This window comes from Paroedura picta, chromosome 2, assembly GCF_049243985.1.
Source record: "Paroedura picta isolate Pp20150507F chromosome 2, Ppicta_v3.0, whole genome shotgun sequence".
NCBI classification, from domain to species: Eukaryota; Metazoa; Chordata; class Lepidosauria; order Squamata; family Gekkonidae; genus Paroedura; species Paroedura picta.
In genome coordinates this window covers 78350550-78491534 of record NC_135370.1, presented here as the reverse complement: position 1 = coordinate 78491534, position 140985 = coordinate 78350550, and the positions used below count along the sequence as shown (strand labels likewise).

The 140985-nt window shown below is 45.1% G+C and overlaps 7 protein-coding genes across 20 annotated transcripts in view; 3 read left to right on the top strand and 4 right to left on the bottom strand.

The window, feature by feature from the left end:
* Nucleotides 1-3988: 3988 nt before the first annotated feature.
* Nucleotides 3989-15680, bottom strand: NUDT8 (nudix hydrolase 8). 4 transcript variants are annotated; one of them, XR_013228220.1, is made up of 7 exons: nt 15521-15680; nt 11432-11694; nt 11037-11169; nt 10700-10777; nt 8271-8567; nt 6924-6991; nt 3994-5653 (listed from the first exon to the last, which is right to left on the bottom strand). XR_013228220.1 is itself a non-coding variant. In XM_077321078.1 (5 exons), the coding sequence occupies exons 2-5, from the start codon at nt 11686-11688 to the stop codon at nt 8358-8360; spliced, it is 678 nt and encodes a 225-aa protein (XP_077177193.1). In that variant the 5' UTR covers nt 11689-11694; nt 15521-15679; the 3' UTR covers nt 7116-8357. The 4 variants fall into 4 exon arrangements, 1 of the variants encoding a protein (XP_077177193.1); XR_013228218.1 differs by having other exon boundaries at nt 3989-7035; XR_013228219.1 differs by having other exon boundaries at nt 3989-6991.
* Nucleotides 15681-21051: 5371 nt separating this feature from the next.
* On the bottom strand, nt 21052-30067 carry NDUFV1 (NADH:ubiquinone oxidoreductase core subunit V1). Of its 2 annotated transcripts, none has more exons than XM_077321076.1 (10): nt 29908-30067; nt 29531-29613; nt 28996-29166; nt 28346-28529; nt 27426-27615; nt 26857-27069; nt 26522-26688; nt 26366-26447; nt 21471-21616; nt 21052-21302 (listed from the first exon to the last, which is right to left on the bottom strand). In XM_077321076.1, the coding sequence occupies exons 1-10, from the start codon at nt 29986-29988 to the stop codon at nt 21219-21221; spliced, it is 1401 nt and encodes a 466-aa protein (XP_077177191.1). In that variant the 5' UTR covers nt 29989-30067; the 3' UTR covers nt 21052-21218. The 2 variants fall into 2 exon arrangements, with proteins under 2 accessions (XP_077177191.1, XP_077177192.1); XM_077321077.1 differs by lacking the exon at nt 29908-30067 and adding an exon at nt 29783-29845.
* A 6583-nt stretch (nt 30068-36650) lies between these two features.
* On the bottom strand, nt 36651-43726 carry GSTP1 (glutathione S-transferase pi 1). Its single transcript, XM_077321075.1, has 7 exons — nt 43521-43726; nt 43314-43352; nt 40196-40302; nt 39920-40007; nt 39382-39485; nt 38699-38806; nt 36651-36937 (listed from the first exon to the last, which is right to left on the bottom strand). Coding segments are annotated over exons 1-7 (636 nt in total). The 5' UTR covers nt 43522-43726; the 3' UTR covers nt 36651-36748.
* Nucleotides 43727-52891: 9165 nt separating this feature from the next.
* CABP2 (calcium binding protein 2) lies at nt 52892-75653 on the top strand. Of its 3 annotated transcripts, none has more exons than XM_077321072.1 (7): nt 52892-53773; nt 60718-60885; nt 62864-62894; nt 63763-63897; nt 66978-67087; nt 69704-69851; nt 70809-75653. In XM_077321072.1, the coding sequence occupies exons 1-7, from the start codon at nt 53402-53404 to the stop codon at nt 70832-70834; spliced, it is 990 nt and encodes a 329-aa protein (XP_077177187.1). In that variant the 5' UTR covers nt 52892-53401; the 3' UTR covers nt 70835-75653. The 3 variants fall into 3 exon arrangements, with proteins under 3 accessions (XP_077177187.1, XP_077177188.1, XP_077177189.1); XM_077321074.1 differs by lacking the exon at nt 52892-53773 and adding an exon at nt 57554-58458; XM_077321073.1 differs by lacking the exon at nt 60718-60885.
* A 10601-nt stretch (nt 75654-86254) lies between these two features.
* CDK2AP2 (cyclin dependent kinase 2 associated protein 2) lies at nt 86255-92713 on the top strand. 4 transcript variants are annotated; one of them, XM_077321067.1, is made up of 4 exons: nt 86255-86775; nt 90853-90953; nt 91038-91170; nt 92124-92713. In XM_077321067.1, exons 1-4 carry the CDS (start codon nt 86673-86675, stop codon nt 92189-92191), a joined length of 405 nt encoding a protein of 134 aa, XP_077177182.1. In that variant the 5' UTR covers nt 86255-86672; the 3' UTR covers nt 92192-92713. The 4 variants fall into 4 exon arrangements, with proteins under 4 accessions (XP_077177182.1, XP_077177184.1, XP_077177183.1 ...); XM_077321069.1 differs by having other exon boundaries at nt 86257-86771; XM_077321068.1 differs by lacking the exon at nt 86255-86775 and adding an exon at nt 86818-86947.
* Nucleotides 92714-96230: 3517 nt separating this feature from the next.
* PITPNM1 (phosphatidylinositol transfer protein membrane associated 1) lies at nt 96231-128515 on the top strand. Of its 5 annotated transcripts, none has more exons than XM_077321064.1 (24): nt 96231-97039; nt 101104-101196; nt 101408-101622; nt 101758-101879; nt 102320-102541; nt 104827-105138; nt 106378-106473; nt 108135-108242; nt 108814-108875; nt 110795-111036; nt 112237-112426; nt 113407-113514; nt 113833-114011; nt 115716-115915; nt 116015-116185; nt 118149-118301; nt 119328-119476; nt 120030-120140; nt 120756-120872; nt 124040-124188; nt 125633-125782; nt 126789-126972; nt 127119-127247; nt 127379-128515. In XM_077321064.1, the coding sequence occupies exons 2-24, from the start codon at nt 101119-101121 to the stop codon at nt 127649-127651; spliced, it is 3720 nt and encodes a 1239-aa protein (XP_077177179.1). In that variant the 5' UTR covers nt 96231-97039; nt 101104-101118; the 3' UTR covers nt 127652-128515. The 5 variants fall into 5 exon arrangements, with proteins under 5 accessions (XP_077177179.1, XP_077177180.1, XP_077177177.1 ...); XM_077321062.1 differs by having other exon boundaries at nt 96232-97024; XM_077321063.1 differs by lacking the exon at nt 96231-97039 and adding an exon at nt 97263-97472.
* A 12454-nt stretch (nt 128516-140969) lies between these two features.
* Nucleotides 140970-140985, bottom strand: part of LOC143828733 (uncharacterized) — an 8471-nt gene continuing 8455 nt past the window's right edge. Inside the window, exon 5 of the mRNA XM_077318983.1 lies at nt 140970-140985. This exon is cut by the window's right edge and continues 279 nt beyond it. The gene's annotated coding sequence lies outside the window, so the exon portion shown is untranslated.

Below are 140985 nucleotides of genomic sequence, written 5' to 3'. Positions count from 1 at the left end.
CTCCTCAGTGCAATGAGAGGGATGTTTATTTATTTAAACATAGGCAATGGAGCATTATGCAGCTGAGCAATGTAATTGTTTCCAAACTGTGAAAACATCACTATATCTAATAGTAAAGTTGTTTGTCCTTATGCCAATCACAAAATCATTTAAACCAGGCCACCCATAGACAAGAGTGAGATTCTGCTTTATTAGGGGATGACTCAGAAAATGTTGATTTGTAAAAGGAAAAGCTCCACAAAATACCCCTCTCAAAATAGCCCCAAAGTGCTCTAGGAACACAATGATGACAGTGATTGAGTTAATGGGGGAGGGGGAGTAAGAAGTGAAGCCTACCTAAGATTCCACTGTACCTCTAAGATTGCAGAAATCCCTAGAGAAATTGGAATAGGGGGGTGTTTGGGAGGCTTTCCAAATTATTTATTTCCATCTACAAATTCACCGGCCCCAGATCACTCCATTCAGTCTCTAAGCAGATGTCATTAGAAGTCTGCAGAGAGAGAAAGAATCACTGTGGGGGGCTGTGATATTACATAATACATATACATCCTTGCCAGCACAGACATGTGGACATTTACAAGTGCTGGTTCAACAGAAAATATACAGTGATAAATTACTATTTATGTACATTGTATATTTTTAAACCCACCTTTCTTCCAAGAAACTTGAGTGTGAGGTTTTTGGGGGTACCCCAGAGTAGCCAGTCCTGTCCCACCAACCTCACTCCAACAAGAAGACTCCCACAAAGGTTCGGCATCACACTGGAGCTTTAATGGAGCTTGCATAGATACAACAGGTGGTACAAAAAGAGCCAAGTCAGGGTTTTTTATCACACTCCCAGTTCACCCCTCAGAAGATCCTCAGAAGATGTGAGGTATCAAAATCACAGGATATCTTCTGCAAATCCCTCCTTTCCCAACTGTTGATTCTTCTGCCCTCCACAATGCTGGCTGCTCCAGACTAGCAGATGCCTAGAAGATTCACAAGATGCCTCACACAGATCTTTGTTGTTCTGCCTCTGTGCTGCTCCTTCTCTTTTCCTACCTTTACCCACCACCTCTATCTCTCACCTGCTTCCTTTTTATGCCCTTTTCTTATCCTAACTCCTCCTCCTTTCTCAATCACCTGAAGTTACTTTAACCCCGCCCCTCCTAACAGTTTCTCTTCCAGGCTTGAATCCAGTCCTGCCGTTCTTGGCTCCTACTGCTTCCTTGTTGGTTTCTTCCTACAAGGGGATCACAAGGTAAGCTCACAATAGACTGGTTCCTGGGCTTTTTCCTCCCCTCCCTGTGTCTTCCCTCCTGGCATTTATCTCTTTTCTCCTCTCTCTGCCCTCTGGGGTTTCTCCTGCCCTTCCATGCTGCAACCCTGGCCCCACCCGCTGAGCCAGCTCTTTCTACTATAAGAAAGACATAGCTGTAGGAACAACAGAAAATTCACTTGATGTAAGAACCAGTTGTCTGAAAGACCGCTAGCAGAGCCCTATAGAATCCATCATATGATTCTTTTTTGAGCCCACATGTCTAGCAGCAGTGTTTAAGGAATGGGCCCTCTCTGTGTAAAATTTAACATGCCATCCACATCCTATTCAAGTGCCACCAACCATGACCATGAAAGCTTGATGGAAACCTGTTAAAATCTATAAACACAAGTTCCCTTACTGTTGTCTTCCCACTGTGATGCTATACAAGGGTAACAGGCCAGAATGAAATATATTTGGGTGGGTGTGTTTCAGCTGTGAATTCCATAAATACATTTCTTGCAGCCTGGATCTGAAAATATAATGGCAGGTGGCGTGCTGAGCTCATGACAAAATCTGACTCATAACTTGTAGGAATTAAGGGTAACAAATTTTGAATCTAGTGGCACCTTCAAGGCCAAACAAAGTTTTAATTTGTTTTGCTGCTTCAGACCAACCTCATAGGCATTAAGGATGTTACTAGGGCCAGTATGTGGAGAAAGGATTTGGGGGGAGACATGGCCACTGGATCTTAAGGCTGGTAGAATGAGAAGCGTCTGAAGAAGATTGAATCCCAACAAAGCTTGCTGGGACCCAAGTGATACTAACTGTTCATTCACTGGGGACAGGCAACATCTACCCAAACATCAGGCTAGAATCAGCAGCCTTGGATTTCAAAACTTGTAGGAGCCCTTCACTTGATAATCACAGATTTAGGACATGTGAGGTCTAGCCTAATAAGGTCTGGATATTTATTTTATTTCACTGCATGCCTGGGATAATGCCACAAGCCCACAATACATGGCAATTAGCTTCTAGAGCAGTGCCTGGTACTACTCATTAAGCTTTGAAACCCAAGACTGCTGATTCTAGCCTGGGGATCTCAGCTGTCATTTTTTACAGATCTAATTTCTAGCTGTCATGATTGAAATGAGCACAATTAGTTAAGGGAAGCATCTATTAAATATCCAACATTAGGAGTGGTTTTGAATGCTTTTATATAGATAGACTTTCCCTACAGTTTTTTGGTTCCTCTCCATCAAGCTCAGCTATTAGTCTCTACAAATGTCCTAGAGTTCCATTCATCCTCTTTACCACAACTTTGTTTTGCAAGGAGGATTCAGCATTAAATTTACATGGGAGAAGTAAGCACGTGCCATGTCTGCTGCTGATGGAACAACTGAGTGATTTTATGAGACCAAATATTTGCATAGTTAATACAACTTGGTACACTTGCATGAAATGTTTCTCCCTTGATGTAAAAGTGCCAGTTAAAAAAAAAATCTCACAGAATATAAAGCATTCAGCTTAATGCTAAACATTTCTAAAATTTCTAATACATCAAACAAGCAAAGCAACAATGTAATCCCATATTCATGAGTTTAACGAAACACCTAAGAAATCTGTCAGTCAGCTTTTTTGTGGGAGAAAAATGTATGGAATGTTTCTTGAAGAGCAGGTGGAATTGATCCAAGTAGTTCCATAATGTAAATGAGCCTAAATCCTCCTCCTTCAAGGAATGCTTTATGTGCATGCCGTTAAAGCCTTCAGGGATGCAATGTCAGTTCCACTCCATGTTGTAGCTGAGACAGCCCTGGCAGAATCCGAGCAAGTAAATATTTGCTGTGTTTGCAGTGACAGAAGGCAAGCACTTTCTTGCAAAAAGCTGCAATGGCAGGGTGTGAATGGATGGGCCTGAAGGAGTGTCAATATTAACACTCTCCCCTAACCTTCTATGCATCACAAGCAGTGTTTAGCCAGAGAAATCCTTAGTAACACAGAAATAACACTGTATCTTTCTTCTGGTTTGGAACTGTATCTGCTTTGTTGAGTAACTGACCTGCAAGCAGCAGAGATTCAGATGAACTTACTTTGTCCTATTCAACACCATCAGTCCTTCTTACCAAACATGCTAGTCCTGCACCATGACCACATGCCTTTGTTTGGAGAGAAACAGAACTATGATCCCATGCAGAATAAGGCAGATTTTTACAGAACATGTTCCATGTGACTTCACCATCCAAAATATTGGGGGGTGGGGGTGGGAATTCAGCCAATTTTTTAAAAAAGTAGATCTCTTAACAGCATTAAAAATGTGTACTTATTTAAATGATCTAGTCCTGTAAACTTGAAATATTGGTACACCTTCATCAATGGACATGGTCACAAAGTTCAGAAAAGATAGGTTTCTGCCATGAACTGTTTTTATGTCAAGAAGGACAGTGGGGCAGGTTGCAAAACACACACACACACAGGGGGAGAAGCAAATTTTACAAACAGGAAAGAAGGGACAGGGAAAACATTCTTTAAAAGTCAGCAAAGACGTTGTAATGTTAAATTTTAGCACCAAGACACACAGCTGAACTTCACTGTAAAGGAAAAGACCAATTACCACATTGAAACCATTTTTATTTATTACTCCATTGTATTTGAGTAAAGTCTACCAGAGCACCATTTATTCTGTTACCCAATTGAGTGGCTGAAAGACCCTGACAGATTTACTTTAGGTTCGTGATTAATTTTGTTCTTTGGATTCACTGATTTTTCAGGCAGGGGATTCCCATTGTGGGGCTCTTCAGAAACAGCCTTCTGACTTTCTGCCCCAGTGATATCTTGCAAAAAGGAAGGGCAGTCTGCTTGTTGCTCTGCAGGAGGTGGTCACATCTTGCATTCTTATGGGAGGGGGAGACGTCGCTGGGAAGGGCAGGCTGCTCTCTCTGCAGCAAGTCACTCAGATGTCCAAGCTGTCTCCAACTCTGCTCTGAGTACAAGACAGTGAGTAATCTAGCAAGGAGAGAGCCTGTTTCCCTAGACTAGCAGCGCCATCTACTGGTGGTCCCCAACCTTTTTATCACCAGGGACCATTCAATACTTGACAATTTTACTGAGGCCCGGTGGGGGGGGGGTAGTTTACTCCTCTACTCTCAACCACTGTCCTAACGCTCTCTGATCGCTATGGTAATGTTTAAACATCCCTTCAAAATAAGATACAGACATGCCACAACAATGAACATAAGGAACATTTTATTTTCATGGAAATTTTAACTCATGACAATGACAAATCAATGGGAACCCTGAGCTTGTTTCTCTGCAATGAGATAGTCCCATCTGGGAGTGATGGAGACAATGACACCCGAAGTGTATTGTAAAGGGCTAAGGGGGGGGGGGGAGAAGGCGTCCTTCGGGGCCCACCTCCAATTAGTTGAAGGACCACATGTGGTCTGCGGCCCACAGGTTGGGGATCACTATTGTAGGGAATATCATTTTGCATGAGCCATAAACTATCCTGGCTAGTGGCACATCACATGAAACCATTTCCTAATAGACATAATGTTTGCATACAAATTGTTGACTATTTCCAATAAGTTTTTTTGAGGGGAGGAAATGTATCAAGGGAAAGATATAATTCACAGCATTCCATTGTGCCCTTGAGTCTTATAACCATACCTTCCCCCTAAAGGATGCAGACAGCACAGAGAGCATTGAAGAGACCTTTACCCCATCATTGTTATGTATGGTTCTATAATGCCCCAATGCTCCTCAGTATGATCTACATAGAATACACTCTCCTTAGAGGAGACAGGTGCAGCCTCCAACCTGGCAAGATGTTCATAACATTAAAATATAAAGAAGACAGTGACACAATGCTACTGCAGTCATATTGACCTATCTCTGTATTGAATATAGATTACAAATCCTTGCCACAATAATGGCAGAAAGATTAAGAAAATGTTTACCAAATTAAATACATTTTGTTCAAACAGGCTCAAACATAATATACAATTTATAATAGATACAACTGAATTGGTGAATAAGGGGGGGAAATAGTATTTTTTTTATTTTTGAATGTAAATAAAGCATTTGACAATCTTAAATGACCTTTTTACCAAATGTACTTCAGAGTACAGACTGTGGCCCGAAATTCTAGAACTGGATGCAAAATATATACTCCAACCAACAAGCAATATTTTAATAAATGAAAAACTAATAGAAGCTCTTTCAATAGAAAAAGAAACACAGCAAGGCTGTCCCTTGTCACTTCTATTTATCCTAGCAATAGAGACTTTAGATACAAAGATTAGTCAAGACACAAGTATCAAAGGAATAAAAGTGCATGAGATGGAATTAAAAATGAAAAGCTATGCACCAAAATTGTTACAATATGTAATGGAACAGACTGATGAATTTGGATCTCTTTCAGAATATAAAATAAATAGAAAAAAGACAAAAATGATAATTAAATTCTTAACAGTTTAAAAGTTTAAAAACCATATAAATGTATTGCAATGCATGTTAATGTATTATACTGCAGAAGCAAACACTCCAGCCATTATTATTCCAATTTATTATTATTATTATTATTATTATTATTATTATTATTATTATTATTATTATTATTATTATTATTCCAATAAGACAGAAACATGGCAGAGGATCCAATAAGCCTATTTGGATGAACAGGGAACTTTAGGAAGAGCTAAGGAAGAAAAAGGAAATGTTCAAGAAATGGAGAGAAGGATAAATCTCTAAAGAAGGTTACTAGGCTCTATAGGTCAGGCATCAGAGAGGCCAAAGCTAGGAGTCAGCTGAGACTGGTCAGGGAAGCCCAAAATAAAAAGAAAAGCTTCTTCAAAGCAAATGTAAAGTAAATGAGACTTGCCAATTAGGCCCATTATGCACGGCCGCCGAAATGGTGATTTCAGGTCACATGGAAAATGCGGAGGGGGAAGAAGCGAAGCAAACCGCTTATGCACGGGACGGGACGCAACGGCAGCAAAACCCAGAGTAACCGATTATGCACGTGGCAACCCCAGTGCCACTTCTAGTTGCACCCCGGTCACCCGGAAGCTGCGCTTTCTTCTGTGTTTCACTAACGTGGCTTTTACAGTGGCATGCACCGAATCTGTGGCTGGTTGCAGCCGGCGCCGTGCGTTATCAGTGATTTTAGTCACCGCCATTCCACTCCGAATGCGCGCTATCGCCCCTGTGCATAATGGGCTTTAGCCTCTCTCACCACAATTCAGACGTATTTATAGTAGTCTCTTAGTTTGGGTTTGGCTGCTGATATAACCTTTAACTGGAATACAGTACAGTCTTGGTAAGCCTTTATTAATTTTGTAATTTTGTGGTATAAATTGGCTATAGGATTGGGAATGACTTCCATAATGGTTGCCTCTATTTTTCAGATAAGAGAACATAATGCTATTAGAATTTGAGTATCTTAATATACAGCCCTATCGCTCATCCACTGTAACCTGCCACCCCCTTGACCCTTCACAGAATCAGCCACTCTGTTAGATGGCTATCCAGCCTCTGTTTTAAAATTTCCAAAGATGGAGAACCCACCACCTCCCAAGGAAGCCTGCTACACTGAGGGCCATTCCACACAAGGACCAATGTTGCCAATTGCTTTCACAAAGGGGAAATGCTATTTTAAATAGTGGAATCTCGGCATTCCGCATACCTTCATTTGTAGTGGAATCCAGTAGCGTTTCATTCGTTCCCCACAGGTCTTCAGTGTCGCAGGAATCGCTAGAAAGGAAGCGATTTTTTTCTGTGCTTGTTCCTGCCCCTGGCTGTCAATCAAACGGAACAGCCAATGGGCGGTTGTTATCATGCTCCCCAAAAGCCCCTTTCCATTTAAGCACAGTTTTAAAAAAAAACACACACACACACATGGTGCAACAAATATGCGTTGATTCGTTGCAACAGAGAGACCCATCTAGCTGGTGTGTGAGCTGGCGACTCATCGTTACCACGCTCCCCCAAGTGGGGGGAAAATCCCCCCCCCCCGCACGGGCTCAATTTTTGGCCAAAATTAAAGGGAACTGGTGAACAGGGGGCTGTGTTGTGCTTGGGGAATTAAGGGAGATTTAAAGCACTTCTGTGGAGGGAGTGTAGCGATTTTCTGAGGGTGAATCCACTTTTCCAGATTCCCCGAAAATCGCTACAATGAAGCGATTTTGGTGCTAGTGTTGCAGGAGTGTTGCAGATTGCTCACGACGTCATGTGGAACGTAGTTTTAGTGGTGAAAACAAAATGTAAGACTAGTGCTATATTGAAGTTGTGCAGAGTGGCCCTGAGAAACCGCTCTAATTGTCAGGAACTTCTCCTAAGGAAGTGCAGAGCTCCTTCTCACTGACAGTCTTCAAGCAGCAGCTGGTTAGCTATTTATCCTAGATGCTTTAGGCTAATCCTGCATTGAGCAGGGAGTTGGACTAGATGGCCTATATGACCCTTTCCAACTCTATAATTCTATGACAAGTTAGGAATATAAAGGTATAAGGAAGTGGATGTTGAATATGTAGAAATGACAAAATATGTAACTTGGAATATGTAATAATCATGAAAATAATAATATAGTTGTAGAATAGAATAGATATAAAATTTGAAACTCAAAATGTATGAAGTAAGGAAACTGTATTTTGTAGAGACTGTCTTGAAGTTTGTTATGGAGATGTTGGGGAGAAATATCTTCTGTCCTATAGCTGGTAGTATATAATGATTTTTGATATATGTAGTTTCTTATGTAATCTCTCCTTTTGTGTCTCTTCTATATTATTACCTTGTATTTTAAAATATTTTAAAACATTAATGACCTGAGATAAGCAGTGCCAAATTATTTGTTTTATTCAAGAATATGCCCCACAGTTCCTGTAGTAGTTGGATAGGTGATTGCTAACCTGGTCCTAATCTTCTGAATGATACATAAGTATTTGCTTCAAAGGCCCAGGGTAGGAGTAGAAGGGGAAATGCACGTGGTCTGAGTTTGCCAAAATGCCGATGACCAGCATCTGACTAGTGGAATTACCTGTATCAAAGTCTTTTGATAAACATCATAGAATGGGAGCCCAGACAGCCAGCATTTAGACACAGGTTACAAAGACCAGCAACTGGCCTACTTTCGAGTTCGCCTGTGGTATGTTCCAGGAGCCAGCAATTCCAGAGTCAAATCAGTGATTACTGCAGTAAGACCCCATATACGGTGAGGACCGTGCAGAAAGACAGGCAGTGTGTAACTGTATTGCCTCTTGTGGCAGAAGTTTGTGTAGCCCTGGTTTTCTTCTTTCAGCAAGTGAGAAATGGAGAGCGAGAAGACAGTCTCAACCTGCAAATCAAATTGCAAAGATAGGTGAGCTATATAGAACACATCTCCCAGTTAGCTGTGGAGCCACGGTTTCCTCTCACGAGTCTTAAAGAGTTCTTCTAAAAGAACAGAAAATCAAAAAACCAGTCCTAACAGGAACACACACAAGCCGTCCAATGTGATCTTTCAGTCCTAACTATAGTACAGGAGTTTGGGGTGGCTTCTGAATCATGTGTTCCACCCCCCCCCCAATGTCTTTTTGCCAATGTCTAATAAAATGAAAGCCTGACTGGAAGCTACCAACAGTAACAGTACCAGGGAAATGTGTGTCAATAATAGTCATGCCTCCCCAGTTCAGCTAGTTAGATCCAAGTAGAGGATACCAACAAAATAGAGGATACCCCCAGACTGAGAGGTCGAACCTACCAAGGGAGTGTCAAAGTTATTGTTGTTGAAATACTGTTCTAGTTCTAATTGGTATGTTGTTGTTGTTATATTGTTATATTGATACTGATACTGTTCCATGGAAATGTTCCAAAATGTTTTCTGTAAACTGCCCAGAGCCGTAAGGAAGGGCAGTATGAACGAATGAATGAAAGAATTAATGAATATAAATAAATAAATAAATAAATAAATAAATAAATAAATAAATAAATAAATAAATAAATAAATAAATAAATAAATAGTCTCTCACATAAATGCCCAAAGGAATAAGTGGCAGTATTGGAGAGTGTGACTTTCTGACGAACACCCACACTCAGTACACAGCTGGAAAGTTCAAATTGTTTGCACTTTATGGTTACTGATGGTTCCTTAGTGAGTCCTGCTTATGATTAACATCTTTAGTAAACATATCACACCAGTACTCTCCCAGGTACACTGACTCCAGATTGGAGACCAAATCAAATTCAAGGTTTTTACTCTCATGTTCAAGAACCTAAAATGGTCTGGGACCCCTGTACCTTTGGGACCATTATACCCTATACCCCCCCACACACCAAAACTTTTAAGATCAGGCTGTCTAAATCTGCTTTGGTGTCCAGCCACAGAGAGATAAAACTGATCTCAATCAGGGCTTTTTTGGCCTTGACCCTGGCCTGGTAGGATATTCTGCCTGAAGAGGTCAGGGCCCTCTGGGATTTTAAACAATTCCAGAGGGCCTGTAAAACCGAGCTGTTCCACCAAGTCTATGGTTGAGGCCAGGCAATAACAGCATGAGATGTTGGCCTCCCCGTTTGAAACATTCACCAACAGGACCCCTCAGGATTCTGATCAATCCCCACAGGGAGACAAATAATAGGAGGTGGTTTTATGAAGGATCTTTGTATTGTTACTATTTAACATTTTTAAACGTTAACTATCCTGAGCTAACTGGGATGGGGTGGTATAAAAATAAAACATTTTATTTATTTCTTTTAAATTCTAGCAGAACCACCTCAAATATGGCTTTCATCTCTATCACATCCTTCCCCCATCCAACAAGGAGCTCAGGGCAGCACGTATGATTTTCTCATTCTCAGTTTTATCCGTACAACAGTCCTGTGTGGTAGAGTTCAGAAAGAATGGGGATTTGGACCTGGGTCTCAAAAGTCCTGGTCCAACACTCCATTACAGTTTTAAACATCACATCCCACTGGTTTTCATACTACTCTTCCTGACAAGAAGCAGGACTTTCTTTATTTCTCAGCTACCTGTGATTTCTTCAGACAACCACAGGACACTGCAAGTGACACAAAATGTTAGGAAAAGCCCATAAGCCTTGTTGCCGTGGAAAAGGAAATCATTAAAAATATGGTAAATTGTTACAGGTAGACCAGGAGTGTCTGCATTTTCTATATGTTCCTCACTTGAAGAAGAAGAAAAGTTGGCTCTTATATGCCACTTTTCTCTACCCGAAGGAGTCTCAAAGAGGCTTACAGTCACCTTCCCTTTCCTCTCCCCACAACAGACACCCTGTGAGGTGGGTGAGGCTGAGAGAGCCCTGATATCACTGCTTGGTCAGAACAGCTTTATCAGTGCTGTGGTGAGCCCAAGGTCACCCAGCTGGCTGCATGTGGGGGAGCAGCGAATCAAACCTGGCTCCTCAGATTAGGAGTCTGCACTCCTAATCACTACACCAAGCTGGCTCTTGGAAAAGGCAGCACTTGACTTACCTCTTGGGAATTAGGCTTCAGGGTCAGATGCTCCAGAGGACCCAGGTTTGCAAGTACAGGAGCCACACTCAATCCTCTCTGAAAGGAATCCAGAGTTAAAAACGAAGGAACTTGAAGCTCCTTCATGCTTTTCCTGCAAAAAACAGTCAAAAGTGCTAAATCTCTTAGCCAAGCCCCCCTGCCCCTCAAGCAAGCCTTTTCCACCCACATCACAGTCCCAGGTAATTCTCCACCTTCCTCATAATCGCTCTATTCCATAAGAATTCTCAAAACCATCTGAGTCCCTTGTGGAAACCCATCCAACAGCAAAGGTCTTGGGACCCTGATATACCATTACCCTGTCAGGTATAGGTTTCATGACTCCCCAGATGCAGTCCTCTCCCACACGCAGGTTCAGCTCTTCATGAGTCTCCCTGATTGCTGTGGCAATGGCATCCCGGTCACAGGAGTCACGCTTACCACCTGGGAAGCTGTATGAGCAAAGCAAAGTTCTTTTAGAGGTGAAAATCAAGACTAGAAAGTCAAGGGAGTCTTGCAGTGATTGGATCTGAAAGGCAATGACCGACTTGAGAGAAAGAGACTAGTCTAAGACATTAGGAGGATCATGCATTGTGATTGAGGGCTATTTGTTTTCCTTTGAGAACTATGGAGCCCATGAAGGAACAAGCAGAGCTTCTGAAGAGAATAACCCTGCTCAAATGTATTAGAAAAGTAGATTGAGCTACCCAATACCTGACATCTCCTTTGTGTAGTCCAGTCATGGTGCTGGAACGCAGGGTATACAAGACAGCTGGAACCCCAGACACAGAACACAGAGACACCAGAACAGCTGCTGACACAGGCTCTTGGGTATAGCAGTTGGTGGATGCCTTTAGCAGCCTGCGACACCGTTGCTCATTTTCCCAGGATAAGTATCTGCGTACTGGGCCCACATTGAAAACAGGTGCAGGGAGCATACCATGGCAAAGGTGGTGAAGAGCTGGAAGCATAGTGCTCTATAGGAGGAAAAATAAAAATGTTCTCCATTCAAACTAAACCAGAGGTATGAAAACAAGCAGTCAGTGATACTGCACAAAGAAGCCTCAATCAATATCCTAGGAATTTACATGACTTTTAGAATTTACAATCACAAGGGCAATCATTAATTCACCTCCTATTCCTCAGTCCCGTAATCCTTTACCGCTTGGCCATGCTATCCAAATGTCTGCTAGAGCACAAGAGGGAAAAGAAATACCAGAAATAAGTATGATCCAGCAAAAAAAGAAGAAAGAAAAAGTGGTGGTGGTGAACCATGCAGTTGTCCAGGGTCCACCATTCATGGAGACTTCTGTCTCATCAGCCAGCTGGAAGACAAAGACATGCTGGCTGATATTCAGGAGGCAGATATCAGCTGCAGTTTTCTGCTAGCTGGAGGGGACAGAGAAATGCCATCAGAGATCAGATGTACTCTGAGATGTCTTGACTAGGGCGAGTAGGGAGCAGTCTACCACATCAGGCTGGCCATTAGGATCACTGTGGCTAAGTGTTCTGGGGCCAAGTAAAGAGCTAGTAGTTTGGCATGGCGAAGATCGTAGAATGCCAGCTGTGCTACTCTTGTGACCTGAGCCTCCATTGCGAGGGAAGCATCCAGGATCACACCCAGGTTCCTGGTGGAGCAAGCCACTGATAACTGCACTCCATCCAGGTTGGGCAAACGTGTTTCCTTACTTGGACCCTTCCTGCCTAGCCATATGACCTCCGTCTTTGAAGGACTGAGCTTCAGACAATTCTGCTTGAGCCACCTTGTCACTGCTTCCAGGCAGCAGGCTAATGCTTCTGGGGGAGAATCAGGGTGGTCATCCATCAGGAGGAAGAGCTGGGTGTCATCTGTATATTGGTGACATCTCAGTTCGAACTTCCATACCAGTTGGGCAAGAGGGCACATGAAGATGTTAAATAGGATTTGAAAGAGGACCACTCCTTGAGGGACTCCGCATGTAAGTTGGTGGTGGTTTGAGGATCTCTTTCCTATTGCTACCCTCTGTCTGCGACCCCAGAGAAAGGAGATCGGCCATTGAAGGGCTATCCCCTGTATTCTGGCAACGGTGAGGCAGTGAGCTAGAAGCTCATGGTTAACTCTGTCAAATGCTGCCAAAAGGTCTAATAGTACAAGCAGCGCCAACCTGCCTCGGTCCAACTAGTGACAGAGGTCATCAATCACAGCAACTAGCACTGTTTCTCTGGGTGTCACAAGTCATGGTCCAACACCTAAACACAACATCACCCTGGTTTTCACACTACTCTTCCTGACAGCAGCAGGACTTTCTGTTATTATTATTTATTGCTGTTACCTTTATTTGATATAGTTACAGAGTTTGATGTACTGTTTTTTGTTTCTCGTTCCCTGTGAATTGCCCTGGACCTTAGGGGAGGGTGGTATACAAATGTAATAAATAAATAGGAAGGAAGATGGAAGGGGGAAGGGGAGGGAGGGGTAGATAGATTGATGGACAGATAGGACAATGAAAGCTGAGGGAAGTTAGCTGTCCTCAAGAGAACAGAATGAGGAGAATATACCTTCCCACAACCCTTAGAGGGTTGTGGGAAGGTATATAAGGTCTCTTAACTCAGGGCAAAGGAATATTTCTCAGCCAGCTGTGACAGAACCCAGAGAGAATGGGCTGGAGTAAAGAGAAGGATCAGGGGTGACCTACATTAAAACATCTCCCTTTCAGAGCTGAAACTCTGAGGAACTCCCAGAAGTAAGCCATAGTCATCTGCCCATCATATCACCAAGTTTGGGGCTTGAATTCATATGCTTGTCTGATTATTCATTTCATTGCCCAGTTTGTCTTAAGGCCACAGTCAAGCTCAGCTGTAGCCGGAGAAGCCTCACTGGGTGAATGAAGCCTCGCTGGTTCGTTGCTTTCCCTGCTCGCTCCGAGGGGGGGGAAAATGGCGATCGCTTTGCCAGAAGTTTGGAGGAGAGAGCCAGGGGGAGGGGCTTTGTTGGAACCGCAACAATGAGAACGCACAGGTCTTTTTCACTAGTGTTGCAGATTGTTCGCAAGAGTGTAGCGCTTTTCGAAGGGTGAATCTACTTTTCCTGATTTCCTTAGAAATGCTACAACGAATCGCTTTTCGCGGAACTGTTGCAGGAGTGTTGCAGATTGTGTGCGATGTCTTGTGGAACTGCAAATTAGTAGCCTTTACAATATGAACGTTAGTAGCATTTACAATATGAAGAAGAGCCTCTTGTGGCGCAGAGTGGTAAGGCAGCAGACATGCAGTCTGAAAGCTCTGCCTATGAGGCTGGGAGTTCAATCCCAGCAGCCGGCTCAAGGTTGACTCAACCTTCCATCCTTCCGAGGTTGACTCAACCTTCCAACCTTCCATCCTTCCGGTAATGACTGGGGAAGGCACTGGCAAACCAACCCTGTATGGAGTCTGCCATGAAAACGCTAGAGGGCGTCACCCTAAGGGTCAGACATGACCCAGTGCTTACACAGGGGGATACCTTTACCTTTACAATATGAAAGCCTTCTGCTACATTAAACCCATGCGAAATGGCCCCAAGTGTTGAACTACGACTGAGGCGAACTGATTCAACTCCCCATGTGGTTATAAAACTCCTGCGTGAACATGGGCTGCTCATTTAGCCTAATCTACCACATAGGGCTGTTGTGAAGAGACAGTCTAAATGAGGGGACTATGCATACTGCTCTTTGGGGAATAAGACTAAATATGTTGTTTTTAAATGGTTTGTTAAACAAGCCTACCGATCGAGACTGATGCATGGTACAGCACAGAAACCTCTGTTAAGCCTAGTTGCCACTTAAATTGCATGTGGAGGCTATTTCTTATATCTAAGCTGCCCTTAGTATTGCCTTCTCCACATAAACACTTTACTATTATTCTTTTTGCACAAAAACACATTGCAATGCAACTGGATGATGCCCTAGCTGTAGTTAAGGGTACTTACTCAAATGACTGTACTAGGGCTATCTCAAGGGGTTTATATTTTTAGGGGATTTTATGTGGCTTTTATTATTGTTACCGGCCACGAGCCATTGTGTGGGAGTGGCAGGTAACAAACTGAAACATAAATTTAAAAGTTTTGGAAGCACTGGAGCGTTGGGAGCGAGCCAGGGAGGCCCATGTTTCGTAAGCGTCGTCAGCGTCCTGCTGCTCGGGGCGAGAAGGGCTGATGACTCTCGTCTGGCGGTTTATGAGGCCGAAAACCGAAAGCGGCCCTGGCGACACGACCTGAGGCGAGGGGCTTGAAGGACAGAAGCTTCGCCTCGTACCGTCGAGGAGGAGCGCGACCGCAGTGGCGCCGCCTCACAAGGCTCTTGCTGGCCGCGAAAGGCGTGGGCTACAGCCGGGTGACGTTGCCTGGCATTTAACGCCGCTCCTGGGCTTGCCGCAGTCACCATTTGGACCGGTCTCGCCGGCCGCTCTCCTCAGACAACCCCCGCAGCCCCACTCGAGGCAGGAGGCGAAACGGGCAGCAAAAATGAAGCGGAGTCTTGGGGCAGCTTCCTCAAGCTTAAGGCTCCAGAAAGGGTTTGCTAGCGCGTGCTTCTTTAAGGGGCGCCAAGGCGGCAGTCCTAACAAATGCTTACCCAAGAGTGAACCCTAATGAATAAAATGGACATGACTTCTGAGTAAACATGACTGAGATTGCACACTAAGGACGGGAAGGGAATGTCAAATGTTTCGCTCGGCCCTCAACAAACATGGCGCCCCAAGAAACTTCCCAACTTCCCTCAACAAATGAAAAACGTCGGCGTTTGTACGTAAAAAAGACGCACTTCCGCCAGGCGATGTAATGAAACGCACCTTCTCCAGTTCCGAGTCCCGGTCCTCCCTGGAAAGACGGATTCTTCTGTCCCGAGAGCTCTAGTGCCAGAGAGTTGACGGACCGCCCTAGTCTACCAATGGGGTCTAAGGGACGTCAAAGCCCCGCCCCTTAGCTGGCCCCAGAGACGTGATTCCCTCCCGCCGGAGGCCTTTCATTTCGAGGCGGAGTTTGGAACAAACTGCTGCCTTTAATCACGCGCGAGAAAGTCGAAGGGATAGCGCGGATTTTCCCAGATTGCAGAGGCAGGTTCCAGTTTTGAATATTCGTTAATATATATTTAAAAAATTAAACTAGCACAGCAAGAAGACTTCTTGCGGAATTTTTGGTGGCGTACTGCCACATTCCATAAATGTGGAAGGCACTGGTTGTAATGAACTTACATAGGTATGATTTTTCAATTTCATGATGGCAAAAAATAGTCACTTTCCCGCAGATCTAGTCCAATGCATTGCCATAATTTATTTAACCCGTTGTATTTCACTAGTAAGGGCCTCTTGTGGCGCAGAGCAGTAAGGCAGCAGACATGCAGTCTGAAAGCTCTGCCCATCAGGCTGGGAGTTCAGTCCCAGCAGCCAGCTTAAGGTTGACTCAGCCTTCCATCCTTCCGAGGTCAGTAAAATGAGTACCCAGCTTGCTTGCTGGGGGGTAAACGGTAATGACTGGGGAAGGCACTGGCAAACCACCCCAAACTGAGTGCCATGAAAACGCTAGAGGGCGTCACCCCAAGGGTCAGACATGAACCGGTGCTTGCACAGGGGATACCTTTATTTCACTAGTAAATTCAACAAAAGTTATGACTGGATCATTCATTAGTGCATGACGTCCTGATAGCTGCAAGCAGCTGTCAAATGCACACTGCTGTATCTTCTTTTTGCAGATAAAAGAGTTCCAGTTATCCTATATCCACCATACTGTCCCCTGACTAAACTAGGGATGCCAGTTCCCAGGCAAGACCTTGGGGGGGTTACCTAGAATTATAGCTACTCTCCATACTACTGACAGAGCTTAAACAGTTCTGCAGGGCCTGCAAAAGGGAGCTCTTCCACCAGGCATTTAGTTGAGACCAAGCACAACCAACAGTGAATTAAGATCCCCTGCTCCCCTCCCTCTCAGAACTCCACCAAAGTGCTCTGGACCTGGTTGCACTGTTGCATTGTTTACACTGTTCTATTGTTACAACTACCAGTTATTAATATTGTACGGTTATTCATCTGTTATAGATTGTTTTATGTATTGTGCATATGTTCCATGTAAACCACCCTGAGGGCGGTATATAAAATAAATAAATAATTAATAAAGAGATCAGTTCCCCTTGAAAAAAATGGCTGCTTTTGAGGGTCGACCCAATCCCATTTTCTGAGTAGTTCAGCAGTGGAATCAGCTGCCTAAGGAGGAGGTGCACTCCCCCTCACTGGCAGTCTTTAAGCAGCAACTGGAGATACTTATCCAGGATACTTTAGGCTGATCCTGCATCAATCAGGATTGGACTAGATGGCCCCTTCCAACTCTATGATTTGTAACCTGCAGGTATGCTAATTTTATCCCTACCTGCTCATTTGTACCATTTACCTGAGCTGGTCTGCTGGCGGCTGATATAGAAATCAAATATTTTGTTGTTAAAAAGGGGCGGGAGGATTACTGTCTTCCTACAACTAAAGTTTCTGAACTTTATCTAGAATTCTGGTTGTCTAAACCAGTGGTCCCCAACCTTTTTATCACTGGGGACCGGTCAACCCTTGACAACTTTACTGAGGCCCGGGGGGGGGGTAGTCTTTTGCCAAGGGACGTTGCCGCCAGCTGAGCCCCTGCTCCACTTGCTTTCCCGCCGGCGCCCCTGACTTCCCGCCGCGGGGCGCTACGATAAGACACCCCCTGAAAATAAGCCATAGGGTGTCTTCTTGAGGAAAAATAAATACAAGACAGTGTCTTATTTTCAGGGAAACACCGTAATACCTGAATAAGTGAGCAGTGACTCATAAAGGCTCATACCCTGACACAAATAATCTTTAAGGTGCTATTGGACGCTCTTTTCTAGTGTTACACACTAACATGGCTATTTTGTTGTTGTTATGTGCGAAGTCATGTCCAACCCATCGCGACCCCATGGACAATGATCCTCCAGGCCTTCCTGTCCTCTACCATTCCCTGGAGTCCTTTTAAGTTTGCACCTACTGCTTCAGTGACTCCATCCATCCACCTCATTCTCTGTCGTCCCCTTCTTCTTTTGCCCTCGATCACTCCCAGCATTAGGCTCTTCTCCAGGGAGTCCTTCCTTCTCATGAGGTGGCCAAAGTATTTGAGTTTCATCTTCAGGATCTGGCCTTCTAAAGAGCAGTCAGGGCTGATCTCCTCTAGGACTGACCGGTTTGTTCGCCTTGCAGTCCAAGGGACTCGCAAGAGTCTTCTCCAGCACCAGAGTTCAAAAGCCTCAATTCTTTGACGCTCGGCCTTCCTTATGGTCCAACTTTCGCAGCCATACATTGCAACTGGGAATACCATAGCCTTGACTAAACGCACTTTTGTTGGTAGGGTGATGTCTCTGCTTTTTAGGATGCTGTCTAGATTTGCCATAGCTTTCCTCCCTAGGAGCAAGCGTCTTTTAATTTCTTTGCTGCAGTCCCCATCTGCAGTGATCTTGGAGCCGAGGAAAATAAAATCTGTCACTATCTCCATTTCTTCCCCATCTATTTGCCAGGAATTGAGAGGGCCGGCTGCCATGATCTTTGTTTTCTTGATGTTGAGTTTCAAGCCAACTTTTGCACTCTCCTCCTTCACCCGCATCAACAGGCTCTTTAGTTCCTCTTCACTTTCTGCCATTAGAGTGGTATCATCTGCATATCTGAGGTTGTTGATATTTCTCCCTGCAATCTTGATCCCAATTTGTGACTCCTCTAATCCCGCCTTTCTCATGATGTGCTCCGCATACAAGTTAAATAGGCAAGGTGACAGTATACAGCCTTGCCGAACTCCTTTCTCAATTTTGAACCAATCCGTGATTCCATGTTCAGTTCTCACTGTTGCTTCTTGACCTGCATATAAATTTCTCAAGAGACAAATAAGATGCTCTGGTATTCCCATCTCTTTAAGAACTTGCCACAATTTGTTGTGCTTCACACAATCAAAGGCTTTAGCATAGTCAATGAAGCAGAAGTAGATGTTCTTCTGGAACTCCCTAGCTTTTTCCATGATCCAGCGTATGTTGGCAATTTGATCTCTAGTTCCTCTACCTCTTCGAAATCCTGCCTGTACTTCTGGAAGTTCTCGGTCCACATATTGCTGGAGCCTAGCTTGTAGGATTTTGAGCATAACTTTGCTAGCATGAGAAATGAGTGCAATGGTGCGGTAGTTTGAACATTCTTTGGCATTGCCCTTCTTTGGGATTGGAATGTAAACTGACCTTTTCCAATCCTGTGGCCATTGCTGAGTTTTCCAAATTTGCTGGCATATTGAGTGTAGCACTTTTACTGCATCGTCCTTTAAGATTTTGAATAGTTCAACTGGAATGCTGTCACCACCACTAGCTTTATTGTTGCTCAGACTTCCTAAGGCCCATTTGACTTCACATTCCAGGATGTCTGGCTCCAGGTCAGTAACTACCCCACTGTGGTCATCAGGGATGTTAAGCTCGCTCTTGTATAGTTCTTCTGTATAATTTTGCCACCTTTGCTTAATCTCTTCTGCTTCTGTGAGGTCCCTACCATTTTGGTCCCTTATCATACCCATCTTTGCATGAAACGTTCTCTTCATATCTCCAATTTTCTTGAAAAGATCTCTGATCCTCCCCATTCTATTGTTTTCTTCTATTTGTTTGCACTGTTCATTTAAGAAGGCATTCTTATCTCTTCTAGCTTTTCTCTGGAATTCTGCATTCAATTGGGTGTATCTTTCTCTTTCTCCCTTGCCTTTCACTTCCCTTCTCTCCTTAGCTATTTGTAAAGCTTCCTCAGACAGCCATTTTGATTTCTTGCATTTCTTTTTCTTTGGGATGGTTTTAGTTGCTACCTCTTGTACAATGTCGCGAACCTCCGTCCATAGTTCTTCAGGCACTCTGTCTATCAGATCTAATTCCTTAAATCTATTTGTCACCTCTACTGTATATTCGTCGGGGATATGATTTAGTTCGTACCTGAGTGGCCTAGTGCTTTTCCCTACTTTCTTCAATTTAAGCCTAAATTTTGCAACAAGAAGCTCATGATCTGAACCACAATCAGCTCCTGGTCTTGTTTTTATTGCCTGTATAGAACTTTTCCATCTTTGGCTGCAGAGTACATAGTCAATCTGATTTCTGTGTTGACCGTCTGGTGATGTCCATGTGTAGAGTCGTCTCTTGGGTTGTTGGAAAAGAGTGTTTGCTATGACCATTGTATTCTCTTGACAAAATTCTACCAGCCTGTGCCCTGCTTCATTTTGTACTCCAAGGCCAAACTTGCCTGTTATCCCAGTTATCTTTTGGCTTCCTACTTTAGCATTCCAATCCCCCATGATGATAAGCACATCATTTTTGGCGTTGCTTCTATAAGGTGTTGTAGGGCTTCATAGAACTGATCAACTTCATCCTCTTCAGCAGCAGTGGTTGGGGCATAGACCTGGATCACTGTGATGTTGAATGGTTTGCCTTGGATTCGAACTGAGATCATTCTGTCATTTTGGGGATTGTATCCCAAGACTGCTTTTCCTACTCTCTTATTGATTATGAAAGCTACTCCATTTCTTCTGCGAGATTCTTGTCCACAGTAGTATACCTGATGGTCATCTGAATTAAATTCACCCATTCCTGTCCATTTTAGTTCACTGATTCCTAAAATGTCGATGTTCAGTCTTCTCATTTCTTGTTTAACCACGTCCATGGCTATTTATCTACAGTAAATAGGGTAAAGTGGATAACATTAAGGATAAAAACCTTGGGAAAACCAGATTCTAATTCCTGGTTCATAAAGTTTATTTGGTTAGCCTAGGTCATTCTGACTAAATTCTTCAAACAGCCTGTGAAAGAAGTGTGTTATCAGTACTGCATAGCACCATGAGCTTCTTAGAGGAAAGCCAGCGAAACACAAAACTAGCATCAGTCATCAGGCAAAGCAGGTCATAGTTAATCATTGCAAATGAACAGAGCACTAGCACCTGAACAGAGATGAGGTAGGTGAACTAGTTTTTAGATCAGCCCATATTCTGCCATTGTTTATCCCAATGATTATTTGTAATTTCCCACTGGCTAAAACATGACAACAGTTGAATTCTTCTTGCTGTACTTAGTGTTGCTCCTTCCTTCCAGTCATTGCATTTAAAAGAAGGCAATACAGTAAGGGTTTTATTAACAGATGAAACTGCAAGCATAAGCCCCAGGAACATGAATCCTGCTCTTAAAGGCATGATTTTTTTTCAAAAAATAAAGGAATACAGATAATAGGCATAACTTTCCTTGACCATTCTTCAAGGAATAATAGTAGCAATTTTAATTATGTAGAGCTTAGTCTATTTCTTTGCTTTCAAAAATACACAAAAGTCAAAATGAAGTTATAACCATTTAATAGTTTACTTGCTCTGTTAAGAAGGCATAAGGAATTGAGGTAGGTCACAACCTACACTCATATGACAGAAACCAGAATGAACTGTACAAGCCAAAACACAGACCACACTGCCCTCAAAGTACAAAGGTGAGGTGGGTGTTTCAGTTGTTCATCCAGATGCCTGTTGCACTTTTGACTCATGATACTGTCTCATCCGTTCCTCAAGCTCTGGCCGAAAATGACGAATCAGTCCCTGTTGGAAGGACAAACCACAAGGAGTTACAAGGACATGTATTTTCATGACTCCCTCTGTCCTATTGCCCCCATTAATTTATACGCCTTCCTGTGCAAGGTTTCAAGATGCTCACAATTCTTCAACCTGTTCTTAAACTAAACAAGGAGAGGAAGCCCAAGATATTACCTGTACAGGCCAAGCAGCCCCATCTCCAAGAGCACAGATGGTATGGCCCTCTATCTGCTTGCTAATTTCCCAAAGTGCATCAATCTCAGCCACTTGTGCATTGCCATTCACAAACCGCCACATGACCTTGTTCATCCAGTCCACACCTGCATGGGGTAAATCAAAGAGCCAAATGGAAATCCAGAGATTATGACAAGATAGGTTGTAACTAGGGAAGGAACAGTGGGAAGAGGCACAGGTCATAAATTAAAGCACAGAAACTAACACCTGATGAACTTTGTATAGCTGAGTTTGGAATTCAGTTGCTGAGCTCTTCCTGAGCAAGTTACAAATTCCTAGTTTCTATAGTGCCTTTCCTTATTAAATACCACAGCACTTTACAGATTTAAGGAGGCTACAAGAACATCTCATCGCATGCTTATGAGGGCACATGAGATGGCAGTGAAAGCAGCTAAGTGTGACTTCTTTGCTGTGGAAATTGCTAGATTATTTATTTTTTTATTTATTTTATTTATTATTTATATACCGCCCTCCCCGGGGGCTCAGGGCGGTTTCCATAATAACATAAGAACAATACATGGAACAGTCTTATAAAACATTTGAGTTACCGTGCAATAATAACTGATAATTGTAAACATATAACATTATAATTGTATAACCAATAAACAATACAACGTTGCAACATACAAACAGGTCCAGAGTGTATAGGTGGTGTTCTGAGGGGGGGCGGGGCGCAGGGGCCCTTTGGTCACTGTTGGTTATATATATCTGGTCTCAACCGAATGCCTGGCAGAAGAGCTCCTCCTTGAAGGCCCTGTGGAACTGTTTAAGCTCCGTCAGGGCCCTGATCTTCTCTGGGAGCTCGTTCCACCAGGTGGGGGCCAGAACAGAGAATGCTCTGGCCCTGGTTGAGACCAGGCGGACTTCTTTAGGGCCAGGGACCTTTAGCTGGTTGATAGCAGTGGAGTGCAGGGCTCTTTTGGGGGCGTAGGGAGGCAGGCGATCCATCAGGTACACTGGGCCCTGACCGCGTATGGCCTTGAAGGTAATTACCAGAACCTTTAGTCTGATCCGGAATTCAACTGGCAACTATTGCAGTTGATGGAGAATGGGCCGGATGTGGGACCTCCACGGTGTTGCAGTGAGGATCCTGGCCGCTGCATTTTGAACCAGCTGTAGCTTCCGGGTCAAGACTAAGGGCAGGCCTGCGTAGAGCGACTTACAAAAGTCCAGTCTACAGATGACCGTTGCATGGATCACTGTGGCTAAGTATTCCGGGGCTAGGTAGGGCGCTAGTAGCTTGGCTTGGCGGAGGTGATAGAATGCCAGCCGCACTACCTTTGTGATCTGGGCTTCCATTGTGAGGGAAGTGTCCAGAATCACGCCTAGGTTCCTGGCGGAGTGAGCCATAGAGAGCTGCACACCATCCAGGGCAGGCAGGCGCACTTCCTCACATGGGCCCTTCCTACCCAGCCACAGGACCTCCGTCTTTGAAGGATTGAGCTTCAGACGACTCTGAAGCGGTCCCCAACCCTCTTGTAGTTGAGGACCGCCTCCGAGAGTTGGAAAAAGCCGGCGGCCTGGCCGCCGCAGCTGCACATAAATGCGCACGTTCAGTTGTCGCGCATGCGCGTTTTTGCCACTAGGTGGCGCCAATGTGTATGCACAGAGCTGCTGCACATGCGCGTTTTTGCCAGCAGGGACGCAAATGCGCATGCACGACAGCTCCGCGCGTACGCGTTTGCGTCACTGGTGTGCCGGCGGCCGCGCTTGCCTCTTCCCCCCCCCCACTCTCGCTGTGGGGGGGAGGCAGGCATGGCTGCTGGCAGCCCGGTACCGGGCCACGGACCCGGGGTTGAGGACCCCTGCACTAGATCACGCCCAGCTCGACTATTCAGGGTTGTTAGATCTCTTACTGCCCTGGAAGAAGGGCGCCAAAATAGTAGGAAATTGACCATCTGCTTTGAGGCATTTGCGAGCCATTTTGTGGATAGTCTTGTCACTCCGCCAGTCCCTTCCTGCCACGGTTAATACAGTTAATGAACTGGAGGCCCGTTGGCCGCCTTTGGAGGCAACGTTTGACGGCTTCAGGGGGCTCTCTCTATCCGAAGTGGACAGCTTGCTAGGGAGGATGAGGGCGACCACTTGCCCCCTCAATCCCTGTCCGTCTTGGCTCCTTAAGGGGAGTGACGCGCATGACCCCCAAGCTACCACCTGGTAGCGCACTTAGCGTTTCTGGGTAAGGTGGTAGAAAGGGCGGACCAGCTCCTAGCGTTCCTGGCAGATACTTCGGCACGCGATCCATACCAGTCTGGCTTCCGTCCTGGTCACGGGGTTGAGACGGTGTTGGTCTCCTTGTGGGATGACCTCCGTCGCCAGCTTGACCAAGGCGGCTCTGCTGTGCTAGTTCTTTTAGATCTGTCGGCTGAGTTTGACATGGTCGGTCACGAGCTGCTAGCAAGCCGTCTTGCCAGTACAGGGATAAGGGTTACAGCCTTGCGCTGGATACGCTCCTTCCTCCAAAACTGGACACAGAGGGTAGCTGTGAGAGGAATTATTGGGCCCTTACCGACTCTCTTGTGGAGTCCCACAGGGCTCGGTGCTCTCTCCCACATTATTCAACATCTTTATGTGCCCTCTGGCTCAACTGGTGCAGAGTTATGGGCTGGGTTGCCATCAGTATGCTGATGACACTCAGCTCTTTCTCTTCATAGATGGCCGCCCGGACTCTCCCCCAGAACCATTCACCAGATGTTTGGAAGCAGTGGCTGGATGGCTTGAGCAGAGTCGCCTGAAACTCAACCCCTCCAAGACGGAGGTCCTCTGGTTGGGCGGTAGGGGAGCAGACCAGGAAGCGCGCTTGCCCTCTCTGGCTGGGATGCAACTTAAGATCACGTCTCAGGCCAGAAACCTGGGGGTGAAGATGGATGCCTCACTAACACTCGAGGCACAGGTAAAACAGGTAGCTGGCCAGGCATTTTTCCATCTCCGCCAGGCTCGGCTACTAGCATCCTATCTGTCCTCTGAACACTTGGCCAGTGATCCATACGACGGTCACCTCCAGATTAGATTTCTGTAACTCGCTCTACATTGGCCTGCCTTTGGGCTTGATCCGGAAACTGCAACTGGTCCAAAATGCAGCTGCTAGGGTCCTCACGGCTACACCTTGGAGGGCACATATCCAGCCAGTGCTGAGGCAGCTGCATTGGCTACCGGTTATCTTTCGGATCAGGTTCAAGGTTTTGGTTTTGACCTTCAAGGCCATCCGTGGTCTGGGCCTGGGCCCCGCTCTGCGGGGGCTAACCTATTGGTCATTCCTGGTCCCAAGGAAGCTCGCCTGGCTTCGACCAGGGCCAGGGCCTTTTCGGTCCTGGCCCCAACCTGGTGGAATGAGCTCCCGGAAGAGCTGCGGGCCCTGTGGGAATTGTCATCATTCTGCAGGGCCTGCAAGATGGAGCTCTTCTGCCAGGCTTTCGGTTGAGGTTGGGCAGCAAGAAGATCTAGCCCCCCTCACAAATGTGACGGTTGCATCTCTCATCTGCCCCCACCCTTTCCCTTCTTAGTGGGTGTGGAATTGGTTTAGTTATATTGAATTTTGCCGCCTTTCTTGTCTTAACTTTTGTATTAATTGTATTATGTTTTATTGTATTTTTATTGTTTTAGGGGATTGGTTTTTATGTGACCTGCCTCGAGCCTCCGGGGGGAGGCGGGATATAAATTAAATAATAATAATAATAATAATAATAATAATAATAATAATAAGTACTCTATTTAAGCTGTGTTTTAACAGCAATTGTTTGCTAACTTGGGTATACATATGGAGCTGCCTTATTTTTTATTTATTTAGATTTATTTAGATTTATACTGAATCAGTCCATTGGGGAGGAGCTGTAGCTCAAAAGTAGATTATCTGTTGGCATACAGAACGTCCCCTGTTCAGTCCCTGACAACTCTAGTGAGGATCAAGTTGTAAGTGATGTGAAACACCTCAGCCCTGAGACCCTGGACAGGTGCTGCAAATGAGATCCTGCTGGACCAATGCTCTCATATAGTATAAAGGCAGCTTCATGTGTTCAAAGTCAGTATTGTCTACCCAGACTGGCAGGAGCTCTCCAAGGTCTCAGGGCTGAGTTGTTTTACACCACTTACAACTTGATCTTCACTGGAGATTCTACTTACAGCCTGATTCTTTTAACTGGAGATGCTGGAAATTGAACCTGGGACCATCTCTGCATGCAAAGCAGAGGTTCTTCCACTGAGCTACACCCCCATCCTTAAATTTAGGATTGGGTTAAACTCACTTTCTCAGGTATATTCAGGAAAAAAGAACAGTATATTGAAAATAGAACAAGATCTGAGGAAATCCTACTGTTGAGCTAGTGAACTTCCATCATCATTCTTCTTATATTTTTAGCAGAAGCCACACATGCATATGCAGAAATTCATCTTGAAGTACAAAGGCTGGAAAAAATTTCCAGGCTCTACCACACTCGCAGCTCCTTGGCCAAGTACTTTAAGACTAAGAGAGGGGATTATCAAACTCATAATTAGCATGCTATATATGGACTGAAAGCATCCGAGACAGAATGAAGTCTGTTCTCAAGGGGATATATGCTACAGGAACTGACTCTTCTTTGGAACGGACTGTTTGAAATCAGCATCTCTTTATAACATCTTTGGGTATGTAAATCAGGCTTACACACAGCTCTGACTCATGCATAAGTTATGATAGAGCCACTAGATTCCTGTGTTATAACAATATTAAGACATTTGTGTTAAGAAGAGCTGTTATGTAAGAAAGAGCCTATCTACTGGAAACACAGGAAAGATAGGTTCCAAATCCTTCTCAACTATGAAGGCATATTTCAACAGTAGCATTAGGACTTCATACTCACCTTCCCGGCATGGAGTACACTGTCCACAGCTCTCGTGCTTGTAGAATTCAATGAGACGGGCAATAGCCCTAACTATGTCTGTCTGAGGAAAGAACAGATGGTGAAGATCCACAACACAGGAACACAGAAAAGGACAAGCCAAGGGACTATCCTTACCGATTTATCCATGACAATGAGAGCTGCTGTGCCAAGGCCAGTCTGTGCCTGTATCAGTCCATCAAAGTCCATTGGCACTGTCTCACACACAGACTTGGGGATGAGGGGAGTGGATGAGCCTCCAGGAATCACAGCAAGCAGGTTATCCCAACCACCTCTCACACCCCCTGGCAAGAAGACAGGGGCAGACAGTTGGGCTCAGTTCAATGGGGTTATTTGTTTTAAAGCACAAGAGAAAGCAACAAGGGGTGCAAAATTTCTCTCACCAATGCAAAACATTTGAAAGGGGCTGAAGGCCTCTCTCCTTATGATGAGCAGTGACCCCGAGCTCTCACCTGCATGTCGCTCAATCAGATCACGCATTGGTATTGACATCTCCTCTTCCACAGTACAGGGTGTGTTGACATGGCCTGAGATATTGAAGAGCTTAGTTCCAGAGTTCCGCTCACGCCCAAAGCTAGCAAACCAGGTACCTCCCCGACGACAGATAGTGGGAGCCACAGCAACTGTCTCAACATTTGCCACTGTAGTTGGGCAGCCAAAAACTCCTAAAGGTGTGTGTGTGGGGGGAAATCAAAGGTTAGCGTTAACAACTCTGTTAAGCCAGCTACTAGAGAAAGACAGACAAATAGGATGTTAATATTGGTGATCTGGTATGAAATTTAAGACAGCAGAATCAACAACTAGTATTGAAATTTGGCTAACTGGATGCATTGCAGCCAAAAGAACTGATTTAGGTCAGAAGTTTCACAGATATGATGTGCAAAAGATAGACAGCAAGGCTCCCAAAAGAGCTGAGGTAGTATGCTTATGTTAACTGGGATGGGAATCTGGGAGCAACTAGTAACCGGGGAGAAACCAAGTCCATACTGCTTAGCACAGAAGGAACTTATAGAGGACATACCCACGTCAGCTGGGAAAGGTGGTTTGAGGCGTGGCTTGCCTTGCTTGCCCTCAAGTGATTCAATAAGTGCTGTCTCCTCGCCGCAAATATAGGCACCAGCCCCTCTTGCCACAAAGACGTCAAAGTCATAGCCAGATCCACAAGCATTCTTGCCCACCAGCCCTGCCTCGTAGGCCTCCTTGATCGCCACCTAAAGAGACAGGAGGACAGTTGAGACTCAGCACTAAGACTGTTTCTGCACTAGCAATATTGTTTGGATTCACATTTTCTGTCAGTTTCTGCACTAAAATTTGCATCTTCGGGCACTGTCCCAAATTGCTTGTCCAGCAGCAATCCCCTGAAAACCGGATTTCATCTTTTCAAGTAGAGTCTAATGAGGTTTAACTTGGGGTTACCCAATGTGGAAATGCATGCAAGCAGGTTTTTCCCCATGCCTGCCATTCGGAGTCATATATACTGGCGAAACCAAGAGTATATTCAGGACAATCAAGGACACAGAATGGTGGGATTAAGGGGTGCAAGCAAAACAAAGGTGCAAGAAGGCACCATTTTGCAAAAATCACATTTTTTTGAAAAGGGGAAGGGAGTAAAGCATGAATGGAGGCTGCCGTTGTCAGACAGTACAGAGAGCTGCTGCAAATTTCAACCCGGGAAATAAGGGGAGGAAAGCCCAAATGTGGAAATGCTAGAGTTGACTTGCAGCATCCAAAGGAAATCCAGAGCATGTATCCTAATGCGGAAACAGTCTAAGACTTCACTGATTGGCTTCCCAACCAAAGAAAATATATGGGGTCATTCAAACCAATATACAATGCCACAAGGCAAAAGCAAGAGGTGAGTGCACACTTTCTCTGTTACTTCTCACAAGGAAGTGGCTTAAGGACATTTGTGACTGCACTTTGAAAAGAGTAGCAGCTTACCTGCAAGTTTGAGGCTTCATTATAGAACTCTCCACGAATGTAGATGTAAGCAGCTCGTGCCCCCATAGCTCGTCCTGCCACAAGGCAACCCTCTATCAATTTGTGAGGGTCATGGCGCATGATCTCCCTGTCCTTACAGGTTCCTGGTTCTCCTTCATCTGCGTTCACCACTAAATATTTGGGTCTGAAACAAAAAAACAGGCTTAGAAACAATGTGTAATAGGATGTATATCTAACCATCAGTTACCTAATAAATGTATATTTACTAACACTGTCAAGACTATTCTCCACTCGTTTTTTTACAGGTCAAGATGACAGGAGAATACAGTAAGAAGGTATTCTATTATTATCTGTTATTATCTGTTGTGACTTTAGAAATCAGGACATTAAACTTCAATGACTTTAAGGTAGAAATGGACATTCCCAACAACTATACTGTACTATTTGGATGACTGAAGTTGAAACTAGAAACTAAGACATACCACAATGTAATTTCCTGTCGGTTTGAATAGAGGTCATTGCCAAACCAAAAATGTTTTTTAAACCAAGAGTAGTAATCTGCACACTACCATGTAACTGCTTTGTGAGCAGGCATACATAATGGAAAACATCTTGAAAACTCATTGCAGTTTGTTCTCAGTGTGGCATACCTGCCATCTGGGGGCTTATTCATGAAGCTCCATTTCAGGCCAGTGGGGAAGCCAGCCCCACCACGGCCTCTCAGGCCAGAAACCTTAATCTCATTCAGGATCCAGTCAACACCCTTCAGCAGAATTTCTTTGGTTTTATACCAGTCACCTCGGCTCAAAGCCCCTTTCAACCTAAAGGCAACAAAATGATTAGGTAACAAGCAACACCCAAATGTATTTATTTTTGTATTTACAGACAGCTACATCCTCTGACTTAGCATCTTACAGAGTCCAGACTACTTGATTTTCTCTAGTAGATGGGTTTAAGCAACACCCCCCCCCACACACACACTGTACTTGAACAAGAAAAGCACCTAGTACAATGCCTACCAACGCTGGAAAACGATGACCAGTCTACTCAAACTTACTGGTTTAAAATGCCACAATATTTTCAATATGAATTCATTTTCCAGTATAACTTCTTTCCTCCGCTAAGCTGCAGGCATTGCCATTTTACCTTGAGTGCACAAAAACAGAATATGTGCTCAGCTCTCACCTCCACTCATGGCGCCCATAAAGATTTGTGAAAATCCGATCCTCATCCTTGAGCGGGCCAAATTGGGTTTTCTTCGGGGGCGCCTAAGGGAGAAAAGCAGCTTTCGTCTGAGAGTACTTACACTCCGCGGCCTCTACCCTGACCGCACCCCTAAGCAGAGGCTCCCAACAGCCTACGCACAGCTTCGGACAACCCCGTAGGGCTTCACGGGGCCCGCCGCAAATCCGCTGCGGAAAAAGCTAAGCTCCTTACCGAACTCCAGCAAGGGCAATGGGAAGCGGGCATGAGCCTGACCTAGGAGGCAGAGGCGGGGCGCTCCTCTTCTTCACCCGCTGACCGGAGGCCACAACCCCGCTCTCCCCTCAGGGCGGACTCACCGACTCTGGCGCCGCCGCCGCCGCGAAGAAGCGGGCCTGCACACAGGCCCCACGGGCCAGGAGAGGCCGGGCGGCCAGCATCGCTCTGGAGGAAAACCGGGGCTCCCCGACCCCCCTCACCTTCACTGGTTTTGCGCACGAATCCTACGTCACGACCTGAGGCGACGTGTAGTGACGACACCCATGGACACATTCCCAAGCGGCGCAGGGGATGTTGGGATTTGGAGTCCCGTTCGTGAAACATGCTTTACTTTTTAGGCTGCAGGCGCAGACACGCTCACTGGAACCCGCTTCCGAGTAAGGGACGGCAGGAGAGTTCCGCTTTTGCCTCCGGGGAAACTCCTCTAGTCCCGTCAGTAAGGCGCATCGACTCTCGTGCCGCTTGCCGGAGTGCAACGGAGTCTTTTCTGCGGCCTTTCCGGCCGCTTCACTTCAGCCTCCTCGGGGCTATTTCATGCTTGTAGAGACAGGAGGTCAGCCGCGTTGGCCTAAAAGAGCAGGACAAAGTTTGCGTCCAGGGGCGCCTTGCAGACCACCAGCAACGTTTTAATCAAGGGGTGAGCATTTGTGTGCATGCACACTTCGTCAGATACAGTAAAACATTTTCCTCAACCACGATAGGTAGAGGGAGGCCCAGTTTAACTGAGACCCAGTTTGGCCCAAAGAAATGGTTACACTAAGCTTGTCATTTCTGTTTTCGGTTTGGTCTAGAAACCTGCTAAACGTCTTCATTATGGTGTATGTTAAGTTGCTTCTCACCCTCTACTTATATATAAGGGTTGAGAAAATTCTGTTTCATTGTATCTGAAGAAGTGTACATGCACATTTAAAGCTTGTACCTTGAATAAATTTTTGTTGGGATTTTAAAGGTGCCACTGGACTCAAACTTTGTTCTATTCATGCTTGTCAGTTGTTACCGCAGCAGAGGTTGCAGCAGCATTGGGTCCTAGAATGTTTTCAAAAAATCAAGTACTGTATTATTATTAGTAATAATAATAATACTAGCATAGTACATGGATACTTGCATAATGCTTTCTCTCACCATATATCTATAGACTTGTATAAACACATTGCAACAGGGCTTGGACAGTACATTCCTAAAGGTGTTTACAGCCACCTTGGTCCAAGGAAAATCCCCCCCCCCCAATATAATACCCTTTATTCAGAACAACTAAGACAAAACAGAACAGTGGGCAAGCTTTAGAACTTTTCAGAACTCTTAATCAGATGGTTAAACATTCAATAAGGAATGGGTAGAACACCAAATCAAAGAGTGGGGGAGGGGCCATTCTGAAATTTATTTACAGGTGTGGGAAATATAAATAATATTCTAAGAATGTTTATTTGAAAATTAATCCAGTGAACATCTGTGAAATTTAGTTTAAGGTAGGTTTACATACATGCAATGTAGTTATGCTTTCAATGTAAACTTCCTGTGTAAAATGACCGGGATTTTGCTGTATGAGCAGGGAACAAATAACTTTGCACCCAAGGCAACCTAAGCCATGATTTTGACAAAGTGGTATTTGGAACACATGTTTGTGGCTTAGGGTTGGTTGCCAGGCCTCCCTTGGCCATTGGCAGGGGATGGGGAAGTAGGGTTGCCAGATCCAAGTTCAGAAACTCCTGGAGATTTAGGGATGGAGGTTGGGAAGGACAGGGACCTTAGTGGGGTTCAATGACATAGCCACCTCCCAAACCATCCATTTTCTCCAGGGGAACTGATCAATATAGTCTGGAAATGAACTGTAATTCTGGGGTATCCCCAGATCCCACCTGGAGGCCGGCATCCCTATTGTGGCTTCAGCTGCAGGATTCACCTTTTTTCATTGCTATTGTCAACATAGAGGCATTTGCCCTGGCAACAGAGCATTCACCCAGGAGTTTTATGTGCTTTCTTCCATCAGATGCTATTTTCCCACTGCTGTGCCACTAGAGCATTTCTCCCCCTGGACCAGTGGTACTTGCTTCTAAATAAACATGTTTGGACATGCTTCTGTATGCACACAGCATTCAGTTCTCCAGCATACAGTCTCAATAACATGCCCAAATTAAGTCATTATCTAACCACTCTATACTAAGTTAGATAAATATTTCTCCAATCAATACACTGCCTGCTTATCTCCTGAGCACTGTGCCATTTTTAAGCACCAGATTGGGCGGGGGAGGGGGCCCTGTCAGGGCCTGTTTCCAGGGCCTTTCCCCCTCCCTCAAGCAAGCTGCCAAGGCACCCTACAGATATCTTAGTCTGTACAAAGTGCACTGTCTTATTTCTAATGGCAGGATGTTTTACAAGACGGAAAACCCTGATGGTCACTCCATTACTTTGTTGGCCTACTTTCCTTTTACCAGTGATCAATCCTAGCATAATTGCTTTCTCAATTCAGTTGGACTGCATGATCTGGCCAAAGAAAGTGAGCCAGAGTTTCATGATTTTGTCTACCAGTGATATATTACCTGCTATTAATATTATTAATATTATAATATTAATATCTACATTTTTTCAATTACTCTTGAATTTTATATAATTCAAGAGCCTTCGGGGAGGGCAGTATATAAATGTAATAATAATAATTAATTAATAAAATTTATCTCACCCCATGCTTCCTGTATTTTATAGCATTTGGATCTGCTGTTTAATCAATAATGTCTTCGTGTTTATCCAGTGACGTTCCAATGTATGAATCTGACAGTGGGTCCTAGTACACAAAAGCTGCTCAGGCTTTAAAGTGCCACAGCATTTCTGGTTATTTTGTTACGGTTGTTTTCTATCCTTGAGGGACATTTCTTACATCACATTTATAGAATGTATCTTAAAAATATTCTAAATGTGCATATAAAAATGTAGTTATTATCATGATGAATATGTATTGTATCATGATGAATATATATAGTATAGGTGTAATAATCAAGAAGCTAGAACTGGACATAAGTTCCTACTCAGCCAAAATGCAACAGAATTTCCCACAGAGTAAAGCAACCAATCAGATGCCCCATGCAGGACTTCTCAGACATGAGAGAATCCCAGATAACTTCCAGCATTAAGGCAACTAACCATAATTAAAATTTAAAAGACAAAACATGAAAACAAAAAAACAAAACTGAAACATAAGTTGAATAGATTTCAGGTCCTGTTGGACTTTGAGGTACAGGCCTTATGCCCCTTGCACATGTGCACACCCCTAAGCTGTGGAGCCTCTAAGCCCCAGCCCTGTGGAGCCTCTAAGCAGGGCATATAATAATACTAATAATTTCCAGGTTTCTCTTGTCAGCAAAATCATCTCTCAGTGTGGAGATTCCATTTCCCTTTGTCAATAGCTAGCAGCTACTGAATAAACCTTTTAACAAATGTTTTTAGCCCTTTAACACCACAGTCCTAAAAACTTTACTGGGAGTAAGCTCCATTGAATAGAAACCGAGTACATTTTCTTAGGACTGTACAGGAAACATATTTTTAGGTTAGCAGCTGTTTGAACATCCTGTGAAAATAAATCCTCCAATTTCTAATGTTTATTTTCTCAGAGCTGTTCCTCCTTTTCTTCTTATACCCATCCCAGAAAGCTAGCATGAGATATCCGTGAGCAGCAGTATATAAATATAATTATTTAAAAAATAAAATAAACCCTGGCCTGACTGTTTTATTCTTTCATTCTAAGATGCTCTGTACTGTTAATTTAAATTGCTGTCTTTAGTCCCTTTTCATCTCACTTCCCAAGAAAGGAAGTGGGGATAGAATGATCATATACATAATCAGCTGCATGACAAGCCAGTTTTGGGAAACAGCTCTCTGTGTGATGTCTCCTGACTTGTTGAGGCTGTAAACAGGAACTCTCTTTACCATAGAGTTAGTGAGATAGACAGGGACACTGACCGCTCACCTTTGATCTCACTGACCTGCCCCTAGAGATTCAAATGGGTAGCCATGTTGGTCTGAAGTAGCACAATAAAATCAGAGTCCAGTAGCACCTTTAAGACCAACAATAATCTTTGTTGGTCTTAAAAGTGCTACAGGACTCTTATTTTACTGTCCCCAGTCTGTTTCTCCTCCTACATCTCTCAAGCCTACAACATGAGGGAAGAGAGCTACCTCAAGCATCTCTCTCCATCCAGCTATTTAGAATAGGAACCTTATCTTTACCTCTAAGTATGTAGTATTATATTCCTTATTAAATAGTTATTATATTAGTTAAGTACCATGTTTGTGAACGTGTCTGTTTTTTTCTCACCACACGTACTCTGCCTCCCACTGTGTTACTTGCCATACACTTTGCTAAATTTCGGGATATTAACACTTTACCAATGCTTAATATCCTTCACCAGTAAGTCTCTTTAAAGAGACAAGGTAATCGTACACAGAATGAATTAGGAGCCAGAGACCTGATTTTTTTCTATTCCAGAATATCTTAACTTCTGTCAGTTTGCCTTGTTTTCAAACAGCTGTTGAGCTATCCTGCCAGGAGAAGGATTACACAGATGATCTCTCTGATCCTGTTGATTCTTGGTTTGAGAAGGATGATCCCATTACAACAGAGTTTGCTGTAGGGGGCCTTGGTTAGCACAAGTGCAGATAGCAAAGAAGGGACCCATTTTGCTTAGTTCAGGTTTTCTCAACAGGGGTTTTGTGAAAACCTGGGTTTTCCTGATGGCCCCAGGTTTTTCCAATTGGGTGACCAAATATGGTTATGTCGACCTGCCCCCCCCCCCCCATTATGGCCAATGATGGGCCTGGAGGGTGTGGAAAAGAGAGGGCCCCCAGTAAAAATTGTTTGCTGGATGAGGGTTGTCACATGTGGTAGCAACTGGAGCCCAGAGAGGTAAGTACTTTCATTTTAACTTAACTGCTTGGGGGGGGGGGGTCGCTAGACTCTCTGGCATTGGGGCAGGAAGCAATGGAGCATAATGTCAGATACAGTGAGAGTCTTTTAGTGATGTCACTTCTGGTGACCTGTGACCTCCAGGAGCATGGCAGGGAGGTGTGGCCTGCTGACATTATGTCCAGGGTTTTTCAAAGCCTAATGAATGTTTCAGGGGTTTCTCAGCAGTAAAAAGGTTGACGAAGGTGATCGTGTTTAAAGAACTAGGCTAGCCTATCTTTAACAAGCACAAGGTAATGGTAAAAGGATGTTTATTTGAGAAGAGGTGAAAACATTTGTTGAATTCCATTGGTTACAAGGCGGCTCTCTTGGGTACCTGCACAAAGTTCATCCATGTCCTTGGAGGCTATTAGAGCATGCTAAGGCACACAACAATCAAGTTGCTCAGTGAATAAGCAAAACTGTTTTGGAACAAGGCAGTTTGGTGTAGTGGTTAGGAGTGCAAACTTCTAATCTGGCATGCCAGTTTTGCTCCCCCACATGCAGCCAGCTGGGTGACCTTGCACTGACCGAGCAGCGATATCAGGGCTCTCTCAGCCTCACCCACCTCACAGGGTGTCTGTTGCGGGGAGAGGAAAGGGAAGGTGACTGTAAGCCTCTTTGAGACTCCTTCAGGTAGAGAAAAGTGGCATATAAGTGCCAATTTTTCTTCTTCAAGTGAGGAACATATAGGAAATGCAGACACTCCTTGTCTACCTGTAACCATTTACCATATTTTTAATGATTTCCTTTTCTATGGCGACAAGGTTTATGGGCTTTTCCTAACATTTCCTAACATCCCTAAGGTGACTGTAAGCCTCTTTGAGACTCCTTCAGGTAGAGAAAAGCGGCATATAAGAACCAATTCTTCTTCTGCTTGAGAACACAACTGAAAAGAATGGCTATGATCACACAATAACACAATATATGTCAGTACGAGAAAATGTTCCATGTCCATATAAACATATCAGCCATAGCTAACCATGGACAGAGTGCTAGGCACGTGTGGGACACTGGAGCACAGCTAGTTTATTGGTTCCTTTGCCCTTCTGTTACTCTTCTACCATGTGAAAATCTTCTCCTTCCTACCGAATGTTTTGGTTTTTATGTTTGGGTATGTGTTTTAGCTCTAGTTTTGTTGTAATGGTGTATTTTGGGATTGGTTTTAAAACATGATTTTATTATGCATGTTTTAATTAGTTAGCCACTTTGGTGGCCTTTATAAGGGCAGAGAGTTGAGACAGAAGTTTTGTAAAATTGAATAAAGGTGTGCATCAACACTTACAAGATAAATGAGCTTCCCATCTTGCGCCAAACCTGTCTGAACTGAGAGCAAGTAAAAAGACTATCTAGAGCAGGGTTTCCCAACCGTGGCATCACAAGGCCATGTGGTACTGTGAATGCCTCTCAATGGTATTGTGACATGAGGAGTATCAAAACTGCAGCTGAGCAGAACATTTCTGAGCAAAGAGGGGGGGAAGTCTGTTTTTTTTTTTACATTTACCCTTATTTGGGCAGGTTGAGCCATCCCCTACCAAAGTGGCCAATGATGGGCCTGGCAGGGGTGGGAAGGGGAGGGGCCCAGCCATTTAAACCTTTGCCAGCCATGGCTTCTCTCACTTCCAGAGGGTGTGACCAGCTGCTATCATTTCCTGGTACTTTGAAGCCTGAAAAATATTTCAGCTATACCTCCAGGGTCAAAAGGTTGAAAAGAGCTGGTCTAGAGGAATGTCACCCCCACTACTGCAAGCTAGATGGAATGTTTTAGCAAGACCCTGTACAACAGATAAGTGGAGGAAGAGTTAGCAGCAGCCTCAGTCCTCTTCCTTTCTCCCAGGAGTCTTCTGCTGGTTTCTGCAATTTTCCCTTCCCAGGAAAGACACACACCAGTCCATCTTCAAATAAGCTGTATTCAACATAGGACGATACAAAACTACTGTTTCCCAAAAGGTAAGGGAAGTCACTGCACGCTCCCAAAGGGATTCTTCTCACTGCTTGCCATTCCCATTGATTGGGTGCTTCTTGTGGGCATCAGACTCCAGGTAAGCCTTGAGAAGGGGCTGGGCATTGAGTCGCTGCACATAGCCAGCCAGGAGGGGAAAAGAAGCCAGGCAGTCAGGTGCCAAGACCAGATGCACATGAAGCATGTCCAGCAAATTATAGTCTGCAAAGGAGATCTGGAGGAAAGTGGCAAAAAAGAAAAGCGTTCAGGAGAGGAAAACCAAAGGCAATAAGTGCAAGACATCAGCATAATAATTGCCACCATTGCAATGTTTCAGTGCCCTGGTTTGTTTAGGCAGGAGGCAGGATGTGTTGTTCAACCCTAATGCACCATACTACAACAACAAACACCAGTCACACTGAGTATTTTCCAGTGCTACACTTTGCAGGGTTAAGTTTTTCTAAGCTCATGGTCTTCATTGGACTGAGAAATATCTAACGCTGCTCAAGACTGCAATATTCATTTTCTACTGAACCAGTTCCCTCGGACAGTTTCGGGTGGGGCTGTTTGTGTACCAAACAAGGTTTTTTAGAGGTCATACTTGCCAGATCCTCGGCTGGGGTGATCTTCTGCTAGGAAAAAGGCAGAGCCATGTCTGAAATGCCATAAGGCTGCAGAAAGGCCCAAAAACAAGTTTCCTGGGAATTACAGCTTTCATAAAAAAACAAAACCGCCTGGGCACAGGTAGACAGTGATGCATTTTGCTACTGAAAGGCAGAATAAGATTTCCATGCACTGTGGTGGGATTCAAGTGCTTGGCTGAAGTTGTCCCTCTCCACAACTGAGCAAGTGCAAAATAGTAAAAGTTGCAAAATAAGATAAATTGTGCATATGTTTGCATTATCTACATGCAGAATTCATTTTTCTTCCATGAATATCTGGCTTCCCTGGACAGGGAAAAAATGACTTCATTGAACACGCAGCCTTAAATACGAGACTGAGATGTCGTCTGTTGAGTCGCAATAAAACTGACGGGAACTCCTTCCATGTTCCAGCAAGATACGAGCAGGTGGTTTGCCATTGCCATCCTCTGCATAGCTACCCCTTGTCTTTCTTGGTGGTCTCCCACCCAAGTACTGACCATGGCTAACCCTGCTGAGCTCCCTAGTCCCAATGAGCCAGGGCTGGTAGAAATAAAAGTAGTGGCACCAAGACTCTCACAGGTATATGGAACGCATGCCCGCTGCAGAGTTCTTTGATCCATCCCCCTCCCCTCTCCCTCCCTCCCTCTCTCTCGCCCACACTACCCTCCCCTCCTTCCATACCTCTTGTGCCAGGAGGTCCCCAACCTCCTCTGGACTGGAGGGCAGCATGCAGGCTTGAGCCGCTGTCATGGCCCATGTACTGGAGGCCGGCGGCCTAGCCCCCAGGAGCCACACAGTCTGCACCCCAGCCCCTGCAATCCTCGAGAGCGGCACCTCAGCTTGTGGCAGCTTCACAGCCAGTGCTCTGGTCTCCTCCTCCACTGGCCACCTCCTTCCCTCCCTCCCTGCCTGCCTCTTCTGGCACGCTCCCTGGGGGTGGGGTGGGATGCTATAGACATCATGTCTGTGCCCATTTCCTTCCCAGGAGGCACGCCAGAAGATGTGTTCCACATCAAAAAGTTGCAAGGTATTGAAGGAGAGGGTACTGCATCAGATATGTGAAAACTGCGCTTAAGAAAACAAAAGGGAGGTCTATAGTATCTGCAGCTGACATGGTATTCACAGGGAAATTTTATAGATAAGCTCTGCTAAAAAGGTAACACAAATTGAAGTTTGAACATTACTCCAAATCCCAAAGAAGGACTGAGGTGATGATGTGAGAGAAAATCAATAGACTGAATACATCAGAAGCCTTATGAACACAGACTATATACTTTAATCAGTATATAGTCTGTTGCTGGAGACAGCAGAAGTACAGCAGAGCCCAGAGCTCAAGGGAGAAAGTGCCTTACCTTTTTGCCCACAATGAAAGCCTTCCCACCATTATTCTGAGCCAGAAGATTCTCAAAAGGACGCAGCTCCCCTGGCAGGGCCTCGATATAGGCAGCTTTGCCATCCTCCTGCCAAGGGAATAATCAGCATGGAAAACATACCCTCTGCTCCCTTCCCCCCTCCACATACATACAGGCTATTTAACTACCATGATTGGGAAGGAAGATTAGTTAGAAACAATTGGGCTTAAAATTCTGGCCTCTGCTGGAGGAGAGCAGCCATGTCTAGAGGCAGAAGAAGTAATAGAATCTGAATTCCACTGGCTCTTAACAAGGCTTTCCTCCCCCTCCCTTTAGGGGAAGGCTGTTCTACCCATATTCTCAAGTAAAGGAGAAGACCAAACTGGGTGATGGTGGAATGTAGATTCCGCTCTCTTGTAACTTCACTGTTCCTTTTGATGGAATTGGGACAGTTTATATAATTATACCGTTGCGTCAACTGGAATTCGTATTTATTTTTCAAGCTCAAGTTACAGAAATGCAGGCATCCAGCCCATTTCCCCACCACCAAAATCTATAGTTTCTTCACAGACTGGAGAAAGGTTCGCTCTTCCCCCCATTCATCCCCTATTCTAGTCATTTATTGTAAGGTCTTGGTTCCAGTGGTTGAGAAACAAACTCAACCAGTTAAAGACACAACTCACGTAGTTCTGATAGATAAGTCGAGAATACTTCACTCGCAGGTCCTCCACACCATCATTCACCATGTCCAGCAGCGATGCTTCCCGTGCATCTTGACCATAGAGCCCTAAGCAGCAGAATAAAAGGGTTGGCAAGTTTATGTCCAGCAAGGGCCTCTCTCTCACACAATCAAGACATGCAAATACATACAACATAGTTGCCTTTCAGACAACAAGTAAAAAACCTACAATGGTCAAAAGTTGCATCCACTTCTGCACTGGCAGTTGACTTCAAACAGTGAAACCCATGGGACCAACACTCCTTGTCTGGTACATGTTTAATTTTTTCTGTTACAACTTGTCACTGTATGTGATTTTATCCCTTTGATGATCCATTGCCTTTTTATCTGTGTTTTTCTGATAGCTAGTTCAAATAACTTCTACCACCACCTGCTTTACGATGGTAGCTCCAGGGACAAGTTTACAGGCATCAGCTCCCTTGCACAAAAAGACAATATAATTACAGGCATAGATCCCCACATTCCACATTGTCAAGTCTCACCATGATTTCGAGCCAAGTGGCGCAGGATAGCATTCGATTGGTACAGTATGAAGTCCCCATCCTGAAATCTAGGAATCTGCCCAAAGACCTGATGAGAAAGGAAGGGGTGGACGGTTGGGAGTGTTAGTTATGGAAGATCCATCAAACATCCCCAAATGAGATAGGCTACAGCTTCTAATATGTCCTGAGCCAGTTCAAAGAGCTAGGCAGAACCTATGTCTCACATTTCAAGTCCTCAACCAAATAAAACTCAATGCCAAGGACAGTATGACTCACGCATGATTTCTTGAGGTCTCCTTTCTGCCATATCTCCCTAGTCACGACATCTTCTGTCCACTCCTGCCCCTGGTCAGCCAGCAGCATCCGCATGGCCTCACAACGTCCTAGAAGAAACAAACCCAGCAGGCTACATGCAACATGTGTCAGGAAAACAGCTACTACAGGGCAAACATTTCAGGTTACAGGGACTCAAAGGAATCAGACGAGCTTAGTGGTACAAATAACAACTATGGAGCATGAGATGACACTTCCATAGAACTAGAGGACACTATTTGAAGACTGGAGAACAGAACTTAAAACTGCAGGTGGGTACTTATAAATAGACAAAGTTCAGCATATATCTACTGGGAAGATCAAGAACAAAGTTACAAGCTCCATGCTGGGCCTTGTACTATTCAGCACTACAACTTCAGATTGGGATCTAACTGAATATACACTATTTCTAATTTCAGAAGTTCCCATAAGCCATTATATAAAATACGGGGTATTTAAAGAATCAGTACCCTACCCCCTTCTGTACTTTTATTGTTCTCTCCCTCTCACACTTTACAAAAAATATCAGCAATCCCACTCTAACATACATGCCCATCAGCATCACCTCTATGGTAATCCTTACCCAAAAATGTCCCAGTAACATCCATGATACTTACTCATGAGTACATCACTTACTCATCCCTTTCCTGCTTCTCTTATTGTCAAGTTTTAAACTATCCACATCTTAAGGATGGGTGAAACTGGTATGCTTTGTGTACACTACAGCAGCAAACTCCAGGTAAATTATTTGAACCAGCTTCAACAAGAGGAACCTACATGCAGGGTTCCCTGACTACTTGTGTTGTCTTTATGACAACAAATTTCTTGGTGGCTCTAGTTCTGGGCTGAGCAGCCTTCTGCATGGCAGCAATATGAGGGATGGGTGGCTAGGAGGGTGCTCTGGCACCATCTACATTTCTATTCCACTTGTCATGCAGCAGCCCTAATGTAAAGCATAACTGAGCTACGGGATGTAATAAACAAATAAAAAGACTACTCTGGGGTTGGAATGGCAGGACACAGAGTGGAATGATGGTCACTAGGAGTACCATGGGAGATCTGGGCCTGCAATGACAGGCCCTAGGGTAGAATAGCCCCTAGGAGTACCAGAAAGGTTCTGGGCCTGGAGTAACAGGTCTCAGAATAGAATGATTACCCCTGGGAGTGCAACAGGGGACCTGGGCCTGGAATGACAGCCCACGGGAGTGTCACGGAGGATCTGGGCCTGGAATAACAGGACTCAGAGTGAAATGAGTAGCCTAGAAGTACCACAAGGGCTTTGGGCCTGAAATGACCGGTCCCAGAGTATAATTATGCCCCCCAGGAGTACCACGGGGGTTCTGGGCCTGAAATGACAGGCCCCAGACTAGAGAGCCAGTTTGGTGTAGTGGTTAGGAGTGCGGACTTCTAATCTAGCACGCTGGGTTCGATTCTGCACTCTCCCACATGCAGCCAGCTGGGTGACCTTGGGCTCGTCACGGCACTGATAAAACTGTTCTGACCGGGCAGTGATATCAGCGCTCTCAGCCTCACCCACCCCACAGGGTGTCTGTTGTGGGGAGAGGAATGGGAAGGTGACTGTAGGCCGCTTTGAGATTCCTTCTGGTGGAGAAAAGCAGCATATAAGAACCAACTCTTCCTCTTCTTCTAAAATCAGAGCCCCTGGAGGTACCACAACAATTCTGAGCCTGGAATAACAAGCCCCAGAGTGGGTTCCCAGAGGTGTGATACTTCCAGTGGCTATAATTCCACTCTGGGGCCTGTCATTCCAGGCCCAGAGTAATCTGAGTATAATGGAAGATCCATTCCATGTTTTCTTTGCAACTATTTCCCTACTGTAATGTATTTCAATGAGCCTCTTGTGGCGCAGAGTGGTAAGGCAGCTGCCTGAAAGCTTTGCCCATGAGGTTGGGAGTTCGATCCCAGCAGCCGGCTCAAGGTTGACTCAGCCTCCCATCCTTCCGAGGTCGGTAAAATGAGTACCCAGCTTGCTGCTGGGGGGTAAACGGTCATGACTGGGGAAGGCACTGGCAAACTACCCCGTATTGAGTCTGCCATGAAAACGCTAGAGGGCGTCACCCCAAGGGTCAGACATGACTCGGTGCTTGCACAGGGGATACCTTTACCTTTACCTTTAATGTATTTCAAAGGAACCTATGCAAGTCAATTGGCATTCTTGCCTCCCACTATTCCCAACGGGTCTTCCAGCGTTCCCCATGGATTCCAATGTGCATTCTTGTCATTCGTTTTAGTACATCCCCTGAACTACTCCCAAACTCAGTTGACCTGTTGGGGGCATCCGGGCTTCCTGCCAAGTCTGCAACAAACTAGCCCTGGTTAACATGGGTAAAACTTTCCACCCAAATAGGTTTTACTTTCTCCACTGTTCATCCCTGGAAGATCCTGAGATATCGCAGTCCCCCAATACAAGGCTGCAAATTAACGGCGAGTTTACAGATGAAGGAGCAGGGGGTGCTTATCTCAGCCCCTCCTCCCCAAATCCAGATTCTCTGACAAAAGAGGTGATTACCTGCAAAATAAGAGCCTCTTGTGGCGCAGAGTGGTAAGGCAGCAGACATGCAGTCTGAAAGCTTTGCCCATGAGGCTGGGAGTTCAATCCCAGCAGCCGGTTCAAAGTTGACTCAGCCGTTCAAAGTTGACTCAGCCTTCCATCCTTCCGAGATCGCTAAAATGAGTACCCAGCTTGCTGGGGGGTAAACGGTAATGACTGGGGAAGGCACTGGCAAACGACCCCGTACTGAGTCTGCCATGAAAACGCTGGAGGGCGTCACCCCAAGGGTCAGACATGAACCGGTGCTTGCACAGGGGATACCTTTACCTTTTACCTTACCTGCAAGACATTCGTGCGATACTCCCCCCCCCCCCCACTCCACAAGACTTACAGGCCAGCAGGCACGCATTCAACTTCTCAGGCTGTGAGCCAGTCCTCGACCCATGTTTCAAACCTCCCCCAGCCCTTGGTCAAGCCTTAGCGAGACTCTGCCCCGCTCTCTTCCCATTTGCAGCCAGCACACGCAAAGAGGGTTCCCCACGCGGGCTGCCTCGGCGGTCCAGCACTCACCGCGGGCGGGGAAGTAGGTGATCGTGTACTTGCCGGGCACTGGAAGAGCAAGGGAGAGGGGGAGAAAAAGACAGCAGGGTCAGCGCGCCACACGTCGGCTCCCGCACCCCCCCCCCCCCCGGTCGCGCCAGAACCAAGCCTCGGCTAGTCCGGTTCTAGCGAAGAGATTTCACGCAGATTGCCCAGCAGGAAAGGGCTGGCACTCACTGTCGGGCAGGCAACCAGTCAAGGCGAAGGCCAATTCAAGAATGAGAGTTCTTCGCTCCTCCCAACCAAGCAGCCCAATATCTGGGGAAGAAATGCTGAGTCACGCCGGATTAGCGCTTTCCCAAAGGCGCCGGAATGCTAAAAAGAACGCTTTTCCGGGCGGATTGTTTCGGATCGACCTTCAGCCCTGAAGCCGAGAGTCTCCTAGTTGTACGGTACTAGAGCGTCACCTCGGGGGCGTTGAAGGAATGAGAAGGACACAAGGCCCAGGCATCGCCGCCTTCTTCTTCTTCGCAGGGAGGAGGGCAGAGTTCCGACATGCCGGGGGATGTCTGGGCCTGTTCAAAGTGGCTGAAGAACGCGGCGGGAAGGAGGCGGCAGCGGCCCTGAGGTGCTACAGCGGACTTCAGAGGGCCTGTGGACGGTCACGTTTCCGAGAGCTGGAATGAATATCGGGATGTACTGAAAGGAATAACAAGGAAACCACGGGAGACGCTGGAAAGCCCTTCGGAAATAACGGGAGGCACAAATGCCAGTTGACTTGCAGGGGCTCCATTGAAATACATGACAGTAGGAAAACAATTGGAAGGAAAATCTGGAATGGATTTTCCATTACAGCCTGGAATGTCAGTCCCCAGAGTGCACTGATGGTGCCTGGGAGCAGAAGAAGGGTTCTGGCCCTGGAATGACAGCCCCCAGATTGTAGTGATGGTCCCTGGGATTGGAGAGCATTTCTGGGCCTGGAATAACTGGCCCCAGAGTGGAATGACGCCCACTGCAAGTACCGCTGGAGATCTGGTCCTGCAATGACAGACCCCAGAATGGAATGACGCCCGCTGGGAGTACCATGGGGGATCTGAGCCTAGAATGACAGGGTGCAGAGTGGAATGATGGTCCCTGGGAATCTGTATAGTTATTTAGAATCTTTGCTGAGGAAGTGTCCCATCTGGTCTTGCTCACACCTGATGGACCTCAGGAACAGTTGCACCATGTTGGGGACCTCTGCTTTTGATGATGTGTTATTTCATGTGTAAAGATTCAATATCTTATCACTTTGTAGCACAGCACACTTTACCTGTCTTGACAAACGCTTTGACTTCCATTGGCTTGGTAGTATCTCATCTACAAGCAGACATTTCTCTGCTTCCTGTCTTCCCTTTGACACCCCTGACCTTCACCTCTTGACAGACACTCCAACCCTATGCCCACTATGGCGATTACAAGAGGTTTCCCATACAGTGCTAACTGTTGGACAACAGTTGTTTAATATTTACTCTAATATTGCAACACAGGAATATACCTACTGCTGATTTTTTAACATAAGTGTGAGGAATGAGTAGGGAAAATTGGAGAATCATGGTATGTGCCTCAGCTTTTGCAACAGCAAATGAGTCCACACATTTGTCTCTCTGGAAAAAAAATGAACTGCTACATTTTGTCACTAGAGACTTAAAGAATGATTTTCTTTCCCTACTTTTCTACTAGGGTTTGTTAGTTTCACAATTTCACTTGTAATCTGTGTCCTCTGAAAGATTTCTGTCCTCTGGTCTGCTTCCATGTGTTCCATTGTAACAATATTCCTGAGTGAAAAAGACAATCCAGCAGGTAAAGATTACTATAGGGCAAGAATGGCACTATAGCCAACAATTTGAGAGCTTATAAAATGTACATATGGATGTTTTAAAATGTGGTTGTTTTCAAAACCAAGAAACTGCACTCTAATATCCTTGAAGCTATGCGTTGTGTGAAGAAGGGCTTGGGTGGATTGTGTGAAAACACTTGATTTTAAATTTAATGTGTTAAGTAAGTCTTTGTGTGGCTTTCCCTGTCTTTTATATGCTATGTATGACAAAATGTTTAAAATAAAGGGACACTTATTCTGATATGTTATTTAAATTATCTTCAACAGGGACTTGTTTGCATCTCCTCTGCACCCATCTGTTTCTGCCAAGGAAAGCCCGGGAACTAGTGACAGAGCAGCAGCAGCAGTGGACAGAGCAATGGGGATAACTGACAAGGTCTCCACATCACAATCACAGAATGAATCAGAAACTACAGCCTCCTTTCTCTGTATTGCATCATGAAAAAAAATCCCCCCATATTTTGCATTTGGTAAACTGACAGTCTATCTTCGTCAAGTGTTGTTGGACTTTGTGAAATGCTTGTTCTAGGGGTGCCAATGGCTTGTTCTAAAGAGGTCTCTGTGTCTAAGAGCAGCATCATTGGCAGGCATGAGGGAGCGAAGCTGTTATCTAGAAGCCATCTTTCTCCCCAGTGGGGACCCAAAGCAGCCTACATTATCCTCCATTTTACCCTCACAACAACCCTGTGAGGTGGATTAGGCAGAGTTTGTGACTGGCCCAAGGTCACCTTGCAAGCTTCCATGGCCGAATGGATACTGAAACCTGAGTGTCCCAGATCCTAGTCTCACCCTATAACCATCATATCATGCTGAATCCATGCATAGAGATGCAAACCGTAGATTGAGACATTTCTGAAGATTTGGGGATGGAGTCTTAGAAGGGTGGGGTTTGATGAGGGAAGGGATCTCAGTGTGGGCATAGTATCATTGTAGCCGATCTTTCCAAGGGAGCTGATCTCTGTAGCCCAAGGTTTAACTGTAATTCTGAGATATCCAAATCTCACCTGGAGACTGGTATCCCTATTCATTCCATGTTATCTTCTGGTTATCTACTTTCCAATTTCTTCCCAGCATTGCTGTGATTTTTCCAAAAGGAATGCAGTCCGCGTGATTTATTGTTTTGCCCACTTAAAAAAAATCAGTAATGCTATAGTGAAATATGAACTACCATTTTTTAAGCTGGCAGAGGGTCTTCCTGTGGTATGATGGAATGGCAGCCAAGGAAAGCACATAGAACACTGCTATGTGAATGTTTCATTGCTACTATGAATGCCTTTGCAGTCACATCAGCAGCGAATTCACATTGCAGCCACCTACATCTCTTTTCCCTTTTCCAGTCTGGCATGATAAAGGCCAGTTTTTCCATCTTGGCATTAAAAATATTTCTGTTCCAGCATTATATTTTGTTTACTGAAGTATAAAAAGATTTGCTGTTACCAGCAAATTCATTGCAGACTTTTATATTTGTATCTTGTGTCCCAACGACATTGTGTTTGAATCTCTTTTCTAAGATACTATCTGGTAAGTAACACCTGTAATCATAGCCACGTATCTCTAACTGCACAAAGATCTGGCTCCTAAGGGGGAAAAGGGACTCAGAGAGAAAGGGGAAGTTCTCTGTGGTTGAACAAGAGGGAATGATGGTGATTTGTCTCTTTCCAGTTGCCCCCTCCCACCTCTGATGGTACGTCACTGCAAGGACAGCCTCTGCCGAAGATTTCAATTGATGGGCAAGTTCTGGAGGGAATAGGTGGTCCTTTAAATCCCCCTGTCCCAGAGTATGTAGGACTTAAACATAAGAATCCCCATTTTGAATTGTGCCTGCAATCATACGGGCAGTCCATAGAACTTGTGGGTTTGTGCCTGCAGAGGCAGGGGAAGGCTGCATACAGGCTACTTCATGGGCAGATAAGGGATATAGCAAAAATGTCTTGATGTTGTCTTCTGGCCCATGTGAGTTGAGTGTGCTACAGTTCCTAACTGACACAGCTGAACAGTAAGCACCAGGGAGATAGAGTCACGCATTTGTTGAGCCTCACTTCAATAGATTAAGGAAGGAGAGACCCCAGTTCATACCATGCAGATTGCTAAATGCTTTTCATCTTCTGCAGGCAAGACTACATCAGTCTGAAGATCCTTCTGTTGTTCCCTTTCGTATTTCTCCAGGTCAAGCAGGCTCACCCACTCCTGCTGCATAACTGAATTATCCTTGTTTGTTTGTTTGCTTGTGTCTACAGCTTTGCCTGCTTTTCTGCTGGGTGACACCCCCCCCCCAAAGCCCATTCCTGCAAAGCCTTTCCTGAAATGTTACAAGCTCGCAATTCTGCTCCTTCTATTACTAGTTAATCCTCTTCTACTGGCCACCTTTAATCCTGTTACTTTATATTAAGCCTTTGTCTTTTCCACTCAGTTCTACAATGAAATCTGGGTAGGGGCTAGTTCCCTCCTGGGAAACTCTAAGCACACCACAGGTGCAAAGTAGGCTGTTGGTAGCAGTAGCTGCAGCAACAGTGGATGACAAGGAGGCAGGCAATCCGTGCTTCCCTCTAGTATTATTCCCTGGGGAGCTGGATGAACAAGCCGTTGTTATGGCACAGCCCAGCCTCAGACAGGACCCTGGAGATACGATGCCCCTTGTGAGAGGTAACTTGTTCATGGACTCTCATTGGCTCCCCTCTCTCTCTTGGGCATTGTTACTGCCTTTCCCATCTGTCTTATTTGTCCCTGTTTCCCCAAGCTCGTAATTCTTTTTCTTTGCAGATGGTGTCTCCATGGGGAAAAAGTAGGACGACTGATCTAATAGGGAACTATTTTCCATTTGATGAATAACGAAAGAAACTGACAACCCAAATTACCTTGGAATAAAGGTAAAGGTAAAGGTACCCCCTGTGCAAGCACCGAGTCATGTCTGACTCTTGGGGTGACACCATCTAGTGTTTTCTTGGCAAACTCAATATGGGGTGGTTTGCTATTCCATTCCCTAGTCATTACCACTTACCCCCCAGCAAGTTGGGTACTCATTTTACAGACCTCGGAAAGATGGAAGGCTGAGTCAACCTTGAGCTGGCTGCCGGGATTGAACTCCCAGCTTCATGAGCAGAGCTTCAGACTGCATGTTGGCTGCATTACCACTCTGTATCACAAGAGGCTTGGAATACAAGTGTTTAATTCAGGAAGTTCAGAAAGTCTGCATTTTTAAAAAAATATCTGGCTGAGAAGACTCCTTGGCAAATGATTAAGACAAAGAGTTGCTTCTTCATGCCCTCTTAACATTCTGATATTTTGTATGTGTACTAATTTTACCTACATGAAAGCACATTTTTTTTTATTTCCAAGTTATATGCTGTGAAATTCTTCTGCAGTTTGTTTAATTCGCGCACAAATGCCAGGTCCCAGTTGCAAATGGCCATATTGAATTTCACAGTGACAAGTTAGTTACAACTTCCTTAACCCCTGTCAGTTTGAAAGAGACTTAATGCAACTGACTTTGGCCAGGTTGAGCATTCAGCATTTAGCAGCATACTAGATGCTTTACGAGAGCCTCTTGTGGCACAGAGTGGTAAGGCAGGAGACCTGCAGTCTGAAAGCTTTGCCCATGAGGCTGGGAGTTCAATCCCAGCAGCCGGCTCAAGGTTGACTCCGCCTTCCATCTTTCCGAGGTCGTTAAAATGAGTACCCAGCTTGCTGGGGGGTAAACGGTAATGACTGGGGAAGGCACTGGCAAACGACCCCGTATTGAGTCTGCCATGAAAACGCTGGAGGGCGTCACCCCAAGGGTCAGACATGACCCGGTGCTTGCACAGGGGATACCTTTACCTTTAGATGCTTTACACTGATAACTGAAGCAGCATGTCCCTGCTGTCTAGGCATGATTGGATGCCCCCCCCTCCAAGTTTGTTCTCAGTGGCACCTAATGTACAAGACATGAGACAGTGTATTGTCAGGTTAGTTTGTTACTTTCTATGGCTGCTGCAAAAGAGCCTCTTGTGGCGCAGAGTGGTAAGCGGCAGAAATGCTGTCTGAAGCTGTCTGTCCATGAGGTTGGGAGTTCAATCCCAGCAGCCGGCTCAAGGTTGACTCAGTCTTCCATCCTTCCGAGGTTGGTAAAATGAGTACCCAGCTTGCTGGGGGGTAAACGGTAATGACTGGGGAAGGCACTGGCAAACCACCCCGTATTGAGTCTGCCATGAAAACGCTAGAGGGCGTCACCCCAAGGGTCAGACATGACTCAGTGCTTGCACAGGGGATACCTTTACCTTTTATGGCTGCTGCATTTAACTGCTTTTCATGAAATTACTAACATTGCAATCCTATACACAAGGATACATGGGTAGCCATGTTGGTCTGAAGCAGCAAAACAAAAGTTTGAGGCCAGTGCCACTTTTAAGACCAATGCAATTTTATGCTGGGTATAAACTTTTGTGTGCTTCTTCAGAGACATATGTATGTGTAGGTATGTATCTGAAGACATATGCATGCACATGAAAGCTTATACCCAGAATAAAACTATTGATCTTAAAGGTGCCTCTGGGCTCAAACCTTGTTCTAACCCTATACACAATTATCTGAGAGTCTCATTGAACTCACCAAAACCTAATTAAATATGTGCAGGCACAAAGATCCAAAACTCTGAGGAATGGTTGAAGTGCCTTGTACAGAGCCAGACTATTGGTCTACCTAGTCTGGGTCTACTCTGATGAGTCCCACAATAGGTCAAGTAGCGCCATTCTGGGTCAGTTTCATCAAAATGACACAGGGGGAGGCTAAAGTGCCTATCACTCCCCTATGCCACTGTTCTGACCCTGTGATGCTTAGGAAATTAGTTCCCAGCAGCTGCCATCTGACTTAGGGGGATGGGAGTGAGGTCAGCAGATTGTTTTAAAGTCATGACTAGTTTAGCCTTCATGGGCTTGTGACACTCCCAGGTCTCAGGCCGAGGTCTTTCACATCACCCATTATCTGATACTTTTATCTAGAGATGCCAGGGACTGAACCTGGGCCTGCCTAGAGCAGGTGGCCTACCACTGGGAAATATCCAAACCCCCAAGAGGAAGAAAGTGTATAATGATATCCTCCATGTCTCTCCAACCATTTAAATTGCCTCCAAAAGCTGCCACTAATTTAGTTGAGGGGAAAGACAGGTATGACACTTCTTTTATTTATTATTTATTTATTCATTTTTATACTGCCACTCCCAGCATAGCTGGCTTACGTCCCATGTACCGGTTTACATCCCATAAAACATACGAGAAAACATCATTAAAATCCCATTTAAAAAACCAACAAAACAATTACATGAATCCCCAAACTTGTGCTTCCAAATAAGATAACCGGCACATAGGAACCTGTTGCTTCCTCTGGGTCTCAAATGGCAGTTAATGAAGGGTTCTTAGAGGGTATCAGAAAGTTATGATACATACCAGTTTCCACCTTTCGCTGCTTGTTTCCATCTATTGCTGACTCCATCTACAGAAACAGTGACTACTAGACCATTTCTCCAAGAAGAATTTGCCCCTGCCTGGCTTCTCATTGTTCATGGGTTTTAATACTGCTTCTGTGGCTGTGCAGGGGTTGGCATGAGTTTTTGTCCTTTTTGGCCCACGATGAGGGAAAGTGGTAGAATCCACTTCTCAGGCCCAGGTTCAGTCCCTGGCATCTCTAGTTAAAAGTATCAGATAATGGGTGATGTGAAAGCTGCAATGAGATGGCAGGATAATGCAGGAGGGGTCTCCCATCAGGAATTGGCCAATCACACAGTTTACAATTGCTTTTTTACAAGCAGGAGGCGGTGCACGTTCTTTACCTTCATGTGGAAATGGACCTAGTGTTGATTCTCCAGCTTGTGGTATGTGGGAGAAGCATAATCCCAGGTGCAATAAATTACACCAGACAGGAGATGAACTCCTGCATGTCTGCTCCTTCCATTTATTTAAATCTAATTTTTGCAACTTGCTCTCTTTTCTTTTAAATGATTTCCCCTCTTCATTGATCTTTGAAGGCTGTGCCCCCACCAGCTAGAATGAACCACTGCCCTGACTTTTACCTCATCCAAAGATATACAGCATCCTTTTACAGCAAGACCACCCCTACCCAACACATGTATGGGATATCATACTACGTAGTCATCTTTGAATGGGATTTGGGGAACAGTCAGGAAAAGGAAAGAGCCTCTTGTGGCGCAGAGTGGTAAGGCAGCCGTCTGAAAGCTTTGCCCATGAGGCTGGGAGTTCAATCCCAGCAGCCGGCTCAAGGTTGACTCAGCCTTCCATCCTTCCGAGGTCGGTAAAATGAGTACCCAGCTTGCTTGCTGGGGGGTAAACGGTCATGACTGGGGAAGGCACTGGCAAACCACCCCGTATTGAGTCTGCCATGAAAACGCTAGAGGGCGTCACCCCAAGGGTCAGACATGACTCGGTGCTTGCACAGGGGATACCTTTACCTTTACCTTTACAGGAAAAGGATAAAACGTGGTTGGCACATACATTTTCTGGCAGACTAGACATGCCCTTCATCACCACTGCTCTAGAATGTGGTGGGATGTCTCCTAATCATGCCTTTGGCAGTACAGTGGTAGAGGGGAAATTGGCTCAATTGGCATTGATTCAGTAGATGACACTTTCTCAGTACGGAGATAGTGATGAAAAAATTCTTGATTTTTCTGCCTACTGTGCAGCTGTTAAATGCATGGGGGATACATTTCCGCCCAAAGTAACCCACTGAGGGGAAAGTTGATATTCGCTGTAAGAAAATGCGCCATTTAACCTACTTCAGGAGAGGAAGACGTGTCCCATCCCTGTGTGGGAGAGGGGGCAAGATTCATTTCGCAGATCCTTCTTTCAGTTTGCATCCTCGAGTGTTGAGTCTCAGCTCATGCCCTTTGGCATTGTCTGCACTAGGTGGGGTCTGGTTACCATTGTTGCTGGAATGGGGCCAGTTTTGCCTTGAATAAACCATGAGATGTCTGCGCAACAGCACTGGGGGCAGCCTTGCCAGGGATATTTATCTCTGCCATCCGCAGGGCCAGGGAAGCTCCAAGTACCACAGCTGGGGCCCACTGCTCAGGGTCCTGCTGAGGGGTATGCCGGGGAAGAGGCCTGAAGGAGTGAAACAAAAAACCCTAAGGGAGTAGGAGCAAAGGAAAGTCCTTGGAAGTGTATCTGTGGAGAGGCTAAAGGGGTCCCAGAGGAAGAAAAGTCCATTAAATGGAGGTGGGATGCTTGTAAGTTGGTAGAAGGAGAGACAAGAGGCATGAGACAAGTTCACTTAATCCCAAAGGCATCTTTGCTGCCTCTTTTCCTTCCTGCCTTCCTTCTGACAGGTGAGTACCAGAAAAGGCAGGGAACCCTCTTACTGCTCCATCTGTGTCTCTCAGCCTCTTGGGTTTCCAGCTGCGGGGGTTGTTTTACTTCATTTGTATCATTAGCAAAAAGCGGATCCAAGTCAGGTCGTGTGTCTGACCTGATAAGCTCAGATTCCCTCCCCAGCCTTCTTTTTCAATTTCACTCCAGGCAATTATAAGATGACTTGATTAGTTTTGCACGGTAGGCTGGGGAAAGCAGTTGGAGAGCAGACGACCCCTCTGCTTCCCCTTCCCATGCAGGTCCAGGGACCTGGGGGACATAGGGGGTTGATCCCTTAAGCGGATTTGCAAGGGACAGGTCTCTGAGCTGACAGCAAAGAGGGAGGGCACGTCCAGGAGCGAGGGAAGTGAGCAAGAGCACGAGAGAAAACCAGGGGGAGAGCAAGGAGTTGAGGGACCAGTCAGAGAAGTGGTCTGAGAAGGAGAAAGAAGAGGGAAGGAAGAATGCAGGAGGGAGTGAAAGAGGAAGTGGTATAGAAGGATGTTTGTGGTACCTCAGAAATGGGAATTTCAAAATATGGCAATCAATGGGGAGGGGAGTATGTGTTTGAGAGGGAACTACAAGGAAGAAAATGTGTGTGATGAAAGTACAAGAGTAGTGTAGCAGCTCAGAATAATTTGGCTACCAGAGGGAACAGGACGGGAAGGTGGACCACACGGAGCTGTGTGGAAGCACAACACCAGGAGAAAGCTACAGAAGGCCAGGAATGCAGTGAAGCATGGCAGGGAAACATGGAAATAGGGCCAGAAAAGAAGGGGAGAAGAGGAATTAAACCTTACTGAGGGGTGTGTGTGTCTGTTTGTGTGTGTGTCTTCTGGAGAGACAGAGGAGTACCAAAAGCTTCAAGGAAGAAGAGCAACTCTTTATCAGCTCTCAACATGTTCTTTTTTCTCCGGGAGACTCAACGAATGAACAGTGAGGCACCAGAGTTACAGCCGTCCCGTGCCCTCTCTCGAAATGGCTTGCACCAGAGGTCCAAGAGTGGGCATTTCCACAGGACTGGCAGTCGGCCCCAAGTCGGAGACAAGCGGCATATGGAGCAGACCAGGTCAAAGAGTACTTCTGAGACAGCAACAACAGCTCCTTTTACAGCCCTGCTTGGCACCCACCATGGAGTAGATGAACCAAGGGCTGGAGCCAGTTCCAAGGATGAGCCATTACAAGGGGCAGGAGTGAATTCAGCTCCCACAGAAGAAGAACACCCAAGTTTCTGGGAGATGGAGCCTGTCCTCACCTCAGTCTTTGGGCAGGTAACCGGTTTGAGGGGAAAGGGGCATAGGACACCTGGCAAGGTAACATAGAAGGCACTCAAAAAAGAAGTGATGGTTGAAAGGTGGGGTAATGGCATTGTGGAATGCTGTGAAATAAGGGATATTCCTCTGATGGCAAGGGACTTTTGTAGCAGGATTCCAGCCACTGCCTGCTGAAAATTTAGCTTTTTCTTTCCCTCAAACATATGGCTGAAAAGAACATTTCTACATCAGGACATAATACTGATGTCTAAGACAGAGGTGCAAGTAGAATTACAGACCCTGGAAAAGGGCTCTTGATTATAATTTAGGCCTTTCATTCCCTAGGGTGGGCAGTGGAAGAGCCTCCTAAGATCAGGATCTGCAGTTTAGGCATCAAAGCTACCTGGTTACCAACTGGAGCTGAAGATCTCCCAGAATTATAAATGATATTCAGATAACGGAGATCACCTCTTCTGAAGAAAATGGTTGCTCCAGAGGATTAATGATGGCCTTATCCCCCACTGAGGTCCCTCCCCTCCCCAACCCCTCCCCTCCCCTCCCCAGGCTCCACCCCCCCAAATCTTTGGGAATTTTTCAACAAGGATGTGGCCAGTGAAGGTTCCTTGCCATCAGTGAAGGTTCCTTGCCATCACTGCAGTCTTTGAGGAAGCCTTGACAGCAAGCACCTAATCTGAGCATATTGGTTGTTGTTTTAAGAGATAGTTGTTATAAAGCTGACTGAGACAAGGTATTATGTAAATAATCCCCAAGGAACTCATTTGCAAAGGCAACAACATCCTACAGTCCTGCTGCTTTAATGTGGCCTCATGAGATGGACCAAGACATACTATATTGCTTTACCATTTAAACTTGAAATTCACAGCTACAGTGGTGAGGGGAGGCTGGAGATAGCTGTTGACGGTAGGTCTGGCCCCAAGGGATTTTGGCATATAATCATACTATTACTTCAGCAGCGTCAGGTGGTTAGCCGTGTTGGTCTGAAGCAGCAGAACAAAGTTTGAGGATCTGAAGAAGTGTGCAAGCACCTGTAAGCTTATACCTTGGAGAGAAGGTGCTACTGGACTCCAACTTTGTTCTACTACTTTGGCACTCCCCCTCCCCCCCTCCCCCATATAAATACAACGAATTCATTTCCGTCTTGTGCCCTTGGTGGTGGCCCAGCCCACCTATATGGTCAGCTGGCCTTGGCTGGCTGTCATGACAGAGCAGCAACTAAGAGGGAAGAAGCCCCAAAGATTTACCAACAGGCACTGAAAAGTGATGTTGTAGGCTGGGTGAACTCATTCAGCACCCAGCAAGTGCACAGCAATTAACTACTAGCTAGTAGCACCGCCCCCAGGACAGCAGCCACACACACAGACTTCCTCATACCTCTAATGTCTACCTCTCAGCGTCTACAGCGAAAGATGTGGGTTATCTGCTATTAAAGGCACAAATCTGGAAACAGAAGGGTTCAGTTGGTGCCACCTAGTGGCCTAGTTTAGTCATTGTTGGGGAATCCACTGGGCATGTCTGAGGTGGGGGTGAGTGGGTTGCTGTTCATGTTTCTGGGTTGTTCCAGGATGGAAACCTGGCTGAGGCCTAATGATGTACATCAGCAACCAATATAGTTATATCCAGTCTGCTTGCCTGATTTGAGCTTCCTGCATAACATGGGACTCATAAGGTTTGGAGTCCACCCACCATGTACACATATGCATGCTACAAAGCTGATGGAGAAGGGAGCACGAACGGTCAAATAGGGATGAAGGATTTATAAATTCCACCTGTCATAGAGGTGGAAGGGGCCACACACGCCATCTAGTCCAACCCCTTGCTCAATTCAGGATCAGCCTAAAGCATCTCTGAAAAGTCTCTGTCCAGCCACTGCTTAAAGACTGCCAGTGAGGAGGAGATCCCACCTGCTTAGCCAGCCAATTTCAATGCTGAACTACTCTGTGAATCCCTCCCCCCCCCCCGCTGGTACAGTTATACATTTAGTTAAAACCCATTACTGCAGGTCCTCTCCTCTGCTGCCCACATGAACGGTTCCCTGCCCTTCAAGTGACAATCTTTCAGATACTTAAAGGACAGCAATCATGTCCCCTCTCAACCTCTTCTTCCCCAGCTGAACATGCTCAAGTTCCTCAGTCTTTCCTCACAGGACTTGGTCTATGAGTTAAAATTCTCATTTGGTATTTTCCCTTGAATTCTACAGTCATGACTGCTTTGTTCTGTAATATAATTAAATAATTCCCAAGATTTTCATAAATGGATTCACATGAGGAAACCTCTCCAGAAAAGGAGATATTGTATTTATTTATTTATTTATTTATTTATTTATTTATTTATTTATTTATTTATTTATTTATTTATTTATTTATTGTAATTAAAACATGCATGCAGTAAGGCTTCCCTCATAATGCGGGAATCTTCCATCACTGTTACTATGATCAAGTGATACAGCACAGCAGCACTAGCTTTTAAGCAAGACTCCCTGAAAATCAGGTCAGAAGCTTCTAAATTCCCAGGGCAAAACATAGTGGTGATTAATCCATGCATGCCTTATTGTAGGACTGGGGGGACGGGACAGGACACAGACACACATAAACTTGCAAATGTGCATAACTATGCAATTAATTCACTCAGCTAACTTATTCTGCAGATGGTATAAGCTTCAAAAGGAGAGTGCTGAAACTTGATCAACAAAGTACTTCTGGGTACTGGTGGAAGTCCATCAAATAGATCCTGTCTTGATTGAAGAACATGCTGATTCCTCCCTTTAGGCAAAGTCAATTTTCAAACAGATTTTCAAACATGTGCCAAAGAGCAAATGCACACTAAACAACATGCACCAAAAGATCTGTGACCACAGCCCATCTAAAATTTAAACTGATGATCATTTAGGGCTCCTCCACCACACTGTTGTTGGATAGGAAGCTTGGGAGGAGAGGTCTGAGTTGCATGAAAAATGGCCTGTGCTGGGTGGCTGGAGCTGAACTGGCAAGCAAGAGTTACTGGGGGGGGGGGAGAGGGGGGTTGCTTTCCCCTCCATTTGTAGAATTTCTAGGCCTAGGGCCCAATTATGGGAACACTCAGCTCGCTGGTCACAAAGCACACATTCTAAAGCTGAAATGGATTTGCTCCCCACCATATATTCTGATGTATTGCTGGGGGGGGGGGGTGTAAATACCTTGTTGAAGCAGCACATTCTGCAACATCTGATTTGGACATTTTGGGGGAGAAGTAGATCACAGATACTTTTATAGTATTGAATAATCTGTCACCTGTTCTGATTGTTTGCTAAAAAGAAGAGGGCCTGAAGTGGTTAATTTCTGAGGTTTTGCATGCTTCAGGCTGGATCTTTTAAAAGGGAGTTGAAGGTAGTGTGATGCTGTCATCTCCATTTGTTTTAGATACCTGCAAATCCCGTTCAGTAAGGTAAAGTAGTTGGGCAGAGAAAAAAGGATGGCTCTTTATGCTCTTTATCACACCAATTCTACATTTTTGAAAAATGAGCTAAAAGAGCTCCAAGTGCTGCAAAGAAACTTCTGCTGTTGCTGAAGGAAACTGTGCAGTAGACCTTTTCTTTTATTATATTTTCGAGGTTTTCAAGGGAAGTGAGGGCAGGCAAGTGTGCTAAGCAAAGTGACCAGGGTGTATTATGCATGGAAGGAAACCTCTCAAAAAGATGTTTTATTTCTGCACATGGGACCATTTTCGCTGTGCAAAACCCATCACATTATTTTTGATCATTTTTGATTATGCACATCTTAATAGTGATTTTAAAACAAACCTTGTAGAGCCCATAATCATTTTCATAGATAATGGGTAGGACTCTATGTTAATTTCCCAGATCTGACTGTAAAGGAAATGAAAGTGTTCCTAAGATTACAGCATATATTTGAATTTCAAACCGCTCTCTTCCAGTTTCTGTCCTGCTCTAACAGCATTCACAAGTGATGCATTAGAGATTAAAAGTTGTTCTTACTGTCACTGGTGATAATACCCGATGAGTCTATAAATACAGTGGATTCTACTAGCTGGTTCACATCTTGCACCCAACTACTAAGTCTGACTGACAATCTGAGTACTGCAGGCCCCCTACCTCATTTCCCACCTCCCTCCTCTGCCCGGTAGTGTTGTCAGAGCTCAGCAAAAGCAGCCACTCCCTGGAGCAAAGATTTGAGAAATCTCAGTGATTGGCAAAGGAGATTATGGCCTCCCTACTCTTAGAAAGGGGAGATGCTGGTGGGCTCCAGCCCCTGATGACTGCCTGTGTCTCTGAGCCTGAGAGGGGCTTTGGGGTGGTGGCAAGGATGAAGCAGGGATGGGACTTGGCTTCCTGGAGTGAGGCAGGCCTGAACTGCTATAAAGAAGAGCTGTCTGTCCCCCATTTTCTGCTTTAGCACCATCAATGATTGAGTTGCGTATAATCCTGAGGATTATGGCTCTGGCCCACGCCCTCCCCCTCCCCTGCTCTGTTCACTTTCCCTTAATATTCTGGAGATATTCAACAATAAAAACCCTGAAAATCCCCAAAGCGTCTAAACCTCCCAGGAAGAGAATCACTTGTTACTATTAAAAAAACACCCTGCCATCGGTGCCAGCCGCCTCCAGCCCCATACTATGCTCCGCAGGATGGGGGGGCCTTAGCTACCATGGGCAACTGTACCAAAACCCCAGGCAGGCGGCTCTCCAAGGTAGGGGGAGAGGTTGGGAGGGAGGGTGGCCCCTTTCATCTTTGTGCTGAGCCATGCTGTATTCCTGTCTGTGGCTGGTTCTTCATGTGTCTGTCTGTACTCCCTTCATTCCTCAGACCCTGCATGTTGATCTCTGTCAGTGGCTGAAGTCCTGCGCTTGAGGTTCTCCTGTGGCTGAGACGACAGAGCAAAAATGTGGTACTTGGTGGCTAGACCTCTGTAGTACCACATCCTCAACCACACAACCTCAGGTTCACTTGGCCAATTCAGTCATCCCCAGGTCCTCTTCCTGAGACATCAGATTAATATCAAGAGGTCGGGTGTCTGCCTGGGTGCAGTAGGTCCCTTCAGCCCACCCCTCACCCACAATTAGCCCTTCTTAGATCAGTATCTATGTTCTCTTTTATTCAAGCCATTCAATGTTTATCTCCCCTCCCCATACCTTTTTGGTACGTTTTTGAGGCCTGAATTGGATTTGGGTAAACTGAGGTAGAACAAGACTGGAATTGCCATGTTCAAGAGAATATAGACACTGCAGGAACTGCTTATGGCTGTTAATGGCATCTTCCATACTCCTGTATGTTCTGGAGAGTCAGTTTCTCAGTGTCTGAGGCTGAGAAGAACACTAAGTGTGGTATATGTACAATATATGTGTCTTTCTTTTTATATTGGTGCCAAAACATGAGCTAAGCAGGGGCAGGCACTGGTGTATCAGTGTGCGTATGTATAGGTCTTAGTAGTAGTAGTAGTTAATAGAAATTGTACGATGCTGTATCATTTTGGTTCCAAGATGTGTATCATTTTGGTTCCAAGATGTGAAAGAAGTAATCCACAGACTGTGGGTGTGCATTGGATATGTTCACTTAGGAATAAGTATGCCTTGGAAAATGCTGATGTTCTACTAAATTGAAACAGCAGTCATTCTAGTGGACAAGTAAAAGACGAGGTCTAGATTAGGTCCACCAGTCATTGATTCGGATCCTTGAATTCAATTGCAATCAAGGGAATGTGAATACAAACACAGGTTGTAGCCTGTAGGACCAGTATTTATTTTGTAAAAAGAAAATATAAGAAAATATAATATAATAAAATAAATATAAATAAAATAAAAGGTGTAAGTACTCATATATATGGTTGCAGTGATTTCCAGAAAATCCCCCCCCATAGGACTGAGGAGGGCCCTCCAAAAGGTGCTGGTACTGTACACCCACAAGTACTACCGCTCTATTAGAAGTATCACTCTCGTGACTTCTCAGACAGACCCAACTCGGTGTAGTGGTTAGGAGTGCGGACTTCTAATCTGGCGAGCTGGGTTTGATTCTGCGCTCCCCCACATGCAACCAGCTGGGTGACCTTGGGCTCACCACAGCACTGATAAAACTGTTCTGACTGAGCAGTGATATCAGCACTCTCTCAGCCTCACCCACCCCACAGGGTGTCTGTTGTGGGGAGAGGAAAGGGAAGGCAAATGTAAACCTCTTTGAGACTCCTTTGGGTAGAGAAAAGTAAATTAAAGGTATCCCCTGTGCAAGCACTGGGTCATGTCTGACCCTTGGGGTGACGTCCTCAAAAATTCCCTCAGACATTCATAGTTTGGAGATATGGTGATAATTCTCTGTGGGTCTCCATGGTGAGCTGATGACTATTCAGTTAGTTTGAATCAATAATGCAGACCTGTTCTGACAGACCAAAAATGCCAAGAAATGTTAGTGTAAGAGTGAGCTGGTGGATGTGTATAATGATTACTGCTCTATACCTGAATGTTGGCTGCTGGGCCATATTTCTGTGTATGCCATTTGCAGTGAGCATCACTTATCATTGGCATAGCACACTGATGTATTTTTGTGGGTGCTATGAATGGAGGGGAGTGACTTGGCTACAACCTTAGTGGAGGTGCCTATGTGCATTCCAAAAGGGATTCAGGCATGTAAGTTTGTGATTGCTGCTTGTGATTTGCCATCTGTGACTCATAACAGGGTTGGACATTGTGTATAGATCTAACTGTAGTGTTTACCTAGTAGGCCGTGGTGTTGAGTTGGTGAGATAAATTTACAAGTAAGGAACATGAAATGTTTTCAGGCACCTATTTCTATACCTTCAGTGTCCTGTTCTTTTCAGTGTCTGGTCCTTGCTTCTTTTGTCTTCATCCCTTCTTTAGAATTTCCTGGGGGTCATGGCCCTAACACTCAGGCCTTGTGGGAAAGGGAGGGGAAATGGTGCTCTCTAACAAGATTTAGCTAATTGCAAGCTATACCACAGGAGAATAAGCATCCCTCAGAAGCTCCAGGCTCTCCAGCCTCCACCAGCGACCTGGACGATATGGTTGATGGCACCCACTATCCGCCATTGCAGAGTTATTCAGTGCTGCACGGGTTGGTGGGGCCAGCCTGCATCTTCTTGCGCCAGAGCATCGCCATCACACAGATCGTACGTATTTCCTTTCCATCCACACATTACTTATATGGCACAACCACGCATTGCACAGCCTCCTAAGGTGTGTGTGCTACTCCTGCACACTGCCACCATTCTGTCCCCTCCCACCACCTAGTGGAGAATTCTGCACTGAAGTGTTATTCTCAGGTTTCTTCATGCGTCATTATTTCCTCCATGGAACCTAATCTACACATAGAAATCAGAATGTACACCGTAGCATGAAACATACAACATAAGTGTCATAAGTTAAAAATTTAATGTAAACTGCCAGGAGCCGGTCAGGACGTGAGTGGCGGTATACAAGTCAAATAATAAATAAATAAAATCAAAAAGTATTCAGCAAGGAGATGACATGTGCAGTGGCTGTTCAATCCATGTATTTGTGGGGGGAAATAGTAATGCCACACAACTCATGTATTACAGCATACAAATCTTTTCTTACATGGAGACTGGCTAGTGGAGAGGTTGCTTCACTGAATCCATTTCACACACGACAAGAGCCAGACAATGTGGCCTGTTTGGATTATGATAAAAAGCAGTAATACTTAGCAGTTATAGAGTGCTGCAAAGAGTTCTGAGTGCCTCACATACATGATCTTGCTGTGATCCTTACAACAGCCTTCTAGGGAGAATGAGGGCAGTGGCTAAGTGATGTAGTGGATCAAGTGCTGCTCTAAGACTGGGGAGACCTGAGTTGTATCTCAGCTCCGCAGTGAAGCTTATGGGTGATTTGGGGCCAGTCATTATCTCTGTCCTTAACCAACCTCACACAGAAATGTTGTAGGAATAACATTTGATGTTCTGCCCCCAACCATGCTTTCTACCCTGGAGGAAGGGTAGGATAAAATCTAATAAATAAATTAGCATTATCCTCATATTGCAGATGTGTCTTTCTGCAGAGGAGGGACTTCCTGACATCTATAGTCATTGTATGCAGAAATTATACCTCTAAGCGGAACCAAATTCTGGTGCATCATTAATCTGGAGGGAAGAAAGGTGACATGGTATAGTCCAATCTTGTCAGATTTCAGAAGCTAAGCAGGGCTAGTGTCTGGAAGGGAGGCCGCTAAGGAAGATTTTGCAGAGAAGGGCATTGGCAAACCACTTCTGCTTTTCACTTGCCTTGAAAGCCCTTGCTGGGGTCACCATAACTCAGCTCCAAATCACAAGTTTGGAGTAGTGGTTAGGAGTGCAGACTTCAAAACTGGTGAGCTGGGTTTGATTCCACGCTCCTCCACATGCAGCCAGCTGGGTGACCTTGGGCTCGCCACAGCACTGATAAAGCTGTTCTGACCGAGCACTAATATCAGGGCTCTCTCAGCCTCACCCACCTCACAGTGTATCTGTTGTGGGGAGAGGAATGGGAAGGCGACTGCAAGCTGCTGTGAGACTCCTTTGGGTGGAGAAAAGTGGCTTATAAGAGCCAACTCTTCTTCTTCTTCTTCTTCTTCTTCTTCTACTACTACTACTACTACTACTACTTTAATACACAGGGCCAGTTTATCCATGTAGTAATGTACAGCTACAGGCCCTGTGCTTCTAGGGGCCCCCCATGTGGTGCCCTTTCCCTATTTAAGAACACTTGGAGTGACATCCTTTTCCACGGTGGGGGCCCTTCCACCCCCTGCCATAATTGCACTCTGCTAGGGCCCCACAAATCCTTAAATTGGTTCTGGTGCTACAGGCCCCGCAAATCCTTAAACCACTCCTGTACCTACATAGATATTAAACTGAAATCCTAGGCTAGTTGGTTTAGGAATAAATTCCAGTGAACACAATGGAGTGTATTTGCAATAGGAGCAAGCTACATAAGGGAACAGAATTCTTAGAAGGAACAGGCTGGGTGAGCAATGTTTTCTTATTTGGGGGATACATAAATCAGTAGCAGAAGGTATTTGGCCTTAGAATGGGTGAAGCTAGACAGATTAGCTATCACTTTTTAAACCAGCTTCTACTTTCCTTCTTTTGCCAGGACAGAGACCTGCGACCAGAAGAGATTGAAGGTAAAGTTGACGACATTGTCACTGTTGAACAATTAAATCAAAGGAGACCATTTCCACACACACACACACACACACACACACTGACTTGGTGCAATATTAGCCTAAGAACAAGATATCCCAGGAATAACGCGACCTGCCCTGTAAAGCGATGACATTCTGGTTTGGTGCATCCTTGCAAGTTTGGTGCATTCTTTGGTCCATCCAAACTGCCCCTTTGGTAGTCAGTGCCGCAGACAAGAAGAACTTCATGATCATGATTCAGTCCATTTGAGGGAAATATATCACACACATACCCAAATCCCCACATAATACATCCCTTTCCTAAGTATAGCTTCCTGAACATCTGGGTCTACATTCAAGTATCAGATTTAAATATTCCCATGCAGTAGGTCCTGAACCAGAAAATTCCTTGATCATCCCATGTTTTTTTGGTCTGATCAGTCAGGGGGCTGTATGTCATTCGGCTACCTTACCCCCATTTTAATGCTCTGCCTTGCCACCATTTCCCATGTTTAGTCTGGGGGGTTGTCTCTTGCCCATCACCGAGTCTGGAGGGAATCCACCAGATACCTGATTTCAAATTATGCATGAAAGTTTAGATGGGGCGCACACAGAGATTCCTGATCCTATGCTCTTCCAGGCATATCCATCAGTATTATTCCACTGAATAAGAGCTCAGAGCTAGCTCCCAGATGAAACAGGAATGTTGCTAAAGTACAGTTCCTCATTTGTGATTCAGCATAATCTCAGGCCTACTGCCCAGTTTCCCTGTTTATTTATGTGCTTTCTGAAAGATTCTTCAGTTCCTGATTTGCAACAGACTTGGAAGAATTGTGAATAAGATTCTTTACTGCATTTCTTCTTCCAGAGCTAAGGGAAGCTTTCCGGGAATTTGACAAAGATCGTGATGGCTACATCAGCTACAAGGACCTGGGAGAATGCATGCGAACTATGGGCTACATGCCTACTGAGATGGAACTCATTGAACTGTCTCAGCAAATTGGTATGTACCAACTATTACTACTACTAAGTATACCGATGCTCCAAACACACCCTGCAGAAATGGGGATTGTGCCAGTTTGCCAGGTTTTCAGTTGCATCCTGTTTAGCCCATACTCTTGCTTGTGGTCCCATATCTTCCATTGCTGCAACTGGTGAAAACAAGAATTATTACTTTGGTGTCCCACTTTCCTTGGTCTTGTAACAGTCAAAACATTTTTGATTTCTCCCAATCCTGTACTCATGCTATAATAGAAATTGGCAATGTAGTACTTTGTCCTTTCCTGGGTACATCCAAGCTCATCCCTCAGTTAAACTTCTCTGACATTCCTAGACCCAAGCACTAAAAATAATTTCTGGCCCTCTGGTTTATAGGGTGGGAAGACAGTGCCAAACCCAAATTGAAGAACTATCCCAATATTGCTTTGATTCACATGTAGTAGTTATCTGGAACTGCCTCCTTCCTCTTACAGACCAGATTATTATAGGGAGGAGTACGGTGTCATTTTCCTGTATCTACATGCTATGCCTCTCCAATAATGTAAAAAATATAGGAACTACTCAAAGAAGTAGTATCATTAAAGAAGAGGCATGTGACTTCTATCTTCCAGTCTGGCCTTCATAGTTTCTGTCCTTTCTTTGTGCCTCTATAGTCCCATTCATGTAGCAAGCAGTATGGTCGCTCCATGTCTCTTTCCTGTGCCATAGTAGAATGTAGACCAAATCTCTATCCAAATCTTCTGCACCCAGATGTGCTCCACAATGGTGTGTGGTTATCAGCAGGGCAGATCAACAAATATCAATAGGGTCCACATTCTTATGCAACTGGAGCAGTGCACGATGGAGCCATAAGACTGCCAGTGCTTCATTTCCAGAAAAATGATGCTTGCAGGGCTGGACTGGACTGGGAGTCAAAAATGGCCCTGCCCCCAGACTGCTCCTGCCCCCCTGATGGTGGTGGTGGTGGGGAAAGTAGGAAGAGCAGGCTTTTTCTCTAGCTATGAACACACCCACCTACCCCTGGGTCCTGCTGCCCAAAGTGATGGTGGCTGTGGTTGCTGTGGCTGTATGTACTCTTCTGTTCCTTCTCTGATCGCTGCACTTGCCCGCCTATCCTTCTGCTTGCAGCAGTGACTGTTCATGCCAGCCCTCCCTTTCTCTCATGGCAATTGCACCCACCTGCCCAGCTCTTCACTCCCAAAAGCAACTGTTACTCCTGCTCACATCTGCTTCCCAGTCCCTTACTTGAGGCTGAGGTGGCCTGGGGATGGGGTGGGCAGGCTATTGTCACTGGTCCCCGGTGATAAAAAAGCTTGGGGACCACTGGGTTAAACTCTATGCAATATTGAAGCTCCATGATTAGAACCTTGGATGGGTTTTAAGGCTCTAAAAAGGATCCACATGGTTCTGGGTCTGTTACTGACTGGGTCTGAAGCACTGCAGGAGGGAATGTTAATTCCCCCATTCCCATGTACACATACTGCTTCTCTGATGGAATTGCCCTCCTTCCTCATAAATCCAGTTGGAAAAAAGGCAGGTACTCATATTGTGCCTAACTTTCCCCTTGTCAAAATTAAAAGTAGCCTGGGAACATATTTTAATGAGGAGATAGCATGAGAGGCGGGAGAATTGAGCATTCCTATTTTCTAACGTTACACCTACAATCTATATCAAGCCCCCAAACCTAGGAGATGTAGGCAGGAAAATCTACCATCATGTATAATTTGGCCGTGAGTTTCCTTCATTTCATGGGCATTGGGGCCTTCCATATCCCTTGATCTGTATTTCATGTGGAATATAGCCAAGTAAGCATAATAGTACCCACAGTGTTCACACATGTATATGCACAGTGAAATAGGAAGTCTATTCATTGACTAAGCATGCCCTAGAAATAGCTGTGATGCTGTTGTAGAAAGCAGATACCAGACCCATGGCTGCCACGGAACTTACAAATTTATAGGGTGACCTTGCGTCTATTCTATGTCTGTTCTCCAGTTCCTAATTAACCTAATTCAACCGGAAGTACCAAGCAGCAATTATAGCCTATACATATGTTCTGGAACCCAACATGTGAATAGGGTGACTAGCATCTCTTGACTCCTATCTGCTGAGAAGGGAATTATTATGAGTTTGGCACAACCAGGGTCAAGAAGAGTTTGCGTTGGTGGAGATAGATAGAATTCACTTATTTACTTCGGCTATCTCTAGACTGCCAAAACAGAACAGAGTCCTGCTTGAGGTGGCTTCCGATTAGAACAGTGTAACCTTATAAGAAAAAGCTGTTTAAAGCAAGCCATTTAACACAGACAGCACAAAAACTGTCCATAAAACAGAATAGACCTTTAAAAAGCTGCTAAGATAAACCCCTTAATCAACAATGTGGGTAAAAGGCGTGCTTTAGCCTGGTGCCTGAAACAAAATAAAACAAGCACCAACTGAGCCTTGGGGGAGGGCATTCCAGAGGTGATGTGCCACCACAGGATGCCCTGTCTCTAGGCACCAACCTTATCTATGAAGACTGGGGCACTGAGAGAGTAGAGCTTGAAGCTCCTCTTAAATGCTGCACTAGATTGTATAGGAGGAAATGGTCCTTCAAATGCCCTGCCATTTATGGCCTTAAAGTTAAGAATAGGTACTTTGAATTGGTCCTGAGGACAGAGAGATAACCGGTGCAGATCTTTCAGTCCAGAAGATAATGTGCATCCTTCCCATGCAGAAGGGCTTCTGCACTTTGCCAGCCTCCCACTTGGTCTAAAGTGCAAATATGTTACAGCAAGAGAAGTGTCACTTATCCACAGAGGAGTTTGGATTACAAGAAAATAGCTGGGTGATAAGAAAAGTTAAACTTTTTGACTGCTCCCAAGGACAAGTCACCAATGCACAGCCAGTTTGGAATCAACCCACTGGTGATTTGTGGCATTCATGGAAAACACAAGTCCTTTGTTATAAGCACTCTGGTGTCCACAAGAGAGTGTGGTTGGGGAGTTGACAGCACAGGTTGAAAGAAGCCCTGTTTATGACGGTGAATCAGCTCTTGGTATAGTAGTGTTGCCCAGTTCTAAAACTGTCTTTCTGTATCTACAGCTGGAGGGAAGGTGGATTTTGAAGACTTTGTGGATCTGATGGGCCCCAAGATGCTGGCAGAAACTGCAGACATGATTGGAGTAAAAGAACTGCGGGATGCCTTCCGGGAGGTGAGAGTCACACTCCAGGGTCAATGGGAGATAAGCACTGGAGTGTGCAAATGTTTGTGCATATGGCAGGGGACATACTAACAGAAATACATTTTTGCTGCTCTGCATGCCTCTACAGCATTATTTCTAGGCAGCATAAACTATTCTCTACCATATATCAAAAGATGGCATTTGTCATCGAAAGAGTTTTGGAGCTTTTCTTCCACCATTGGCTTGCATGTGTACAAGTCTGAAAGGTAATTTTAAATGAACTTGCATTAAGTTTTTTTTTAATTGATTGATGTCCAATAAGAAAGGGAGGCTTATAATCACATATCAATTTTTTGCATGTTATAGTCAATTTGAGGCTGAACTAATGCACATTTTTGGTCTGACACTAAGCATTTTTCCTTTGTGAATATCTGGGGATTGCTTTTTTATGCTTTAACCTCACACAGGTTTTGGAAAGTATTTTCTGCTTCCCAAGTGCAGATTTCCTTCCCTTCTATGATTCCAGTCTGCCTGAGGTCATTACCGTCAACTGCTTCTCCCCACTTCTCTCCCATGAGTCTGGCTAGGAAGGGAGGTTTTCCTCACCAACAATGGGAAGATTTAACCTGTCCAGTCTTCCTTACTGGTGTTACTTACAGTTGATCTGAACAAAGAATTCAGTGATGTTTTTTTCTTTTAAAAGGTATCTGTGTACAGGGGCTGGCGTGTATAGATTCTACTGGTAAAATGACTATTATTATTATTATTATTATTTTGATTTATAGCCGCCACTCCCCTAAGGCTTGTGGCGGGTAACAGCATATACAGCAGCGGAGACGACGGGCGCGAAGCTTAGCAGCGGCACAAGCCGCGGGATAAGCCGCAGCTCAAGACCTAGTAGGGGAAAAATGGGTACAGGAACCCCCTCAGACAAAGAAAACGCCAGGGACTTTATGTGCAGGATCTACAGAAACATCTAACAGAAATCCGGGAAGCGGCCAGGAGAAACCTGATGGCTGCTCAAAAATACCAGAAAACATATTATGATAGAAAAACTCAAGACAGACAATTCAAGATAGGACCCGTCTTTGTCGGAGAGGCAACAACAAGAGGTTTGGGGAGTAGTCCGACGTTTTCCCAAGCTCTTCAAGATTCCAGGGAAAACGCATCTACTAGAACATGCCATAAGAACAGACCCCGGTGAGACAGTTAGAGTTCCGTGGAGGCCGATTCCATTCAAGAAGTGGCCAGTGGTACAAAAAGAGGTGGAAGAGATGCTGTCTCTGGGGGTCATAGAAACGTCTAGAAGCGGCTGGAGAAGTCCCATAGTAATGGTCCCGAAACCTGATGGGTCAGTGCGATTTTGTGTGGACTTCAGAGCAGTCAATCAAAAAGCTAAATTTGGACGGATGGGAGTGAATGCCGATTTTCTTTCAAGGCTGTTTGAAGAACAGTCAGAGCAACAGACTCTTCCAAGGGGGGAGGTGTGTCCGGGTGGGCCTGCAACCGCTCCATCGGCAGCGGAGACAATGGGCGCAGAGCTTAGCAGTGGCACGAGCTGCGGGACAAGCCGCAGGACAAGCCACGGCTCCAAGAGGGCCGGGGAATTAAAGGGCCCTTTGGGAACAGACCATGAAGCTTGGCCGGATTGGGGGGGGAGAACCCTGGGGACAACCCACCCGGACTTGAAGAAGAGAGACAGGAAAGTCAGCAGGGGTTGGTGGAGGATAGGAAAGAAGAACAAGGGAAAAATACTTAACTAGAGAAGACAACGAAAGAGCGGAGGAGGACGGCAGAGTATTCTCAGTCAGCCCATGAGAGGGGCTGTGAGGGGGAGCGATATAAACAAAACCTCCCCACTCACATACCCCAAGGAAGGGCCAGACAAAGAGAGCGCGAACGGTGGAACCTAGAAAAGAAGACTTACCTGCAGAACCAAGGAAGCTTCGAGACGCTCTGGATCCCAGGAGGGCAGGGCAGTAAGGAGCTGGGCGTGGGGTTTTTGTAACAAGGTGTGGTCTTCACAGGGGGATATAAGGAAGAAACTCAGGAGGGTGGGGGTTGTTGTGTGGTGAGAGAAAAACAGGACTGTATGGTGAGTGGAGAAATAAAAGAGAATTGCAAGCTGGTTATTGCTTATTTTTGGCTGTTTCCTTGGACGGAAGAGCAGGCGTCAGGGCTGAGAAAGGCTCAGCCCTAGGAGGGGCTACAGGGTGCCTCACACTATTTACATCTGATTGATTGAATTTAGGAACAACTATGTATAAAAAGAAAGAGAGAGACACATAATATCTGTTCTAGCTGTTGTCTGCTGTCATTCTGTCTGTTCAGCAACTGTACTGGAGAAAAGCAAGAAGGATGTGTACTGAAAAAGCTGGAAGTCTCCTGTTGAGCCAATCAGGAGGGGATAATTTGAAAATCATCAGAAAGTTCTGACCATATCTATGATAAATGTACATTTCCTCTGGTGCCCTGTGCAGGACATCCTTTATATTCTACTCAATTATGCACACTATAGAGCTTGCATATTCCAACAAATGATACCGTCCATCAGGCTCAAAAGACTGAGGCAGAACAGGAGACCAAAGGTATGGATGTAGCAGAAGTCTCAACGCAATGGGTAAATGAGTTTTCATTTCCTTTTAGTTTGACACAAATGGCGATGGACAGATCAGTGTAGCTGAGCTACGAGAAGCCATGCGCAAACTTTTGGGGCAGCAACTGAATTACCATGAGGTAGATGAGATCCTCAAGGATGTTGATCTGAATGGAGATGGTCTTGTGGACTTTGAAGGTAAAAGCAAAGACTTAAGTCCTTTCTTGATGCTCCGTTTTTGTCTTTCGTATTTCGAATGGGATGTGAGGCCTGATACTGGGGAAATGTTTGGCAACTGCTCTTGTGTTTTAGAAAGGAATGGGGTATAGATTGATCAGATAAAGAAAGTTTATCCCAGACAGGGAAAACAGCAGTGTCTTGGGGCCATTTCAGGTCAGTAGAATGGTACAGAGCGAGAAGCTTAAGCCATACCACATTACTTTCACATACCTATCAACTGAGAATTAAAAACTAATGGGAATTCTAGACATAGAATTCCCAGCTCACATCTGGTTTGGCCCTCTGTCCCACAGATATAATTTTTATTACCAGTTTTGGGAATATGACAGGAATCATATCATGAAACTAAAGCAGGACACTGGGGATTCCAATGTGTCATTTCAGTTGAGTAAAATGCCTGTTGGTATGCCTATATACTACAAGGAACCACCATGCCCTCAGAACCAGGGGCAGATTTTGCTTCCATCTTAACAGTGTCTGCATCTGTAACATTTTACCTTTTTCCCCACAGGAGTGAATGGCAGCCATTCACGTTTAAGAGAAAGGTGTACGCTTTTTTGAAATTGCTGCAGTGAGGTCCCAATCTGAACTTGATGAACTCAGGCTTTGGTTTTAGTATCCCCTCCCCTGAGAAGCTGCTTTTGTTCCTCCCCCCAATACAGTTGCCTATTGCAGCCCATTTATTTTGCACTTAATGAGCACCATTGGGAACTGAGTGAGCCACTATCTTTACAGCCCTGATTCTGTTTCATGATCTTGCTAGAGAATGTGATAGAAAGTTATTAGGAACTGGTTGAGACGTTCTTCTGTGTGTTTTAGGGTATACTATAAAATGAGGCAACTGAGTCTGTTCTTCGTAGAGTCTGGGCAGTAGCAGCTGGTATATGGTTTTGCCTTAATATCTCCTTCTTGTAGAATTTGTACGCATGATGTCTCGTTGAGAGCACCTAGCAGCAGTCCAAGACCGAAGTGCCTTATGAAGAGGAGGGACTTCCAAATAATCACATACTGCTGCTCGCAATGGATCTGACCATTGAGGGGGAGGGCAGCATGCAAGCACTTCCCACACATCTCGCACAGCCCTCCTGGAGTCAAACAGCTGCTCTTGAAGTCAAGGGACTCACACCAGCTTCATAACCATCAGTGACATCCTACATCAGATCCCAGGCTGATATCTGATCTGCTACAGTAGATATGGCCAGGAACATATATTCCAAGATCTCTGTGATTGCCTGTCATCAGACCATGCCTTTGTTTGCTCTAACACTGACCCCTCACTTTAAGCAGAACGTAACGAGGATGTGGAATTAATCAACAAATCTCAGAAATGATTCTGAATGCACTCGTGTGAAACATTCAAAAGGTTTTTTCTGGTCTTTTCCTGCTCTAAAAGATGTTTATGTCCATGAAACTGTACTTTATTCCCCACTGTGACCTGAATAATGCTTTCCATCTCTGGAATGTAATTGTAAATGATGTCATAATTTGCTGCTTTTCCTACATGCAGAGGAATGGGAGAAAAAGCAATTACTAGTGGTGGCAGGGAGAGCTGGTTGTAGTTTATTTATTTATTTTATTTAGTTTAAATTAATTTAATTTAATTTTATTTCTATACCGCCCTTCCATGAGACTCAGGGCAGTTTACACAAAACGTAGGGATATACATTGCAATAATAAAAACAACAACCATAACAGTGGGTTCCAAACTGAACAACAGTATTAAACAATTCACATTACAATAACTTTCTAACACGATTCCATAGGGGGTTAGTTTGGGTTCAGTTCATGAAGGGGGGGTGTCTGTGGCACCAGCAGATGTCGTTGAGTCAGTTAGCCTCAACCAAGTGCTTGGTGGAGGAGCTCCCTTTTACAGGCCCTGCAGAATTGTGGGAATTCCAGAAGGGCCCTGATCTCTTTGGGGAGCTCGTTCCATCAGGTGGGGCCCAGGATAGAGAGAACATGTTTGGTGGCTGATGCCTGCTGTTAAACTGACCACAGTGACCAAGTGGGATCATATAGTTTCCTGTGAACATTTTTCAGGAGTACCAGACATTTCAGCTGTGATCTAGAAGTTTCCTTGTAATAGTATAGCTGGGAATCCTGAAGGCTATCTGTGTTGCCTCTTTGCCCTGTGCTACTATTTAACTGAGCTATACAGATGGCCATGCTGCTTTATGAAACGTTCTTCAGAAAGTTAATATTTACTTAGAAAATGTATAGGTTATCTCTTCAGAGACCTTCTTAAGGTGGCTAACCAAATAAAAACAACTGAACAACGAAATAATAAAAAACATGGAACATAAATCCACCAGCTAAACAATAAACTCACTAGTGTAAAGCACATTCAGATAAGAAAACGCAGCATAAAAAGAGCAGTAGAACAATTTTAACACAAACAGTAATTTCAAAATAATACTCTGGTGGGACACACAAGCAATAAAACAAACAAAAGAATGGGGTGATGCCCAATTAAAAGCTTGGTTTAAAAAAATGAATCTTTTGACCTAAATGACAATAAGGTTGACATCTGATGGACCTTAAAGACTCTAAGCATTTCAAGGATGACCATTAAAGACCATTAGACCAGTGGTCCCCAACTTTTTTATCCCCAGGGACCGGTCAACGCTTGACAATTTTACTGAGGCCTGGGGGGGGTAGTCTTTTGCCGAGGGATGTCGCTGCCTGAGCCCCTGCTCCACTTGGTTTTCCGCCGGCGCCCCTGACTTCCCACTGCCCATTGGGGGGGGGGTGCTGCCAGCAGCAGCTGCACAGTGCCACGCTGAGGGGCAGCCCCAGCCATGGTGGCCAAAGGTGAGCTGGTGGCAGAATGGCTGGGCAGCCCGAGGAGGAGGATGAGGAGGAGCTGAGACCCGGTACTGAATGATCTACGGACTGGTACCGGTCCCCAGACCGGGGGTTGGGGACCACTGCATTAGAGCCTTGACTCTGCTTTTACCTACCTTGTGGGGAGGGGCAGAGCAGGGCATGGGATGAAGAGTTCTTCAGCTATCTCAGAGACAAACCCGGAGTTCCCTCATGACACTTACAGGCATTTCTCTAGGGAATGGGTTTCAGAGCAGTAGGCAGAGCCTTTATGAAAGCAGAACGGATAACTGCCTGCCTTAATACAAATAAAGGGAATTTTCACTTGGATCTTCCATATCACTCACTGGAAAAAGATCCAGGATCCTATAAGCAGAACCCATGAATCAGCTGTGAAGCAGTGGGAGTTAGAGAACAGTAGAGTATCCTTTTCCCCTTGCTGCTCTCTCTGTATTTTATCACCCCTTTCTTCCATTGGTAAACTTCTTTCTGTGTTATCCTCTCTCTCTCCCTCTTTCCCTCTCTGTCTCGCTGTGTGTGTGTGTGTGTAGATGTATTGCCCATCAGTGTGTTTTGCTGCACCACCCACGGCAGCCATTTTATAGAGTCACGCCACCATGCCTCAGAATTATAAAGGTGCCCACAGTAACAAAAAGCTTGGAGACCACTGCCCAAGTCACTTCGGACCTTAAAAGTTAAGTAAAAGACCACTGCCCAAGCAACTTTGAATTTTGCCCAGAAACAAACAGGAAGCTAGTCTTGATCTTTTGGCACAGTGGTGACACAGTCCCTCTATTTATCCCCTCATAACCTCTCTGCTGTATTATGGACACTGAATTTTCCAGACAGTTTTCAGAGCCAGCCACAAGTAAACCACATTACAATGATTCAATCTGGATGTGACCTAGGATTGCCATTCTGCAGGCAGGGCCTAGAATTTCCCCAGAATTACAACTGATCTTCAGACTATATTGAGGAAAGCACAGCTTTGGAAGGTAGATTGTATGGAGTAACATCTCTGCTGAGTTCTTTTCTTTCCTCAAAGTTCACTCTCCCTAGGCACCACCACAAATCCCCAGGAATATACAAAGCCAGAATTAGCAAAACTATGTCCAAGTCATATTCCACAAGGAATAACTATAGGTGCTATATTAGTTGTGAGTTCCCTGAAGATTTAGGGGTGGAGCCTAGGGACAGACTTCAGAGGGCTATAATTCCATACAGTCTACCCTCCAAAGCAGCCATTTTATCCTGGTAAAGTATTCTCTGTTGTCTGGAGTTCTGGTGTAATTTTGGAAAAACTCCAGGACCCACTTGGAAGTTGGCAGCCCTTGCTGGTGGCAGTAGGAAGCTAACCATCTTCTCCCATCAAAATTGAGTTCAAAAGCACCTTAAAGACCAACAAAGATTTATTCAAGGCATGAGCTTTTGAGTGCATGGTTTTTTCCTCAGACCCTCCCATGTCAATTGTCGAATGCTTCCTCTGTGTTTGCTCTTTGCTCTGATGAGGAGAAATTATTGGTACCTGTATATTTCCTCTCTTGGCACAATAGTATCTGTATAGGGAAGGGATTTGCATTCAGAAAAAGATATGAGAAAAGGGTTAAAAACCGTCCCGTAACATACAAATACAATCCGATATCCATTCTTTCCTCCTATTGGGAATTCAAGGAGGTAAAATTCAAGGAGGCAAATAATGGCTTTCCATCTCATTTAGTTTGTTCTTCAGTTCACACAGAGTGATTGTGAGGCTCAACAGGACAAAATAAGGACGTACCTTAGAAAATGTTCCATTGTCTGCTGCCGCACACAGAGCTTCCAAGCCAACCACACACAGGAGTTTCTTAGAAGACAACTGTGCATAAAATATTTTGGAAAGCCAGAGAATTTGAAAAGCAATACCATATACCATTGCCCCGTTGTTTGGAACTGGTCTTCACTTCCCCAGTAAAAACCTGACTGGTGATTGCTGTTTTTTTCAACTCTAGCTCCTATTCCAGTGGAAAAGAAAGGTGCTTTTCAGGAAAGATTATAACATCAAGAAATTTCATATAGTTTCTTTAATTGTGACCAGCATTGTTGTTCATAGTCGATGTAATACCACATTATCAAAAGACATGTTCAGACAGTTTCTGTAAATTCACTGTATATCAAATTCATACATACTGTTATATACCTTTCAACCTATTCTGATGTTACCTTTGTTCTATTAAGGATTTTATATTTTTCTTAAGGCCACTTATAAATAGATTTTAATATCCGTTGGGTGCAGTTGACTGTGAATCAGAGAAATACCTCTATTGCTATATATACTAGGGCTGTAACCTAATTAAAGAAATCTTAATATATTATATTCGTTTTAATTGATTGGTCAACTAGATTTGCATATATTTACACATGAATATACAGATTTTGAGAAAAAGGGACTTTTTTATATACAATATATATATATACAATATGCCACATCATGTACTATTTCAGAAGAGGCATTCCCTCCTGCATGAGAAAGAATGAGAATGTCTCCTCTCAGATGACGTCTGCCACTTGTAGTTTTTATAACTACATGTATTAAATAATTTTTTAAAAATCCATGGCCTGATTAATTGTGGACAACTTCTTAGTAAATAAAAAGATTTTTAATCATTCTCATCAGTCAAGCATAATTTGGACAGATTATGCCTCTTCCAATTAATTTTTAAAATCTGAGTATATGGACTCAAATCGGCTTGATAATCTAATCCTAAAATCTGTTATCAAATTCCAGATATGTAGTTATGGGTGTGATTACTTAATGGCAAGGGAAATGCATGCTGCAACTGCTCAGAGGCATTCTTTTTCTTTCATCATGTTCATACTGTGAGTCCTACAGCCTCCAATTAAATCCCTCATAGCAACAATTTGCACTCTCCACAATTAGGGTTTAATCTGTGCAACTGAATATGCTGAAGTGATTTTGTATTATTTTGTTTTTGTTTAATGGAACTAAATCAAATGACAAAAAGTTCCCTCTGTCTCTTCAAACAAGCTTGTTTGAAAAGCTCTAATGTTCCTAAAAGCATTCTGTTTACTCTTATTAAAATGCATTCCCTATTATTCTTGCCAAGATTTTCTTCTGACTTGGGTGTTTTCCAGGCCGCAGACACCTTACAGGCTTTTGTTGGTGGAGTGGGAATTCTGATGATCGCACTATTGGTGCAATCAATACACACTTCTGTTCTTCATTCCCATTCTGCCCCTTCCCCCTGCCAATCAATCTGTTCACATTCACACTGTGAACTGGTTTTTGGGGCTAGGGGACGTTTCTTTCTATTTTTTTCCTTTTGTTTTCTTTTCTATTTCTTTGCCAAGAAATCCACTTACAAGTACCTTCCCTACCCAACATACCATGCTTGAAAGTCATACCGGATATATATATCTCACCCCTTTTTTGTTGCCTCTTTTCTTGCAGTTGAGCATTCTCTGGGGATTTCCACACACATTAAATGTAGTGAAATGCTGACCTTATGTAGTCATTATATTCCAGCCCCTCCATATAGACATCGCCAGCATCCAGGGTCTGAGCAGTAACCGGCTGGCTACATCCTCCATTTTAAAGCGCTAGTTGGGGAACTGCATAAAGTGGATTCCCCAAACTATTTAGGCTAGCTAAAGGAGAGCAACCAGTAGGCAAGCAGCAGAGGGAAGGTATGGAGGATCACACGCTCTAAAGGTGCCTGCCTGATCCTGCCCTCGTACCCGCCTCCTTCTCCTTTGTTCCCAGGGATGGGAATGTCTTTTTAAAAATGGCTAACATCCTGGAGCAACGAATAGGAGGACAAGCTTGCAGGTGAAATAGTTTTTTCCCCAAAGTTGTAATATACATGCCTCTCTAAAGTCTCCCCCTCTCCCCCAAATCAGGAACTAGATTAATTTTTAAAAGTATCAAGACTCGTGATTCCATAATGGGTGGCATTAAGCACTACGCATCTATGATTAGACACAAATGGAGAACTATGAATTTAAAAGCAGCAGATAAGAGCGAGACAGCAAAAGGGTGTGGAGGGGCTGGAAGGCGTGATAATATTTAGAACTATGCCATTCAGTTAGTGTAACACTATTTTTACCAATGTGCGGAAATGCCCTCTCCCATTAGCTCTCCCCACAGACAATTTTTTGACTTCCTTTCACTGATTTGTGTCAGTATGCAGTTCAAAAGGAAAAACCAGGACATCACAGGGATGTTAACTAAATTGTCTGGACATAAGCAGGAGGGAAGGTAACATAGAAGAATGAACAGACATTTGCTGAAAGGCTGAGTTAACTGTATTGTTCCCATTTCATGTAAACCACTCTGAGCCTTCAGGGAGGGCGGTATGTAAATAAAATAATTAAATTAAATTAAAATGAAGCAGCATAATCTGGAAAACACCTTGATAAGAGCTTTAAAATTGACAGCTAAACACAAAGCATGTTTTCATACAATCATCTTTAACCGCTCCTAGCGGAGCAGATTAAATAATTCGTTAAGGCACCCAAGGGTGGGCCCTGTCCGTGATGAGGAAGGGTGCCGATAGGCCCCTTCCCCTGGACTGACAATCGGAGGGCCCAACATCTCCTTGGTTGGCTCAAAATCAACATCACTTGTTGACTGAGCAAGAAAAAAACAAAATCCTGCCTCAGTACATGCTATCAAGGCCACTGATTTCAAAATGAGTAGTTTTAGTAGATGCTGCTTAACCTTTGCTGGGACAAGTAGTTTTTCATTATCATTGCAGAACATGAATACATCCTTCTAATCCTTTCTAAATACAGATCAAAAACATTTCTGGAATATTGGCCCTTTTATTTTTGTTTTCATTGCATCACAACTGCCCAGCATAGCATTCTTATCTAATCACAACATTTCTTCTCCATTATGTTTAACTAGAGAAAGCCTGTAGACATTTGCTAAAAGGCTTAATGCTAACTAGTTAGAAGCTGAGTGCAAAAGAATGCTGTCTCATAATGAAGTCTTCTTATGACCTTCAATGAATTCAATACTGCACTTTTACAAAACTGCACAACTTTATTGCATGTAGATATTTATTTTAGCAACTGTTTTAAAGGGCTGTAAAATAATAGAAATGTGTTTTTTTTTAATCTAGAGTGAGGGGGGAAAGGTTCACTCTGGATTTTGGTTTACAACAATTGACTGTTATGCCATTATAGCCCCTGTAGAAGTTGACAGAGTTCGCTCTCTTCTCCAAAACCTTTGGAAAAATAGTATGTGTGTGGGATGGTGGTGGTGGTGGTGGTGGTGAATGTTAGGCTATTTGTCCTTGCACTTCAGAGATGTGTAACCCTCTTCTCACTGGGGAATATTCTTGCAACAGAGATCAGCTATTTGATTAAGTGGAGATTGATGGAGATCCAAATTCTGCTTTGGCAACCCCAAACTAATCCATAGTTTGACCACTGTGTGCACACAGCAGCCATACATGCATGATTCAGTTTTCTGTAGTTTCTTATTGGTTATGTGTATACACAATCATGGCAAATATGGTTTGGAAGGATAGATGTGTATATGCCCACATGGGATTCCTCCCTTTTCCACCCCTTCCATGCCCATCATTGGTGATTTCGAAATGAGACCAGTAACTGATTGGTAATGAGTGGAATTGCTACAGAATTAGTGTCATATGCATGTCTGCCTAGTTCTGGATGGTAAGTGGGCTGTGGTGTTCAGTACCATCTGGAGTTACCTGGCTGACTTTAAGGGGAGATCCATACAGAATGCACAACAATGCCTTAAGATTACCATGGCATAGATCAATATGGCCAGTATGGCTGAGTCTGTTGGAATGGAGTCTGTTGGCTGAAAGGGCTGCTACAGACCAACTTATAGCATACCTAGAGGAAAACTTGGTCTTTGATCCATTCCAGTATAGCTTCCAACCTGGCCATGGTACTGGTTGCCCTGATGGTACTGGTTGCCCTGATGGATTACTTCCAGCTCCAAGTGGATCAAGGTAGATTGGAGCTGCTCGTGATTCTAGATCTCCCAGCAGCGTTCAATGTGGTATCTTCTTGCTCACCACCTCACTGATGTGGGCATATGAGGGACAGCTCTTAAGTAGCTGATCTCCTTCATCTGTTGTCACAGACATAGGGTTCCTGTAGGACAGTGGTCCCAACCTTTTCATCACCAGGGACCACTCAACGCTTGACAATTTTACTGAGGTCCACTGCCCTAACGCTCTCTGACTCTGGTCGCTATGGTAATGTTTAAACATTCCTTCAAAATAAGATACAGACACGCCACAACAATGAACATAAGGAAAATTTTATTTCCATGGAAATTTTAACTCATGATAATGACAAATCAATGGGAACCCTGAGCTTGTTTCTCTGCAACGAGATAGTCCCATGTGCGCCTGCCGGATCGTGGATGAAGTAAAGGGCCGGGGGGGGGGGAAAGAAGGCGTCCTTCGCGGCCCACCTCCAGTTAGTCAATGGACCACTTGTGGTCTGCGGCCCACAGGTTGAGGATCGCTACTGTAGGAGACAGTCAGTCACATCACTCTCAACTCTCATGCAGGATGATCTTGATAGGATTGAGATATGGTCTAAACTAAATAAAATGAAATTCAATAGGAACAAATGTAAAGTTCTGCATTTAGGTAGGAAAAAACATATATACCAATATAGGATGGGGGAAACTTGTCTTAGCAGTAGTATGTGTGAAAAGGATCTAGGAGTCTTAGTAGACCCTACATTGAACATGAGTCAGCAGGGAGATTTGGTGGCTAAAAAGGCAAATAGTATTTTGGTCTGTATCAAATGGAGTATCATGCCTTAATCACGGGAGGTGATAGTATCACTTTGCTATGGTTTGGCCTCACTTGGAGTACTGTTTTCAGTTTTGGACACCACAGATGAAGAGGGATGTAGACAAACTGGAGCATGTCCGGAGGAGGGCAACAAAGATGGTGAGGGATTTGGAGACCAAGACATATGAGGAAGGGTTGATGGACCTTGTTCTGTTTAGTCTGGAGAGGAGACGACTGAGAGGGGATCTGATAGCCCATTAAAAGGGAGCCATATAGAGGATGGAGCAAAGTTGTTCTTTCTTGCCGCAGAGGGACAGACCAGATCCAATGGGATGAAATTAATTCAAAAGAAATTCCGTCTAAACGTCAGGAAAAAGTTCGGGACAGTTAGAGCGGTTTCTCAGTGGAACAGGCTTCCTTGGGAGGTGGTGGGTTCTCCATCTTGGGAAATATTTAAACAGAGGCTGGATAGCCATCTGACGGAGATGCTGATTCTGTGAAGATTCAAGGGGGTAGCAGGTTAAGTGGATAAGTCTCTGGGTGTGAGTGTCCTGCAAAGTGCAAGGGGGTGGACTAGATGACCCAGGAGGTACCTTCCAACTCTATGATTCTATGTGGAGTTCCTCAGGGCATGATTTTTTAACCCACTCTGTTCAACATCTTTATGAGCTCTCTGGTCCAGCTGGTCCAGAGATTTGGGCTCAGTTGCCATCAATATGCTGATGACACCTAGCTCTGTCTCCTAATGCAGGGGTCGCCGTGAAGGCCTTGGTACCGGGCTGCCAGCAACTGCGCCTGCCTCTTTCCCCCCACCCCGCTGTGAGCGGCTTGCCAGGCCCTGAGCGAAGCGGCCGCCAAAGCAGCCACTTCACTTGTGGCCTGGCTAGCTTCCTGCTGTGAAAGTGGGGGGAAGAGGCAGGCGCAGCCTCCGGCATGCCAGCGGATGCAAACGCGCATGAGCGGAGCTGCCGCGCATGCATGTTTGCACCCCTGGTGGTGTAAATGCGTGTGCGCGGCTACTCTGCGCATGCGCGTTAGCGCCATCTGCTGGCGAAAATGTGTATGCGCGCGGCCGGGCCAGCAGCTCTCCCTGAACCCTGGAGGCAGTCCTCAACCCGAAAAAGGTTGGGGACTGCTATCCTAATAGATGGCCATTGGCACTCACACCCAGAGACATTTGCCAATTGTTTGGAAGCAATGATGGCTTGAAACTCAACCCCTCCAAGATAGAGGTCCTATGGCTGCGAAGGAAAAGTCCAGGTAAGGAAGTATACTTCAAATGCACTCTATCTCATGTCAACAGCATAGCTCAATTGGCATTCTACCATCTTCACCAAGCCAAGCTACTAGTGCCCTACCTGGCTCCAGAACACCTCAACACAGTGATCCATGTGATGGTCACCTCTGGGCTGTATTTCTGTAAATCACCGTATGCAGGCCTACTCTTGTCCTTGGTCAGAAACGGAAACTGATCCAGAATGCAGCAGCACTGGTCCTCATGAGAACACCCTGGAAAGCTTATGTTAGGCCTATTCTTAGGCAGCTGTACTGGCTCCCAGTTGAATTCTGGATCGTTCAAATTTCTGGTATTGACCCTTAAGGCCATATGTGGTCTGGGTCCACTGTACCTGAAGGACTACCTAGCTTGCTATGCTCCCCAAAGAGCACTTTGTTCAGCCAATTCTGGCTGGTTATTCTCGGCCCTAGAGAAATACGTATGGCTTCAATCACTGAGCTGTTTCACCAGGCTTTTGGGGCACATAAATGACTAGTCATATCATCAAATGGGCCCATCCCTGGACTATCCCATCCCTGGAGATGGGGGAAAACAGAAACAAATTATTTTTAGCTGATGCAGATTGATATACTTTAACTGTTTTTAATTTTCAAATTGCTAAACATTTAATGTATTTTAATGATATGAACCACTTAGAGTAGTTTAGACTGGGAAAGGCGGTATCTAAATATAATTATTATACATAAATAAATAAAATATAATGAATTTCAGTGTGTTACCAGAATGTACAAAGAATGAAGCAAAGGCAGGAAAGCTTCAAAATAACAAACATACTATTTTATCTTTTCAAACTAATAAGAGTACTTTTATTATAGGAACATTCTAGACTGAATGTTGGAACTTTTGGACTAGACTTGGTTCTGAATTCCTCCAGAAAAATAAAGCTACAGAGCAACTGAAAGTATGCAGTTATTAGTTACTTTTGTGGATGAAGTACAGATCCAGACTCACAGCACTTTGTGGTTTGAAAGAGAATGGAGGATTATTTACTGGGAAGGATTATTTACAAAATATGTCATATTCAGCTGCTTCAGCCTCCCTACTGAAGGGGAGTACTAAAGCTTAGAGAGTAGTTACAAAAGAAATACATTACAAGCCTCTTGTGGCTAGGCTGCAGAAAGGCTACATGCCACATATCAGTATATGCGGAGAGAACTAAGCCTAATGGCTGTTTGCTTGCTTCTGCCATTAGGCTGAGTTCTCTCCGCATTTACTGATGTATGGCATGTAGTCTGTGAAGAATAGCGAAGAAATAGGATTCTAATACAGTCTGACTAACTAGGATGGATGGAGATGCAGGAATCCATGTCCTGCTCTCATGAGGCATGATGCCAAGAGTACTGGCAAACTGTAGAGAGGGGTCAAAACTGAATAGAAAGATTCTCTGAGAGTAGCATTCTACACATCAAAGGGATAGCAGCAGAGCAGAGAGTGAAAGGATGTTCTGTACCTGTTCCTCTCGATCTCTATTGTATTGCCCTTCTGGAGTCTGAAGCTAAAATACAGCATATTTCCAACAGGGTCAAGGTAGTGAGCTACCTTCCTAGTTAAATGAAGATGAAAGAAAGCATTCTTTTGGCATGTGTATTAGCTTGTCTCTCCAGTCAGGCAGACACTTGAGACCTCTACCACATCATTGGGAATTGGGTAGTGAAATAACAAGCTGTGTGTTGTCAACATTCTGATGATAACCTACAAGCTACTTCAGAACTACAAGTACAGTAAATCTCACAGTATTGTTGGTAGAGCAAGTAAACCACCTTAATATGAATAGGTTTATAAGCCGCACGTGTTTTAGCTGCGCTTCACATCATGTTTGATAGTCAAAGAAAGAAACTTCAAGGGGAAATTATGTGAGATTGCTGAACCTCAGTTCATTCAAAAGTTCAGAACAATTGATGGTCCAAGACTGAATAGGGACACAGGATTCTTGCCTCACTACATTCTTACCTCTGCCCCAAAGCATTTCCCCTATGCTGTAATCAAGCTGATTACAATATGCATTGTATCTTTGTATCCTTTACAACATCCCTTCCACTTTCTGACTGGGATAAAAAGATTTGGATTGCTATTCCTACCTGCTGGTCTCTAAGGTGCTACTGAATTTGAATCCAAGTGTTCTGCAACAGATTGACATGGTCTAAAACCACTCGAATTGATAAAATAGTTACAACTATTTGTTAACATGTTTTATGTGCAATTGTATATTTCCCCTAGAGGTGGCACCAATCTAACATTCCTTGTTTATTTTTTACAGGATATGAAGGAATTCAATCCAGGCAGCAATAGTCCTTGGTTGTGCTAACCATCTGGAAACTGGACAGATCTATATTCTTTGTAGCTCTGTCTCAAGAATGTTTAATACAGCCATATGTCCCCTCATCCCTCTCCTATAATTTAAATAAATTCTGAACAAGCACAATACTTCAAAATACTAATGAGGCAGATGCCCATAATCTATTTCCCTTTGACAGAGGATTAATGCATTGAAATGGACAAATGAAGCCTTTCATGGCATGGGCATAGAAGAAATGTTTTTGTACCCCATGTTTCACTATCCAAACGAGTCTCAAAGCGGTTTACAATTGTCTTCCCTTCCTCTCTTCAGAACAGCCACCCTGTGAGGTAGATTGGGCCGAGAAAACTGAGAGCTGTAACTGCTGTCTGCGCGTGGAGGAGTAGGGAATCAAACCCTGTTCTCCGGATTAGAGGCTACCACTCTTACACCATGCTGATCTGGTAAATAACATCAAATTAGCACAGTGGCAGGGCATTTTTTCTTCAAGCTATTGGCAAGCAAGTTAAGAAGAAACATATGGCCCAAATCTTCAATATATTGCAACCTGCCTTGAGTATTGCCAGATTCCCCTTTAAGCCAACTCAAGTCAGAAGGCTTATGGATCTTTTTTTCTAAATTCAGTTCACAGCCAATGCTGCATCACAGCCAGATAGCATAGCTCAGTAGGCACCAAAATGGCAGGATGGGGTTGGGCAGAAAGGTTAGAGAGAAAACTGGTTAGCAGAGTGCTGATGGCATTAAACTCCTCACTTCCTTTCCCAGCAACTTCAACGACATTGAGGGCCATTCCGCACGAGTTTAATGTAGCAGAAGGCTTTCAAATTGTAAACGCTACTAATTTGCAGTTCCGTAAGACGTTGCACACAATCTACAACACTCCTGCAACAGTTCCGCGAAAAGCGATTCGTTGTAGCGTTTCTAGGGAAATCGGGAAAAGTGGATTCACCCTTCGAAATACGCTACACTCTAGTGAACAATCTGCAACACTAGCGAAAAAGACCTGTGCGTTCTCATTGTTGCAGTTCCAACAAAGTCCCTCCCCCTGACTCTCTCCTCCGAAACGAACCAGTGAGGCTTCATTCACCCAGAGAGGCTTCTCCGGCTACAGTCCCTCCACAAAAGTGCTTTAAAGCTCCCCTAAGTCCCCAAGCACAACACAGCCCTATTGGCAAGTTCCCTTTATTTTCGGCCGAAAATTGCGCCGTGCGGGGGGGGGGATTTTTTTTTCACTCGGGGGAGTGTGGTAACGATGACTCGCCAGCTAGATGGGTCTCTCTGTTAGGAAGAATCAAGGCATATTCGTTGCAACGTGTGCTTAAAGGGAAAGGGGCTTTTGGGGAGCATGATAACAACTGCCCATTGGCTGTTCGTTTGATTGACGGCCAGGGGCGGGACCAAGCACAGAAAAAATCACTTTCTTTCTAGCGATTCCTGCAAGACCGGAAACCTGTGGAAAACGAATGAAACGCTACTGAATTCCATTACAAATGCAAGTATGCATAACGCTGAGATTCCACTTTTTAAAATAGCGTTTCCGCTTTGTGGAACCAATTGGCAACATTGGTCCTTGTGCGGAAACACCCTAAATATTAGTAACAGTAGCCACAGAATGAGCAATATATGGAAGACTGAGAAGTGATTATGGAAAACAATTGTCAATTAAATGGACTCTGGGAACAGGAAGGCCTGGAGGATCATTGTACATCTTGATGTCATGATGGGTCAGACATGACTTCACAACTAACAACAACAATTCTTTGGAATTTGTTACACAGACTCCATGCAAAAGAAGTCCTGGAAATATTAACCAGATTCCACAGTCATATCACCTATTCCTCCTAATCAATTATTATTTATCATCATATGGTGTGTGCAGTGTAGCCTGGAGATCCTAGGATTGTCTGGCAGCCAGGCAAGAGACTTTCAGAGGCGGTTTTCCATTTACCCTCATGTCATGATCCCTAGTGTTCCTTGGAGATCCCAGGTTGCTAATCTCCAGACTGGCAACAGTGGTCAGCAATGATATGAGACTATGGAGTCTGCCCTATGAAACTGCCATTTTCTTCAAGGGACATGGTCTCTATAGTCAAGAGATCAGTTGTAGTTCTGTGAGTACACCCCACCTGGAGATTAGCAATTCTACTGAGTTGAGTCGCGAGGGAGCTGCCACCACCCAAAAAGTCTTGTCTCTGGCAACTATCCACAAGTTTATAGGTCGGGCCATAGAGAGGTTTTACAAAACAATTTTCAATCTTGTGGCATAGGTGGACTGCCAAAATGTCATGTCAACCTACTTTGCAGTTCCAGAGTGCATGTGGTTGAATTACTGCTATTTCTTTCTCATTCTGGTCTAAATACTGTAAATTCTCCTTATGCCCAGTCAAGACCAATCTCATCAGATCCTGGAAGCTAAGCAGAGTCAACACTGGCTATTATTTGGATGGGAGCCTTCCAAGGAACATTAGGGTTATAATATGAAGACAGGCCAACCACCTTTGAATATCTCTTGCTTGGCTGTAACACAACCCTAGGATCTCCTGGCTACCACACACATGATAAATGGAAAACAAAAAATAACTACCCCCCTTATTAGAACCCCCATCCTACAAAGCTTTTATTCATGTATGATCCCTAACACAATCTTTTTGGTTGTCAAGGGGGACTCATTTCTCCCTTTTCAACAGCAGAAAAGCAAACAATGTTTTTACATCAAGGTGCCTAACTTAATAGCATATGGAGGTAGAAGTACAGTTTTCCTGCTGTATTGTCACACCTCATGGAAAAATATGTATTCGTTTGGAATACAACCCTTAATAACTTTGCTTATTGACCTATTTTACCCCATGAGTGCAAAATGCAGAAACTGAAGTCTGGGCCACTTGTGAAAATCTAAACTATTAGTGCATATCGCGCAGCAGCTTGCAACGCAGGATCCCCTCCAGAACTGAATACACCGAGTGCTTTAAGCTTCGAACCATTTCAGGCAAGATGGGGCCAGCTGCGCAACAGGCTATCCCAAACGCGTTTTGCAAAACCGGACTTGCTTTACAGCAACGATTATAACTAGGCCGCAACTGGGCCTGCCGTCGCTATGGACACAGCCGAGAAGGGAGTTGTACTACGCGGTGAGGTCATAGGGTGAGGGGACACGTAGGCTCGGGACGGAGGCGTCATCGGCTGCGGCCGCTCTCGGGGACTCGCTCCGAGTGAGCGCGAGGAGAGGCAAGAGCGAAGGGGCTGGGGGTGCGCGTGCGTCTCCCTCTTCGGGTCAGTCCCCCTGCAACAGTAGGCGCGAGGCGGAGGAGGAAGGGAGGGCAGACGCTCGAGGGATTGAGCTGCGAAGAGCGCGCGCGGAAGAGTCTTTACTTGCCGGGACCAGGGGGGAGACAGACGCAGCCAATTAGGAGGTGGGACTGGGGGTCTCCCACCAATCGGGACGAGCGCAGGAAAAGAAGCCCGCCAACCAAGGGAGAACTTGTGCGAGCCTCCCCGCCAATCGCAGCAGCGGCAGCAGCGGCCGGAGCGGCGCGCCAATCGCCGGCTAGCCAGCACCAGAGAGCGCGGAGTCGGGGATGTCCTACAAGCCCATCGCGCCTGCCCCCACCAGCTCCGGAGCCGCCGGCACCAGCAGCAGCAGCAGCAGCGCCAGCCCCGCCCCCGGAGCCCCGCCGGTCGGTAAGCGCCGCTGCCAGCCGCCCGGCCTGGCCCGAATCGTCTGGCGAGGGCTGGGGGCGGCGGGCAAGGCCAACGCTTGAGTCGTGCCCCATTCCCTCCCCTGCCCGCCTGCCTGCCTCGCAGGGCTTTTGGGCCTTGCACAGTTGCTTCACAATGCAGAAGCCCGGAAGAGGCAGGTTTTCCCATGGCCAAAAAGGAAGGGGGAGGGGGTCTGGGCAGGACAGCCTCAGTGCGCGCAGGGCAACTCGAAATGCCTGTGTTCTGGTTGGATCATCTTGTAGATAGTGAATGTTTGGAACGCCGAGTAGTGCAAATGTGGCGTGCTCTGTCGTCTCCTTTCTATTATACAGAGACACCGCAGCTCTGAAAAGCCGCCGGAGCCCCGCTAGACAATTGGAAGTGGAAGGGTAGACTTAGAGGAAGGGGGTAGGGTCTGCATTGAACTTTCCTCAAAAAGGAAAGGTAAGCAGGACTAGAAGGCTAAAGAGCTTTTATTGTAGATGGGCGTTCAGATGTGTCCTAGGAAGATGCATACAAAACGCATAGTAGTACGGGTTACTCTGAAGGAATTGTATTAGTGCTAGATAAATGAGAAACTTCACAAAATTGTTTAAAAGGGGCAAGACAGCAAAGTAATAGTACAACCCTAAGCATGTCTACTCAGAAATAAATTTCACATTTCAGTGAGACATATAATTCTTAGGCTTGCAACTTTGGACTCCCCACTTGCACCCTTACACGGAGGTTTCTGTAGGATTGAATGCAAAAAATATGGATATACTCCAGAAGTTCTCATTGCCAACGTGTATACCTGAAGGAGTTTGAATATTGGGAGCTGAATTCTTTGTCAGAATCACTGGCTGTTCTGGAAGGTCCTGACTTTTGTTCAGAGCCTGAACAAATTAGGAATAGAGGGGAATTTTCCTACATCATTTATTTTGTTTTTAACTTTGTTCTTTATACCTTCTCCTTTAAGTATGCATCCACATCAATCTTGGTATGGTGCTCCTACCATTATTAGCATATTTCTCCACTACAGATGAGTCGTATGTGTTGGCTGGGGTAATTATGTCTGAAGACAGGGGACACCATTCTAAGCTTTAACTTTTTTGGTTCTTTTGATGGGTAGGAGTCATTGTTGATGTTTCCTATGGAATTGTAGCAATTTATGTGGATGAATGATCTAACTCAGTTCAGGATACTTTCATATGTTCATATGTTTCCAACTCTTACAAAATATTACTAGCTTATATGCTTATGCAAACCTGTCAATCTGAACTTTTAAGTCTGACTTTCTTTCAGTTTATGAAAGGTTCTCTTTCTTGGTCACCTGGAGATTGTTCTTACTTGCCACAGGGGTCTGAGTGCATGCAGTCCAAGACAAGCAGCTATTTTTTTCATTGCATCTCAAATGAGACTTCACCCTTGGGGTGAATCCATTAGTTGCTGACAGTGAACAGTTCTCTTTTGTATATAGTCAAATGCAGACCACTCAGCAGTTTATGGGTTTCACTGTTACTAAATGAAGAGAGTGTATATTGTTTGTGAACTAGTTTTGGAAGGCTGTGTGAATATTTTCTTGTAACCTTGTGCTAAGGTAACTTCTGCAGTTTGTGTAAGGCTGCTTTACTTTGACAGCAGTAATAACATCTGTTATGCAAACAAAAATGAACAGCCAAATGGAGATGAAAACGTAGCTGGGACTTCATAGTACTAAATAGGGTTTAGCCAATAATCTTTAACTGGCCCAATCTCTGGTTCAGTAAAGTAATCCTCTTAATAAATTAACTGCTGGTTCTCTCTTTCTGAACCTATCAAATCAAGATAATTGACTTATTTTCACTCTCCCCTCCTTTGCCCTGGAAATTAATACTTGAGTTGCACTCTTATAACTTTAAAAATAACTTGCATTCTATTTCTGAAGAACCTGAAAAAGGGAATTTTCTTAATTAAGAACTTAGTGTACAAAAGGTCTTTATTTTTAGAAATTTGCTGACAGTTGAATAACTCCCAAACCTCATTTGCATGCACACAAACATTTACACTCTATTAAAATGCTAGAATCATGGCTGGCTGCTATAAAGTGACTGTAGCTTGAATAGATAGGCTAAGTTAGCGATCCCCAACCTGTGGGCCGCGGACCACATGTGGTCCTTGGACTAATTGGAGGTGGGCCCTTCTCCCCCCCCTCCCCCGGCCCTTTACTTCATCCCCCCCAGCCCTTTACAACACACTTCATTGTTGTGGCGTGTCTGTATCTTATTTTGAAGGGATGTTTAAACATTGCCATAGCGATCAGAGAGCGCTAGGGCAGTGATTGAGAGTAGAGGAGTAAACTGCCCCCCCCACCGGGCCTCAGTAAAAGGCGTTGAGTGGTCCCCGGCGTTGAGTGGTCCCCGGTGATAAAAAGGTTGGGGACCACTGGGCTAAGTGATACATGAAGGTGACATGGCTGATGTTGAGGTTAAGGTCAATAGGAAACAAAAAGTAGCACTAAGTGTCTTTTTGCCTTCCTCCCCCACTTTTATTCCAAGAGATCTTGTATGTTGACTTACAGGAAGTTAAGTCAAAACCACAGGCTTCTGAAAGAGCTGGGGGAAGTGATGTGTGCTCATATGAAGAGTACATTTTCATTGTTCATTAATGTTCTCATCAACGCCTCTTTGAAGACAGTAATCTTAAACAGGGTTTTGTGAAACCTTGGGGTTTCCTGAATGGGTGGGGGTTAATTAATTTTTTTTGTATTTTTAAATTTGATGAACATTTATTGGGTAATATGACCATATATGGTCATGTTGACCTGTTCCCTCCCCGGTCCCAAAATGGCCAATGATTGGCCTGGAGGAGATGGGAAGGTGAGGGGCCCTGGGTGGGCATGTACAAAACTGTGCTTCCCTACCATATTCTGCATGATTGAACCACTTCTGAGATTTCTCAAAGGCTGAAGAATGTTTCAGGGGTTTCTCAATGGTAAAAAAGTTGAGAAAGGCTGGACTAAAATGAAAGGCGAGTTGGATAGTTAATGTAAGGTTTGGACTGGATAGGCTTTTACTTCAGACTTAATAAAGAGAATGCAGTTGTGAATTCAGAGATGTACATGGCCCAAGGCTGTGATGCATTATGTGATGAGAGAATAAACTATGTTTGGATCTTAACAACAAATGTGGAATAAATAGCTGCAAAAATTTTTGTGTGTAAAGGAGTTAAGCGGTTAATTTCTTTTTAACACAGACATAATTTCTACTAAAATGTTCCCCTCTTGTGTTGATCATCAAGTAGGCTATATACATAGAATTATATGGCATAATTGAGTCTACATTTCCTTGTTATTGTCACCAAGGTGGGAAGTGAGCTCCTGTTGCCGAAATCATAGTTCCGATGTGATCCATGGTAGCAGTGATATTCAATGAATTATACTTTCCTCAGTTGTGTGTGTGAAAACATGGTCTCCTTTGTATATCAGTCTGACAGCTTTAATCTTCCTATATCCATATAAAATTTACTGTTTGGTCATTATTGATCAGGCTTGCAATAAAATCTCTGAAAGTTCAGCACCCTGTACTCATAAGACAATGAAGAATCAAAGTCTAATTAAATAATAAATGGAGCACCAGAAACCAATCCCTTACTTTTCCAGTTAAGACTCTGTCACAGGCATATCAGATTGGGTGATGTAAATGTACCTCACCCAGTCTCCTTTTCCCTATTGTAGTCTTGGCAAAGAAATTGCAGTGGGGGCGTGAGAGACCTCTTCATGCTCAGTTGTGTGGTTTATGCCAACCAGATTGCACAAGTACTTGCCTGAGGGGGGGGGGAGCCTGGGATAATCCTTTGGGAGGCAGAAGTGGCAAATGTTTGCCAAGGAGAGTTTGGAAGGTGTTCAAAGATTTAATACACCCAGTATTTCCTTGCAGTTCCCTAACTTAATTTCCATTGCCAGTGACCTTGATTACTTCAGTAAGGGAAATGTATCTAGTACCGCCCCATGAAAGAGGCTTATGAGCACTGTGAGTCTAGTGTGTCAGTGAACTCTTCTTTCTTTCTTGGCTAAAATACTATTTCTTCTGTTACTTTCAGCCACAAGTGTCCCATCTCCTTCTGGATCTGTTCCTGGAGCTTCTGCCCCCTTTCGACCTCTCTTCAACGATTTTGGGCCCCCATCAATGGGCTACGTGCAGGTGAGTTCCTGCTTTGATCCAGCTATTGAGAATAATAACAAAAGAAAACAGTCCTTGACAACTGCTGTGGCCCTGACCTTACAGGCTATGAAGCCACCAGGTGCCCAAGGTTCCCAGAGCACATACACAGACCTGCTTTCTGTCATTGAGGAGATGGGAAAGGAAATCCGACCTACTTATGCAGGCAGCAAGAGTGCCATGGAGCGACTGAAGCGAGGTAGGAAACTTCTGCTCATGACCTGTGGGCACGTACAATAAACCAGTTTGCCTTATAAGGGATTTTGCTGCAGGCAAGGGGCAGTGGTGCTCTGTATTCTTGATGCAACAGTGAAAGGGCTTCTAGTGTCCTGGCCCTGCTAGTTGACCTTCTAATGGCACCTGGGCTTGGGCCACTATGTGACACAGTGTTGAATTAGATGGGCCATCGGCTTAATCCAGCCTGGCTTCTCTTATGTGCTTACTTAGTGACGTCTCAGATCCAGTTTCCAGCAGGTGAGTTATTGGCATTTTCATTGCATCCCCAAAGGCATTAGAAATGACAATTTTTATGCCAGGTACTTCAACTTAAAAATTTCAGTAAAATGTTGATAAGTTGTGATGGTTATCAGTGTTGTGATTCATAGCCATTTATTCGATAGTTATCCATTTTTTTCTCTGACATCTTCTTTCCCTAATAGAATTTAAATTAACTTATATCATTGCACAGCATACAATAGGCAAATGTGCCTCCCTAGAACTTCCCATCATAACTGGCCAGTATTGCAAATGTTAGTGGAGCTATCTGCAGCACAGCTGAAACCGGTAGAACCTGCTGGGTTAGAACTGGCATACCCCAAGGGTATAACTCTTGATTGCACTGAAAATTGCTCTACTTCTGGCTAGCTAGCTGTTCTTCAGGTTTTTTTCTTCTGGCTTGCTCTTCAGCAAGCACTTCTCTACCTGCATGTCCTGATTTACCACTTGCATCTCCATCTTGCCCTGTAAAAAAAAAATCATTTTAACAACAAATGTCTTTTATTACAGTGTAGGATACACAGTGTAGCATATCATGGGTGTTCCTCCATCAGCATGGGTGGCAAGATTACATTTGTACATTTTGACAAGACAGACTGTTTGAATGGTTCTATGGAATTGACCACTGTGACTTAGCTTTGTGCCCTTCCTTCACAGGGATTATCCATGCCCGTGCGCTGGTAAGAGAGTGTCTGGCAGAGACAGAGCGCAATGCCCGTACGTAACAGTTGCTTCCTTCTGGCACCTCCCAGTGGACTTTCTGGCCAGTCATCACCACTTTGAAATCTGGAGATCTGCCCCCTACCCTTTCTGTCAATCAGTGTTGTACATACTGGAACTACCATTGCCTTCAAAGACCTTTATATCAATTGGCACCTAAGAATCTGAACCGTCTCCTGCTGCATCACAATACTTCCCAGCAATTGGCATTGTGGGAACTGATGCAGAAACATTTTTGTTGCACACACCTGATCATCCAATGAGAATAATGGCTGGTAGCAAGTCCGTCTTTATAAATTCTGTGGGGGTTATAAATAAAAGGAAAGCTTTGGAATTTAGATTCTTTTTTCCTCTGTGTTTTTTTTAAATCCCATGTGATGGAAACCAAGACATTGGGGGTCTGTGTTGCAAGATGTGCTTCCATAGGAAAGCAGTATGTGGCCCTCTGCACTGCTTGCAGGGGAAGCTTCAGCGAGGAGTCATTGAGCCAATACTGGAAAACTTGTAATAAAACATTTCTACTCTTATGTGTGCTGTCTGAATTATTACTGTTAGGAATTGGCAATATATTGCTGCTAAAAAGATGAATCCCATCTTCAAAGAAGAAGTTGGATTTTTACCCTAAACATTTTTCTTTTTTGGGATGGGTTTTTAGGGCTTCTTCCCATGGGTTACAAAGGATAGTTATTTTGAAATTTCATAGAGGCCTGTTTATGTTAGTTTGGAACTCAGCTCCTTTTAATTTCAGTGAGCATGATCTCAGAAAAGAAATGAGACTAGCATTAGTGTATTGGTGCAAAATTGCCTTTTTGTTCATCTCCTGCTTCGGTGGGTTACTACTTTCTGCCCAAGAACTTATGGCCTCAACAAACAGACAATCCCATGTTTATTGTATTCCATAGTCTCCCTTTCTCACTAAGATTCATGGCAGAATCAGCATTTGCCAGCTTGTTTTGTAAATCCTTCCCTGATCTTTCTGTGTTGTTTTGTTCAGTCTGTTCTGAGGCCACCAATAAACTTGGCAAATATGATAGAAATGCCTCTAGGGAAAACAAAGAATCCGCAAGTGAGTGTGTGAAATTGTGTCTTGTGTGCTTGTTTTTCCCTATATAGGTCTTGTCCGTGTGGTAAGGGGGTAAACATGATCATAGTATAATAAGTAAGTCAGCCCTAAAGGATGCTAATAGTTTAATACTCACATGATCTTGTGAGATGGAAATAATGATTTATTTAGATTAGATTTTATTTATTTAGATGTTTATACTGCCCTTCCATACGGCTCTGGGCAGTTTACATAGAATATCATGAGGTAATTGCATAGAAATATTCTTTGTCCCCAAAGCATTTATTTTTGTTTGTTAGATAAGGGACTATGGGTGAAAATGGGGGGGAATTATCTCTTTTGATCATGGAACAAGTGGGACAGGGTTTGTGGTAAGGAGGGGGGATGAGATGATATTGAATTGGAAAGCTGGTGGACCTAGTCCAGTGGTTCTTCCTAAGATGTACCTGGTGATATGCTCAAGAGTAGTCCAATGGTAATAGTTCTCAGCCCATGGTAATGTGTGAATAAGCTGAAAGCCAATAAGGGCTGGGAGGTGCTCAATGCACTCTGGCCTCTAAAAGGCTGCTTTTTGTACCCTGCTTTTTACTACCCAAAAGAGTCTCAAAGCGGCTTACAACTGCCTACCATTCCTCTCCCCACGACAGACACTCTGAGGTAGGTGGGGCTGAGAGAACTCAGAACTGTGACTGACCTAAGGTCACCCAGCTGGCTATATGTGGAAGAGTGGGGAATCAGCCTTCCATCCTTCCCAGGTCGGTAAAATGAGTACCCAGCTTGCTGGGGGGTAAACGGTAATGACGGGAAGGCACTGGCAAACCACCCCGTACTGAGTCTGCCATGAAAACGCTAGAGGGCGTCAGCCCAAGGTGGTGCTTGCACAGGGGATACCTTTACCTTTAGGGAGAATCAAATCAAGTTCTGGTTACAGGACACAGCTATTAACCTCTAGATCAAGCTGGCTATTAGGAAGTTAACTGACACTGTAGTGTTTGTAGGTATTGGAAAATAGAGCTATGATTGGATGTTTGGGCAAAACAGCATAGTAGCTCAAGTAAATGTAAGGCAATTGAATAGGAAATATTCTGCTATTGTTTGATGGAGCAGATATTAAGTAAACCTTGAACCTCATCCTTCCAAAAGCATGCTGAACATTTGTATATGGGTGGGGGGGTAAGTAAAGCCAACATGGGATATATGGTTCACTAAAATCAGGGTCCAGTAGTATTTTTAAGACCAACAAAGATTTATTCAAGGTGTGAGCTTTCGAGTGCAAGCACACTTCCTCAGACTATGAACTCCCACCATGACAGTGGGAATATAAAGCAAAAATTAATTCTGTTAAATTAGTAAACTGTGTCACAGATCCAAAAACAGCCATACGATATGTTTGTTAAACATAAATGAAAGTTTTCAAAACTATGCAGACCTTTATTTAATTAGCATACAGGTTACTGAAAAGGACAATGTTGTAAGTGTATCTTGGATACATTTGGTGATACATGCATGTAACAGAGGAATATATTTCACTTATCTCCCGGGAATAGATTTGAGAGGATGTATTCCTATCTGATGAAGAGATCTGAAAACAGGAGGGGAAATGCAAATAAGTGTTATGTGTTTGTATGCTTAGCTATGTGCATACTGGAGATTAAACCCCATTGAACTCCCTGGGACTTCTTTCTGATTAAAGACTGCGGTGAGTAAGCTGTGTGCCACTGTGAGTTGCATTGTCAAAACACTCTGTGTGCAGCAATCTTATTCAGAGAAACAAAATGTGGGTCTTACATGAAGAATCCTTTGTTAAATCTGAACTAAACTCATGCACAGAAATATTAAGCTAAAATTAGTAACGAACAACTGTTTCACTAGATCTAGGTAGAGAACAAGGTGACCTGCTAAACCTTCATAGCATAATGTGCAAAACAGGGAAGTATGACAGAGTGAAAAATCCAAAATTGTGCTGCACTAAATGGGTGACTTCTTTAGAAGCGGAGTATGCTTATTTTTGTTTTGTTTTAAAAATAGTCCTTTCCTAATTCCTCCTTGCAAGAGCCTCTTGTGGCGCAGAGTGGTAAGGCAGCTGTCTGAAAGCTTTGCCCATGAGGCTGGGAGTTCAATCCCAGCAGCCGGCTCAAGGTTGACTCAGCCTTCCATCCTTCCGAGGTCGGTAAAATGAGTACCCAGCTTGCTGGGGGGTAAACGGTAATGACTGGGGAAGGCACTGGCAAACCACCCCGTATTGAGTCTGCCATGAAAACGCTGGAGGGCGTCACCCCAAGGGTCAGACATGACTCGGTGCTTGCACAGGGGATACCTTTACCTTTAATTCCTCCTGATAATGGCTGTTGTCCACAATAGTGATTGTGGAGCTGTGCAGGTAATGCTGGGAGAGACATGGGCATTTGGCGGGAGCAGGTTATTATATGGCCTGCTCCTGCAGCACTAATGAACATCTTGGCCAGCAGTTTTGATGGTGGATGAATTTTGACAGGGTACTTTCTCCTGCACTGTGGCAGGCTTTGTGGAACTTGTTTTGCCAATATTCTACATTGAAATGTAACTCATTTAACAAATCTCTTCCATTGCACACCTCGCAATAATTCAAACAGGTTTTCTTTTTAACATAGCCTATTCCCGTGTGAAATGTTTGCTTTAAGAGTTATAAAGAGTATGTAGAGGAGACAAGCTACTTGGCAATCAGTTTGTTTTCAACTATTTGGATGTGATGGAATGCTGACGTTTTTGCAACTGGTGCTTTGTTTCCCGCGCCCCTTTTGTTTCAGAGTTGAACACCCAAATATTTTGCACACAATTTTGTTCTCCAGGGTTCCTTGGCTGGGACGCATAAGCAGCTGGTCTTGATTCATTCTCAGTTATTGATGTCACCAGCATCTGACGTCACTAGTGTTTCCCTGGTTATGGGCTGTGATGTCACAGAGGAAAGCAGGAGAGAAGGCGCAGAGGCGTCGGATTCAGTTCCTATGGAAACTGGACTGCTAAAACAGCCTAGTAGGAGGCCTCCGTTTCCAGCGGTCCTGAATCGAAGCCGAGAGGGAACCCTGGGGGCAGAGGACGCGGCTCCGCGAACCCTTCCCTCGCGTCGCACGACGCGTCGCACCCAGCAGCACCTTGAACTGCCCTCTTGGCCTCTTTGCTTTCGGGGTGGGGACACCCGCCACCTCCATTAAAGATAAGGCATTTGACCTCCGTCCTCGCCCGCCCCCCCCCCCCCCGCGGCAGGGCTGCCTCTGCAAGGTGCCCACTGCTCAGGCAAGCCGCAAGGAACTTCAGTCACCCTGCAAGCAAGCCCCGCTCCACACACGTCCCTGCCTCTCCGCCGTGCCCCCACCTCGGCACTCCTTCACACAAACCGCGTTTCCTTCCCGTGGCCGATCCCCTCCCAGTCACGCTCTCTCCTCCCGCCCCCCCCCCCCGCCGCCCCCCTGCACCGTGCAAGGACGGCGAGACTGCGGCTGAGCGGGCTCCTCCGCTGCGGTGACGCTGGAGGCAAGGGCTCGGCGCTCTCCGTCTGCCCCTGTGCGAAGAAGCCCCCCCCCCTCCCGCCCTCAGCCAGACCATGTTCCCGCCGCAGGAGCCAAGCGCTGGCATCGCCCAGGCCGTCCGGGACAGCGGGAGGGCGGGAGCGGGGAGGACTTAGGCAGGCCGGCGGTCCCCGCTCCGTCGCCCGGTTCTCCCCGTCGCAGCAGCAGCAGCAGCAGCAGCAGCAACATACCACCGCTTGCATCACTGGCATCCCCACCGCGAGCCACAGGTCTGGGCCCGGGAGGTGTGCGCGCACAACAGTGGGGCTGGCGGAATCGCGGGAAGCATGCACGGCCGGAGGGGAGGGGGCACGGAGAGGGAGTGGAAGCGAGGCTGGGAGGGGCATAGGAGCCTGGGAGGCAGAGTCGAGGGTGGTGATGAGGGGCCACAGTATGGGGGCGGGGGCTTGACAAGGGGGCTGACCGGCTCGGGCGGGGGGGGGTTGAAACCATGTGGCCCAGCCGGTCTCCCTTCCTCCCTCGCCTATGTTCATTCGTTGGCCATCTGGCTTCCTCTCTCCTCCTTCCCCCCTCATTTTCTAAAGCCCATTCTGGTTGGGAAGGGGACTCTGTGCCTTGGGGTTCTGCTCCCACATTTCCCTGTACCTAGCGTTGCACTGGTATCTCGGAGGGCCTCTTCCCAGAGAAGACATGAAGAGATGACAGCCCAAATGACATGTAGGCTCCTTATGTTTTTCTCGTGCTAGTCAGAAGGCTATTGCTTTTCTGTCCCCATGATAGTGTATGTGTGTGGATGGTTGGGGGGTTTGTTAATGAGGCCTGTAGAGGCTTGGGTTTTGCTGGTTCAGGAGACGATTGGAGTTCTTTGGACATGAAACCTGCTTATGGTTGAAGAGATGTGTTTCAGACTAGTATGTTACCAATTCTTCCTGGGACAGGGCTCCTATGCATTTAAAGGCTGCTCAGCAGATACAGTTTCAATAGAGGAAGCTTTTCAGATCAGGGAGTAGTGATAAGGGAAACCAGGTTTGCTAAAATTATCTGCCCTATGTCTTAAGGTGCAGGATCTCTACCAGCAAAAAAGGTGGCAATACTTTCATCCAGCGTAATGGCATTGGAGCTGAGAGCTGGGCTGAATGTAATGTGCACAGTGAATTTAATTTATCTCTTGGGACAAGTGTGCTTTGCAGATTGCCATTTTGCTTTATTTATCCTTCAAAAAACCAAAACATTGAGTGGGAGCTATCAAGCAGTGAACAAAATACTTCATTTCACCTAAAGCCCCCCCATTGTACTAAGATATGATGACCTTAGAAGTATATCCCACTCAGTTTCATCCTAGTTAAGTGTGCTTACAGTTTCATTTGTGCCCTATAGTCTGCTGTATGTTTACCTGGAAATAAGTTTAGCTGTGTCCTTGGTGATGACAAACTAAGCATGTGTAGGATTGAAGCATTGAACGTGCTGCATCCAGTTCACTACCATTCTCTTTGCTACTGCCCTCTTAGAGTTGACTATTATTGTTTTGGATGAGTGAGAGCATTTCCCCTGCATGAGTATGTGAGTGTGTTCATAGGAGTTTGGACAGCTGAAGCTGGAGGAAGGAGGTCTAGTAGAGATGGCATTATGGGGTTATACAGTGCACAGCTGAGAGAGACGTGGGAATGTTTGGGCATTAAATTATTGCTGCTGGACATGGCTTTATAAGGGAGTGAAAGTCTGGAAGAGACTCCTCAGTACAGTCATAGGAGCAACTGAACTTCATTTGTGTTAAACATGGGATAATTTATGAAAGATATATATTGTATAAGATTGTAAAATCTTGTGAGTAGGATAGTTAATATAGTCAGGATTACCCCCCCCTTGTTTCTTTGTATGTGTGCTACAGCTGGGTGAGAATTTTGTGTGAAGTGAGCATGGAATGGTCTGTTCTTTGGTAGCTCTGTAGAAGGGTACAGTTTTTGAGTTCAGGATATAGCTGACTGACATATTTGAGCTTGGGGAGACGTTTCCTCACAAATATGATTGGTTGTGGCCTTAAAGTGTGTAGATGGAGCTTTACCTTCCCATATAGTGAGTGTCTCAGCTTGGTTGTTTCAGTTTATAACTGTGTTGGAATACATCCATTCTGTTTCTTACGAACAGATACATACCTTTCCTTTCAGCCCCCCCCCCCAATTTAGGCATATTTCACCTTGCCACAGCCAGTCTTGCAAGCCAGAGTAAAGAGGGGGGGGGGGCTTTTTAAAGGCAGCTTTTGACAGTCTATAAATGTTTTAACATTGTTGTAAACAGCCCCGAGTGTTTTGAGCATCTCAGGTATGTAAGTAGTTAATAAACAGGAGTCTTTTGGCACCTTAAAGGTGAGCATTTATTCTTCCAGAAGCCTTTATGAAGTTTATTATTATACATAATGAGGTTATAAAGAACAGAAGTTGTAAACAGACAGGTCAAAGTGCCATGAAATGTAGGATAAGATGGAATTATGTAAAATCCAAGAGTAATCAAGAAAAGTACAGAGACCATTCTCAACAGCAGTAAAGGTAATAAATGCAGTCTTCATAGAATTGCTCAGCTTGTTAACATTGGCAAAACTAGAAAAACAGTTATCACTTATCACTAATTACTACCACTGTGAATAGTCCCTGTATTTTTCTTGATTAAGCTTGAATTTTACATAATTCCATTTTACTCTTTACTGGCTTTGATTTGATTTGATCTTGCTATTTACAGCTTTTGTTCTCTATTATGGATAGGCTCTTGTCTACTAGAATAAAAATGTGTTAGCTTTTAAGTGACAGACAACTGATGCTTTTTTTTTTTTGCTGTAACAAATATGGCTACATCAGGCCTTTGGCATTCTAATGATATATGCATGCTCTGTTTTTTTTTAATTGAACAACATATCAGGTAAACTTGGGCTTGTGGGTCACCATACCAGAAAGGCTGAGAACCACAGCTCTAAGGAAATGTGGTATGTTTGGAGAGAATCCAGACCTGAGCAGCAGCCAGTGAAAATTTTGCTGGTCTAGCTTAGAAATGGATGGAAACATGAGGCAAAATGGAGGTGAGAGAACCTTGTCCAGGTAGGAAGTAGGTTAGAATATTAGAAGCCTGAAAGTAGTACTGTACATCGGAGTGTCAAAATGGTGTCTGTTCTCTCATGTTCCCCAGCCCATTTCCTTTCAGTATGCTGAAACTCCCCAGCCACATATTAGCCTACAGTTGCTATGGAAACTTACTCAGTGGGTTGTATTTTGAAATAAGGTCAGATGGGGATTTCTTCCAAGCTTCTTCTCTTCTGAGGAAGTGAACACACAGAAATCTCTTTTGCCCAAGAACTGAAATCAGATAAGCATGAAGTAGTTAATTCAAACACAGCCATTTTCTGACTTAGAAAAGAAACAAAACACTTTTGTCTGGCTGACACAAGAAATCAATTGGTAGGTGAAAGCCCATTTTTTTAAATAGAGAGAGAGAGCTGCATTAGTCTGCTACAATCAAAATAACACAATGTCTTAGTTTCAAATGAGTAGCCGTGTTGGTCTGAAGTAGCACAATAAAACCAGTAACACCTTTAAGACCAACAAAGATTTAATCAAGGTGTGAGCTTTCTAGTGCAAGCACCCTTCGTCAGACTATGATCTTGTTACATGACAGGGCCTTGATTAAATCTTTGTTGGTCTTAAAGGTGCTACTGGACTCTGATTTTACAATGTCTTAAAGGTAAAGGTATCCCCTGTGCAAGCACTGAGTCATGTCTGACCCTTGGGGTGACGCCCTCTAGCGTTTTCATGGCAGACTCAATATGGGGTGGTTTGCCAGTGCCTTCCCCAGTCATGACCGTTTACCCCCCAGCAAGCTGGGTACTCATTTTACCCACCTTGGAAGGATGGAAGGCTGAGTCAACCTTGAGCCGGCTGCTGGGATTGAACTCCCAGCCTCATGGGCAAAGCTTTCAGACGGCTGCCTTACCACTCTGCGCCATACCTTAAAGACTTCTGCCATAGGCTTTCATGAGTCAGGGACTCCTGCATCAGATGTACAAAGTGTTATATTTAAGTGACAGGGAGATTTTTTTAATAGTATGTGGGTCAGAATGCCACCTCTGCTGGAAGTCCCTGTGTGAAGGGTGATACAGTGTGCATTATGATCCAGATGGCAGCTATTTTGGGGTAGGTTAACCATCTCTTCTTTGTTGCGCTACATTGTCTCCATATAGCCCTGAATATCATTCTGCCCCCCGCCACAGACCTAGGGATGCCTAGGGGGACCTGGCAACCCTACAGAGACCCCAGACCCTGACTTGACTGCACCCACTTATCCCCTGCTTTGTATCAACTCCTAGGGCCTGACTGCCAAAATGCTGATCAAGGAGTATCATATTCTGCTGCCTATGAGCCTGGCAGAGTACCAGGTGGCCCAGCTCTACATGATCCAGGTAATATCAGCCTTGAAAAAGAGTGAACAAATTTTGTTAAGGGGCAATATGATGATATCTTTGGCAGATATGGTTGCGATGAGATGGGCCCTTGGATCGTATGTGTGGTGGAGACTAAGCAGGGTTGAGAGGTATAAGAATGTGAGCAGGGTCAAAGGTTGAGATGTATTGTGGGGCATGGCTGAGTAGCACTGCCTCTTTGGTTCCCCAGAAAAAGAGCAGAGAAGAGTCAAGTGGAGAGGGCAGTGGAGTTGAGATCCTGGCTAACCGACCCTACGACGATGGCCCTGGCGGCAGTGGCCAATACACACACAAGATCTACCACGTAGGCTCTCACATCCCTAGCTGGTTCCGTGCCCTCCTGCCCAAAGCAGCTCTACAGGTAGAGGAAGAATCCTGGAATGCCTATCCATACACACGCACCAGGTATTTTCAATGTGGGATGGGAAATAATAGAAAACCTTGGGAGAGGAAAGCCATGAGTAACCGTAGTAGAGTTTAGGGTTGTAAGCTGGGGGGGGGGGGAGCAGGGCTGTCAGCTTCGCTACTTCTACCCTACAGATACACCTGCCCTTTTGTGGAGAAATTTTCGATTGAGATTGAGACCTATTACCGACAGGATGTTGGGAAGCAGAATAACGTTTTCAACTTGAGTGCTGTAGAGCGCAGGCAAAGGATTCTGGGTGAGAATTCAGAAATTAATTGGCATTTATTCTTTGTGCTATACAGAAGATTGTAGAATATATGCTGGACTTTTAAACACTGTAGACTAGGACAAGCTAATGTGGAATATTGGATACTTTTGGATTCTGATCTTGGGTGGAAATCTAATCTCCATTGAATCATGGTATCTGTTATACCTTCCCTATTGGACTGTACCATTCTGGAATGGAGGAGGAAAATTTGGGCTTCTGGCCAAGTGAGTATATTTGGGGGGGGGGGGGGACGGAACACACAAAAGAATGTCTCTGAGGTTCTACATAGACTTCCTGGCATGGGATGGAAAGGTAGCTTGACTATTTGAGTGAAGAGGGCCGTCTAAAATTTTGCTGGTGATGTATTTCCTGTTCAACATGCTAGCAAGAGACTTATTTCTTGTTCAACCTTCCCTCATCACCCACAGATACCATTGACATTGTGCGGGACCTCATCTCACCCAGTGAATACAAGGTAGAAGAGGATCCTAGGCTTTATCGCTCCATCAAGACAGGACGTGGGCCTCTAGGAGATGACTGGTTGGAGAACATAGGCGATGGGCCTCTCATGTGTGCTTACAAGCTTTGTAAGGTGGAATTTCGCTACTGGGGCATGCAGTCCAAGATTGAACAGTTCATCCATGATGTAGGTGAGCATGCAGGGCTGCTCTCCATACTTCTATCTCTCCTTCTCCACAATGCAAATGGTTTGGGCTTTGGAGAATAGTTAACTAAAATTGTACCAGTTTCAGGGAATGGAATTGTGCATCATATCTCCATTCATATTGACAGACGAGCAGTACCTATTTTCTCACTGTGGCAATATTCATCCTAACCTACATCGGGGCTACTTCAGTGTGAAATCATGTTTAATTAACTTCTCAAAGATCTAGCAGCAATTCCCACTGTCCTTTGAAGACTGTATATTGTTCCTTTAATGTGAGCTGTTCTATGATTTCTGCTTGAAAATTAATTAATTAGATAGCTGTCTTTTGGAAGTGCAGCATCTTCTATACTCTTGGGTGCATCACAAATAATACCCTTGAAATGTTTCAACCTGTCAAATGATGGAAGCACCTTCTCTCCCCACCTATTTAAAATGCTACTCTAATCTGGCTCTGCTAAACATTTACTGCTGTTCTCCATATCTGGTAGAAGAAGAGTTGGTTCTTATATGCTGCTTTTCTTCTACCGAAAGGAGTCTCAAAGTGGCTTACAATTGCCTTCCCTTTCCTGTGCGGTAGGTGCGACTGAGAGAGCCCTGATATTACTGCTTGGTCAGAATGGCTTTATCAGTGTTGTGGTGAGCCCAAGGTCACCCAGCTGGCTGCATGTGGAGGAGGAGCACAGAATCAAACCCAGCTCACCAGATTAGAAATCTGCACTCCTAACCACTATACCAAGCTGGCCCTAACCATTACACCAAGGAGGCAGGTTTTGATTAATTGGTTGTTTGGCACGTGGCCTGCACATTGTTGTCTGTGGTTTGTGAGCCAGAAATATTAGCGTTAGCAACTGTGAAGGGAAACTTTGAGGAACAGGTACAGGATGAGACAGGCAATGAGAGCATCGAGTCCATTTTGATAACAGAGCTCAGAATGCAAAGGTCTAAGGGAAGATGACAGAGCTGTGGCAACCAAAATAATGGGTAAATACCAAGGTTAGTTCCCATTTCTAAATAGAGCTAGGTGAGAGGAAATCTGCAAAAAGTAAAAGCTTCACTCACTTACATGCCTCAGTTCTCCAATAGTGAAGTTGTAAAGAGTAAATTAAGTGGGAGTATAATTAGTCTTTTGTAAAGAGTGTGAACCACAGATGTGCGAAGTAGTTCCTAACCGAATTAGCGTCTAATTCTGCACCCGTAAGTCTCAGCCAAGAAATGAAGCAAAGCTTTGCTACCCTTTTACTTAGCCTGTGTCCCTGTGTGCTCTTGCTCGAGTTCCTACTGCTGAGGATTATGACAAAGGCCAGATCCCTTACAGGCTGTGTACAGTTTTTTTCTCCACTTGGATTTGATCACAGGGCCTCAGATTTCTAAAACAGACTTCCAGTTGGATTCATTAACTGTGAGACAATTTGTGGAATCTAAATATAAAAGCAGATGTGCCAGAAATGTCATCATTTGCAGTCAACATTTCATATGGTAGGAGTTAGAATTAGGGGAGCAGCTTGCCAGAAGCAGCATGCTCCATTTATTTACTGTTTTTGATGGTGAAATGGTTGATGGTTGATGGGATGAAAGGGGCAACATGCTGTTCTCTGCTAAGGGCTAATTTCAACCTGTCAGTGCGGAGACAAGATTCCTGATTGCTTTATTTCTACTCACCTTATGAGATTCCTGCTTCCCTGCTCCGGGATAATTTCTGCAAAGTTCATGCAGCAATTGTGGTTTGTCTTAGTTCCAATTCATGCTTATAATGGGCTCAATGAAATCAGGCTGTAGAGGCCCTTCCCCTCCTTCTTCATGCAGATTCTTTCTGCCTCTGTCCAGTTGGCTTCAGTGTTATGGACAACTACTATCAGGCTGGGTTGAACTGAATCTAGTCATTCTCTTGGGAGCATGTGATTAAATATCGTCTCTCAAAGTGACTTTAAGGGCATGGCTAGTAGTTTGTTAAACATAATAGCAAAACCAAGTGGGGAAGTGAAGGGGGTACACACAAGGGTATAGATGGGAAGGGGCAGGGAAATGATGCCATGCCCAGCTCTTAGTTCTTTAAATCTGGATTGCATTGTGAATCTGAAATGAGCGTTGATATTTTTCATAGCTCTGGAAAAAACTACAGAGGGAAAAATAATGTCAGAGTTGTCCTCCAATGTGTTGGGAATGGTGCAAGGCCAGATCATCTTTGAAGCAAGTAGGAGGGACGAGCTGCAGTTTGTATGGGACTTGTGGGAAGATCTGGGCTGTAGCAATTCCTGACATCCTTTGTAGGTCTGCGAAAGGTGATGCTGCGGGCACACCGCCAGGCCTGGTGTTGGCAGGATGAGTGGATAGAACTCACCATGGACGACATCCGGAGGCTGGAGGAAGAGACGGCACGTATGCTGGCCCAAAAGATGGCCAAGTGCCTGGAGCCTGCCCCAGACATGGCCTCACCTAGCCCTGAAGGCCAGGCGGAGCCAGGCAGCCGAGAGACGCAGGACAACACCATAAGCCTGAGAACTCCTGAGACGTCACGAGATGAAGCATTTGCCAAGCAGTGGTCAGCAACTTCACGCTCTTCCTACTCTTCTCAGCATGCAGGTGAATAATAATTGCAAACGTAAGCAAAGAGGAGCACAGAGAACAGTATGTGTGCATGTGGGAGAAGGCCTTTTCCTGTTTCAAGGCACCAGAGATCTTTGCAGCTGGAGGCAGACTATTGGGTCCACTAGAATTTGTGCTAGAGGGCCAAGATTTCTTTTCCTGTCTCAGCTTGGTTTTGCTTTACACCTGGAGGCTGCTGATGGCTGCACAGAGATTGTGATGGATTCCACCACCACCCCTGACTGGCTTGAATAGTGATACTTGCTTGTCTGTCTTGGCTTGCCGTGTGTGGCTTTACTCACTTTTCATTGACATATCTGGAACACTTTTATTAAACTATATATTCTTTGAGCTGTGCAGGCACTGGCTTCGTGAAGAGCAGGATTTCCATTTTTCTGATCTATAGTTGGATGATGAGATTTAATACGTTTGTGAAAGGAAGGTTTGGTTATATGAGCTTCTAATAGATTGGAGTCTTGCTGTTCTGTAGCCATGTGTCAACAGGAGATTTTCAGAGAATCATAACCTGTAGTGTAGAGCTGTTGTTACCTGTGAAACACACATTTTTTTTGTTCTGGTGTGTTGTGCCATAGATTGGTCAAAGTGGTTTGTTGGTTTCTGTAATGCATGTGAACTGGAAAAATGCATGAGCCCACCAGAAGCATGATCAACTCGGTGCCAGTATGTGCATATATATTTCCATGTGGGATATGGGGTACCTATTGGGTAGAGTCCATGGTAGTGGCATGCTTTCTGCCCCAATATGCCTGGAGTACTTTTGGAAGTGTTTCTTTTTTTCTTTTAGTATATTGGAAGGACTGGCTTCAAAAAGAAGAGAGGGGCGGGGATAGACCAAACTTGCTGGTGACATTGACTAGATCAGCCTCATTAGCTGTGATAGTCAGTTTCACCATTGGCTTGTGTGGAATGAAGAGTAACTGCTGCATTTAGAATTGGGAAAAATAGGGAAAGCTCACTCCCCTCTTCTGACTTATGTGTAGACCATAGAGAATGCCACAGCTGCAGAAAGGAAGGTTCAGCTCCTGTTGCTGCACAAAACTAAACACTTGTATGCCGTAAGAAGCTGACTGTCTTGCATGTAGAGTTTTGGGCTGTTCCTAAGGGCTGTGCTGGGAATAAGATAGGCTTGCTTTTAATCTGAGGAGAGTGTCTGGTTATTGCTGGTCTTTCACAGAATGATAGCTGCAGATCTCTTTGGTTGTGATCTCTCTGCAGCTGGAGTATCTCCTCACAGCTTATCAGAGTGGCGGATGCAAAATATTGCTCGGGACTCCGAGAACAGCTCTGAGGAGGAATTCTTTGATGCTCATGGTATGTGTTTCTGGATAAAGAGATATGGGGGGGGGGGATGGAATGTGTGTTTCTGAGAGGGCTCAGAGTTGAAAAGGGGTTATCTGTGGGTGTTTGTAGCTGGTGGTTGTCATAGCTACTGCTCGAGGCACCTGTAGGTTTCTTCATAGAATAATAGAGTTAGTAGGGATCTCCTGATTCTTCTAGTCCAACCCCCCCAGACAGTGCAGGACACTCACAACCCTATCGCTCATCCACTGTAATCTGCCACTCCCTTGAACCTTCACAGAATCAGCCTCTCTGTCAGATGGCTATCCAGCCTCTGTTTAAAAATCTCCAAAGATGGAGAACCCACAACCTACCGATGAAGCCTGTTCCACTGAGAAACAGCTCTGTCAGGAACTTTTTCCTGATGTTTAGATGGAATTTGTTTTTAATTAATTTCATCCCATTGGTTCTGGCCTGTCCCTACAGGGCAAGAGAGAACAATACTGCTTAATCCTCTATATGGCAGCCTTTTAAATACTTGAAGATGGTTATCAGATCCCCTCTCAGTCGTCTCCCCTCCAGGCAAAACAGACCAAGCTCCCCCAACAGACCAGCTCCCCCAACTTTTCCTCATATGTCTTGGTCTCCAAATCCGTCACCATCTTTGTTGCCCTCCTCTGGACATGTTCCAGTTTGTCTACATCCCTCTTCAACTGGGGTGCCCAAAACTGAACACAGTACTCCAAGTGAGGCCGAACCAGAGCAGAGTAAAGCGGCAACATCATCTCCCTTGATCCGGACAAAATACTCTGTTTGATACAGCTCAAAATCCCATTTGCCTTTTTAGCCACCGAGTCACACTGTTGACTCATGTTCAGTGTATGGTCTACTAAGACTCCTAGATCCTTTTCGCACATGCTACTGCCAAGGCAAGTCTCCCCCATCTTATAATAATGTATTTGGTTTTTTCTACCAAAATGCAGAACTTTACCTTTGTCCCTATTGAATTTCATTTTAATCTTCACATGTCTTCTCTACCTGTGGTCACAGAGTGGGGTGGTGTATGTGAATTGGTCTTCCAATATGTTGCATGTATAGTGTGTTTATCTTCCATGTGTTCTCCTTTACTTAGTGGAGAGATAAAGATAAAGGTTTCCCCTGTGCAAGCACTGGGTCATGTCTGACCCTTGGGGTGATGTCCTCTAGCGTTTTCATGGCAGATTCAGTACGGGGTGGTTTGCCAGTGCCTTCCCCAGTCATTACCGTTTACCCCCCAGCAAGCTGGGTACTCATTTTACTGACCTCGGAAGGATGGAAGGCTGAGTCAACCTTGAGCTGGCTGTGGAGAGATAAATATAGGTAAATTTGGAAAAGGGAAGATCAAAATCTCCATTTTCTGTTCTTTGTATATTTACACATGTAAATATAGGCTTTAACCTAGTGCTTTGCATGTATAACACCCCCTATGACCAATTTCTACTGGAAAATTGCAGATAGCAAGACTGGGGAATACTTCTGCCTATGACCCTAGAGATCTTTTCTCTTTGAATGACTAGTATTGGGCTAGATTGATCAGTGGTCTGTCCATCTTATAAGGCAACTTCATATCCATGGAGACTGGTGGATATAGTCACTATATGTGCGTGTGTGTGGTTCCCACCATACATGCTTCTCACTGACTTTTCCTTCCCTAGAGGATCTCTCTGATAGTGACGATGTTTTTGCAAAAGAAATCACTAAGTGGAACTCCAATGACTTTCTCGATACTCTGGAGCGGCCCAGCGAGCAGGATGACATTCTTGGTAAGAGAGCAGTTTGTGTGTCTTGTGCTAGAGCATCATCTTAAGATGCATCCAGCTTTTACCATTTGGAATTCTGGAAATCTCTGCTTTTAAGGTTCCAGATCCTCTGGACCCATATAACAAATTCTTTAAATAACAAATATTAAAAATAGATCAAATACATATAGAGAATTTTTCCTATTTCACATAATTTTATTGTGAAAGTATTATATTAAAGACCTGTTTGGTGTCCTTTCCCCATGAATAGTGGGAGACTAAATTGCTTAGAATTTTGTCTGTCCCTACTTCCTTTCTTGTGGCCACTGAATCTATTCTCCAGAATTTGTTACTTTCTGGTCCCATGTGGCATAGGAAATTGCTTTGAATACAGAAACCCAAATACAGAGATTTTCAGGGGTTGATGTTCCAGGCTTTTGCAGCCACCTCAGAGTATGAAGTTCTGGGCAACCAGAATTATTTCTCTCAGGGGCCACTCTTCATTCCTCAAAAGTGATCATCCACCATACCATTTAGAGCCTGCTCTTGCTTTCATTCTTTACTCAGTGCCATTCATGGTTTTGTGTCCTTGCAGCTGATGCTGCTGGTGCAGCCAAGCCAGATTGTGATGGGATCATTATGCCGGGCCAACCAGAGGTGAGTATATCCATCATCCTGCCTTCCTTCTTTAGTGCTTTCAGAATCATGGTGCAGAACCACAGGTGACTGCTTGTGAATGCACAGAACTGTTCTCTATAAAGTGCCCAGTCTGGCCTGCACAGGACCCAGCTCAGTTCTCCCATTTCTTTATTTATATGAATTGCCTTGTTACTCCAGAAAAAAAAGCAAGAGTTCAGTGTGGCTTACTAAAATGCCTACATACAATAATTAAGAAGTATATAATAACCTATAAAATCGTGACCGTGCTTCTGACAACAAGCTGAAGGTTCCAAAGCTTCCTATTGGTGGAATATCCCCTACTCAGGGCCAGTTGTGACTCTTGCTCAGGATTCCACAACTTCCCTCCCTTCAGACCTGCTGTGAAGGAAGAATTCTAACAGCCACTGACTGAAGCGAGGGAGGCGTTACGCTCTCTGTCCCTTTGTGTCACACTAACGAGCAGACAGCACTGTTCCAAGAACAACACATTGGAGTCGGTGGGCATGCATGTGCATTCTTTTTGAAGGGGAACATACGAGGGGGAAAGCTTTCCCCTTCTGCCTAACAGTTGGCTGACAGGGAAGCCACAGAAAAGCCCCTTCTTACAATACTGCTGTGACTGGTCTCACTAGTGGAGGGAAGATGTAGCCAAGCCATGCATGTTTCTTTCCCCCCACTCTCCAAACATTTGAGGCTTACTGCGCAGAGTTGTTGTGCAGATAAAACTAGCTGCTGCTGGGGTTTTTTATACCTCCTGTTTCATTTGCACAGCCCTGTGCAGTAGGCCTCAAATATTTCATCTCCACAACAACCTGTGTGGGAAGTCTCAAATGTTTTTCTGCACAACAACCCTGCCCACCTTCCAAAGTAGTTGTTTCTGCCTGGGAACTGATCTTTATAATCTGGAGATGAGCTGTAATTCCAGGAGCTTCCCAAACCCTACCTGGTGGTTGGCTACTGCTGGTTTGGAAATATTTCTTGAGGTTTGGAAGTGCAGCCTCAAAAGGGCATAATGCCTCCACAGATAACTAGCCACGAAGCGCCCCCTGGCCTATGTCAGGTCAAGAAAACATTGCAGAGGGGAGGTAAGGTTGCCAGATAGGTGTAGATTCATGTTCTGGAATTCCACACTATCTAAAGGTAAAAGGTAAAGGTATCCCCTGTGCAAGCACCGAGTCATGTCTGACCCTTGGGGTGACGCCCTCTAGCGTTTTCATGGCAGACTCAATACGGGGTGGTTTGCCAGTGCCTTCCCCAGTCATGACCGTTTACCCCCCAGCAAGCTGGGTACTCATTTTACCGACCTCGGAAGGATGGAAGGCTGAGTCAACCTTGAGCCGGCTGCTGGGATTGAACTCCCAGCCTTATGGGCAAAGCTTTCAGACGGCTGCCTTACCACTCTGCGCCACAAGAGCACTATCTAGGTGTGCATAAACCTGACTTCGGTCAGGGCTGTTGTACACAGAGAGACCTCCTCTTAGGGTTGCCAGCTTTTAAGTGAGGCACAAAACCCACACCAAACCATGAGCTGGTGCCCATTACATTACAGTACACAATGGGTTCTACTACTAGTAAGTTACAAAAACAGTTTCATTAACCATATATCCTTACAGGTGCATTTGCTATCAGTCAAAATACCAGTAGCACAGATTAGTTCATAACACCCACCCTCCCCTCGTCAGCAATTCAAAACTAAGCCAAGTGAATTTCCCGAAGGTCAGTAAAGGTGATGCCTTCCTTTGGCATGGCATTGCATAAGACTGGGACAGGAATCAAGGCATCCCAAGATTAGGCTGAGAAATCTCATGCAGTCACTGAGCAGAACACAGTTTCCCTGGTGGCTGATGTAACAGCAGTTCCATTCCCATATCCTCTGCAACTATGTCCCTAATTCTTGCCTATTTCTCTTTCCTCAGGCTGGCCCTGAAGACCTGTCTAGCACATGCCGTATCCATGCACTCTTCCTGATCCTGCACAGTGGCAACATCCTGGACCAGGGTGTGGGAGAACCAGGCTCTAAGCAGGCTGATGTGCAGACGCTCACTGCCACCTTGGACTCGGTCACCCGCCTGCACTTCCCTGAGGCATTGGGGCATATTGCATTGCGCCTGGTACCCTGCCCGCCTATCTGCGCTGCTGCCTATGCCCTTGTCTCCAAGTAGGAAGCATGTCTGTCAAGCTCCTGAGCACTTTGTGGGACAGGAATGAGAGCTCCCAGGAGCTGGGTGTGTAGGGGGCTCCGTGAGGACTTCAGTGCCTTATTGGTGCAGGGGATATGGGAATCCATCACAATAATGATAACTCTTTCAAACAGGGATGTTTGATGGCAAGGTTGTTTATGGTGAGGTGTGAAATTACAATACGAGAAAGGAAGAAAGGTTCCAAACATAAACAGAGAAAAACAGAACCTTTCCAAGGCAATTGGTACACTACAGTTTGGTGTAGTGGTTAGGAGTGTGGACTTCTAATCTGGCATGCCGGGTTCGATTCTGCACTCTCCCACATGCAGCCAGCTGGGTGACCCTGGGCTCGCCACTGCCCTGATAAAACTGTTCTGACCGAGCAGTGATATCAGTGCTCTCTCAGCCTCACCCACCCCACAGGGTGTCTGTTGTGGGGAGAGGAAAGGGAAGGCGACTGTAAGCCGCTTTGAGCCTCCTTCGGGTAGGGAAAAGCGGCATATAAGAACCAACTCTTCTTCTTCTTCTTCTTCTTCTAAATTTTATATATCAATAATTTTTAAGGACCAACCTGTTTATGGTGAGGTGTGGACAAAAGTATGCAGCTGAGAGCAAGTGATGGAGAACTATGTGTTGGGAGGAAGGCTGGAGAACAGGAATAGAGGGGCAGTGGTTGTACTGGCTGTCTTCCCAAGACATATGGTTAAAAAGCTGTGGACTTTAATCTGGAGAACCAGTTTGATTCTCCTCTCTGTCACATGCAGCCAGCTGGATGACCTTGGGCTAGTCACAGTTCTTCTGGAATTGTTTTTGCAGAGCACTTCTTTTAGAGCTCTCAGCTCCACCTACCTCACAGAGTGTCTGTGGGGGGGGGGGGGGAGGAAATTGAGTATAAAACAGATCCTGGGGTGGAATGCTTTCCTCCACCACCTTTCAGGGACTTGGGACTTACCCCCAAGTCTTCCTTACTGCCGTGTTCTGAGAGTGTTGCCCTCTCTGACTGGCCATTGGTGTGTTTGGCTGCAGCCCTATCTTTCTAGGAGGTGATTTGGCTGATTGCAGCAAAGAGGTGCCTTCTGAGCTCTGTTTGGCAATAGATCTGCTCATCTCTCTTCTGTGCCAAGAGCTGGGTTGCAATTATGTCCTGATCAGTTCCCACATCTCCTTCTTCTTCCTAGACTCAGCCCCTACAGTCACGATGGCGACAGTCTGTCCAGCAGCCAGGACCACATTCCACTGGCTGCTTTGCCACTCCTGGCCACCTCCTCAGGCAGCTACCAGAATGCAGTTGCCACAGTTATTGCCCGTACCAACCAGGCCTATGCCAACTTCATCCACTCTCCTGATGGTGCCGGCTTCTGTGGCCAGGTGAGAGGGCTGGGGATCCTTGGAGCAGGCAAGGGGAAGGCGGGCGGGGTGGAATCTTGGGCCGCAGTGCTGAGGCCCAAATGCGTCACTTGGAAAAATGATACAAAGCCCTTTATTTAATCTCTGTTTTTTGTGAAGTTTTAATTTATTTGTAAATAAAAAGTAGAAATTCTTCTGGGGCAGGAAAGCAGGATTTACATGATAGATGTCTATAGGCACAAAGGGACAGGAACTAGCTACTTAAGCTTCCTCCAGGCAATCTCCTGATGTCTGAGTTGTATCTTTACCACACTTTTAATCTAGTGGCTTCCTCTAAAGCAGGTGTAGTCAATCTGTGGTCCTCCAGATGTCCATAGACTACAATTCCCATGAATTCCCCGTTTGCTGGCAGGGGCTCATGGGAATTGGAGTCCATGAACATCTGGAGGACCACAGGTTGACTACCCCTGCTCTAAAGAATTGTGGCTGTTGCCATTTTCAAAAACTGCTAAGCCCTCTATATTACATACCCCTGTCCTTTTAATAAAACTGTAACTCCTACTGTCACTCATGATAGTTAAACAAGGTAGGTATCTTTTGATGCATGTGTGATTTCAGGGTGTCTCCCCCCACCCTGCAGTCTTAATGGCTAGAAATGTGAACTTGTTTGCAAAAGTTAAGCTCAGATTCTTTGCTATTTCACCGAAAGCCTCCTGCAATGTTATTTTGCAGTATTGAAGGCTTCCAAGCAGAGGTCTTGGTAATATGAGGATTTCCTTTCCTATCTGTCAGGAGCCACAGAAGTAGGCAAGCATCTCAAACTCTTGAAAAATCTGCCAGCTCTCCCGGACTGTGTACTTCTTACTGGCGGGCCTTGCACTAAAGCAGCTGCCAGTGCATTGCTCTAATTCTCTAGGCTCAATGGCAAGGCTGCTGCAGTTGTGCTTAAGGATTGTCTGCAGCAACAGCTACTGGATCCCGTGTTTGTTTTCCTCTTGTAGGTGCTGCTGATTGGTGACTGTGTTGGGGGAATCCTGGCCTTTGATGCCCTTTGTCACAGTCGGGCTGGAGGGACAGGGAGTCGTGGGAGCAGCCGGCGTGGCAGCCTGGTCAGTCACTGTGCCTAAGGGGTGTACCCAGCAATATGTAACAAGTTTGCGTCCCTCCATTTTCTCTATGGAAAGAAATGCTTGTTAGGCAAGGGATGGAGTAGGGGAAGGAGGGACAGGATTTCCTTTTGGTCAGCTGTAGTGCTGAGCGATCCACATATCGCTTAGCTGAGGTCTCCTATCTGGTGTGCTGCCGTCAGTTGTTTGTCCACCCTGCTGCCATCTGATATGGGGTGTGCAGGATCCTGCTCACTTCACAGTAGAAAAGGTTTTTGGAACTCCTCAGTGTATGTGCATTTTTCTGTCATTTCCCCACAGAATGCTGACCTGCTTTCTCCTGAGGTTTCTGTGGTGCGAGACCCAATGCTTGAAAAGGCAGAGGTGCTGTGGGGCCGTGCCAGTCCTGAGCCATCTGGGCTGCTGTCTGCCCAGAAACGCAATGACAATATGTCACCAGAGGTAGATTCTCTGCAACAGCAGCAGCAGTTCTTGTCCAGGTGAGAGCGCATGAGAAGTATCTGAGGGACCATCTTGTCTACCTATGCCCCCCCCCGAGAGCTCCTCACTCGCCAAATACAAGCAGACTGGTGGTCCCTGGCCTGAGGGGAGCTCACCTGGCCTCAACCAGGGCCAGGGCCTTTTTAGTCGTGGCCCCTACCTGGTAGAAGGAACTTCCAAAAGAGCTAAGGGCCCTAACGGAACTATCCCAGTTCTGTGGGTATTGCAAGACGGAGCTCTTCTGCCAGGCATTTGGGTGAGGCCAGGATGCAGTCACCTTCTAATGACCCCTCCACTATACAACAGCAACCCCTGTTATATAAATCAGTTGACGATGTTGGAGATATGTATTTTATTATTATAAGCAGCCAATGCTGTTATTGTTTAATGTAGAGTAATGTAGATTGCTATTTTATTCATCTTGTTTTATTGGCATTGTACTGGTTTTATGGTTGTGAGCTGCTGCAAACCAGCTGGATTGGGAGCGATGGGATAGAAATCTAATAAAGTGGGCCCTCCAACCTGTAAGCTGACCGCTGAATTGGCACTAATCAGGGATAGAAGCTTCATTACAGTTGTGCTTGCTTGGCTGCTTAATATCCAGCATTTGATAAAAGGCCACATGATTGGTCTTTAACAAGCTTCCACAGAACAGGTCGATTTAGCCTCCTACAGTATTCTTCTATGTGAATATCAGCAGCCTTAGATGCCCATTATACTGCAACTGAGTGAAATGAAGCCAAGGAGGGATGGAAAAGAAGAGAGCCCTCTTCTTTTGCCTGCTTCTTCAACCCTCACTCCACCCCAATACATCTTCCCCCTCTTGGTGTTTTTACCATGTGAAGTTCTGGACTCATTTTTGTGAACAAGAGAAGGGGAATGAGTTTCGTGGGGAAAGCGTCCAGTAAGAGAAGGGTTAAACATTTCCTTCTCCACGGCAAATTACACCCTCTCTGAGGGCATTTTGTACTGTGGCTGGTATCACACTTCAGTTTTCTGATGTTCCTTGTTCTTTTCATTGTGATAATTTTTATAATATGCCATTCATGTACACAGTCGTGCTGAAGTCTGTGTCATTGCACATCCATGCACCACAATAAATTAAGTGAAAAGTGCAAAAAAGAGGAGAAAACTTTGCCCTAGCTTAGTTGAGCTAGATGGACTCTAGATTATACTTTTAATTCTTTGTTTTATTTATGATGGGATTTCTATTCCAACTTGTCATCAGAGACACAAGGCGGATTACATGTATCATAACAAATCCACAGAAAGTTCACATCTGTAATAACACTTAAAAGCAATTCTATAAGCCATTAAAATTTTAAAAATGTAAAACAATACAGCATTATTTAAATTAAAAATTGACCCTTGAGCTTTCTTCTTTTGTGTGTGTGCGGAGAGAGATTCAGAGCTACAACACAGATTTTCAGTCTGGTGGGGTCGGGCAGGGAGGCCAGCTGTTCCTGATCTTATTGGTGTTACCTGAACAAACCATGGCCCAGTTAGAGGTCTCCTGTTTATTGAAGACTTCCATGCAGGAGAGGTGGGATAAATCATGGAAGGATCACAACAGGAAAACAAAAAACTCAAAACGCAAAGCTGCTTTAGGGAGATCCTAAATATGACCTTATGTGAGAAAGTAGTATCAATAGGAGACCTGTGACCCATTTCCTAGCAGTGAGCAAGTCTTCTGCTATTCCCAGCCTGCAGGCAGGTGTGTCTGCTTCAGAGACCGAAGGAGACCCTCGGCGTAGCAGTAATTCTTCATCTTCCATGATAGAGACTTTTGAGGGGACAAACACAGTTGGGAAACTTGAATTCAAGGTGTCTGGTTTCTTCTTGTTTGGCTCACCCCTGGGACTCGTGCTTGCCCTTCGTAAGACAGTTATGCCAGCCATGGATGGTAAGGATCTTCTTTCTCCTTCTCCATTTCCCCCGTCGCTTTCTTTGCTTTTCTCTCCATCTGATGCAGGATTTCACACACCTTCTTTGATCTTTTCAGTGGCCCAGATGCACCCAGCTTGTGAACAGGTTTACAACTTGTTTCATGCAGCTGACCCCTGTGCCTCCCGTCTGGAACCTCTGCTGGCCCAACAGTTCCACGCTATGCCACCCTTTGCCATTCCCCGCTATCAGAAATATCCACTGGGAGATGGCTCATCCACTTCATTGGGTAAGACGGACCATGAAGATTAAAATTGAGAAGTGCTGGGGAAATTTTACTTCTTGAAGTACTGCTTCATTGAAGGATATGAATGGAATGGAAACTGGTTCAGGAGCAGTGATGTATGGGGGTGTTATTGTATGTTTCTGTATATTCTTATGCTGCAGACCACAAGACTGTTTCTGATGGATTAGAGTTGCAATGCAAAAAGGGGGGGGGAAGGGAGTGGAGGCACAAGAGAGAGTAAGAATAATATGCATTCTAGGACCTTAAATGTTCAGTGTTGAGAAGTATTTAGACATTCAAACTCCTTTGTTCTGAGGGGAACGGATCTCTGCCCACCTTGTTAGACTCCTGTGCCACTGCTCCTATGCATGTCCCATTAACCCGGCACAGGTAGCAGTAGTAAGGTCACCATGGAGGCTTCCTCAGGAGCCTTCCTTCCCTGGCACCCACAGTGCTGTTATGGCAGCATCTCAAGCACTAGGGGTTTTCAAATCCATTTTCCCAGGGTGCCTCTGACCTTCATGGGAACATCAAATTGTCACAGAATCAAAGTATTCTGGCGCTTGGCACTTGAGACAGAGGGAGGATGCTAACTCTGGGAAAGATCCTGGCAATTGGCAGCACCTGGACAATCAGATTAACTCACACATATCCCTCTGGTGCATGGGGTCTCAACACACTGAAGTGGCACATGTGAAGGGTGTCCAAGTTAGGTTTGGTGAACACAGGATCCATAGGCAATGGAAATTAATCTAGTGATTAATTCTGATGGATAATTCTGATGGATAAGTTGAAGGACTGCAATCTGGATTTTCAGATCGTTAGGTGGATAGGGAATTGGTTAGAGAACCGCACCCAAAGAGTTGTTGTCAATGGTGTTTCATCAGACTGGAGAGAGGTGAGTAGCGGGGTACCTCAGGGTTCGGTGCTCGGCCCGGTACTTTTTAACATATTTATTAATGATCTAGATGAGGGGGTGGAGGGACTACTCATCAAGTTTGCAGATGACACCAAATTGGGAGGACTGGCAAATACTCCGGAAGATAGAGACAGAGTTCAACGAGATCTGAACACAATGGAAAAATGGGCAAATGAGAACAAGATGCAATTTAATAAAGATAAGTGTAAAGTTCTGCATCTGGGTCAGAAAAATGAAAAGCATGCCTACTGGATGGGGGATACGCTTCTAGGTAGCACTGTGTGTGAACGAGACCTTGGGGTACTTGTGGATTGTAAACTAAACATGAGCAGGCAGTGTGATGCAGCGGTAAAAAAGGCAAATGCCATTTTGGGCTGTATCAACAGAGGCATCACATCAAAATCACAAGATGTCATAGTCCCATTGTATACGGCACTGGTCAGACCACACCTGGAGTACTGTGTGCAGTTCTGGAGGCCTCACTTCAAGAAGGACATCGATAAAATTGAAAGGGTACAGAGGAGAGCGACGAAGATGATCTGGGGCCAAGGGACCAAGCCCTATGAAGATAGGTTGAGGGACTTGGGAATGTTCAGCCTGGAGAAAAGGAGGTTGAGAGGGGACATGATAGCCCTCTTTAAGTATTTGAAAGGTTGTCACTTGGAGGAGGGCAGGATGCTGTTTCTGCTGGCTGCAGAGGAAAGGACACGCAGTAATGGGTTTAAACTTCAAGTACAACGATATAGGCTAGATATCAGGAAAAAGTTTTTCTCAGTCAGAGTCGTTCAGCAGTGGAATAGGCTGCCTAAGGAGGTGGTGAGCGCCCCCTCACTGGAAGTCTTCAAGCAAAGGTTGGATACACACTTTTCTTGGATGCTTTAGGATGCTTAGGGCTAATCCTGCGTTGAGCAGGGGGTTGGACTAGATGGCCTGTATGGCCCCTTCCAACTCTATGATTCTATGATTCTATGATTCTATGATAGTGGAGGACTCCGAACAATTGGTGGGTGTTTGACGATAGCTCTGCTCATCTCTCTCCTTGCCTAGCTGAGTCTGTGCAAGCTCACTCTGCCCTCTTCTTGGATGATCTGGACCTTGTTACACCGCCTACCCCAACAGGTGTTTTTGGAGGCTTCTGGAAAGGGAATGAGGCATCCATCAGTGAGGTCCCTGTAGCTAGCACCAGTGAAGTTGTCAAGAGTGAGTGTCTTCTTGCTTATTCAATCCTTCTGTCCTTTTCTGGACAGCCTCCTTTCAGGTCTGGTCCCATATTTGTTATTCATCCCATTCTGCAGGATATGCTATTGTATGAGACCATTTATGCTCTCTTTCTCAGCTTGAGTAGGGGGGGGCAGGGGCAGGAGTATTCACAATGTTTTTTTATATCAATTTTTTCTTTTTAAAAGAATGTTACTTACAACAGTTTTTTATGTGTCCTTGGGGCTGAAGAGCCTGTAACCTGTTTCCCCTCCCTTGTATCGTAAACACTGGCATCTAAATTGGTCGGTCTGTATGCGGCTCTGCAAGAAGCACTCAGCAGTCCTTCCCGCGTGCATCAGCAGCCAATTTGGATGGAAACCTAAACAATGATTCTTGTGTGCATGAAGTCAAAGGAGTTCATTTTGACAGGGTTGAATGCCTGTTGGACTGCCAAGAAAATGCATACTCTTTGACTCGCACACCCAAATTCCATGGCGTGGGCACATTGTGCTGCTTTGTGTCGCTTTCGGAATGTGTTCTGGATTGGAGGGCTTCCCCCAGTCAAGTGACTGCACTAGGCCCTGGGCTCTCATTTAGTATCAGCCGTTCTAATTATCCCAGCAGCTGTACTGTAACGAGGAACCTCATGCCGCAGCCTCATTGAAGTAAATGAAATTGAAAGCCCCTAATGATGCTGTGCTGGATAATAGCCAAAGACTGGGTACTTAAGCAATCTGTTCAGGTCACTTCATTTGGTTTGAAGGGAAGCAGGGCTGGGCACAAAAGGAGGAGAGAAGGTTTGGGATTCAGCACCATTAAACTGAACCAAGAACTGTTGTTGTTGGTTGTGTAACCTCTTTGGGGGTTGTATTTGCAGTTGGGGCTTTGTTAAGGAGATGGGCAGGGTGGTGTTGGGGAATGAAATGGGAGATGTGTTTGTGTAATGCCAGACGTGAATGTGCCAGCCACAGTCCTGCTTGAGCATCAGTAGGTACATGTAATGAACCCTCTTCCCTTCCTCTCTAGTTCTGGAGCGCTGGTGGGGTGCCAAACGTATTGATTACTCCCTCTATTGCCCAGAGGCACTGACAGCCTTTCCCACCATTACCTTACCTCACCTCTTCCATGCCAGCTACTGGGAAAGCGCTGACGTAGCTGCCTTCATCCTGCGCCAGGTATGAGGACTGCTACCTGCAAGATGTAGGAGGGAAGTTGTCTTTGTCCCAGGAAAGGGTGTGCACTGATAGGGAGCTAGTAGTTGAACAAGAGATTTGGGGAGGCGGCTGTAGCTCAGGTGACTGACTTGGGAATTGCATGCAAGAAAAACTGGGGAGGATTAAATTTAAACAGATGGCCTTGGCAGTAGGTGAGTGCAACTGTATGAGAAAGTTGGGGAATGGTTTGGATTTTCAGCCAGAAATCAGGCCTGAGTCTGTGAGGCACTCTTAAAGGCCCTGAGCAGGCCCTTGCTTTGTTGTGGAATATTGGACAGTGTGCAGTTCTCTGTACCAGGGGCATAAGCTCCTCTTTCAGAAAAATAATCAGGTGTATTAAGAGCTAAAAATGCCTTGAGTGGTTGCCTTGTGCAGTGTTGAGGGGACAGAAGCAAGATGGGGGAGGGGGTTGCCCTCTTTAATCTCTTGGGTGGATTTCATAAGTGGCTGTACTTGAAAATGTGTGACTTGTTGCCTGCAATGGAGCCTAGCGACTGAGATGTTGTGGCTACAGGTGATTGAAACAGAGCAGCCCCAAGTGACAGAGAATGAGGAGAGCTCCATCTACAGCCCAGCGTTTCCCCGTGAAAAATGGCAGCGCAAGCGCACACAAGTAAAGATCCGGGTAAGCAGCTTGGTCACTTCTGTGGCTTCCTTGTCTGTATCTTGCATGTGGGAGTGTTACTTGGACCTAGGAACTTAGGGCAGGGGGTATGGGCTGATCCTATGCCTTTCCAGTCAAAAAACTAAAGAGCAGATTCATGGATACTGTCTTCCCCATGTCTCCTTTGCTCTTTCTTTCTGGTTTTGTCCTCATTCAGGAAGATGATTGCTGCTTTCTCCTGTAGAATAAAGTAAAGTTTTTTTTAAAACATTAATTTTTACACAGAAGTCTCAACATGAGATAAGACAACTATGTATTTTTTCTGGTGCTGATTCTAGAAAAAACACCCCAACATATCCAAATACAGACACAACTAAGGAAAAGGGTTTTGTTAGTCTGTTTTGCTGCCATGTATCTACCACATGTTTTTTTCTATAAACAAGTAGCCACATGCTGATTAAGGTGACTCACATCATGTACAGGCTTTCTGAAAGTTTTTCCACCCTAAATAGAAGCTGGAATACTTGTATTCTCTAGTGGGCTCTGTTGCTGTAGTTCTGGGTCAAGGTCAAGTTTCTGTGTTGTTCCTCTTGTAAAGTGAGGATAGTAAAAACTGCTGACCCCTTTGCTTTCCAGAATGTTACAGCAAACCACCGGGCCAGTGATGTCATTGTGTGTGAAGGGCGTCCCCAGGTCCTCAATGGGCGCTTCATGTACGGGCCACTGGATGTCGTGACTCTAACTGGGGAGAAGGTAACCATGGAAGCAGGCAGTGGCTGAATGGGGGTCAGTGGGTTGGTATGGCCCAGAGCAATCAGCATTGCTTGCCATGAACTCTCCTCAGTCCAGATGGACATCTAAACACTATACTCAAGCCCTGTCTGAAAATGGCAGTTACACAACGAATTGCTCCGGGCAGTTTCAGCTATGCAGAAGAGTGATGTTTGGGGCCAGAAAGGGAAACAGCTTTGTGGACCTAAGGGAGGATAGGAGAGAGGAGTTGAAGAAGGGAGAAAGTGCAGTCATGGGTAGCACACACCAGATAAGATGACAGGCAACAGATTAGTGATTTCGAATTAGTCATATGTCATAACTCTAGAATGGGAAAGTAGCCCTAGAGGCCCTCTAGACCAACCCCCTGCTCAATGCAGGAAACCCAGAGTTAGAGCACTCCCAGCTGAAGGCTGTTCATCTTCCCTCCAGTGAGGGAGAGCCCTTATTATTGAGGGTGGGTGGTTGGGGGGGGGTGCGTTAGCACAGTTAGACCGGGTTAGGACTAGTTACTTAGTTTCCCAGGGGGTGGGGAGTTTGAGGGATGGGCCCAACCAGTCACTGATAGAGGGAGATACCGTGGTGGGAGGAGGCTGGACACAAGAAGGGCACTAAAATATGATAATGCTCACTGCCCTTCTAACCTCCATCCCATCCCCAGAAATGTGAGGGTGGAGGCCAAGGTGGAGCTGGCACTGGTCTTGTGTAATGCCAGGCCAATCAAGCCCTCCACTCTGCAAGATTATTTCGTGGGGTTGGAGGCGGACCTGGTGTGTGTGACCAAGACCTGAGTGCAGGAGGACAAGACAGTCGCCTTGAATGTCCTGGCCCCAGCCGATTGATCCCTGAAGTATGTCAGCATTGGATGGGACTTGATGGAGAACTTGGCCATCTGGTTGGTGTACCATCCGCCCAACACCCCACCAGATGCCCTATCAAGCCTGTTGGAGGTGGTGACTGCCTGGATATTGCAGTACCCCAGGCTTATAATCCTGGGGGATTTCAATGTCCATGGGGAGTCGCCGGATCCTGGTTCAGACTCAGACCTGGTGTCAATCATGGCAGCCCTGACGCTCTCCCAATTTGTTGTCAGTCTCACCCATCAGGTGAGCCAAACCCCTGATCTGATCTTTGATGCTGGGGGTAGAGGTGGTTCTGATGTCGACAGATGTCATCCCATGGTCAGACCATTACGCCCTGAAGGCTTGGATTTAGGCACCCTCCTCTCCTGTTCGGGCGATGGGCGTATTTTAACCCACCCTTGGAGACTTACGGATCCAGTTTGTTTCCTGAATGCTCTGCAGGACCCAAAGCCTCCTGGTGACTCGTTGGCAGCACCGGTGGAGAACTGGCAGTCCCATCTGTCTGCTGCCATTGATGAGGTCGCTCTCAGACGCCCTCTTTGCCCTTGACTCAAATTGGCTTCATGGTATACCATAGAGCTGAGGGAGAAGAAGAGGGAGGTGAGATGGCTAGAACGAGTGTGGAGAAAGACTCACCACGAAGCTGCAAGAACATTCTACCGCACGCTTATGAAGGCGTACGAGATGGCGGTAAAGGTGGTGAAAAGGAAGTTTTTCATCGCTGAAATTGTGTCCACGAGGTGAAATTGCGTCCACCTGGCCCAATTGTTTAGAGTCGTTTGATCTCTTACTGATCTCAAGAAGGGGCATCAAATATTTTGGCAATTGGATTTGATCTGTCAGGAATTAACAAGCTTATTTGCGGATAAAGTTTTGTCGCTCCACCAAGACCTACCTACTATGGTTGATACATAATGGGAACTGGGGGCTCGGTGGCCATCTGGGAGGGGGGATAACATTTGATAGCTTCAGGCAGCTCTCTTTGGCTGAAGTTGCTGGGGAAGGTGAAGGCAACTACATGCCCTCTTGATCTCCATCCATCTTGGCTGCTCAAAATGAGCCATTAGTGGATAGGAAGACCCCTGAGGGATGTCATCAATCTTTCACAGATCTTCGGGACTGCCTACCCTCCTATGCTCTTCGCTCTGCGGGTGAAAACTTGTTGGTGGCCCATGAGAAGTACACTTGGCCTCAACGCAGGCCAGGACCTTTTTGGTCCTGACCCCAGGTGGAATGAGCTCCCGGGTTAACTGAGGGCCCTGTCAGAGCTCTCAGATCTGCAGGGCCTGTAAGATGGAGCTCTTCTTTGGAAAAGACCAAGGTAATTAGACCTCGCGCCCGCTCCCCCCAGATTGGCTAGAACAGCAGCCTCTCCCAGATTACCATCTGTTACCATCTATCACCTGAAACAGTTTGTTGGGAAATTATAGAATAGGAGAGGGTGGTTCTTCTTTGTCGCAGAGTGGAATAGAGTGTTTTATTGGGTCTTTTATTGTGGGGTTTTTAATCTGTAATCCGTCATGAGCCAGCTTCGCTGGGAGTGGTGGGCTATAAATCAAATAAATAAATATTCAATTGAAATCTACCCTCCTGTAGCTTAAGTCCATTAGAGTTAGCCTTGTCCTCTGTGGAGTGCTGGGGAAGAAGTCTCTGCCCTCCTCTACATGATAGCCCTTTGGGGACTTCATCACTCTTCTCTTCTCCAGGCAAAACATGCACTCAGTATATGCTTTTATCTAAGTGACCCAAATGGTTAGCAAATGTTAAAAGGGCCTGTTGTACAGCCTCTCCATCTGTCAGCTTCCCATTTCCCTCTGTGTATTTCGGAACTGCAGTGAGGGTCACCAGGAGGAAAACAGAAGGTATCAGAGGCAGAAACTACAGCAGTCTTTGGAAGTGACAACTGGGGTGGAGAACTGAAATAAACAACAGGGGGAGAAAAGAATGAACAAACTGAGTTCACAAAGAAAATGGAGCAAACATTCATGGTCGGTATTGAGGAAGCGGGAAGTGCAGTTTAAGGAAGGGTGAAGAAGAGGGAGCGCAAAGTGTATGTATATCTAAAATGGACTATGAAATGTGGTAGTGAGCTACACTGTGAACAAGACTTTAACCAGAAGTTCAGAATTAAGGGAGCAGTCATGCATTTTTCTCTGCAGTCCTAACACTGGATTGGGACCCTAATCAGTTTTGTTTGGGGATAAGGCATGTAACACCCTTCACCATCCCAGCGAAAGGCACATGCAATGGTTCATGAGTTCTCCTGTCTTTGACCTCTTCTCACAGGTGGATGTTTACATCATGGCACAGCCGCTGTCGGGAAAATGGGTGCACTATGGCACAGAAGTGACGAGTGGCAGTGGGAGAGTCTCTTATACTCTTCCTGAGGAGAAGATGCTGGGCATTGGCATGTACCCTGTCCGTATGGTAGTCAGGTGAGATTGTGAAACCTCTCCTGCAGGTGCCATTTCACCAGCCTCACCTGGGCATTGGGTGCTAATTTCTGGCCTTCCTGTGCAGCAGAACTAGGTCAGATATGAAGCAGCCTCGTGTTATAGGGATAGAATGCACAATCCTGTTTCATACTAGGGTTTAGGATCATATTTTTCTGAATTCCCTCATGGTAGTGCCTTGTAACCAGAAAACCAGCACAGAATATACAAAGCTTAGTTTGTCACTTTTTTGTCTCTGTTTTCTGGGAGTTTTTATATGGAACAGCTGTGACAGTACCACCACATTTACACACATGCTAATGTGGTACTGCCTATATGCCTTTTTCAGAATTTTCTAATCTCATTTTGTTGTAAATGTACATCAGAACTTATTGATCTAGAGATTGTGAAATTCCTGTTGTGAGTGGACCATTCTAGACAGAAGTACAATGCTACCTTTATTGATTGATTGATTTATATACCGCCATTCCTGATTGGGCTCACGGCGGTTCACATAATAAAAGAATAAAAACACAATAAAAGAATAAAACCCCGTAATTACAGTTACTAAAAGTGACAAGACAGCAAGCGAAAAAACTAAAGTCACCCTCTCGACCAGCCAGGGCCAGCCTTCTGACTGCCTTACTGGTGAGAGTAGGGAGACAGATCTATTTATTAACAGATGGACAGAAGGACATGGGGAATCTCAGATTGAATAGCGGGCTCCGCCCTGGCCTCAACCATATGTCTGGCAGAAGAGCTCCATCTTGCAGGCCCTGCAGAAAGTTGACAACTCCAACAGGACCCTCAGCTCTTCTGGGAGCTCATTCCACCAGGCTGGGGCCAGGACTGAAAAGGCCCTGTCCCGGGTCGAGGCCAGGCGAGCGTCCCGAGGGCCCGGACTACCAGTAAGTTCGTACCCACAGAGCAAAGAGCCCTGCAGGGGGCATAAGCAACCAAGTGGTCCCACAGGTAAACAGGACCCAGACCACGTATAGCCTTAAAGGTCAAAACCAAGATCCAGAAACAAACTGGCAACCAGTGCAGATGTCGAAGCACCGGCTGGATATGGGCCCTCCATGATGTTCCAGTGAGGACCCTGGCAGCCGCATTTTGTACCAGCTGTAACTTCTGGATCAAGGACAAGGGCAAGCCCGTGTAGAGTGAGTTACAGTAGTCTAATCTGGAAGTGACCGTTGCATGGATCACTGTGGCCAAGTGGTCCGAGGACAGGTAGGGCGCTAGTAGCCTAGCTTGGCAAAGATACACTCTAAGTATGGCCTTTGTAGTATGTCTTCTGCTCATAAAACTCCTTCCCTTGGTTTTCTATAGCTGCACAGGGGATGCCCTGGCTGCATGCTGCTGGTTTTAAGATAATGTTACCTACTGGTGGACTGGCATGGGCAGACACTTTGAAGAGCTAATTCCACTTTATTTCTTTCCACAGGGGTGACCACACCTATGCTGAATGCTTTCTGACTGTTGTGGCCAAATCCACACCTTGTGTTGTCTTCAGTATTGATGGCTCCTTCACAGCCAGTGTCTCCATTATGGGCAGCGATCCCAAGGTGCGCGCTGGTGCTGTTGATGTTGTGAGGTAAGTCAGGCCTTCTCTGGGAAGTCCCATATGTTTTCTAGTTGTCATCCACTCTGATCACTAAGTGAGTGTTGGGTGTGTTGGGAAATAGGTAAGAAGCCCTTTGGTTCTCAGTGGACATCATTCCTGCTAAATTTCCTTTCCTACAATTTATCAAGACTTCGAAAGGACATGATAAATGACATGAGCCTCCAACATAGCTGGAGGAATAAAGGACTATTTACTAAAGAGCATTTGCACTTGGTGATGCTAATATTTGTATACCTCTGTATAATGGATTCCATAGAAACATTTGGAGATTGAACCACATGTATATTACCATAGGATTAAGGTCATACCCTTCTGATATATGATAGGAATTCATTTAAAGAGGACCTATTATTAAAGATTAAAGAGTATTTTACATCACTGACAAAGATACCGAAAACAAAAAAATACCTAGGAGTTTGTTTTGATGTTTTGGTAGTATGAAGAATTATTTATAGTGATATAAACTGTTATTTGCCATCGCCAGCTTGAAAATCATTTCATTTGCTTGCCTTTGTTAAACTAGCTGGCTTTTATTTTGTTGTAACACTTAAATTTGATTAGTAAAACAACAGAGCTTGTAACATAATCAAGTGTTACAGCTTAGTCTACTAGGCAAAAGTTATAAAGGCAAGCCTTGTAGGGGTTTTGTTCCTATGTATGTGCACAGAACTCTTCCTCCTCCTCTTTAGTCCACCACCCTCCATTACAAAAGAAGCACCTCTTCATACAACACATTATGAATAGCATAATATGCACCGGTGGCCACTGACTTGGGTTTTTAGTAGGATTCACCAAGTTTATCAGGGTACATCAGTGACCATTGACCCCTTTAACTAACTAGAACCTCCATTCTCACTAATGTTTTGGATTACCTCCCTTTGTGGACATCTTTCCCAGCCTTGTGGTCGAACTGTAGTCATGAGCCTATGAATGAGCAAATCCAGATCCATAAACCATCTCTTCCTTCCTCCGGTAGGCATTGGCAGGACTCTGGTTATATGATCATCTATGTGACCGGACGTCCAGACATGCAGAAGCATCGTGTGGTGGCCTGGCTAACCCAGCACAATTTTCCCCATGGCATTGTCTCTTTCTGTGACGGCCTCACCCATGATCCCTTGCGCCAAAAAGCTGTTTTCCTGCAGGGCCTGCAGCAGGAGGTATGTGACAGCTCTCCTGCGGCCATCTGCTTGATTTGTTTGGGATAGATTTTGGCACAGTCGGGAGTGATATATGTAGGAGAAGCTGAAACAGCAGGGTAGAAAAGAAGGAATGATCACAGGCATTTTCATCCCTTTATTCACAGGCAGAAGTCAACATTATGGCTGGCTACGGATCCACCAAGGATATCTCTGTCTATAGCTCCTTAGGGCTCCCTCCATCTCAAATCTACATTGTGGGCAGAGCTGTGAAAAAACTGCAAAGCCAGTGCCAGGTAGAGTCCTCTTTACTAGGAGGCACCAGCTCAGGTTCAGTCATGTCTTGGTGGGCCGAGGAGTCTGCGGTGGTGGCGATGGTGTGGTGGTCAAAGCAAACTTCAGCTGCTTCTAATCTCTCTTCCTGCAGTTCCTGTCCGATGGCTACGTTGCACACCTCGCTCAGCTGGAAGCAGCCTCCCTTGCCCACTCGCCCAAAGGAACAACAAGGCCCACGCTGGGCAAAGGCAGTTATGGCTGCCCTGCTCCTGTCGACTTCCTGCGCAAGCAGAGCCAGCTGTTGCGCTCACGAGGGCAGAGCCAGATAGAACGAGAGGGGTCAGGGAGTGCCCAGCCCCGAGCCAAGACACGCAGCGTCAGCCTCAAGCTGGATAGTGAGGAGGAGGAGGAGGAGGAGGAGTAAGCCTCTGTGGGGAAAATCCTCACATTGTCTGAGCTATAGCAGATGGTGCCAAGGGTGGGTCTGAGACAGGAAAGAGGCAAGAAGAACGCCAGGCGCGGAGAAAGAGGAAGAAAGAAACCACTCAGAGGCTGCAAGCTGGAGTGTGGTGCCATTTGGAAACAGAGAAACTTCTACGTAACCCCAGAGGTTCCTTCTGTCACATCAAGTCCAACTTCCTGCTGTTCTGTTTGTGGTCCCCTTTGACCCACAGCTCAGCCAACATCCCTCGACTCACTTCTGGGGAGTGGAGCAGTGAACCTTGACATAAACTGTGTTTGTGAATTGACTGTTTGCATTCTCCCTTTTCTGGTTTTTGAGGACTTGGGGGTGTGTGTGTATATATATATATATATTCAAATCTCCCAATTTTATGCCAAATGAGCCAGTAGTGGGTCCAACCCCCCTACCTGCCCACCTCCTGTCTTTTCCAGGTCTTCCTATTTCTGTCTGTGGCTTAAATGGGGTGGGTAGTTACAGAAACAAGCCTTGTAGGGGTTTTGTTCCTTTTCCTGCCTCCAGCCCCTCATGCAGTCCTCAGCCTAGTCCTGCCTGTGTCCTGGTCTTTGGGTGTCTGCATGACAATGCCCCGCCATGCATATATTGTGTCTGATGTGAGAGCACAGGGATTCAAGAACAAGGAGGAAGGTCTACTCCCTTCAGATGTGAAAGCAACTCAGCTGAGAGTTTAATATTTATTTCGTTCTGGCAGAATTGCTGGGATATGTGGAGTAGAATCTTATTCTGGAGGAATTGCAAGGATTTTACATTACCGTTGAATGTGTTATAAAACCAAGGGGAGGAAATAAAATGGTTTTAAGGAGTGAATCTATGTGTCTCAGAGCAGCAATCAAGAAGGTGTGGATGTTGTCTGCATTCTTGTACCCATTATTAAATAACATTCCCAGAAGAGATCTAGAGCAGCTCTTAAAAGGGTGGCCTACAACTATCTTCCAGATGGTCAGTGGGAAGGAATATGAACTGGAGATGGCCATGACAGACTGGTCCAAGATGGTTTTGTTCTTCTCCATCACCTCCTCCTTCAGACTGGCTGGGGGCAATAGTGTGAGTGCATCAGAGGTTTTGCTCAAATCCACTGGGCAGTTGTTTTCACATTTCTGGGCTGACATGGCCATGGGAGGAGGGGTGCACACATGTGAGTACCAGGAAGCTCTGCTGCTCCAGCAGTAACAGGAGCATTTGTCAGTAGCCGAGGAAATGAGATCCCTATTTCAGATAGAACAGAAAAAGGGCTGTGAGGAAGAAAAATCCACGCTGACTCTGCTGCTCGGCAGTGCAGCTGTGTCTGCTGAAACACCAAGCAGGACTTGGCCAGGGCAGGGCTTCAGTGGAATGATCAGGGGTCAGCATGGTGGGCAGCCTACAACGGCTGGGTCTGTGGGCCGCTGGAGTTCATGGAAGCAGGCATTACTGCATGCAGCCAGCATTTAAATTTTTTTTAAGAGATAGGCTCTCTGCAAGAAAGGGAAATCCGTGAATGTTGTCCAATCTTATTTTGTTGTGCGTTATTTATTTACCATAATTAGATGCTTTACAAAGATTTTAAATGAAAGCCCCTCTTGGCAGCTTATAATGTCAAGGATTGCTTGGGTTGATTCTTAGGATCCAGCACAAGACCAGGAGTGGCAGCATTGCAGCAGCTGCAGAGGAGGAAAGAGTGAACATGAAGCCACTTTAAAGGATTTGGGGAGGGGTGCTGAAGAGAGTCTTGTTCATTGGGGGAATGGTGTAAAACATAATGAGAGAAATTATCTTATTGGAAGGAGGTAAAAATTTTCTGCAGATCAAAATTGTAAAATCTGTATGTAGCATCCAATGGTAACATCTGTTCCACTTAATATTTCTGGTAAGGCTTTGGAGGAGGAACGTATCTCATGGCTTTAGTGCCAATCAGTAATTAACACCCACTCAGGGTAGCTGTCCCATCCCTGAGTGCCTCCTCCTCCAACCAGCTTGCCTGTCTGTCCAGTGGCCAGCCAATCACCTTCCGTCCCCCACGCCAGACCACCCCCTCCTCCTTTCCCTTCCCTCTGAGGGAAGTTCAGAAATACAGTGCACCTGAAATGGGACCTGGTTGTAGTTTTGGGCTACTTGCACACCCAGGATGAGTACTTGTTCTACACTGAATTCAGTGGAGTTTACTTGAGAGTTAAAATGTCATTGTTTGGGATGTATTTTTGTTTTAAATTCCTTTTACTATATATCTCTCCCCCCTCCCCCATATCCAGCAACCCATCACGTCACTACATTTTAAATTTCACTTTCAATCCCCAAAGTAAATCTGATGTACTGCCTCTTTGGGATCCAGAATGAGCCAGAAATAGAGAACACTATTTTATTACTGAACCCATCTGAATAAGGTACTGGCTTCTAGGAAGGTGCTGAAAGAGAACCTAGAGACCATTTTGCAGTCTTGAATTGGAGATTGAGAGCAAGTGAGCTGGGTGTTTATAGCTGGTCTTAGTTCAAACTGGTGCAGAGAACTACAACAGTTGTTATGTGAGGTACTAGATGCAGCCCTTCCTGTGTTTGCCCACAAGAAACTAAACTTTGCAGCACTTATTCTTTAAACATCCTACTGCATGATGAAGCACAGAGGACTCCCTGGAGAAGAGCCTAATGCTGGGAGCGATTGAGGGCAAAAGAAGGGGACGACAGAGAATGAGGTGGCTGGATGGAGTCACTGAAGCAGTAGGTGCAAACTTAAATGGACTCCGGGGAATGGTAGAGGACAGCAAGGCCTGAAGGATCATTGTCCATGGGGTCGCGATGGGTCGGACACGACTTCGCACCTAACAACAACAATGCCTATTACAGACTATTATGGTGATTCTTAACTCTGACTGCAGTCTGTTTCCTTTGCTCTTCCACAGAACACTTACTGGTGCCTCAGTGCAGCTCAGAGGATTTCTGAGTACCTGAAAAAACATTCAGATTATAAATTTCATGAAACTCGGCCTGGATTAATGAGTTGACAGTGTTGTTTGTCAGCTCTGGTCTTTTGCCTTTCTTAGCAGAAATTAAGGTGATATCTTCCGTGTTCACTCTCCCCACTTGTCTCCGTGCACTCCTGCATAAAGGGGGGGGGGGTCACAAAAGGGCTGCCTGGATGTCACTGGGAGCATTAGATGGGAGATCCACGAGTGCCATGAGATGCTCCATGAACCGACACTGAAGGGTGTGTTTAAGAGGCTTTCCACCTTGAACCTGAAGTTCCAGTTGGGAGGGGAAGCTGGGCTGGGCTGAGTCATCCTCCAGGTCTTATAAGTACTTACTTGATTGCTCCGGTGATGAATGTGGTAAATATGGTAAATGTTAATTGCCCTGCTTACTTTATATGTGAACAGATATATGAATATAAAACATGCTGCCACTGACATGCCAAGTTTGGTTCAGGTGTAGGTAAGGTTAATATGTTTTTTACACTGTACAGGTAAAAGCACCCTACGGTCAAGAAGATCTCTGTGGACTTGGATTACTCTCCATATGAAACTCAAGCACTAGGCACCCTATGAATTATCCTGAAGCATTTTTTAATCATCAAAGGAAAAAAATCTGGGTTCATCCAAACAACACACAAACAGAAAAAAAAATGCAGGAGCTTAGTTTTTCAGATGCCTCAACAGATCTGTGATACTCTGAAGAGATGATTCCATTAAAAGGAAAAAGAACAATATATTTGGTTGAAAGACCACTATATTTCAAATATGAGATGAAAGCTTGAGGCAGGGTTAATCTGAATATGTCTACCAAATCACATTATCAAGCATATTCCAGCTAATGCACCAAGACTGCTCAAGATGCTAAGCACATGACTGGCTGTTGCCTGGAAAAAGAGAAAGATTCTGCTTAGTGTATAAAATAAGAGATACCGGGTCCAAAAAGCTGTCCAAGAGCCTCATAATAGCTACATAAAAAACAAAAAACAAAACTGGAAGCCCAGAGGAAGGGTTGGACTGCAGGGAGCATGATGGACGCATGTTAAAGGGCATTCTTTCCTTTGTATCCTAATCCCAGGAACCAAACAAAACAAATTCAGCATTGTAAAGGTTCTGGCTTTCAGAGTTAGACTCTGATCCTTCTGAAGGAACAGAGCTCATAGGATTAGTTTGCAGGCCACATGTATGGACGAATACAGTCAAAACTGCTCAATTTAGTTCTGAATAAGCAGCCTTATGACCAATACGCTGGCCCTGTCACAATGCTGCTAATATCACATTGATCTCAGCTCAGAACTTTTGGATTTGGCTCAGTCTTGAGTCTCTCCAGAAAATTAGAGCTGCAAAGTAAGAGCATTTGAAATTATGCAGTTATTAGTTTCCTTTGAGCCAATTTGGTGTAGTGGTTAGGAGTGCGGACTTCTAATCTGGCATGCCGGGTTCAATTCTGCGCTCCCCCACATGCAACCAGCTGGGTGACCTTGGGCTCGCCATGGCACTGATAAAACTGTTCTGACTGGGCAGTGATATCAGCGCTCTCTCAGCCTCACCCACCCCACAGGGTGTCTGTTGTGGGGAGAGGAATGGGAAGGCGACTGTAAGCCGCTTTGAGCCTCCTTCGGGTAGGGAAAAGCGGCATATAAAAACCAACTCTTCTTCTTCTTCTTCTTTGTAGATGAGGCACAGATCCAGACGCACAGAGCCTTGAGATTTAAAAGGAGAGTAATCTTTACTGGGAAAGATTATTTACGAACATATATTGATCTGCTCCAGTCTCCTTACTGAAGCAGAGTACAAAAGGGTGCTTACAAAAACAACACATTACAAGCCTCTGTGGCTAGGCTGCCAGAATACTACATCCCACACAGCAGCAGATGGAGAAAGCTGAGAGCCTTAATGGAGGATTGCTTCCTCTTCACTAGCAGAAAAGCAGCTCTTCCTGAAGGAGGAGGGAGTGGGCAGTGATCCTACTTAAACAAAGAGAACTCTCAGCCAAATAGAGTGGAATTTTCTGAGCACATGGCTTCAGGTGGCTGCAATCTCACCATTGACCAAAGCTGTTCCCCATATACCATGGTCACCAGCAGGTACAAACTCTCATATACCACATCTGACACAAATTTTCTCTTTCATCCACAGACAAACACAAGGCCTTTGTAATGTTAGGCTATTAATTCAATAAATGGTTCATTCCACCTTTACTGTTCGCCAGGGGACAAGAGGTTGAAAGGGCATTTACTGCTTGTAGTAAAGTGGAGGTTTAATGCAAACAAAATCTGGCTGCAAAGGTAACAAGAGAAAGAAATGTTACTTACCAAAAAAAACATATCTTATATGATATATTCACGTAAGAACATTTAATGTATTGTGAACAGGATACCATGCTACAGCTCCAAGCTCAGGCAAGAGAGAAAAGAAGTCTTATATAAGATGAAAACAGAAGACAGTCAACTGCCAAAGCTGGCTCAATATCTAATGAATGAGAGGGTGAGGCAAACTATACCTGAGAGAAAGAATTCTCTTAACCCTTTTCCTCTCAGATTCTCTTGCATGCATAGTTACTATATTCAATAGATTTCATGGCCAGTATTGAATACTTCTGATTATAAGTACTTCTAAGTAACAACTGATGCCACAGGTACCAACCTAGGAGCACTTTTAGTTCAGAAGAAGAAGGGGGTGAAATGCCATTGGCCTACTTAAACAGGAAGTTCATCCTAGAGAAAAAAATATGTTCTATATAAGGAGTACCTCATCTATGTATGTATTTATACATTATTCATTCTCTCTAAGAATCAATTATTTTTTACAATACAACCTCTTTCTGGAATTGTATGTTCCATGTGCAAATAAGGGTGCATGTGTGTGTGTAATAAAAGGACACTTTGCTCAAATGTAACAATTTTCTACATTGCTTTTTGAATGCTGAGTTTACATTCTGTGAATGCTTAGGGTTTAAGGTCAAAATGTCATGACACAGCCTGATCAACAGAAAGAGCCAGCCCCCCTCTGACACTTCTCAATTACTTTTAGAAGAGGAAGAACACTTGTTTTTTATTCCCCACTTTTCTCTACCAGAATCTCAAAGCAGTTTATAATTGCCTTGCCAGTTTGGTGTAGTGGTTAGGAGTGCAGACTTCTAATCTGGCATGCCGGGTTCAATTCTGCGCTCCCCCACATGCAGCTGGGTAGCCTTGGGCTCGCCACGGCACTGATTAAACTGTTCTGACCGAGCAGTAATATCAGGGCTCTCTCAGCCTCACCCACCTCACAGGGTGTCTGTTGTGGGGAGAGGAAACGGAAGGTGACTGTAAGCCGCTTTGAGCCTCCTTCAGGTAGGGAAAAGCGGCATATAAGAACCAACTCTTCTTCTTCTTCTTCTCTTCCCACAACAGACATCCTGTGAGGTAGGTGGGGCTGAGAGAGCCCTGATGTTACTGCTCTGAGAGCAGCAGTTTCAAGGCTGTGATGAGCCCAAGGTCACCCAGCTGGCTGCATGTGGAGGAGCGAGGAATCAAACCTGGTTTGCCAGATTAGAAGCTGCTGCTTTTAACCACTATACCAAGTTGGCTGTAGTTTCCAACTTGGAGAAAGAAGGCACAAAACCAGCAGAAGGACAACTTGAGAAGGCAAAAGAAGGACATGACTCTGGCCTGGGTGTAAACTGCCCGGAGCTTTTATTCCAACCCCAGATCGATTCAGTCCCTGCCCTCTACACAGAATGCGATTTCCGTTTGGATTTTGGGTGATTTTAATTTTCCTTCTGCAGCAAGAAGGATTGATCCGGAGTGACCCTACCTTTATTGTGCGATATCTCAGAGTGCTGTTAATCTTCAATATCCAGATTGGGAAAGAAAGCTCGTGGTAGAGAACCTCTGATAGGCTACACCTGGTTATGTGACATGCTTAACTTAAAGGAGAAGCCCCTAATTTCTCTCAATTTCTGTCAGTCCTGGATTTTTCCTCCCTCTGCCTTTTTCGATCCTCTCCCCCTCCCCTCCAAGAAAAGAAAGAGGCTCCCTGCCTGGCTCCTCCCCCCCCCTTCAAGAAAAGAAAGAAAGAGGCTTGGCTCCTCCCCCCACACACACCTTCTGAGCCTCCCTAACCACGTGCAGAAGACTTTCCTGTTTCAAGGGGGGGGGGAGGAGGGGGGGAGAGGAAAACCCGAGTTCAAAGCGATCTGAATTCAACAGGATTGACAATGGAATAAACAAAGTAAGTGCAGACTCTGCCTTGGCTCCCCCCCCCCCCTTCTGAGTCTCCCTAACCACATGCAGAAAAGACTTTCCTCTTTCAATGGGGAGGGGGGGAGAGAGGAAGACCCGAGTTCAAAGCGATCTGAATTCAACAGGATTGACGATGGAATAAAGAAAGTGAGTGCAGACTCTGCCCTGGTCTCATAAGCAAAGGAGAAGCCTTTGCCTTTTAGACCAGGCCATAGTCTTTTCCTTCCTTTGCCTTGTAAAGTTCTTGTAATTGTCCTTCTGTTGGTTTCTCCAAGAGGGTTTGTGGGAAAAGGAAGCTCAGCTTTCTAGAAGGGGACAGCCATTATTTGCTTGCATTCAGGGGAGAAGAGGCAACTGAAGAGAGACATGCCTTAAATGGCAGTTGCACAGGCAAATGATTTGAGGACAGAGACCCAGACAGATGGAGAAAAAGGTAACAGAGTCTGAACAATAAACATGGAACCACTGAGTTATTTCTGCCTATCTCTTTAACATCCTGGAGATAATGTTCAGTTTTAGGAAAAGATTCTAATTAACACCTGCCAGATTTTTTCCTTTTGCCCAGATGCTATAGCCTTTCAACCCTCAACTGTATGCTTTTATTTGTGTGTCAATAGTATTCTATATTTTTAAAGATAAAAATCTCCTTCCCCTGAAATTAAAGTCATTAGTCTTTGGACTCATGAAAAAGCCTTATGACTTGGCTCATGTTTTCCAAAGCAGAAGCGAGAAGCAGGGAGCCCCTACTGAGCTGAGAATGCATGTTGGCTGAGTAAAGGAGGGTTATGTGTTTTCTTACAGTCACCTGCTGTCAGGCTGCTGCTGCTATTCCCTCACGGGTGAATGGGTGGGATAAAAGCTGGGAAAGGTCAGCTCTTCATTACTCTCCAGCTCAGGGGTTCCTAAGCTTTTTGAGCCTGTGGGCACTTTGTAATTCTGACACAGGGTGGGGAGCACAAACAAAAAATGGCTGTTGCAGGAGGCACAATCAAACATTAAATTTCTGCGACAGGATGCAGAGACAACCGCAATATGTCAGAAAGTAAGCTGGTGCTTAACTCTAATAGTAAAACTTCCAGCACTTTGGGAGAACATCTGCTTAGCAGGATGTCTTTTAAAATGAACATTTTGTTTAAAAATAGTTTCTTGCATAAACTCAGTTTACCTCCAGTCATGCGGTGAAGATCCTTTTGCTGTGGTGATGGCTGCAATTGAAGCATTTTTGATGTGGAAATATCTTTAGCCATGGCCTGGAAGGGGGTGGGGGGATGGGACTGCAATGGAAGTCATAACGGGCATGACATTGCATTCTCCCCTCTACACACACCCAGTCGCAGCTGAGTGGCACTCACCCAGCACAGCTGAACCCCGAGAGGTGGACAAGGAAGAGGATTGTCACCTTAGTGGTAAGCCCCTGTCACACACAGGCAATGCCTCCTTCCTTCTCCCACCCGCTTTTGCCACCCCACACCCAGTCCAGCCTCCATCCTGCCATATGGCTGAGGTTCCCTGATCAGCTTGTATGGGGGAGTTCCTGCCCTGGCCATCACAGGAAGAGCAACTCCCTCAATTGTGCTCTCAGCACTGGGCTATGGGGCTGGAAGGCTGCTGTTGCCCTATTCCAACCTTGGTCTGGCCCTGGTCCATAGACACCAAACACTGCAAGGAGGGCAAAGAGGAGAGAAAAAAGCACAGTGATCTGGCTTGCCTCAGATGTGGTGGCCATGTCCTCCTAGGGTAATAGTTCTGAACTATTCTGAACTATGATTCATTTGGACTAGTCTACCTCTGCCCCACAAGAATTTCAACAGTGGACCATGAGAGCCAGATTGGTATATTAAGAGTTCAGACCTCTAATCTGGCAAGCAAGGTTTGATTCCGTGTTCCTCCACACGCAGCCAGCTAGGTGACCTTGGGCTCACCACAGCACTGATAAATCTGTTCTGTTGTGGGGAGAGAAAAGGGAAGGCAATTGTAAGCCCCTTTGGGTAGAGAAAAGTGGCATATAAGAACCAACTCTTCTTCTTCTTCTTCTTGAAAAAGAAGCTGAAAAGGTTTCTTCATCTTGGAGATTTTTGCACACATACACACAGTCAACCCACACAAAGGAATTTACTTTCAATCTTGTGACAAAACCAAATCCTAAGGGCCGTTCCGCACAAGGACCAATGTTGCCAAATGTTTTCAGAATGCAGAAACGCTATATTAAATACTGGAATTTTGTCATTCCGCATACCTTTATTTTTAGTGGAATATAGAAGTCCCAGTAGCATTGTATTCATTCCCCACATGTTTCCGGTCTCGCTGGAATCACAACAAAGGAAGCAATATTTTTCTGTGCTTCTTCCTGCTCCTGGCTGTCAATCAAACGGAACAGCCGATGGACTGTTGTGTTCATGCTCCCGAAAAGCCCCTTTCACTTTAAGAACTGTTTTTTAGAGATGCAAACACATCTGTTGCAACGAATATGTGTTCAATCATTGTTTCGGAAAGACCTTTTTTGCTGGCATAGGAGCTGGCGATTTACATGCTTCTCAAGTAAAAAAAAAAGAATCCCCCCCCACGGGCACAATTTGTGGCCGAAATTACAGGCAGTAGCTAAGACATTAATTCCCTCAACTACTGGATTCATTTTAAAAATGTCAACATGGAGAAGCAGGTATGCGTGTTTCCCCATTGCCAGTGTGGCTGTCAATACAATGCAGGAGCAGTGAGGTTTCCCCATGGCAGGTCTCCCACAGTAGCCATTCTCCCCTGCCACGAGGAGGGACTTTTCTTGATTAAAATAAAACTGCAATTGACATGACCTTATATTGTTATACCAATATCTCTCTCAGTATCTCTGAATTTCTATGGCAGCAACACAGTGCTGTCTGGGACCAGGAATAAACCTGCTTCCCAATAAACTTCCATGCTGGAGAAAATAACCCCTTTGTAAATGCTGGGTGTCATACTTCCCACTCCATAGATTTGGATCCCTAAATACGTCTTGTGTTTTGGGTTCTTGTGAATCATTACAATGTCAATCACCTAGTACAACTCTTGCTCTATTGATTAGTGATTTGGCAGTAAGCCTGTTGGGCCAGTTCTGTCTACTCTGACATCTCCAAAATCTCAGGCAGAGAACCTTTTTCATCCCTGTTACTAAAACTGCCTTTAAATGGAGGTCCTAAGGAGGCACCTGGGAATTTCAGCACATACCCTATGACCCCTTGTTCCTGTTAATTACCAGGCTTTTGTTCCTGAAGGGAGGAAAGGAACTGTAGCTCAGCAAACAAAAATAGAAGATAAATTAATCCAGAAGTTTTTCAAACAATCTCCAACTATAAGAAAATGTAAACAACCAACTAAGAATAATAGCAAGTAGCTTCTGAGGGCATCTCATTTCATGTGATAAACTGAATTTCTCTCTGAACTTTGGTTTTTCATGCAGTGAACATGTAAACAGAGGACAACATGCCTGCATGTGCTACTTCTTCATATACATCTAGAAACCAAGACCCAGCCAGGGCATCCAAGCATGTATCTAAAGATGATACCACTTCACATGTGTGCTGAGGGTGTAGCACTATTGTGCACAAAGTAATTGTATTTGCTGTATGGACTGCCTGAAAAGTGACAGGCTTTGGAGACACTCCTGCCCTTGTCAGGCAAGGCTGCCCCACATAACTGACCTGCAGAGCACTGATGCCTAAGCTGACCAGCTCCCCAGAGCCCCACTGCAAGGGATTTTGGGGCACAGCACTTGCCTCTCCAGCCACTGGTTTCAAGGGGACAGTGAGTACAACCTGGATACCAGGCATAACAAGGAGCAGCCTGTCTGGGCAGACTCTTCCTTGGGCTAGGGCTGCGATGAGCCCAGTGGCGCCTCCCAATGTGGTGCCCAGGGCAAGTAGTCTGCCCTCCCCATCCTAGATACAACACTGTCTAACTAGCTAACAGTTCTGGAGTCATTCTGTCTCTTCTGGAGGCAAGGGTCGAAGTGTACTCAGAAGAACAGAAAATCTCCAGCTGAGCCAATCAGGGTACAAGAGGAGATAATTTGGAAAATATCAGGAAGTTCCTAATCTAGATCTCCTCTTATGTCCACTGTTGGATGTTCTTCATATCCCTTTGAATCATACACACTACAGATCTTGCACATTCCAACACTGCAGGCCAAGGTTAGAATTGAACACATTTTTTTCTTTATTTATATCTGGCATTGCATGTGACATTTAAAGGAATGGGAAGGCGACTGTAAGCCGCTTTGAGCCTCCTTCAGGTAGGGAAAAGCGGCATATAAGAACCAACTCTTCTTCTTTTTCTTCTTCTTCTAGACCACACTAAAGCATTCCATCACTACACGGAAACAGAAGGAAGACAAACTACAACCCCAAATTCAAATCTATGTTTGTAAAATGAAGTTACATAAAAGTTACACAAAAATCCCGTTGCTTGTTCCTGAGAAGGGTTGAGAGCCACTAGTTTCCACAGGGGAACAACTATGTCAAAGTTCCTTCAGGGGCTGAGGATTCAGGCCCAGCAGCAACAGATTCTGGTTGATTCTCTCTGCTGGTTTCAGTGGAAGGCTGAAAATCCCCCGAGACAGTAACAGGCTGTGAAAGAAAGACAGAGCTGCTTTTGAGCATCACCAAGTCAAACTTGTCCTCAGACATTTCCCTACATGCCACTGCCCCCTGCCTTTGTAGCTGACTCTTTGGCCTTTTCAAAAGTTAACTCCTGCAATATATGCTTCTCACTGGTAGTATTTCATTCCAGAGGTCTAAAAAGCTTCTTTTCCAAAGCATCGACCAGCTCCAGGCAGGAATACTCTTGGAGATTTTGTGGGTAGAGCCTAGGGAGGGCAGGGTTTGGGAAAGAGAGGGATCTCAGCAGGGTATATGGCCAGAGACTCCAACCTTCTAAGCAGCTATTTTCTCCTGGGGAACTGATCTTTGTTGTCCGGAGATTAGCTGTAACTTCAGGAGACCTCCAGACTCCACCTGGAGGTTAGTGCCCTAGAAAATACACATGCAACTTCTCCATGCATCCCTGACCTACAGTGGCAGCAGTTTGGAAATGTGACATACATGCAGGCTAATGGACAAAATAAAAGATTTGTACATGGTATGTTCACTGTGGGAAATCTATTTGCTTATGGAAAAGTGCTTTCAGGAAATCTGTTTGCAGAGGCAACTAAAGTGTCTAAATTAGCCCTCTGTGTTGCTACTTCCTCTCACAACATCCAGCCATTTCACCTACTCCACTCTATTTATTTTACTATTTCCTTGTTTTCTCCCCACCATTAGCCACTGCCTGCCTCTCTTTGTTCTCTTCATTTCTGGGCAACCTCTGTTGACTAAATATGTACTTCTAACTAAGTGTCGTATGTGCCACCTGCTGCTTTATGACCAGGCTATTGTAGGATTAGGAACAGTCTTTGGTGGGGTTGTGGTGCAGAATATTCATGCCCAAGATAGGTCACTTTTCCTAGATCTCTGTTTCTACCTCCCTCTTCCCAACACCCTTGCTGTTCCCCTCATCCTTCCCATAAATACCACTTCATCATCTCCTGTCTTGCGACAGACAGCTTTGCACCCAAAAGCTGCCATGGAAATGCAGATGAAGAATCCAAGGGAGGTTAAAACCAGGACAATGCCACGCATGCCTGTGCAATAGTGCTGGAAAACAGAGCAAGAGACACAGAAAGTTAGCTGGATGTTTAGTTGGCCTCACCTCAAAGAAGCCAAATAACCTGTTCTCTCAGGGAAGTTCATAACTGAATTCAAGGCTTGTTTACTTCAGTTTCTAGGCTAGTAGAGTCAAAAGCTGGGGATATGTGGGAGGGGAGGGACTTCAGTAGGATATAATGCCATGCAGTCCACCTCCCAAGCAACCATTTTCTCTAGGGGAATTGATCTCTGTGGGCTGGAGATGAGCTGTAACTCCAGGAGATCCCAAAGTCCCACCTGGAGGCTGGCATCCCTAGAAAGTGAATTGGCATCACTTAAACTTAACAGTCATTCTTTCTTTCCCAAGGAACCCCGAGAATATTTGGATTTTCTTCTTGAAGAACTTAGGCTATGATGAAGAATTTTGAATGCACATTGTGTCTGTCAGATCTGGCTCA

What these genes read in the sequence shown, in the direction of transcription:
- NUDT8 (XM_077321078.1), bottom strand. Translation starts at nt 11,688, where the DNA reads ATGCTTCCAGCTCTTCACCACCTTTGCCATGGTATGCTCCCTGCACCT. An exon ending in CTACACAAAGGAGATGTCAG is followed by an intron (nt 11,170 to 11,431) that starts GTATTGGGTAGC and finishes TTGCTCATACAG; the next exon opens with CTTCCCAGGTGGTAAGCGTG. An exon ending in TGAAACCTATACCTGACAGG is followed by an intron (nt 10,778 to 11,036) that starts GTAATGGTATAT and finishes GATTCCTTTCAG; the next exon opens with AGAGGATTGAGTGTGGCTCC.
- NDUFV1 (XM_077321076.1), bottom strand. Translation starts at nt 29,988, where the DNA reads ATGCTGGCCGCCCGGCCTCTCCTGGCCCGTGGGGCCTGTGTGCAGGCC. An exon ending in CGGCGGCGGCGCCAGAGTCG is followed by an intron (nt 29,614 to 29,907) that starts GTGAGTCCGCCC and finishes TTTCTCCCTTAG; the next exon opens with GCGCCCCCGAAGAAAACCCA. An exon ending in GTGTACTCCATGCCGGGAAG is followed by an intron (nt 21,617 to 26,365) that starts GTGAGTATGAAG and finishes TACCCCATGCAG; the next exon opens with GTGTGGACTGGATGAACAAG.
- GSTP1 (XM_077321075.1), bottom strand. An exon ending in GAGACCTCAAGAAATCATGC is followed by an intron (nt 40,008 to 40,195) that starts GTGAGTCATACT and finishes CTTTCTCATCAG; the next exon opens with GTCTTTGGGCAGATTCCTAG. An exon ending in CCACTTGGCTCGAAATCATG is followed by an intron (nt 39,486 to 39,919) that starts GTGAGACTTGAC and finishes TCTGCTGCTTAG; the next exon opens with GGCTCTATGGTCAAGATGCA.
- CABP2 (XM_077321072.1), top strand. Translation starts at nt 53,402, where the DNA reads ATGTTCTTTTTTCTCCGGGAGACTCAACGAATGAACAGTGAGGCACCA. An exon ending in GCATCGCCATCACACAGATC is followed by an intron (nt 60,886 to 62,863) that starts GTACGTATTTCC and finishes TTCTTTTGCCAG; the next exon opens with GACAGAGACCTGCGACCAGA. An exon ending in TGCGGGATGCCTTCCGGGAG is followed by an intron (nt 67,088 to 69,703) that starts GTGAGAGTCACA and finishes ATTTCCTTTTAG; the next exon opens with TTTGACACAAATGGCGATGG.
- CDK2AP2 (XM_077321067.1), top strand. Translation starts at nt 86,673, where the DNA reads ATGTCCTACAAGCCCATCGCGCCTGCCCCCACCAGCTCCGGAGCCGCC. An exon ending in CCCCGGAGCCCCGCCGGTCG is followed by an intron (nt 86,776 to 90,852) that starts GTAAGCGCCGCT and finishes TGTTACTTTCAG; the next exon opens with CCACAAGTGTCCCATCTCCT. An exon ending in CATCAATGGGCTACGTGCAG is followed by an intron (nt 90,954 to 91,037) that starts GTGAGTTCCTGC and finishes CTGACCTTACAG; the next exon opens with GCTATGAAGCCACCAGGTGC.
- PITPNM1 (XM_077321064.1), top strand. Translation starts at nt 101,119, where the DNA reads ATGCTGATCAAGGAGTATCATATTCTGCTGCCTATGAGCCTGGCAGAG. An exon ending in CCCAGCTCTACATGATCCAG is followed by an intron (nt 101,197 to 101,407) that starts GTAATATCAGCC and finishes TTGGTTCCCCAG; the next exon opens with AAAAAGAGCAGAGAAGAGTC. An exon ending in ACAGTTCATCCATGATGTAG is followed by an intron (nt 102,542 to 104,826) that starts GTGAGCATGCAG and finishes CATCCTTTGTAG; the next exon opens with GTCTGCGAAAGGTGATGCTG.